The sequence below is a fragment of the Mesoplodon bidens genome (genome assembly GCF_964165515.1).
Source record: "Mesoplodon bidens genome assembly, chromosome: 1".
Classification (NCBI taxonomy): Eukaryota; Metazoa; Chordata; class Mammalia; order Artiodactyla; family Ziphiidae; genus Mesoplodon; species Mesoplodon bidens.
The window spans coordinates 89,857,567-90,001,745 of NC_138176.1; the positions used below are offsets into that span (position 1 = coordinate 89,857,567).

General features: G+C 36.4%; 1 protein-coding gene across 5 annotated transcripts; it reads right to left on the reverse strand.

The window, feature by feature from the left end:
* Positions 1–28,099: 28,099 nt before the first annotated feature.
* Positions 28,100–72,510, reverse strand: ANKRD50 (ankyrin repeat domain containing 50). 5 transcript variants are annotated; one of them, XM_081227998.1, is made up of 5 exons: positions 72,251–72,510; positions 69,774–70,657; positions 43,131–43,360; positions 32,951–36,498; positions 28,100–31,215 (listed from the first exon to the last, which is right to left on the reverse strand). In XM_081227998.1, exons 2-4 carry the CDS (start codon positions 70,283–70,285, stop codon positions 32,954–32,956), a joined length of 4,287 nt encoding a protein of 1,428 aa, XP_081084124.1. In that variant the 5' UTR covers positions 70,286–70,657; positions 72,251–72,510; the 3' UTR covers positions 28,100–31,215; positions 32,951–32,953. The 5 variants fall into 5 exon arrangements, with proteins under 5 accessions (XP_081084124.1, XP_081084121.1, XP_081084122.1 ...); XM_081227995.1 differs by having other exon boundaries at positions 69,774–70,726; XM_081227996.1 differs by having other exon boundaries at positions 69,774–70,726; positions 72,198–72,510.
* Between the last annotated feature and the right edge of the window lie 71,669 nt (positions 72,511–144,179).

Below are 144,179 nucleotides of genomic sequence, written 5' to 3' on the forward strand. Positions count from 1 at the left end.
TGGTTTCATTATGAATTTTACAATGAATGCCTATCTGTGAGTGGTCGGGCAGAGTACAGCACAGTTCTGTAAACAAGTCATCTATGCAGAAAAGCAGATGTGAATGGAAGTTTGTAATGGATCTAACACCCAGGGGCTTTTAGCAGCTCACTTCACAGAGCTCCACCCTCACGGCCTAGCCCATGCCCTTATTCTGATGTAAGGAGATAGTTCAAATATTCTGTGAGAAATACAACTCTGTACATGTTGAGAAAATCCTCTGTGTTCTTTGCTCCCATTAAGGGTACTCAAAAACAGACCAGGGCTTCCCTGGTGGCGCAGTGGTTGAGTGTTCGCCTGCCGATGCAGGGGACACGGGTTCGTGCCCCGGTCTGGGAAGATCCCACATGCCGCGGAGCGGTTGGGCCCGTGAGCCATGGCCGTTGGGCCTGCGCGTCCGGAGCCTGTGCTCCGCAGCGGGAGAGGCCACAACAGTGAGAGGCCCGCATACAGCAAAAAAAAAAAAAAAAAAAAAAAAACAGACCAAAAAAACCCAGGGCAACACCTCTAGTCATGAACTAATCATTATTTTACACCTCGTATGCTCATGCCTGCTTCAGGCAAATTTCCATGAGAATTCTAAATGTTTTGATTGCTCAATAACCACTGACAAAATGCAAGGGGCCTGAGCAGCCATAGCAGGCCTCCCCAAGTGTGAATTCCCAAAACCTACTTATTTGCTAGCAGCTGCAGTCTTCTGATCTCCAAAGGTTTTGCTTGAAGCCCAGCCTTTGTTTAGATCAATTAAAGTGCCTTGGGAAAAATGTATGTCTTTTCCTTTAACGTACTTTTCCATCTGAGTTGCCTGCAATGTATTTACTATAAAGAAAGCTTAACAATATAAAGAAGCTTATTTGGGGGGTTAAAAACAATGCTATTAAAAACAATTCTAGAAATTCATCTTTCCTCTTACACTTTGATTCATGAACTGGATATGTCATTGGAACCTTCTTTTGGCGGAATTTATTCTTGAATCTTGTGTCAGTTACAATTTCATAGTAGAGGAGATACAAGCATATTTTGAAAAAATATATATATATATTTTTATCTTTTTTGCGGTACGCGGGCCTCTCACTGTTGTGGCTTCTCGTGTTGCGGAGCACAGGCTCCGGACGCGCAGGCTCAGCGGCCATGGCTCACGGACCCTGCCGCTCCGCGGCATGTGGGATCTTCGCGGACCGGGGCACGAACCCGTGTCCCCTGCATCGGCAGGCGAACACTCAACCACTGCGCCACCAGGGAAGCCCCGTATTTCTTTTTTTAAAGAAAGAAAACTGCTAAGTTAACCTTTAACCAAAATTCATGGATTCCCAAGGAAAGAAAGGATTTTCTCCCCTTTCTGGTCACTTCGCAAGTGCTGCGTGTCCTGTAACTATCCACCCTGATGATGTTTGCTGGACAGGCTCTGTTTCTGGCTTTGACTATTGGCCTTGTCCTAAGCAGGCTATTTCTTTGCAGACGCGTCCTCTGATTGCTTTACACCCATGTGTTCTGCCTGCTGTTCTCATTTCCCCAACTCCTGTGCTGATGTTACTATTCTTCAAATTGAGGGCACCCTGAGGATGGAAACCTGCAGGGCAGCAGAATGAATTTAATCCCATTGTTAGTGTCTATTCTGAACTACTCAGCAAGCAAAGAGCAACTCCTTAACAGAATGTGTTGCTCCTGAGAGTAAAAGGGTAATGAACTGTAAAACCAGATGGCTCCATCCCCTAAAGCCATTACAGGGTTAACTTCCCACAATCATGGGAGCAGCAAGGGTGCCATCTCCTGCTGATTATCTCCTCAAATTCCCAGGATAACTAACTGTGTGTCTTACAAGAACTCTCCTTTTATTGGGAAAAATATTAAAATTTGTTGCAATGAGAAAGAAAATGAAAAATTCTCAATTCCTTGTTGTAAAAAACTGATAGGTAACTGTTTTAATTTTCCTCTCAGCAATTCCAAAGCATTGATACTTTAATATGGGAAGGTAGATGGAAGTTTTTGCCTGCGCATTGAAAGAGAATACAAATACAGGTGATGCTTCCAGCTATGTGCTGTGTAAGAGACTTCATGCCTCTTACATGATTTATACTGTGACTTTATTTCCCCCTATTTTACTATGACTTTTCTGTTTATAATTGGATTAAAAGAATTCACCTTCAGTGCAGGCACAAGTTCCCTATAAAAGGCTACCAGGAACTGCAAATGGACATCAAGGGGAGGCTGTTTTCATGAAATAAATAAATAAATAAAGCTTTTACTACAAATAAAAGAAAATTGAAAATAATAACCCCAGTCATTTCTGCTTTCTATATACCCTATTTTTAAAATAATTTTTTAGGGACAATGAATGGGCCGTTTATGATATTATTATCAATCTATGTGGTTCTAAAGACCTCTTTTTTCTCAGAACCTGGCGAAAGTGCCTTCATCCAATAAAGGCAAAATGAGAAGAAAAGAGAAAGCTGGTTTTGTTCATTTAGTCCGTATTACAATTTGTGTTGTCCTTTGGCTTTTTTAAATTGCAAAACTGTGCTCAGTCAAACACAACTACAAATCTTTCAGTACTATTTCCCTTATAGATTGTTCTCAAAGATAACTATCCACTTATGACTTGAAATTTCAAAATAATTCTTAAGAAATTTAATTGGGGGAACAAGTGCTATCACTTTGAAGAAGTGTGTACCTATGTCTCACCTGTAAATCTCGACTTACAGCTGTAAGTTTTATCACTAGTTTCTACAAGTCTCATCAGTCTCTTCATGGGGATTCCCAAATAAATCACACGTTCCCACTGAAGGACCTAACCTGAGGTTTCATTTCCCTAAGTAGAATATTTCAGAATATTTATTAGTCTTTGAAGAGAAAGCTTATTACTAATGCTAGTTTGGCTTTTAATTGTCTTTTGTCCATTTTAAAAAATTTTATCTCTACTTTACCTTGATTACTAACATGGCATTTATGAGGTATAAAATTTTGTGCTGTCTTAGTCGCTAAATCAAAGCATATAGCTGTGTACACTACAACTAATCCTGATTAGTCAGGGGAAAAAAAGTCTGCACAGAAAAATCCATTTAGTTGTTTTGATGGAATTAACTTGTCTCAAGAAATCCATAAACCAGCCATCAGTCAACATTTTATGAAGGAATATGCTGTTCATTTCAATTAGTTACCGAGACTGAACTTGCATAGGCTTTATCAATAATTTTAGTCGCAATACCAGAAAAATCAAAAATCTGATATGGCTAAAGGTTAAATCAGAACTATTCACACTTAATCAGATCATCAATCACTACAAAAGTTATTAATGAATGAATAAGGGATAGTTATTAAGCCGGTTAATTTAGAATATCATTTGTTAAACTTGGCAAGTCACATGAAAAAAAAAAAGAAAAAGCAACTAACATTTGTTTTGTGCCTCCGCAGGTGTTTTATATATTAACTCCTTTAATCTTCCCAACCTTGCAGTGAAGATATTATTATCTTCTTTTTGGGAAAAGTAAACTGAAGCTAAGAGAGGTCAAGGAATTTGCCTAAGGTCATAGTGCTAGGAAATGGTAGATTCTGGATTTGAAATTAAGGCTGACTTGAGAAGTTCACACCTTTCTCCAGGCCTGCCACCCAGGCAAGAAACAGTTTCACATCCTTAGCTAATTCATGGGGTTGCAACCAGGGTATGCTGAAGTGATGCTCTAATGAATCATAGTGGCAGGGTTGCCACTGATGTACAAATTGGCAAATGGGGCCTACTTACGTGCAGGAAAAAGAAGAGATGGGTTTTGAGTGAATGAATAATGTTTTAAAATATTGACCTAGAGAATAAGTTAACAAAATTTATTTCATTGACTTTTCGTCTTGAATTGGGAATAAACTCACTTGGTAAATAAATAAGCGGTATCCAGCTTAAAAGTCTGCCTCCACCATGGCCTCATGGGTTTCCATTCTCCTCCTCCTATCTGTGAGCTCAACAAGATTGTTTCCTGCAGATCTTGTGGTCTTTCTTATGCAAAAGGTAGCAGGCACATTGTTCTGCACTAAGCTTTTTTTCTCACAGGACAAAATATCTTGGAGATTCCTTAGTGTTATGTTACTACATTGAACTGTCGTTTCTTATTTGCAGTGTCTATTGTATAGATAGGCAATAATTTATTTAATCAGTCTCCTATTGATGGACATTTTTCAAACTTCTCACCATTTCAATTTTCATTTCGTTGCTGTGCTTTCGTTTTTGTTTGCCAGCTCTTTCGGTTATTCAAACAATGCTTCAATGAATAAATGTGTACCTTCATCATTTCAAACATGTATAGGCATATCTGCAGATAAACTATAAAAGTGGGATTGCAGGATCAAAGAGTAAATGAGTTTGCAGTATTCTTATGTAGTAAATTGCTTTCCATAGGGATTGCAGCAGTTTTATGCTCACCTGTGATACATGAGCATGCCTACTTTCTCACGGACTTTAAAGAAAAAAGTCTTTTAAATATCAAATTTGGGGAGTTTTGTCATTCTGATAGATGAAAAATGCCATTTTAGTGTACTGCTTTCACTATACGTTCCACTTGGTTATTTTTTGTATGTGTGAAAATTACTGAAAACATGTGTTAATTGTGTCCTTATTGCTTTATTGAAATCTCTAATTGCCTACTGTGGCTTCTCAGTTGATTCACTTGGGTTTTTCCAAGAATATGGAAAAACATTGCACACAGTGATGTTACCTTCTTTACAAACTCAACTTTTTTTTTTCTTTTTCTAATTGTGTTGGCTACTAATGTCAGAACAATATTAATAATGGTGGTGATAGTGAATTTTCTTGATTTATTCTGACTTTAGTGGGAAGGTAACTCGTATTTCTTTATTAAGCATAAAGCTGACTTTATACTAAGAAACAAATTTTATTCTATTTCTATAGTGTTTTTATCAAGAACTATTGTTGTCACTTGTCATATGTCTTTTCAGCCACCATGAAATATATATGTTTTTCTCTACAGGTATGTAATTAAAAGAACTGCTATATTAATAATAGCTTTCCAGATATCAAATCTTGCTTGAATTCCTGGAATAACCCCACTGGTTATAATAAAAATTTTTTTAATGTGGTGTGGGCTTCTGGTTGCTGATATTTACTTAAGATTTTTTGCATCAAAAATCATAAGTGAGATCAGTCTATTAGGTCTGTTATTTTCTTTTTGAGCAAGCTTTGCCATGATTTGGTATCAATTTACACTGGCAGTCCTCACTTTGCACTATAGTGTGAAACTGTAAAAATGACCATGCATACTGAAACCCTGCACAGTGATCTTAATAATCCTTGGAATCTGGGTGCAAATTTCACAGCAGCATACATATTTGTGTTAACAGTTTTACCAATAACTTCACATAAGCCAATTTACACTATCTTCTGAGACAACAAAACCAGCCTTTACTGGCAGTGAAAGCTCTTTTCGGTCTCCTCATGGTCCCTGTTTTCTTTCAATGCAGCAACTAACTTTAATGTTTTAGCTTGAATCCTAGCTAAACGGGTTGGGATTTTTTATTACAGTCTCCACTTAAAAGTAGAAGCAAATTCTATGTTTCAATCATAGTGGCTTTCTGTGCTTAGTAAATTTTAAACTAAAAGATGTTAACGCAACTCTAGCTTAGTTCTTATATTCATCAAACTTTTTCAACATGGTTTGTACCATAACATCACGCAGATCTAGATCTCATCCTATCTTTGCTTTGCTGTTGCCATTTTCAGATCTTCTAATTTCATCCACTTTCACTCCAGCATCATCAATTTCCATGTCTTCATCACACTTAATATTTGTTGGCCAATTTCTTCTTTCAGTAATCCAGTTTTGAAAAATGTTGCATGGGTTTATCACTGGGAGATAAGAAAGCAACACAATTATATGTTTTGCTGTCTGTTCATGAAGTAACAGACACTCAGTGACCAATCAACCAGTCACCAACAGACTTTGAAAGAGGTGTCATGATGATCACTGATCATAATGCATACCTGTTATGTACATAATGATTTGTGGACTAAAGAGTTAGCAGTGAAGTTTTTTTACTTTATACAGTTATTCATAGTTAATATATCATGGTGACTGAAATTTGAAACCTGCTGTTGAGGAACTGGTGTTATTTAACTAAACTGTAATAACTGAAATTCATGTGTATTGGAACCATGCAATATGAAGCTGCATACAAAGTATTAGGAAGTTTGTTTCTTTTTTTAAACAGCATTTTAGAATAGTTTTAAAAACAGTAGAATTTTCTGCTCAGTACCAGGTAGAGTTTCCTTGTGAACCGTCTACTCTTGCTTCCTTTTTTTCCCAAGATATCTATATATCTTCTATGGAAATAAGATGCTTAGATTTTTAAGACTCTTTCCAGGGTCATTCATGATAAATTATATTTTCTAAGGAAATGATTCATGCATGTTATCCAGGTTTCCAAATTTATTTGAATAATATTAAACATTAGCTCTCCAGGTATGCAGCAGATATAGGTTGGTTACCTCAGGTGGATCCCTTACCATAAGAAAGTGCTTTTTTAAAAATATATATATATTATCTGGGATCTGCTGTCATTGCCCCATCTTGCTATCCACTTTCCCTCAAACAATATTTGCTGGTCTTCATTGCAAGAAATTTGGAGGCACTCTTACCTGCTCATGGAAGACCTGACCCTTTTAATGGAGTCTGAATTATCTGACTTCTAATTTCACTGAAAATGAAGCATGCAGATTTTGTTAGTGTTCATCTTGTAACTTTTGCAAATTGCTGCTTTGCATTTCATGTTTGTACGAGAAGTAATCACTGGCTTTTCAACACAAAGCTAGACAATTTCATTAATGAATATATATATGTAATTCAATGACATTGGGTTTTAAAATCAAACTTATTTTTGAATTCGTTTGTCATTGTAGCAACTAGGGTCTTGGTTTGTGGGAAAGTGTGGTTATAAAGGGAGAATAGGTGACAGTTTTGGGGGGATGATGGGACAGTTCTGTGTCCTGATTGTGGTGGTGATTATATGAATCTATGTGCATGATAAAATTTCATAGAACTATTAAAAAAATGAAGAAAGTGCATGAAAAACTTGTGAAATACAAATAAATTCTATAGCTTTTTATAATTGTTTCAATGTCAGTTTCCTGTTTTGATAACTGTACTATGTTTATGTAATATGTTACCATTGGGAGAATCAGGTAAAAAATACACAGGAACTCTGAACCATTTTTGCAAGTAAAATAAAAAGTTTGTTTGCATTTGAGCAAATTCTTGCTCTAATTATTAGATTGATTTCTTCATACAGAAACTTAGACCTCTTTGGTATTTAGATATGATTACAGATAGTAGGAAACTCAATAATACTGTTTAGTCTATGCACATTCAAGGTTCATAATGTATTTCATATGTGTCATGGTTGTATTTTCATATAGCATGGTTATCTCTCTTCACTTGAAAAATTGGATTAAAAAATTGCAGACCACTGTGTTATACACTGCTGTTTTCTATACTAATATCTGACAGGAAAACAGAAGCATCTCTGTTCATAGTGTGACAGGTTGAAAAAGGAAATACGATCCACTGTCCTTTGAAGTAATCCAAGTTCACTCTGTATTCCCTTGTGGGGAAGGAAGAATGTCAGAATAATCAATGTGAAAAGTGGAACAAAGAATCTTAGACATTGGGGTGGGGATGGGAAATCATTCAGCTTGGCTTAAGAAGATCTATCATACGATTGAGACTAAGTTTTCTGAGTCATTCTGTTAAAGGTAGAAGTTGAACTAGATGACCCAAGGCAGTGCTTCACAAGCACAACTGATTTTCAGAAAATATTGGGAAGTTGCTAAAGTGATTCTGATGGCCAACTGGGTTTGGAAATCCTTTGATCCAAGGTAAATTTTACATTAAAAATACTGATTTAAAAAGGATTATAACAACATTCATTTCAGAGATAAATAATGTTCCCAACTAGCAACCAATTAATTGAAAAACTGTGGGCTTCCCTGGTGGCGCAGTGGTTGAGAGTCCGCCTGCCAATGCAGGAGACACAGGTTCGTGCCCCGGTCCGGGAAGATCCCACATGCCGTGGAGCGGCTGGGCCCGTGAGCCATGGCCGCTGAGCCTGTGCGTCTGGAGCCTGTGCTCCGCAATGGGGGAGGCCACAACAGTGAGAGGCCCGCATACCGCAAAAAAAAAAAAAAAGAAAAAAGAAAAACTGTGAGGGTTTTTAAACCAATCCATACAGGCATTTTCAAAACTTAGAGGAATAGTTATTCTTATTTAAAAATTGTTTTTTATCCATTAGAAATTCTGGATCACCTTCAAGTCTTCATTCTCAAATGAAGAATGCATTTGACTGAAATATATACTAAATAGCAGCTTTAGTACAATGAGGTCAAAATTCTCTTTGATATATTATGAAGTACTGTGAGTAATTCATTACTCAAGATTTGAACAGTGTCCCCACCAAAAAAGGAGGAAATACTTTGGATAAAGCTTCTATATGACTTTATAAGTGATTACACATTTCTTGCCTAATATAAGTTTTATTTTATATTCTCGTTAGCTTTTCATTGCTTAATTTTCAAAATTGAGAATTTTTTTTCCCTTAAAATATGTTTTAAATTGTTTAGGTAGAACAATTTTAAATTGTTTGGGTAGAAGTATCCACCTTTATGGGGCTAACTGCTTTAAATCCTGACTTTTCAATCTATATTACTGTATGCTTCAGTTAAAAAAAAAAGCTTACCTTCAGACTGTTTTTTCTTTAATACTAATTTTTACCCTTTAAGCCATTGACATATTTTTAAAACAGAAACCAAGAACTGTTTCTTCAAATATTCCTACGAGGAACATTACAAGAGAGATAATAAGCAGGATAATGAGAGATGTTGCCCACACTTGCCCATCTTCTCCCATTAAGGTTCTAGGGTGTCACTCTTAGTTCAAGGCCCACACTTGCACCCTCATCACTGCCCTGTGGGAAGGGCTGGGATCTGCACTGACAGAGAATGACTTTTTTTCCTCCCAAGAAGTACCTGTAAGCTTGGACAGAGAAGACATCTATATCATACATAGTTAAGCTCCATGGGGAAAATATTTCAAAGCACAATGGCCGCAGTCTTCTTCCTTCTTAGGAAATTATGAAGGGCCCAGGTACTACCCTGGGAATTAACCAAAGAACAACTTATTCAGTGCAGCATCACGAGTAAGAGCTCTGTCATTTGGCAATGGCATAGAGCTGATCTCTTGGTTGAATCCCAAACTGAGCTCTGCCTGATTTCAACATGTTCCTGTATCTTCTTCATAAATACATTTATATAATTCCTCAAGTTCTACCAAACAGATGTAGGCACAATTTGACAAAATGGCCACCCTGTTCTTGGTATCCTAAGCCTGCCTGACCAAAACAAGTGACAACCGGGGGTTGAGGACACCACCAACACCTGCACGATCACCACCACCTTGGTCTCTCTGAATCTACAAAACCCAAATCTTTCAGCTCTTTGTCCTTAATCTTTATCCTCTAGTCCTTTTGAACTTTTTTAATGTCTTTGACATTGGCTTTCCTTCCATATTTGATTTGAATCAGACGTTCATCTATCAATGTTTCTTTGCTTCTGTCAGCTCATCCTCTGACCTTGATGGTAGACAATTCTCCCTAGATCTCTCCTGATTCTGCCTGTCTTGTGACATATTTTGTTCTGCACTAGCTTTTCAAAGGTGTTTGTTTAGCAAACAGTCTTGGAGATAGACTATCTCCTTCCAGTTCAGAGGGCAGATTTCTTTGCTGTCCAAAATAATAAAGACAATGGCTCTCTCCGGGGTAAGGATTGGGCAAGTTTGCTAGCAGCCCCTTTATAAAAATGAGGGTTTCCCAGGCTCTGAGCTCCTTAGCTTTGATGTACAACCACTGTGCATGTAGAATCTTTCTGGACCTGCCTCCCTATCATCCCTGTAGAGCTTAGGAACAGGGAGAACCCAAGCAAACATGAAACTCATGCTGCCTGCTGTGGTATGAGTAATAAAGTCTTTTACCTCTGATCCAGAAGTCTTGTGTCTTCTGCTGGCATATATGAAACTGTGGCAGGCTTGTGACTTGTGAGCTTGCAAGTAGAGTAAAATCTCAGAGCTTTCACAGCTCTTGATACATCTCAGTTTACATAAGCAGCATAACTGGCGTTTCCTAGTTGGGGTTTCCTAGCACTTATTTCCCTTTCCTAATAACACCCTGATTCCCTCTTGAGAATTCTGTATTTCCGATTGGATATTGTCTTCAAGAATGTAATTAGATGTCCGTCTTCTCCCTCTTAAGAGATGGGGGTATGACCCAGGCTAACCTCACTGGAACTTAAACAGAGTAACAAAGACAATGAAAACAATTGGCATTTATGCATCCCTGCAGTGGCTCCCTAAACAAATATTTCCTGCTATTTCTGAACATCCTTTTTCTAGAATCTAGGGACAATTTGAATTCTGCCTATGTCCAGGCCAGGTTCTTCACATTTCTCATGAATTTTTTGTTTCTAATTTCCCCCAAATACATTTCCTTTGGCTTAAGTTGACTCATTTTCTTTTACTTTCCATCTTGATACACATTTTCTTCTTTTATTTCACCAATTTTACTTCATTTTTAACGGGCTATATTCCCCACTGATTCAACTATTTCCATTTTAGCTTCTATTGAAATTTATATCAAATGATTTATTACCAGGTCTCAGATCGAATGCCTATATTATTGCACCAAAAGAACTTATGGTGGATTCTCAGAGAAAGGGGTGGTTAGCCGGGGAAGTGATGTGTTGGCGACGCGGAATGGGGCTGACAACCCACACTTATTATTTTTTTAATATTTTATATAACAAATATCAGGTTAAAATGTAATCTCAGTTTAAAAGTTTAACAATACTAAATTGATATAGTACCAAATAGAATTAGAAAATTTTTTTTTCTGTTAAAAATATAATCTCATATCCAAATTTCACAAGGAACCACTATAATACAGAGAAAGGATTCCTAGGAGAAGGAGGCAATTTTGCTTGATGGAAAGTATCTGGGTTCTGAGGTTAGCAAGGGCTAAGTTCAAATCTGAATCAAATGTCCACATTTATTCTTTTGAATCCGTGAAAACTGCTGGGTTTCTATGTTTGCTGAATAATTAAAAGCCACATGTATGTTTTCCTGACTTTAGTGACAGCTATTAAGTTCTTCTTAAAATAATTAACTGAATTCAACTTAATAGTCTCCAATACAAAGAGGTCAGGTCAGGTTATCAGCTAAAAGCAATCAAGCAGTCAATCACATATGTTCAAACTAGTAAGTGATGAATAATTGGCTTCTTCTTCTGTTATATTCAATACAAACTGAGTGACTACAATACAAACAGATGGGAAAGCAGGAATAAGAAAATGTACACTATTTTGTACTGAGTTTGATCCCTCTTTGAGTTTGCTTAAGCCAAGAGTGTGTTTTAACAAGTGGCCTAAAATAGCAGGATTGAAATGTTTCTCAATTCCATGCAGCTGTTTCTGAATAAAAAGAAACTACAATAAAAAGAATAGTAATTGAATGCTTACTATGTACAAAACAATCTAAAAGATACAAAGATGAGTAAGACTCAAGTCCTATCAAAAAGAAGATTACAGTGGGAGAAAAGAAGACAATTTGTTTAGCATAATGAGGAAAAAGTACAATAAAAAACAAAAAATAAAATACAACAGTAATGAAAAAGCAGTGCTTCCTGGCTGGGAGATGGGGACAAAGATCAACGTAAGCAGAGAAATATAGCTGTGAAGGGAAACGGAGGGTTCTAGCAGTAGCAATTATTTCTATGGAGCTGGAGACCAGAGGGTTTGGTGCATGTCCTTGGGGGTAGAGTGATAGAAGAAATGGAAGAAGCAGCAACTGGAAAGATAGAGTCTGTTAAGGGCTTCTTGTACCATGCAGTAACTCTGCCATTCTGAGAAATGAGAGCTTTTGAAGGTTTAGAGGCAGGAGTGTACCATAATCAGAGTGAGGTTCTGAAAAGATAACTGGTGGCCACATGAAGGACAGACTGCAGAGGAGACAGACTGCAGGACAGGCTGGCTCAAGTCATGCTGTAAGAGAATGAATGGGCCATCAGTTTGCAAGGTTTGAGAAGGCACAGCACAGAGGAGAGGAGCACCGGTTTCAGAGAGGGTTCTAGGAGAGTAGGTGAGGCCCTAAATAAATATGGTGGAAACAGGCAGGGGACAGACTAGGAATGTCAGAAATGTGGTGGAATTAGTGCCCATAGGTAATGACTACTTGGGTGTGAGCAGTGAAGAGAAGTAAGATGACTCCGGGATGTATTTGCTAACCCATGTTTTAACAGACGTTTTTTTTTTTTTTTTAAGTGCAGAGCTAGGCACTCCATCACCAAAATTTTTTTTGAAAAAACACTAGTTTATGTGAAGTTAAATTATTTTATCTTTTCTTGAAGGACCTCTCAGAGACTTTAATATGATAATGTGCATTATGATTGTTCAAGAGAAAAGACTAGCATGCAGAAATTTCTAGGCCTAGTATAACATAAAAATCTATCTTAGACCTATTCATGCAAACTGGAAACAAAATGCAGGGCTTTTAAACCTATGTGCCTGGAAGAATGAATTATAAAATAGAAGCCCTCTTATTAATTCAACCAGGATAGATATTTGGTTTTCTAATCAAAATATTTGGTTAATTATTTAAAATTTTTTGTCACAAAACATTTTATTTTAACTTCAAGCATGTAAAAATACATCCCTTGGCTAATTTCTTGAGGAAGGACCAAAGCCTTTCCTACCAGTAATGACTCTCTGAGAGAACTCCACTGTCCACTTTCCTGCATAAGCCACACCCATACAGCATCATCTACCATATCCAATTTCATTTTCTTTAAAATGGTAAACTCTACTTATTCACAGAGCAGTTAAGAAGGGGACTAGTGGTTGGGTGGGGAGGTTGATGGTTTTAGGTTTGGATATACTGAATTTACAGTGTTTTTAAAATATGCACAGAGAATTTTTTAGCAGGTATTTAGAACTTAATAAATTGCCTTTCCCTATGAGAATTAATCACAGTTAAAATATCAAATTTAATTTTATTGCAGGTAAAAAAAAGTCTGGGCTTCCCTGGTGGTGCAGTGGTTGAGAATCTGCCTGCTAATGCAGGGGACACGGGTTCGAGCCCTGGTCTGGGAAGATCCCACATGCCGCGGAGCAACTGGGCCCGTGAGCCACAACTACTGAGCCTGCGCGTCTGGAGCCTGTGCTCTGCAACGAGAGGCCGCGATAGTGAGAGGCCCGCACACCGCGATGAAGAGGGGCCCCCCCTTGCCACAACTAGAGAAAGCCCTCGCACAGAAATGAAGACCCCACACAGCAAAAATAAATAAATTAATTAATAAACTCCTACCCCCCCCAAAAAAAAAAAAAAAGTCTTTGTGTTTGTTGTTTCTTTACCTACTGAAATCTGCTTATGAGGTTATTAAATCAACATCAAATCTCATAAAATCACATGGCTTATTTTAACATCTACCTTCACAAAAACATTTTTTTCAGACACAAGAGGTTTACATGTAGATATTAAAAACACACATGGATACATTGGTTCTTGTCCCTACTAAGAATCACAGAGAAGCACAAACAGGAGCCACACTAGTGACAACACACGCTTCTTGTTGAAAACCCATCTACCTCACAGTTATAGGACTGAGAAAAAAAATAAAACTTCAATGGGAAAGTCTTGAAACTCTATTGAAAAATATCTTGAAAATGGTTATTTCTTTGGCAATGATAGCATACTGTTCTATTATACATCCCTTAAAAGTTTGACACCATTGCTAAGTAGTAGTATCATATTAGAAGTTTTCCCTAAAGGAAATTGAGTTTTCCATTACTTGGAACAAACCAGCCAGTTTCTCAAAATGATTTGAATCTCCTTAAGTGTTAATGATTTGTGTGAGTGGGTGTATGAGTTTGATCTATCATTATTGTACCTATGTGGATATACCCTCATGTTGAATGCATGTTTTGTGCACACCATGTATTATTTTCTGAACTCCATGTATTGAGTTGAACATTCATGCACATATAACTAACTTGTGGTTTTTCTTCATATATAGTTAATCAAAGTAAAGAAAATTACAAAATTCAACTTATCTTGGAAATTCTGATAAAAATGTAATATTAATATGAGAAATTCTTTTAATTATTATGGCTAATTTACCTCCTTTATCACGTTCTTGAATTCAATTTTTAAAAAAAATTTACTGTATTAGTCAGGATACTTTAGAGAAACAGAATAATAAAAGAAAGACAGAGACAGAGAGATACAGAGATATTTTAATAAATTGGCTTATACAATTGTGGGACTGGCAAGTTTGAATTCTGCAGATCAGACCAGCAGGGTAGAGAACAGGAAAGACTGATGTTTCATCTTGAGTCCAGAGGCATCTGGAGGCAGAAATTCTTCTTTCTCAGAGGACCTCAGTCTTTTTCTCTTAAAGTCTTCAACTGATTGAATGAGGTCCACCCACATTATGAAGGGTATTCTGCTTTACTCAAAGTCCACTGATTTAAATGTTAATCACATTTAAAAAATATCTTCACAGCAACATCTAAACAGGTGTTTGACCAAACATCTGGGCATTATAGCCTAGCCCAGTTGATACATAAAGTTAATGTCATATGTAATAATGGTGCTGTATGTGTCTAATATAAAATTCATCCTCAAATTCTTAAGAGAAAATGTTCAGATTCAAAGTAATGAACAAATACCCACTATGTTCCAATTCCTAAACTATTGAACTAGGCTAGATCACAAAGGCTAGGTGTGGTTAAAAGACTGACAAGAATGATGAGTCATCTGTTTACCATTGTTTCCACTTAGATTTATTACCAAATCAATAAATAAGCAGTTCTGGAAGTACTCAAATCAAATATGTGAACAGACATGACTCCCAGCATCTCCCTTTCCTCCTAAAAAAGCATGACTGATGTGATTTCAGGGTGTAGTGTGTTTGCACTCTCAGTGCTGCTCAGAGCCACACACTCACCTTTCACAATATTGGCCTTGGAGAAAGCCACATCCACATTCAGTGGTCTACCTTATTATAAGGAATTTATTGCTGTGCCATTTCCATGTGATAATTCTTATAATGTCTGGCCATGGCTGATCTTTACATTTAAAAAGAAATAGTTCAAGATTCAGAGTGGTGATAATAGTCAAAACCTAAGAATCTGTTAATGTTAGATACATATCTAACACTATTATCACTAGTGGGATTTTGAATAAGTCCACAAACACTCTTTAAAATTTCCTCCCCCAAATTATGTTATTGTTTTTAACATAATACATTATTAAATAGCAGATTTAAATATGAGTATTTTCATAGAGGTTAAAATTAGGTTCAGAGTGTTCAGTAAAGATAATCAGATGACTGAATGGAATCTTCAGGAAATTTTAAATAGGTTGCAGCAAGCAGGTTATTAAAGAATTATTTATTAAGAATTTTAGCCTAATACACTGAGAAAACTTAACATACAATATTCCATTTGCCATAATGATGCATTTATCAAGTATTTTTGGTAATTGTTAGAACCTTAGGTCTAGAGAATCCTTTGACCTAGTATTTGGGTATTTCATAATACATAAAGATAGAGCTACTTTTCATTTACAGCAAGGTAGTATAGCCACAATGATTAGTCATATAGGTACTAAAGCTAGACTGCTGGGGTTCACTTCTAGCTTTTTGACTCATCTACTATATGCTCTTGGGCAAATTACTTAAACCTCAGTACAAACCTTGGATGTCTCATATGTAAAATGATGATGATACTAATGCTTACCTTTATTGTGAAACTTAAATGGATAGATAATATAAAATATTCAAGCCAAGTTACAAGCTGAAATTGCATATTTTAATATATAAAAACCTATAAGATTCTTCTGAAATAAAAACCATGAAAATTAGAAATGAAAAATTCTTTCAACAGGATTATTAGCAGACTGTATACTGCATAAGAAAGAGTTAATGAAGTTGAGGATGGTTCAATAGAAATTATTCAAACTATAAACAAACATAAAAAAATTAGTGAAAATAAAACCACAGAATAGAGTATCCAACTCTGGGACAATATCAAACAGTCTAATATGTATATAGAATTGAAGCCTCAAAAGAAGAGAAAAAGGGGACAAAACAAATTTAAAGATGGTCTAGTCAAGATTTTTCCAAAAGTAATAAAGAAAAACAAACCATATATATGCAAAAAGCTCAGAAAGTTCCAAGCAGAGTAACAAGAAAGAAAAACACATTTAGAGACATTCTCCTTAAAATACCAGAAATAATATGTAAAAAGATCATCTTAAAGGCAGCCAGAAGTTGCCGGGGAGAGTAGTGGGCAGGGTGGTCAGGGGAGGAATTAAATACAAACAAAGAATGACAGTGTTTGCCTCACTAGAAACTTTGGAAACCACAGGACAATGGAGCAACATCTTTAAAGTACTGAGGGAAAAAAAATCAACACACAGATGTATATACTCAGAAAAAATATCTTTCAAAAATTAAATAAAAGTGAAATAATAACTTTTCAAACAAATGAAAGGTGAAAGAAATCATTGCCAGAAAACACAGGCTATAAGAATTGTTAAAGGACTTCTTGATCAGAAGAGAGATGATAATAGATAGGAAATTGTATCTAAAAACAAAGAAATTGTTGCTTTTCCCTTGCTTTTAATATTTTTCTTTGTATTTAATTTTTGATAGTTTGATTAAAATGTGTCTCAGCATGTTTCTCTTTGGGTTTATCCTGTATGAACTCTCTGCACTTCCTGGACTTGATTGACTCTTTCCTTTCTCATGATAGGGAAGTTTTTGACTATAATCTCTTCAAATATTTTCTCAGGCACTTTCTTTTTCTCTTCTTCTTAAAAAACACAAATACATGGAGGCTAAATGGTGTGCTACTAAATAACCAATAGATCACTGAAGAAATCAAAGAAGAAATAAAAAAATACCTAGAAACAAATGACAAGGAAACCACGATGATCCAAAACCTATGGGACACAGCAAAAGCAGTTCTAAGAGGGAAGTTCATAGCAATTCAAGCTCACCTCAAGAAACCATAAAAATCTCAAATAAACAATCTAACCTTACACCTAAAGCAACTAGAAAAAGAAGAACAAAGAAAACCTAAAGTTAGTAGAAGGAAAGAAATCATAAAGATCAGAGCAGAAATAAATGAAATAGAAACAAAGAAAACAATAGCAAAGATCAATAAAACTAAAAGTTGGTTCTTTGAGAAGATAAACAAAATTGAAAAACCTTTAGCCAGACTTATCAAGAAAAAAAGGAAGAGGACTCAAATCAATAAAATTAGAAATGAAAAAGGAGAGATTACAACTGACACCACAGAAATACAAAGCATCCTAAGACACTACTACAAGCTACTTTATGCCAATAAAATGGACAACCTGGAAAAAATGGGCAAATTCTTGGAAAGGTACAACTTTCCCAGATTGAACCAGGAATAATTAAAAAATGTAAACAGACCAATCACAGGTATTGAAATTGAAACTGTAATTAAAAATCTTCCAACAAACAAAAGTCCAGGACCAGATGGATTCACAGGTGAATTCTATCAAACATTTAGAGAAGAGTTAACACCTACCCTTCTCAAACTCTTCCGAAAACCTGCAGCGGGAGGAACACTTCCAAACTCATTCTGTGAGGCCACCATCACCCTGATACCAAAACCAGACAAAGATATCACAAAAAAAGAAAATTATAGACCAATATGACTGATGAACATAGACGCAAAACCCCTCAACAATCAGAGAAGAAAACGAAATAAAAGGAATACAAATTGGAAAAGAAGAAGTAAAACTGTCACTGTTGGGCTTCCCTGGTGGCGCAGTGGTTGAGAGTCCACCTGCCGATGCAGTGGACATGGGTTCGTGCCCCACTCCAGGAAGATCCCACATGCCGTGGAGCGGCTGGGCCTGTGAGCCATGGCCACTGAGCCTACACGTCCAGAGCCTGTGCTCCACAATGGGAGAGGCCACAACAGAGAGAGGCCCGCATACCACAAAAAACAAACAAACAAACAAAAAGAAACTGTCACTGTTTGCTGATAACATGATACTATACATAGAAAATCCTAAAGATGCCACCAGAAAACTACTAGAACTACTCAATGAATTTGGTAAGGTTGCAGGATACAAAATTAATGCACAGAAATCTCTTGCTTTCCTATACACTAACAACAAAAGATCAGAAAGAGAAACTAAGGAAACATTCCCACTTACCATTGCAAAAAAAAGAATAAAATACCTAGGAATAAACCTTACCTAGGGAGGTAAAAGACTTGTACTCAGAAAACAATAAAATATTGATGAAAGAAATCAAAGATACCATAAACAGATGGAGAGATATACCATGCTCCTGGATTGGAAGAATCAATATTGTGAAAATGATTATACTACCCAAAGCAATCTACAGATTCAATGCAATCCTTATCAAATTACCAATGGCATTTTTCACAGAACTAGAACAAGAAATTTTACAATTTGTATGGAAACACAAAAGACCCCAAATAGCCAAAGCAATTTAAGAAAGAAAAACGGAGCTGGAGGAATCAGGCTCCCAGACTTCAGAGTATACTACAAAGCTACAGTAATCAAGACAGTATGGTACTGGCACAGAAACAGAAATATAGATCAGTGGAACAGGATAGAAAGCCCAGAGATAAACCCATGCACCTATGGTCACCTAATCTTTGATAAAGGAGGCAAGAATATACAATGGAGAAAAGACAGTCACTTCAGTAAGTGGTGCTGGGAAAACTAGACAGCTACATGTAAAAGAATGAAATTAGAACACACTCTAACACCATACACAAAAATAAACTCAAAATGGATTAAAGACCTAAATGTAAGGCCAGACACTACAAAACTCTTAGAGGAAAACATAGGCAGAACACTCTATGACACAAATCACAGTAACGTCCTTTTTGACCCACCTCCTAGAGTAAGGGAAATAAAAACAAAAATAAACAAATGGGACCTAATGAAACTTCAAAGTTTTTGCACAGCAAAGGAAACCATAAACAAGTGGAAAAGACAACCCTTAGAATGGGAGAAAATATTTGCAAATGATGCAACACACAATGGATTAATCTCCAAAATATACAAGCACCCCATGCAGCTCAGTGTCACAAAAACAAACAACCCGATCCAAAAATGGGCAGAGGACCTTAATAGACATTTTTCCAAAGAAGACATACAGATGACCAACAAATACATGAAAAGATGCTCAACATCACTAATCATTAGAGAAATGCAAATCAAAACCACGACGAGGTATCACATCACACTGGTCAGAATGGCCATCGTCAAAAAATCTACAAACAATACATGTTGGAGAGGGTGTGGAGAAAAGGGAACCCTCCTGCACTGTTGGTGGGATCGTAAATTGATACAGCCACTATGGAGAACAGTGTGGAGGTTCCTTAGAAAACTAAAAATAGAAGTACCATATGACACAGCAATCCCACTAGTGAGCATATACCCTGAGAAAACCATAATCCAAAGAGATGCATGTACCTCAATGTTCATTGCAGCACTATTTACAATAACCAGCACATGGAAGCAACCTAAATGTCCATCAACAGATGAATGGATAAAGGAGATGTGGCACATATATACAATGGAATATTACTCAGCCATAAAGAGAATCGAAATTGAGTTATTTGTAGTGAGGTGGATGGACCTAGAGTATGTCATACAGAGTGAAGTAAGTCAGAAAGAGAAAAACAAATACCATATATTAACGCATATATATGGAATTTTAAAAAGTGGTACTGATGAACCTAGTAGCAGGGCAGGAATAAAGGCACAGACATAGAGAACGTACTTGAGGGCATGTGGGGGAAGGGGAAGCTGGGATGAAGTGAGAGAGTAGCATTGACATATATACACTACCAAATGTAAAATGGATGGCTAGTGGGAAGCAGCCACATAGCACAAGGAGATCAACTTGATGCTTTGTGACCACCTAGAGGGATGGGATAGGGAGAGTGAGAGGCAGGTCAGGGGAGGGGGGGATATGGGGATATATGTATATGTATAGCTGATTCACTTTGTTGCACAGCAGAAACTAACACAACATTGTAAAGCATTTATACTCCAATAAAGATATGAAAAAAAAAATAAAACAAAGAAATGAAGAGTGCTAGAAATGGTAAAAAAATGGGTAAATATAAAGTTTTGGGTTTTTTTTTAATCTTTAAAAATAGCTGAATGTCTAGAGCAAAAATAGTAAGGATACATTGTGGGGTTTAAGTCACGTGTAGATATAAAATATACGATAACAATAACTAAGTGTGGGAAAGAGAAAATGGAAACATATTATTATAAGGTTGTTAAACTATATGTAAAGTGTAATCTTATCTGAAGGCACACAGTGATAAGTTAATGATGTATACAGTAGACCCTAGAGCAATCATTAAAAAACAAAATTAAGAGCTATAAATAATAGCTAATAGTTGGAATAACATGGAACCATAAAATGATACTCCAAAATAAAACAGAAAAACAGAGAATAAAGGAGCAAAGAACAAAGGAGACAAACATAAAACAAGTAGCAAGACAGTTGACAAACAGTCATATTAGCTATATTAAATGGAAATGATCAAATATTCCATTCAGAAGACAGATTGTTAATTGGATAAAAAGAAGCAAGGACCAACTATATACCATGTATAAGAAATCCATTTCAAATATAAATAAATAAATGGGTTAAAAGTAAAGGAGATTAGGATTGACATATATACACTACCATGTGTAAAATAGATAGCTAGTGGGAACATGCTGTATAGCACAGGGAGCTCAGTTTGTTGCTTTGTGATGACCTAGATGGGTGAGATGGTGGGGGAGATCCAAGAGGGAGGGGATATATGTATACATATAGCTGATTCACTTCATTGTACAGTAGAAACTAACACAACATTGTAAAGCAATTATACTCCAATAAAAAAAAAAAAGCAGAAAGTAAAAGGATGGAAGAATATACCAGGAAAAAAGACTTCAAAGAAAGTTGTAATGGCTGCATTAATATCAGACAAAAGAGACTTCAGAATAAGGAATTTTGCCAAGTATAAAGGGGTACATTGAATAAGGATAAAGGGGTCAATTCTTCAAGAGGGCACAATGGTTCTAAATTCATAAACAAAATCTGAAAGATCTGAAAGGAGAAAGACAAATCTGCAATTATAATTAAAGATTTTAGTACTCCTTGTTCATTCATCAATAGAACAAGTAAACAAGAAAACGTAAGAGCTTAACAATACTTACTTAACCAACTTAACAATACTTAACCAACTTGACATAATTGGCGTATATATAACATTTCATCCAACAACAGTATAAGTGTTTTTTTCAACTGTACATACATGAAACATTACTAAGATAGGTGTATTCTGGGCCATGGAACAACCTCAACAAATGTAAAAAGATTAAAGTCATAAAAAATATGTTCTCTAATGACAATGGAATAGCCAAAAATGAATAATCAAAATGTATTTTTCTAGAAAAATCTGAAAGTATACCCAAATATTTAGAAAGCAAACAATACATATCTAAATACACTTGGGTCAAAAAGAGAAATCACAGGGTAATCAGAAGATACTTTTGACTGAATGCAAAAGAAAAACAATATGACATTTGTAGAATGTGGTTAAAGCAGTGCTTAGAGGAAATTTTGTAGCATTAAATTATTATATTGGAAAGAATATCTCAGATAAATCTAATGCAAAATTTTTTTTTTCTGTAAATGGAAAGATAGTGAGTAATTTTGGCTTAATGGGTCATACATACAATCTCTGTTGCAACTATTTAACTATATTTTCATAGTGTGAGACCAGCCATAATGAATATGTAAAACATGGGTATGACTATGTTCCACCTTATTGGAATAGAAAGTTCTTTGTCAGCCTTTTAAAAAATTTTAGCCATTCTTGTGGATATATAGTTAAATCTCATTGTGATTTTAAATCAGTTTCTCCTACAGATTAATGTTGAGCCTCTTTTCACATGTTTATTGCCATCTGTATATCTTCTTTAATGTAGTATCTTTGAATATTTTGCCCATTTTTTCAACTAGGATGAAATTAGGTTTTCTTATTATTGTGTAGTACAAGTTCTTTATTTTAGACACAAATATTCATTTGATGAAAATACTATCCTTTCACTATTGAATTACTTTGGCATTTTGTTGAAAGTCAATGGAACAAATATGTGTAGATCTGTTCATGAACTCATTTCTGTTCCATTGATCTATCTCTATCATTATGCCAATACCATACTATCTTGATTACTTTTACAGTAAATCCAATTTTTTTTCTTTTTCAACAATATTTTGACTACCCTAAGTCCTTTGCATTTCCATGTAAATTTTCAAATCATTTTGTTAATATCCACACAAATACCTTGCTGGGTCCTTGATTGTTATTTCACTGAATCTCTTGATAATTTGGGGAGAATGCACTTCTTATGTATATTGAGTTCTCTGATTCATGAAGACAATATATCACTCTATTTCTCTCAGCAATGTTTTGTAGTTTTCAGTGTATATTTGTTGCACATATTTTGTTAAATTTATCCCTAAGTATTTCAATTTTTTTCTGATGATTTTGTAAATAGTATTTTTAAATTTTCTTTTTCCAATTGTTTGTTGCTAGTATAAATAATATTTTTGTGTTTGTGTACTGACCTTGTTAAATTCACTTAAATAAAAATGAGTGAATTCTGCAAGATTACCCATAAAAATTAGTACACTAACAAAGAACATGGGTAAACTGAAATTAAACGCTCAATCTATAATTGCTTCAAAGAACATGAATTATTTAGATATATACTTAACAAAACATTTACAGGATCTGTAAATGAAAGATTACAAAAGCTGATGAAAGAAATCAAAGATCTAAATAAATTTACTTAGCTCTAGACTAGCTAAAATTTCCACTGAGAGGCACAGGCCCTAGAAAATCTGAAAAAAGTAATATGGGAGGAATCATGATACTTTATATTAAGGCTTACTATATATCTACTGAAATCAAGATAGAGCAGTATTGGCAGAGTAAGAGACACACAATCAAATTCAATCAAATTGAATTCAATCAAATTGACACAATTCTATCAAAAGAACAGAATAGAGAACCCAGAAATAGACCCACACAAAGATGCTGAACTGATTTTTGACAAAGGTGCCAAAGCAAATCCGTGAAGGAAGAATAAACTTTTCAACAAAAGTTGCTGAAGTAATTGGACTTTCATAGCCAAAAAAAAAAAAAAAAAAAAAAGAACTCAACCTAAACCTAAATGTAAAATGTAAAAACTGTAAAACATTTAGAAAAAAAGGACAAAAGTCTTTGGGGTCTAGGGCTAAGAAAAGAGTTCTTAGATTTGACAGAAAAAGCACAGTCCATAACAAAAAAAAAATTGATAAATTGGAGTGCACCAAAATTTTAAACTTTTGCTCTGTAAAAGAGTATATGAAAAAAATGAAGACAAGCTACTGACTGTGAGAAAATATATTGCAAACCATGTATCTGACAAAGGATTAGTATCTAGAACAAATAAAAAACTCTAAAAACTCTACATTAAAAATCCCCAAAAAATCCAATTGGAAAATAAGCAAACAACACAAACATTTCACTGAACAGAATATATAGATGGCAAATAGACACATGAAGAGATGTTCCACATCATTAGTGATTGGAGAAATTCAAATTGAAACATGAGCTACTACTATATATTTATCAGAATGGCTGAAATAAAAAACAGTGACAACAAATTCTGGCAAGGATGTGAGGAAATTGGAGCACTCGCACATTGCTGATGAAAATGTAAAATGATATAGTTACTCTTGAAAAGTGTGGCTGTTTCTTATAAAATTAAACATGCAATTACCATGTGACTCAGCAATTGAAGTCTGGGCATTTATTTTAGAGAAATGAAACCTTATATTCACAAAAAAATCTATACACAGATATTGATAGCAGCTTTATTCATAACAGCTCAAAACTGGAAACAGTCCACATGCCCATCAATGGGTGAATCGTCAAATAAACTGTGGCATGTACACACCATGAAATATTCAGCAGTAAAAAGAAAAACAACTACTGACACACGCAACTTATATAAACCTCAAGGGAATTCTGCTGAGTGAGAAAAGCCAAGCCAAAAACATTACATATGCTATGATTCTATTTATTTAACAATTTTGAAATAATAAAATTATGAAAATGGAGACTGGATTAGTGCTTGCCAGGAATTAAGAATGGAGGGGCTGGATAGGAAGCAGGTGAGTGTAGTTATGCAAGCAACACAAGGGATCCTTGTAGGCACGGAACTGTTTTGTATTTTGACTGTTGTGTTGGATATAGGAACATACACAAATGATAAAACTGAATGGAACTAAATGTGCGCATGTGCGCATGCATGCGCTCACACACGAGAACATGTAAAACGGAAACTGGAATAAGATTGGTGAATCTTATCAATGATAATATCTTGCCTGTGATATTGTTCTGTAGTTTCCCCAGATGCTACCATGTGAGGAGATTAGAGAAAGGGTACATAAGGTATCTATTATTTCTTACAACCGCATGTGAGGCTACAGTCATCTCAATGACAATTTCAATTAAAAAGACTGACAATTCCAAGTGTGGGTGAAAATGTGGAGACACTGGAAATCTCATCCACTGTTGGCGAGAATGCAAAATGGTAGAGCCACCTTGTAAAGGGTTTCATTAATTTCTTATAAATGTGAAGGTATACGTACCTTGCAACTCAGCAATCCCACTCCTAGATATTTACCCAAGACAAATGAAATCATATGTTGACACAAATATCTAAATGCAAATAAGATATTTCTGAAAAGGCAAAACTATTAAGAAATCAGACCAGTGGTTGTCAGAGGCTGGGGGTGAGAAGAGAGAATTGATTTCCATAGGACATGTACAAAGGAACTTTATGAAGTGATGGAAATATTCTATATCTCAATTGTGGTGGTGTTGATATTGTATACATTTGTCAAAACTCATCAAACTATCCTTAAAAAGGATGAATTTTATTGTATGTAAGTTATACCTCACATTAAAAAATTCAGCAAGACTTATGAATACATGATCAATATACTGAAACGATTTCTATATATAACAAATAGAAAATGAAATAAAAATACCATTTACAACAGCATCAATGAGCAACAAATTATCTAGGAATACATCTAATATATGCACATACCTCTACACAGAAAACTAAGAGACATTACTGAAAATAATGAAAGATACACAAGTTCATTGATTGGAAGACTAAATGTATAAATGGATCAATTCATCCAGCTCCAAATTGATCTGCAGATTCAATGCAATCTCAGTCAAAATCTCTTGGCAAGTTTCTTTTTGAAATGACAACTGAGAAGCTGATTTTAAAAGTTCTATAGAAACGCAAAACAATGCTAAGAAGAGCCATGGCAATCTTGAAGAAAAGAGTGGGAGGATTCACACTACTAGATATTAAAACTTCTAAAGCCACAGTAATTAAATGTGTCTGATATTGGCTCAAGGATGGACAAAAAAGATCCACCCATATAAGAATACATGATTTATGACAAAATGATACTAAAATACAATGAGAAATAGATAATGCTGGATTAATTTGATAATTCATCAAGGTAAAACAAAAACCTATTAGAAGAAAACATAGGAGACTATCATCATGACCTTGGGCCAGGCAAATATTTATACAATAGGACACAAAAAAGCATTAACTTCTAAAAAATATTAAATAAGAACCTCTATTAAAACATGCCATTATGAGAGTGAAAGGGCAAAACACAGAATCAGAGAAGATATCTGCATTGTATATATTATAACAAGGATTTATATCCAAAACATAAAAGAATTTCTAAGAACCAAGAAACCCAAGGGGGAAAAAGGGCAAATTTCTTCACAAGTCAGCATATACAAATAGACAAAAATCATATGTAAAATGTCCAATTTCTTTAGTCATCTGGGAAATGCAAATTCAAACCTCAAATGTAATACTAGAATACAATCAAACAGAATGACAAAAAAAAAAAAGAAAAAAAGGAAGAAAATTAAACAATACCAAGTATTGACAAGGATGTAGAGCAATAAGAGACTATTGTATATGGCTGATGTGTGTAGAAATTGATACAATCACTTGGGAAAATTGTTTGACATTATTAAAGCTAATCATACACATACCATAAGATGCAGTAATTTCACTCATCATGAAAGAGAAATGTATACATATGGACACCAAAAATATGCACAAAAATGTAACTGCCTGCAGAATTTCCAAGACCCCAAAACCAAAACAATCCAAATACTCATTAGTAGTAAAATGGATTTTTGAAAGTATGGTAAATTCACACAATGCAATATTATACAACAGTTTATAAAAGACAAACAATACTATAGCAACGAAAAGGGGTATACCACTGTTACACATAGTGTGGATAAATTTTAGAAACATAACATTAGGGAAAGAAAATGCACAAAAAGGATGTATTGTTTGATTCCATTTCTATGAAGCTTAAATAAATAGTCAATACTAATCTATCGTGAAGAAAGGCAGAATAGTGGTTTTCTTTGTTGGGGGTAATGTCTAGGAAGCGGCAAGGGAGGTTTCTGAGAGTATGATTACGGCCTACTTCTTGATCAGGGCGATGGTTAAACAGGTCTGTTCACTTTATAAAAATGTATAGGACAGGAACTTAGGATTTGTGTTTCTTCCTGTGTATATGTCAACCTAAGTTTACAAACAAAGTAGGAGTAACAGACACTCATTAAAATTGCAGCATCAGTTCTTTTGGGACATACCTTTGTATCAATTTAGAACAAGAATAAGTAGAAAGCTAGATGTACACAGGGGCTTTTTCTAAACATTAAAAATATATTCTTCTAAGAATATGGTCATTAGAATGTAGCTAAATTTTGCCAGAGGGTAACGACAGTGTGTATTTGAGTAGAAATCTAAATATGCAGTAAATTTCAAATGACTCCATTTTAATATTGGACAATTCTAATTTTACTATATTAGCAAGACAAGCAAGCAGAGACCCTATCTTAAAGATGAGATTAGTGCATATATTTGCATGATGAATAAAATTTTCGCAGAAATTTGGGAATCTATGCCTTTGATATGTATCTCACTACTATTAGTTGGATTCCTTCCAACTGTTAGGGCAAAGGAGTTAAAACATTACTCATTGCCAAGTTCCCAGTGTATTTCCTTGGACCACCAGCTAGAAAATTCCATGTAAGTTTATTTACTCAACCAGTCTGTTTTAAAATTCCTCTATGTACATCACCCACGTTTAAAAAAAAATTAAAAATTTTTAGAGTAAGACTTTTATTATTCCAACAATTTTATAAAGAATGTGAGGTAAAGACTATAGAACCCTGTAATTATTGTAAAATTACCTAACAGAACATGCCTTGTTGGCCCTTTTAGAAACCTCTGTGGAGTACAGACATACACACACAGAATACTGTTTTCTGGTGGAAGAAGCAGAAGGTCTTGAAGAAGTGACTTAAGTTTACTGAGTGAAGAATACATAGAAAATTATTTAGAAAATGAATGACCATTGTTTGCACTAAAACTCCAAAATATCAAATTTAAGATGCCCATGATATTCTGAGGATCAAGGAGCACACACACACATACACACAATTTATTGGATTACTGCAATTTCAGAGGCAGGAAACCTGACATGGTGAGATACAGTATGTTTTTGGGGGTGGGGGGGAGAATATTAAGTCCTTATAGAAACTTTAGGAAGATACTAAGGCTAGATCTTTTTGTTTCTCTACCTTCCTTTGAAAGGTTTTATATATCATTTCTTTGTGAAATGTTTCCAAAATTCATTTGCTCAGTATGTACTTAAAAGAAGTTAACTTAAAACAACTAGCAGTTGTTTTTACTGCAAGTAGGTTCATGGATGTTCTATTGGTTCAAGGATAAAATTAAAACAAGATATCCTCTGTAAAGCAAATATATTTATTATGCACTTTCATATACATAGGGATTTTTGCTTAATATAATACAAGGAATAAAATAAAACTTTTACAATGTGAAATTCAATGTACATTTTAGGCTATTTACATACCCCAAACCAAGGGAAAAATGAAAAAAGAAAAAGCATTTGTCTGAAACTACATTTGCTGAGAAGTGTAAGTGGAGGACATTTAAGTAAAACAAACATTTGCATAGGCAAACAACATTGGAAAAAGTACTTACTCCTGTTTTTTTAATCAGTGAACTATTATTGGTGAGGATCCCAGTAGGCATGGGGATGAGGGTGAAGGACATGACATAACTGGCTGTACCTTGCAGGACATACTGAGTTCTGGTCAATTTTCCTTCCAAAACCTTTCCTCCATACATGGAGATTTTATTTTTCATTGCTGTGTTTTTTATCACTTCCTTTATTATCAACTCATGACTGTTAGGGAAGCACACATGGAATGGTATAAAACTGTTATAAGCACATGGCATCATGGTTGGTTGTGGCATCAGGTGATTTACAAAATTTAAACATTTTTATTTAAAAAATAGCTATTTAGGAGTTTTATATTTGTGGGACTATTTTTACTCTTAGTGAAGCAGAAGCTATTGTCGGTCATGGTATTAAATAAATCCCCACAGAAACAAATAAGCAAAGTAGGGCATCTTCAGCCCCCTTTTCATCCATATTCTAACTGAAAGCTATTGCTGTTCTATTCCAAAGCTTAATTAATATAAAAACATCGAGAGGAATATTTACTTTTGAAAATCATATTTTTCCAACAGGTTCTCTTCCTACCAACTGTTTCAAGTGTATATAGCATGGATATGAAAACATTTAGCTCTTCGGAAAACATAAATCCCTTATGTAATGAGTCATAACTTTGCCCTTTGGCCACAAGGTGCATTTTTGTAAAAACAATAAAATTAAATAAATACAATTCCAATAATTCTAGGTTTACTAGAAAAACTGGCAGCTTTCAGGGTTCTCTTTCTAAAGAAAAATACACCTAATAAGAAATTGGAGCTTCATCTTCTAAAATTATGTAAATGTACTGTATTTGAGATATGAGTAAAGTTGGTTATAATAATAGGATGTGTTCATATTTATTAACAGAATCATTAACACTTTTAAGGCTACTTTGCAAGAGTCCTATTAAGCGTATTTAATAAATGTCCCATAGGGACAAAAATTCAATACTTGAAACATTCACATTCGAGTTATCAATATTGCCATGTCACCTTAATATTAACTGAACTTATCAACTTATCTCCTATTCTTGATTATGACTTACTGATGACATAAACACGTGAGTTTTGCTGACTTTAAAAAACAGAAGCAAAAATAAAAGCCTTATAGGAAGATCAAGTGAAACATTTATCACAACCAATTATACATTTCTATTTCTGTGAACAATGTATCATGTATATGTCCTTCATATATGAAGATGACATTACTGATCTCAGTTACTAAGACATTTTCTAAAGATTTTTTCCAGTAGCAATGGTTTTGTGCTGAATCTCCAAATTCTCTTCCCTTATTCCTCCTTATGTACATAGAAAGAACAGAATTTCTGGGTTTTGTAAGATCCCAGGGTTTTTTCAAAGATCAAACCTACAACCTTGGTTTCTAAACAATAAATTTTAATCTTTCCAGACATGCACACAACCCACTAAGCTAGCTCAACTGGTTTAGAGTCCACCCAGGAGGCTAAAGCTCTGCGTCACATGCCCATTTTAGCAGTCAACTTTGTTTTCCTTGGTTACAGACTTCACCCTTAACCCTGGCATCCATCATTCTGGAAGCGATTGTCCAAAGAGAAAAATGGGAAAGAGTATGTGGACAGAAAAGTGCAAATCCATCACTACCATTTATCAAATAGCAGTAAAAAAAAAAAAATACACCTGTGCTATGGCCGACAGGTTAGTGGTGTCATCAGTGAAGGAAAACACGTATTATATTCATCAAGAATATTCATCCAACTAATCTCTAAAATTGATCCAGTTGATTTTGAGTGGGGGCTATTTTGGTCATGCAGTGATTTACAAAATAGAAACAACTGAGAGAGAAGCTACCATCACAATTTACAGTGGTAGATATTTTATTTAACTGGATGGAAGAGAGAGAGGGTAGTCAATGAATTGTTCAGGGATCAAAAATCTACCCTCAGATAGACAGGTGCATCTCCCTCTACACACATGCCACTGAGGCCTGGCTCTGTCCCTGAGAATTTTCATGCCTCAGGAATGATCATCTGTCTTCTTGGAGGTGGAATGACAAGTGAGTGGAAGGTGAAACTGCATCCCAGTGAATGAAGCAGAACTTTATTCTGCCTATAGTCTGTGTGTGTGTGAGTTTTCTTTTCTTTCTTTTTTCTTTTCTTTTGCTTTTTTCTTTTTTTCGACACCTTTAGCCGAAGATTAGGAGGATTCTACCAGGAAATCCAAATATAAACTACTTAGAGCAGACCCCTAAAATACTAGACATTTAAAAAATCTTTCATGAAACTTTTTTCACCTCGATGTGGCATTAAATAGAAACACATTTTTAACCAGTGCTGAAGGTGTAGTGAACGTAAAATAGATGCATGATTTATTTTATTGAGTGACATTTTTAAGGATACAGGAAACAAGCCATACACTACAACAAGGCAAATACAACTGAAACAGTATGCTTAAGTTTTGTTTGCCACAGAAAGAAAAAAATAAATACAAAGAACACTGCCTTTTCATATATATTTGATCATGGCACATGCACATTTATCAAATCTTAACTTAAAATACTTTACTCAAAATCTTTTTCAGCTTTTATCAGGGAACTGCAGTATGTATCTGCATTTAAAAAAAAAAAAAGTGCTTACTCTTGGGTAGTGAATACAAAGCACACAAAATGAAATTTTTTTAAGTACAGAGGGTTACACTGAGAAGGCAGCCTTACTATTTAGGCACATTACAGTATTTAAGGTAACTGTACTGCAGATATCACATTCTTCATTTTTTTTTTTTTCAGCAAATCAACAGGCATTTTATGTTTTCATCCAGTAGCTGAAGAATCACTCCAATCACAATGTCTTCTGTTTCACAGAATAGGAAACTAATGCAAAAGTTAAAAAAAAAATTAATTTCTATATTATACTTATTATGTAACTACATCTAGTTTTAAAACCCTACAAAAGAATATATACATATATTTACTATGTAAAGCACAAAAGTAGACCTTTTAGAGATTCATTATTTAATGTATAAATCACTTTTAAAGATTCCACAAAGTGTTTACCTTAATTCATATGTTTTACTGTATAATATATATCTACAATTAACCTTTACAAAAGATAGAATGAGTTGGAGGGCTGTACCATCAGAACTAAATATTTTTAAAATAAATCACATTGGAGAATGTATCAACTACTTTTAGACAAATTATTGTTGAATGAGATTTGACTTGTCTGTAGATTCACAGTGAAGGGTGTTTATTATTAGGAGGTATAGGAAATGTATTTATAATAATGTTTTACCTAAAACATCCCTAAAAATTTATCTCCAAAGAGAAAAAAGCAAAAGAAAGATTTCAAGTTTGTTAAAGAAAAGAGTACAATTTTGTTAGAGGATGAAAAATGATTAAGCAAAGTGGGATAAATATAATTGTAGTATAAGTTAGCAAAAATTCCTAGTGAAATCTGAATTTATCCCAAATATGAGAAATGTACTTCAGAAAAAGTATCCATAATATAAAATTATGCATGTTTTCCCATTAACTTCCCCTATGTAATTACTGTACCATCCACTGTAGTGAAAAGGAGAAAAAAAATGTTTTTATTTAATAAATATAACTTTGAGGTTTAAACATTTAATTCTTATGACTAAATATACTGGGTCCTAAATACCCTCTTTCCAATACATCCATTTATCATCTTTCCACACCTATTCTTTTTTTTTTTTTTGCGGTATGTGGGCCTCTCACTGTTGTGGCCTCTCCCGTTGCGCAGCACAGACTCCGGACGCACAGGCCCAGCGGCCATGGCTCACGGGCCCAGCCGCTCCGCGGCATGTGGGATCCTCCCAGACCAGGGCACGAACCCGTTTCCCCTGCATCGGCAGGTGGACTCTCAACCACTGCGCCACCAGGGAAGCCCCACACCTATTCTTGATATGTGTAAATTTTACTTGGAAGATTCTTAAGAGATCTGTCATAATAAAAATTACCTTTCATGATTAAATCTTTTATTTCTTCCAGGGTGGAAAAAGGAAGGAAATTAACATTCACTAACTACCTACTAAGCACTATATACACTACCTTATTCAAACCCAAAAGGGAATATTATTGAAATAGCCCCTGCCTCTGTTACCATCAGAGAACTTTTAAGAGGGGAAATGACTGTATAGGAAGGAATTCTTAATCTGAGATCCATAAATAGCATATTAATTCACCCACTCATTCATTCACTTACACAACACATTTCTACTGAGAAACTACTATAGGTCCAAGAATTATTCCAAGTACCTGGAATACAGTGGTGAACAAAAGAGATAAAAATCCCTACTCTCACAAAGCTTACATTTCAGTAGAGAGGAAACAAATAATAAACATAATAATAAGTAAAATATATAAAGCATGTTAAATAGTAAGTACTGTGGCTAATGTAAAGCAGGAAAGGGGGAAAGGGAGTGCTGGAGGTGGGAGAATTCAAATTCCAAAGAGTGACGAGGGAGGGTCTTGCTGAGAAGAAGACAGGAATAGTGATGAGGTGGCCGTGTGGATTAGGGAAGAGTATTCTAAGTAGAGGGAACTACACTTTGGACATTTATTCTTTATGTTGATGAAATGTTACCTTTTATAACGGTGTTTCCTTTTTATAGTTGAAGCTTGGGTCAGAACCCTCAATCTGAAGCTTCAGGGCTTGTTTAAGGCTTAATTCCGTCTCCGAGGAAGGATATCCTTCCAGCACTTCCTGATGCCCTCTATCCTGTACTGTTCGTGGGACTGAAACCCTACCAAGAAAAACCTGGTTGCTCTGAAGATGATAATTTGGATTTGTCATTATTCCGTTTCTCTTCTTCTGTTCCCCACTTTGTTGGTGAATAAGAAACTGCTGTTGCGATCGACCGATTTCTTGCTGAGCTGAAGGTATAATTTTGCACTGCGATTCTGCTGGCATCTGTTTAGATGGTGCACTAGTCCCAGATTTGGCTGTAGGTCCTCTTTTATCAAACTGGGTCATTTCATATTCTAGAACCTTTGGCTGTGAAGAATTATTTTGTTTAGCTTTTTTCCCAGCTGACCCAGATTTGTTGGCATTTTCTGATTTCCCCCCTTTATTTGTTTTAGTTGACTTCAAACTGGGCTTTACTTGACTCCACTCAAACTCACTGCTCGGTGAATGATGGCTCTGTCCCAAGGACTGTGTTGTGGAAGACGGGGAAACAATTGACTGTCGACTTCTACTGCGTGGCAACGAATGCTGCTGAATTTGTTCTGTAAATGACAAGCTGTGAAAGCTGTCAATTGGCACTGTTTGAGCCGTTGCTGTAGATGAAGTAGTTCTCAAAGATGAATTTTTTGAGCTTTTCAGGGAATTATTTGACAATGACGACTTCTGCCGATCAACTGTCGAGTCTGGTGATTCGGAAGGAGAACTGAATGCGTGAGCTGGCCCATTCGGTAACCCGCGCAGTGAAGGCTGCATGTCCCCTCCACCAGTACTGCCAGAGCTATTTGATTTAATTGTTAATGACTGCATTTTTGAAGACACTGACTGTAGAGGCTTTTGCTCCATTGTGTGGACAGGGGATGGAGAACAGCCATTCAAACTGGATGCACCATATTTTTCTAATAATTTAATTATTTGAGAATGTCCATTTTTGGCTGCAACACGCATAGCAGTGCGTCCAAATTGATCAGCATGGTTTGGATCAGCACCGTGCTCTAATAAAACCTGCACAACATCAATGTGCCCTTCCTGGGCTGCAATGCAGAGCGCAGTTGCACCTTGATTACAGGTATCGTCCACCATGGCGCCATGCTCAATCAGAAGCTGGACCACTTTTACATGGCCTTGCCAGGCTGCAGACTGCAGAGCAGAGCGCTTTTCATTGTCTGCAGCGTTGACGTCAGCATGGTAGGTGATCAGAACTTGCACCATTTCCAAATGGCCTTGCCAGCAGGAAACATGAAGTGCTGTCCTTCCTTCAGCATCACTTGCTTCTACATTTGCATCATTTTCTAAAAAATATTCAGCCATTGTAAGTTGGTTTTCTAAGGCCAAAATATAAAGTGTAGGCCTACCATCAGCATCTTTGTAGTTCACATCAGCTCCGTGGCTAAAAAGTAATTCAACAATGTCCCTGTGTCCTTCTAATGCAGCAACCCGCAGTGCATTTCTTCCATCATAACCTCTGTGATCAATGTTGGATTTGTTTTCCAATAATACTTGAACACAATCATAATGACCCTCTTGCGAAGCTAATATGAAAGGTATCCGCCCATCATTATCGATTTCATTTGTTCTAGCACCTTGTTCAATAAGTGCTTCACATATTAATCTGTGACCTTCAAAAGCTGCCATGTGCAAAGGTGTCCATCCAGCATCATCCCTATGATTTTCATCTAACCCCCTATCCAGTAGAGTACGTACAACTTCAACATTTCCTTGGGCTGAAGCTATGCTGAGGACTGTCCTCCCTTCACTATCAATGCTGTCCACAGCTGCACCCCAAAACAGAAGTGTGTTTACAACTGAAGCATGACCCATAGAAGCTGCTGCTAACAGGGGTGTACGACCATTGTTATCTGTGTGGTCGACATCTGCTCCCCCTTCTAGAAGCAAGTCAACCACATCGACGTGTCCTTCATAGGCAGCCACCAGCAGCGGAGTCATACCATCTTTATCACAATGATCCACTTCAGCACCTCGATCGATTAAAAGGCTAACAACCGATGCATGTCCTTTACTTGCAGGAACACAAAGTGCAGCCACAGAGAGTGCAGTCCTGCCATCGACATCCTCGTGATTCACTTCTGCTCCATGGTCCAGTAGGTGTTCCACAATCTCTCTATGTCCCATGTAGGCTGCTGCTATCAAAGCAGTTCGACCTTCATTATCAGCTTTGTTGACTTCAGCACCATGTTGTAGCAAGTTAAGTACAATATCCTCATGTCCTCCCCAGGCTGCTGCTCTCAAAGCTGTTCGGCTATCAGCATCTGCACAATCCACTTTGACGCCAGCATATAGTAGTGCAGAAACGACCTCAGTATGACCACCCCAAGCAGCGGATCTTAATGCTGTCCAGCCATCCTGATCAGTATGATTAATATTTGCTCCACAACCAATCAAACAATTAACCACCTTGGTATGTCCTTGTCTAGCAGCTAGGGTAAGTGGTGTGTGCCCATGAGCATCTTCTATCTCTAAATCTGCTCCCCTAGAGACGAGTAAATTCACTACATCAAGGTTGCCACTGTAAGCAGCATTAGCCAGTAATGTTCTCCCATTTGAATCACACTGATTTACTGATGCTCCATTATCTAATAATGTCCGAATGGAATCCTCTCTTTCTAAGGCTTGTCGGACTATGCATGATGTGCGATCATCTTCACTGTTGACATGAGCACCAGCTTTCACCAACAGCTGTAGCACTTCTTGCTCCTTGGGTATTAGTGTAGACAGGGAGTCTCTGACAGGTGTACCATTCCATATCATCCACAGAGCTAACTCAGCTGTCTCTAACTGTAAGTTTGAATTAATTAAGTGCAATGCAAATTCTTGTGCTTCCAATGGTGTTAAATTCTTGGCTTGACAGGTATAACTCATAGCCAACATTCGGTGTCCTTCTGCTGCATTACATAAATACTTCTGAGTGCAGTGTTTCACGTCCAGAAGCCACTCTGCAAAACTATAGTGAAACAGTATTTTAGTGTCTCCTAGTCCATCAACAAGAAGTTTGGAGAGGACATCTAACTTGCGCTGAAAGTCTTCCAAGCTTAATGACATACTTTTGGTCCATACTGCATGATATAATTCCGTTATGGTCAGAGGTCGGCAGGCTGCAAGAATCACATTCAAAATAGGCTGAACCTTTGCAAACTGTTTTCTTACAAAAAGTCTCTGACACAGCCAGAGATACAGACCATTTAGAGTTCCTGGGATGTCACGAATCTCTCTTAACATAATAAAATTTTCTACAACTCCATCGAGAACTCGTTCTAGATAAAGAAAACATCCGCTGCTCTTAATGTGCAGTTGATTTAACATCTCTGCAGTTTCTTTTGTGAGGTGTTGTCGCAAAGCTTCTTCTTGATCTAAGCGATGAAGAATGTACTGTTGAACATCCTTAACGATATATGCCTTCCGAAGGTCATCTAAACTTATTTTTCGAAAACCTAAGGACAAAAAAGTAGATGTCAATTGAAAATGATTATCAAAGTTGCCACATATTCAAAGAGAATGTCTTCAACATGTGACAAACTGAGAAGCAAATAAATCAATAATAAGTCAATTGATACTAATAAACCAGTCAATAGATACCTAGAAGTATATGAGTCAGTTTTCTTTTCCTTCTGGAAAAACACACTGATGGTAGATAAACGATTTCATTTTTCTATCCACAAATGGAACTATTTCTTATTCGTTTAGTGGCTCAGTGCTCCTCTCAACTTCCATGATAAGAGTTACTAAATGAGCATTAGACATCTTACATACATAGCCAAGAACATCGGGAAGATTTTCTGATCCCCCAAATGATTAGGAAAAAAAGTTGCAGGAGACATAAATAAGGTTTGTTTGTTTTTATAAGCTGATCTTTTCCATGTGCAAAATTTACATATTTCTATCCACATAACTGAAGGTACACTAGTCTTAATTATGTAATTGAATATTTGCATACAGTTAGAATATCACCTGTCACTGCCTTTAAATTACATTATTTTACATGTTACCAAATTAAAATAATTAAATCTTAGATTGTCAATAAACAGCTTGAATCTGAAGATGCAACTTGGTCAAATTATGCTAACAAAATTTCAGCACTGTGAAAATAAAGCAACTTAATAAACTTCAAACCAACCTAAAACCATACTAGTTACAGCTATTCAAAACTCACTTTAAGTTCTTTAAAGGAAACCACATCATTTTCCGAAGGGAGATGATGTCCTGTTTTATAGACATGGATATATTAGACAACTGTGTAATTCATCTTCCAGAAGAAAAAAACTGCTAAGTGAATGAATTCTCTTAAGAGGAATAAATCTAGAAATTCAGCAAAGAATAGTGATGGTCAATTAATACTGAGTAAAGTACTCTTACTCAATTGAATAAAACAAATGTATATATCACCTACTATATGCCAGGTACTATGTGAGGAAATGAGACTTTCACTTTGTGGTGAGAAGTCAGTGAGGACCAAGGCAGATCCGCATTCTGAAAGACTATGCTAACATCACTAAAGACGAAGTCAGGTGGCAAAACCTCTTATAGAGGCTGTGATAAAGTCTACATAAGAATCATTAGGACTTCACTAGTGATGCAGTGGCTAAGAATCCGCCTGCCAATGCAGGGGACACGGGTTCGAGCCCTGGTCCGGGAAGATCCCACATGTCGTGGAGCAACTAAGCTCATGCACCACAACTACTGAGCCTGCGCTCTAGAGCCCATGTGCCACAACTACTGAAGCCCGCGCACCTAGAGCCCGTGCTCCACAACAAGAGAAGCCACCGCAATGAGAAGCCCATGCACTGCAACGAAGAGTAGCCCCCACTCACCACAACTAGAGAAAGCCCACACACAGCAATGAAGACCCAATGCAGACAATAAATAAATAAATAAATAAATAAATAAATAAATAAATATTTTTTTTAAAAAGTGGTGGTGGTGGTGGGATGAATTTGGAGATTGGGACTGACATATATACACTAATATGTATAAAACAGATAAGTAGGGCTTCCCTGGTGGTGCAGTGGTTGAGAGTCCGCCTGCCGATGCAGGGAACACAGGTTTGTGCCCTGGTCCAGGAAGATCCCACATGCCGTGGAGCGGCTAGGCCCATGAACCATGGCCACTGAGCCTGCACGTCCGGAGCCTGTGCTCCGCAACGGGAGAGGCCACAACAGTGAGAGGCCCGCGTATCGCAAACAAACAAACAAACAAACAAACAAAAACCAGATAACTAATAAGAACCTGCTGTATAAAAACATAATAATAAAATAAAATTCAGAAAACAAAAAAGAATCACTGAAAACCTCAATAACCAAAGCAGTAGCAGCAACAGATAAAAATAAAAGTTGGATCTGGAAATTACTAATAAGAGCTAGATTGCATAGAGCTTAGTAAGTGTGGAGAAGGAAAGAGAACAGGAGTCAAAGTTGACATTCATTTGTGGTGTGGCCAAAAGCATGGAAAAAGAGACCACTAAAGGACAAATAACAGGTTTGGAGAGAAAGTTGATAAATTCAGTTTTGTGACACTAATCTTGAATTACTTAGATGAAATGGACAGATTTACTGAAAAACACAACCTACCAAGAATGACACATGAAGAAATAACAAATTTGCATACCTCTAAATCTATATAAAATGGAATCTGTAATTATATATATTTACATACATTCAATTGATTGATTAAACATATAACTGATTAGTCTCAACAGAATTAATATCAAATGATAAATTTTAATTACAAAAAAAGACACTCCTTATCTGAAGAATTCAAAACATGCCTAGAAGTGTATAACATTCTAGATTTATCAGTGATATAAGATAACTTGCCTCCAAACCTTTTTTGTGTGTTCATTTGCTTTTGACTTTATAAATTCATTAAAACAATTTAAGCTGGAAAACACCTGGCATGTTGCTAATAAAAAGGATTTTAAAAAATAATAACTACCGGGGCTTCCCTGGTGGCGCAGTGGTTGGGAGTCCGCCTGCCGATGCAGGGGACACGGGTTCGTGCCCCGGTCCGGGAAGATCCCACATGCCGCGGAGCGGCTGGGCCCGTGAGCCATGGCCGCTGGGCCTGTGTGTCCGGAGCCTGTGCTCCGCAACGGGAGAGGCCACAACAGTGAGAGGCCCACATACCGCAAAAAAAAAAAAATAATAATAATAATAACTACCGCCTTACATTCTACAGTGTTTTAAAGTTTCCAAAGTGATCTTGTAGATAATGATTGGCATGAAAGATCATATTGCCTATTATGAATAAATATCTGTAATTTAAACCTACGTAACTAAGATATCATGATTGAAACTTGAGGTAATTAAGACAGAATCTAGGCTAACCCTCCACAGTAACAGGTTTGGTTCTTGGTTTGGTTCTAAAAGAAATATAAGAGATCAACATTTATTGAGAGTCAATTATTTTTAAAGCAGCACTTCCAGTACTTATCATACATAACACTTCTTCTTATGTCAAGCCTGTGAGATAAGTTGCCCCTGCCAATTCTAATTTGGAATGCATACATCTCAATTCAAAATCCATATATTTCATTAAAATATCAGTAGAAAGCAGAAACACGTAGGACATAAGGAACGCTGAAACAATTTTTTAATGAGTGAAAAAATTGCTATGTTCATGGACAGAAGAAAAGCATATTTTAAATGTCAAACTTTTCCTAAATTTTAACTAAATGTAATAATTTTTTGTTTACATCATTAGTAGTTATAATTTTTAAAAAGCTGTTCAAGTCAATCTAGTGGAATAAAAGTAAAAACACATATTTTAGAATAATATTGATAGCAAGGATGACTAGGAAGTAACCGTACAAGAAAATTTAAAATAGTAAACCAATGTGACAGTTGCATAAAAATGCCAACAGACAGTTTAGAAGAGCAGACAGATGGTTCAGAAATACATCAATAACACACACACACACACACATATATGCACATATGCCTACACTTAAGATAAAAGAAGCACTGACAACTAGTGGCACAGGGAGTTAATAAACAGTGCTGAGAAGATCTGTGATTTGATAAAGTATCCAGATAAGAGTCTTATTTCACACCATTTGGTAGAATATATACTATAAGGATAAAAATCACTAAATGTAAAAATAAGAATATACAATAGTAAAGGACAATACATTAGAGTGAATATAGGGACTTCAAAAGAATTACTACAGTTTTAAAAAGCTGAAGAAAATAGTTGCAGAGAATAAAAAAATATGAAATAAAAGCCCTCTTAATAATCAATAAGAATATCACTAACTTCCTGGAGGAAACCTAGGTAAAGGTGAGAAAGTAATAATACAAAGGAAAAAAAAGAGACAAATTGATAAATTAAGCATAAGGGGGAAGAATTCAATAGTAAATAAGAAGTATAAATAAAAACGAGATACTATTTTTCACACACTAAATCTGCAAATATGAAAATATATAATTCAATACTGGTGGAAGTCCCAAGAAACCAACACTCTCAGGTAGAAATATATGACATATATCTTTCTGGAAAGCAACTTGAAAATATGTATTCATAACTTTAGTAATATTCTTCAACGTTTACTCCCAAATTCCAAACCTATCATCAACAGAGATGTGATCTGATGCTTATTACAGCTCAGCATTTTTTTTTTTTTTTTTTTTTGCGGTACGCGGGCCTCTCACTGCTGTGGCCTCTCCCATTGCGGAGCACAGGCTCCAAATGCGCAGGCTTAGTGGCCATGGCTCATGGGCCCAGCCACTCCGTGGCATGTGGGATCTTCCCAGACAGGGGCACGAACCCTTGTCCCCTGCATCGGCAGGCGGACTCTCAACCACTGCGCCACCAGGAAAGCCCCAGCTCAGCATTTTTAATAATCAACAACATTTTAGAAGGAGGAGTATGGTAAGGGAACAAGACCACATTCGGTTCCTCCTTATTCCTTCTTGGTTCACTGCTTCTTCCACCAAGACATAGTTCAAAGAAACACAAATTCATTTATTTGCTTTGTTCCAAGCTCTGATCTAGATGTTGAGGAGATACAGTGGTGGACAAGACAAGCAAATTTCCTGGTCTTATGGAGGCTGTATCTTAGTGGAGGAGACACCCAAGTAAGAAAACAAATGTAAAATGTAAACAATTTTAAACAGTAATAAGACATAGGAAGAAAAATGTGTGACTAAGTAGTTGAGGTGGCAAAAATAGAAATCGGATAGAAAAGCATGGAGAAGCCTGCAGGAGACTGGTATTTGAGAAGAGATCGAAATGTTAAGATAGTAAGAAGTTCAGGAGAAGGTCATTCCAGTCAGAGGGAACACCAAGCGCAAGCCCCTAAAGCCGAAAATGCAGATCTGAAAATAACAAATGTGAACTGATGAAAATATATAGAAAAGGGGAAATCTCATGTGTTGCTGGCAGGAGCATAAATTATTTCAAGCACACCAGATAGCAATTTGGCAAAATTAACTAAAGCTCAAAATGTACACACTCTATTCTCTAGTAATTCTGTCTAGGTTTGTAATGTAAACCTTTAGCACACGTGCACGAGATGTGTTCGAGTACGTTCATGAAGCATTTTTTGTAATAATGAAAAACTGAAATAATTAAATGTCCATGAATAGGATAATGGAAAAACTGGAGATTTATTCATGGGAAGGAATAATATACAGCAGTTAAAACCAATGAACTGGGTTTATAAGTAGTAATAGGAATAGGGCTCAAAAACAGTGTTATAAAACAAAAGTATATAGTGATAATAATAGCAGCAATACACTTACGAAGCACTTATTATGTACTAGGCATTACTCTAAGTGCTTCACATGTAACTTGTCATTTAGACTCACAAAAACTCTGTGGGGAAAGTAATAGGAATGTGTAATCCTCATTTTATAGATAAGGGCACTGAGCCACAGGTCATATTGGTAAGCTGCATAAGGTCACATAGCCAGTAAATGGGAATAGCTAGGATGGTGTATGCAGTGTTTCATTTATGTGAACTCTAAAAATATACAGAATACAAATATGAATTGAAAGGACAGAAAATAAACTAATAATACTGGTTGTCTCAAATGAAGAAGGGAAAGAAATGGGATGACATAGACCAAAAGGGGCTTTAACTTTATCTGGACCTGACATACTAAGAGCTACATTAAGTATTAGCTGTTATCCTGTTAATCCCCCAACTTTTATCAACTAGATTTTCAATAACAACAGAACAGAATAGTATAATGGAAATCAAATCAAAAGTGCTGTTACTAGTGGCAAGGGAATCTAAAAGAGGGAATAAATCTGGTTAAGGAAACCATTTTAACAAATCAGTAGGGTTTCACCATTCTGTAAAATGTATAGAACTATTTACAAGTGATATGGCTAATTAACCAATAACTTAATTATCTCTCCAATTACACTATAAATTCTGTGAGTGGTCCTTGTTTTATGCTCCTTTTACTTCCCATAGCACAAAGAAAAAAAGGGCTTTACATAATTTAATAGGAGTAATCACAACTTTATTGTGGGAGTAAAAAAGTAGAGTCAGGAAACAAGAAAAGTAAAGGAAGAAAAAAACCTGATCAGGTACTTCTATACATTGTATAGACTGTTTTCTCACACATCAGAAAAGGGTTAAAAAAAGGATCTACTTCAAGAGGTATCCTAAATGGCTGTTGACTCTGTCTCTCCTCTTAAACCAGGAAAAACGTCTTAGAGAAACTGCCACTGATTTTTAAATAGGCATATTCACTACTCAGTCTATTTAGAAGAAATATCATAAGCTGATGAGGACACATCAGCATAAAAAATACAGCCCTGCAGATATAAAGCAGCTAATATGGCATGAAATACTCGTAACCTTTACCAAAGATGTTAGATAAAGAATCTTGAAAAAAAAAGGTACTATTAAATGATCTTGAAATATTCTATGGCTTGTTTTTAATACAACTTTTAAAAAGCACACTTGAAAACAGCTGGTAGAACAGATAGAACAGCTGACAGAATAGCAGAAGCAATGACCAGATTTTCAAATGAGTACTCTCCTCTAAGAAAGAAACACATGTATTATTTAGTTCATCAATGAAAAACATTTGAAGATGGCAGGAATTATGCTTACCGGTAAACATTTTAGTAACAGCTTTGCTCTGTTTCCGGGCAGAACAGAGAAGTAATAGCCATGGTGGAAAGAACTCGTGGTGACCAGCTAAAAGCTCTGCCACAGTCCCAGATAAGCTGGTAGACGTCTGTTCACCTTCGGTAACATTACACCCTTCATCCACAGAATCCACAAGCAGATAGAGGCTTTGCTGGGGAGGCTTCATTCCCAAAAGAGGGAGCAGGACACACCTGTAAAACACATCCATATGAGCATTTTGAATGTTATTGGCTATGATATTAAGGTTTATTATCCAAACACTAGAATTACAGGTTATAAATATTGTTTTAAGAAAAAAATTAATGTTTTAGAATAAAACTATTGTACAAGTTTCAATTCCTTACTTTAACGAGAATACTGGTCTTAAATAGTTCACATTTCCAGTAACAACATTTTCCACAATAAAGTGTGTGTGTGTGTGTGTGTATTATTGATTCAGCATTCTTAAGAAGGGCAGTAGGAACCTGAAACAAGATTTCACTATTCCTTTCCTGAAATTTTTATCAATAATAAAAGCTTGAATTCTTTATCACAAAGCTAAAAATGTATTGGAAAGGAAAAAGAAACTGGGGATCACTTCAGCAATAGAAAAGATATCAAGAGTTCTCTAGAATTTAGAAGATTTTATCATCATGTCTCTCACAAAATGACTGCACTTCATCTAGTTTGTCATACACAAGTTTTATTTTAAAAGACTTTTCAAAGATAAACTACAGTCTAGATTCCATTTGATGTATGTTCAAATTTCAATGTAAAGAATAAATTATTAGGTTTAACCCCAACACATTTCCTACTCAGATAAGTTATACTGAAGTTGAATGCAACTTTTTCATAACTGAAACAATACTCATTCATTTCCAACAAATATTTACATGAGCATTCTATATGCTGAATGAGGTACTGAAAGATACAACGGTGAAGAGGACAGAATCCATCTAATTACGAACACCAGAAATGTACAGATTACCCTTTCTACAACTCTCTTCTTAATCTTTCAATCCTGATAGCAACCAAGATCCAATGTATCACTAAGTCCTGTCAATGCTTCTTTATAAAAGTCTTCAAACCCAACCTGGTCTGTATCATCACCCTACTCCAAACTGCCGTCGTCTCGTTCACCCGGGAACCACACTAATCTACGTGCCTCCAGCCACTCCCCCCAGAGCTCCTACTGCAGCAAATCAAACTTTTCACAATGTTCCCCCAGACATACTAGCTTTTTCCATGACTTTTACTAGATACAATTACACAAGGGCCTTTTGGTTTGCAGTCTCCTCTGCCTGGTCTGGGCTTCCCTTCTCTCCTTATGTAATTAACTCCTCCTTGGTCTTCAATGGTAAGCTTGAGAGTCACTTTCTCAAAACCGAGACCCTATAATATGCTTTCACAACATCAAGTATTTCTCTTTCACAGCATTATCAAGTTTGTAATGTTAAACTTACTCACTTAATGTCGTTAATTCTTATTTCTCTCTTTAGAGGTTAAGCATCAAAAGAATGGGGACTATGTCAGTCTTGCTCATGAGTATAACCCCAGAACCTAGCATAGTGCTATACCCATAGGAGGTCCTAAGTAAAGACTTCACACTGTTGTAGCCTAGACTGGAAAACAAATAACTTCAATGTAGGCTGCTCAGTGCTACCAAAAAAAGCAGTAAAATTACTAACACAGTGGATAAGAAATGATCAACTCAAGGGAAGTAGATAAGAAAGGAAGAAAATGTCAGAGAAACATTCAAATATTAGGTGCTCAAGATGAGCTAAGTTTTGAAGGATCAATTAAAATTCTCCAGGAATAGTAATAAATTTTCAATAAATTTTACAATAAAGGCAAGGCAGGGCCATCCTGGCAGAAGGAATGTTATAAATTTAGGAAAATTTCCTTTATTGTACCTTATGTATATAGTTCCTCTACTATGAGAACAAAGAAGGTTGACGTAAAATCAGTGTTATATATTTACCTACGTATATAGTACATATACACATATACCGTATATATATATATATATTTATATATATAGTACATATAAAATATACTATCATAATATACTATAGTAATATCCTATAATCAGTGCCACTTGAGAGAGACCATAACCTTAACTACTTTTTTTTATTAATTTTATTAATTTATTTATTTGTGGCTGTGTTGGGTCTTCGTCGCTGTGCGAGTTTTCTCTAGTTGCGGCAAGTGGGGGCTACTCTTCATTGCGGTGCGTGGGCTTCTCATTGCAGTGGCTTCTCTTGTGGAGCACGGGCTCTAGGCGTGCAGGCTTCAGTAGTTGTGGCATGTGGGCTCAGTGGTTGTGGCTCATGGGCTCTAGAGCACAAGCTCAGTAGTTGTGGTACACGGGCTTAGTTGCTCCACAGCATGTGGGATCCTCCTGGACCAGGGCTCGAACCCGTGTCCCCTACATTGGCAGGCGGATTCTTAACCACTGCGCCACCAAGGGAGCCCCCACCTAACCTATTTTTGATCAGGATAGGGTAGGGGGAGAGGTCAGCAAAGTTAGGAGAGGAGCTTAGTCAGGAGAAAGTTCTAGAGTAAGGCAACAGACACAGGAAAAAAAAATCTAGTTAAGGCAATAGGACATGCACAGGCTGGGGGAAGAGAAAGACCAGTGAACAACATACCGAAGAAAATTACTGAAAGAGTAAATGCTGGGCCTTACAAACTTTATTTTGAAATGTGAACTCTGACCTAAGGGTACTAAGGAGCCAGTGAAGTACTTTAAGCACGGAACTGATATGTTTATATCTGTGTTTAGAATGATAAACTGGCTACAGTTGAAGGAAAGCCTGAAACAGAGTAAGTCTAGAAGGAAAGAGTGTGATAGGAGGCCACTGCTCAGAATTTAAGGGAAAAAAAGAAAAAACAATCTCCATCCTGAACTACCGTTACCAAGGCCATCACTGCTAACTTTAATTCAGTGCTTTATTGCATTTAAGTACTTCACATTCGCATCAACTCACTTGATTCTCACATTAAGTTTTTAAGATGGGTACTACTGTAATACCCATTTCCAGATGAGGAAAACAAGGCACACGAGGAGAAGTCACTTATCCAAAGCTCAAGGAAGGGACTGAAGTTCAGGGTCTGGCTCTAGAACCTACACAAGGGTAGACCATTCAGCCTGGTTTGCCTAGGACTTTACCAGTTCTAAGTGTTGAAAACCAGCCATTCCTCCTCCCTGTCCATGCCCCCCATGCCCCACTCCTGGGCAAACCAGGATGGTCAGTCACCCCCTAGTCGACACTCTTATCCACGACGGTCTACTGTCTATCTAAAACCAATGTTATAAATAAGGTAGTAAGCAGCAAGGTCAGAATAAAGTAGACAGATCTGAGGGAAACTTGGTGGGTGAAATTGATGGGAATTGATGATTATTTCCGTCTTTTGCTTACTCCAGGTTGTGTGTTCTTCTTTTCCTAGTTCCTTATAATACAAACTGAAATCATTGTTTCATACTTCTAATATAATCCTTTAATGTCATGAATTTCCCTCAAGTATTTTTCACTATCATCCAATTCAAAATAATTTCCCTTTGATTTCTTCTTTGAAAGAGGTTACTGAGAAGTGAATGGTATAGTTTTTAAATATTTGGGGGCCTCCCAGGTATTTCATGTTCCTGTGTTACCATTATTTAAATTCAATTGTGATCAGATAACATACTTTGTATAACTTGCACATATTTAAATTTATTAAGCGTTGTTCTATGGTCCAGAATGTCTAACTTAGTAAACGTGTGAGCATTTGAAAAGACCGTGTGTGCTATTGTTGGATGGACTGTTCTATAAATGTCCATTAGGTCAAGTGGTGATAGTGTTGTTCAATTGTTCTATATACAACTGACCCTTGAGCAACTTGGGGGTTAGGGGCACCGAGCCCCTGTGCAGTTAAAAATCAGCATACTCCTTAGAGGGGGTATGGAGAAAAGGGAACCCTCTTGCACTGTTGGTGGGAATGTAAATTGATACAGCCTCAATGGAGAACAGTATAGAGGTTCCTTAAAACACTAAAAATAGAATTACTATATGATCCAGCAATCCCACTACTGGGCATATACCCAGAGAAAACCATAATTCAAGGAGACACATGCACCCCAATGTTCATTGCAGCACTATTTACAATAGCCAGACAGGGAAGCAACCTAAATGCCCATCGACAGATGAATGGATAAAGAAGATGTGGTATATATATACAATGGAATATTACTCAGCCATTAAAAGGAATGAAATTGGGTCATTTGCAGAGACGTGGATGGATCTAGAGACTGTCATACAGAGTGAAGTAAGTCAGAAAGAGAAAAACAAATATCGTATATTAACGCACATACGTGGAACCTAGAAAAATGGTACAGATGAACCGGTTTGCAGGGCAGAAATAGAGACACAGACGTAGAGAACCAAACGTATGGACACCAAGGGGGGAAAGTGGCGGGGAGTGGGGGTGGTGGTGTGATGAATTGGGCAATTGGGATTGACATATATACACTAATATGTATAAAATGGATAACTGATAAGAACCTGCTGTATAAAAAAATAAATATAATAAAATTCAAAAAAAAATCAGCATACTGCTATCTCTGCCTCAAAAACAAAGGAACCCAAGGGCAGTAAGCTAAAACAGTCAGGTATGTATTTTTACATTTAAAAAAAATTAAGCTATATGTCTCTTTATATATATTTATCTTAGGTAACATATAATTAGATCTTGCATTTTTATCGAATCAGACAAACTGCATTTATATTAGGGTATTTACCATTTACATTTAATGTGATTATTCATATGATTCAGTTTAAATTTACTATATTCTTATACATACCATTTTAAAATATACAAGTATATCTTTAGGATATATTACTAGGATTAGAGTTGCTAGGTTAAGGGGCATATCTGTGTATATCTTCACAGATATTGTCAAAATACCCTCTAGAAATTATATAAACATACTCTCCCAACAGTTGCATAAGACTGCCTGTTTCCCTAGCCCCTCCATTATAGCAATTAATGTTATTTTCCAGATATGCAGAAAATGGCATCATTATGCTTTTAATTGACATTTCCTTATCATGAGGTCAATCTTATTTAAAAATGTCTAGGAGTTTTATTTCTTTTTCTTTAAACTGCGTCTTCATATCCTTTATCCATTTTCCAAAAGATTAATGTTTCTCTTTTTTGGAGAGTATTAAGAAAATGATTTTGTTGCTAATATTTTCCATAATTTGTCACTTTTCTTTTGACTTTTTAAGGGTTTTTTGAAATGTACAATTTCTCTTTTTTTCTTTTATATAACATATCAGTCTTTTTTCTTTTATGAATTCTGAGTTTTATATGTTAACACATCACTCTTTTTTCTTTTATGAATTCTGAGTTTTATATGTTTCATTTCTGAGGGGACTTCCCTTCTCTAAAGGTTAAAAAAAACACTTCCTCATGTTTTCTTCAAAAGTTTTGAAAATTTATTTTTTAATCACATTAGTTTTGACATAAGATGTGAACTAGGTTTCCAATTTTTTCCCCACAAGGCTCCACAGTTATCCCCAAACTATTTACTAAATTATCTTTCTCTTATTGACTTGATTTGAAATATCTCTCTTTTCACAGAGTAAATCCCCATATATATTTTAGCTAAGTTTCATCTCATTCTGTTGTCTCACCATCTCTTTTCCAGGCACTTATATCTCTGCTTCATGCAACTGTTTAAGTCAGGCAATTGCTCATTAATTATGTTTTCATTTAAGACAATATGTTTGGCTACGGTTTTCTTTTTGTTCCATGGCAATATTTTTCTGGTGAGCATTTCTGATTTTTTTTTTTTGGGGGGGGGAGGAAGAGTAAAATGTAGAGCTTTATTGTGCCTTCAAACTTAAGTTGTTATTCACTTAAAATAGACTGTTAAAAATATAAGATTTTTTTTTACTAGATCTTTATTAGAATATAGTTGCTTTACAATACTGTGTTAGTTTCTGTTGCACAGCAAAGCAAATCAGCCATGTGCACACACATGTCGCCATATCCCCTCCCTCTTGAGCCTCCCTCCCATCCTCCCTATCTCACCCCTCTAGGTCGTCACAAAGCACCGAGCCAATTTCCACCAGCCAACTATTTTACATTCGGTAGTGTATATATGTCGATGCTACTCACTTCACCCCAGCTTCGCCCTCCCATCCCACATCCTCAAGTCCATTCTCTATGTCTACCTCTTTATTCCTGCCCTGCAACTAGGTTCATCAGTACCATTTTTTTTTTAATTCCATATATATGTGTTAGCGTATGGTATTTGTTTTTCTCTTTCTGACTTACTTCACTCTGTATGACAGACTCTAGGTCCATCCACCTCATTACAAATAACTCAATTTCATTTCTTTTTATGGCTGAGTAACATTCCATTGTATATATGTGCCTTCTTTATCCATTACCAAAACCAGAAAAAGATATCACAAAAAAAGAAAATTATAGACCAATATCACTGATGTACATAGATGCAAAAATCCTGAACAAAACACTAGCAAACAGAAGCCAACAGCACATTAAAAGGATCATACACCAGGATCAAGTGGGATTTATCCCAGGGATGCAAGGATTCTTCAATATATGCAAATCAATCAATGTGATACACCACATTAACAAATTAAGGAATAAAAACCACATGATCATCTCAATAGATGCAGAAAAAGCTTTTGACATAATTCAACACCCATTTATGATAAAAACTCTCCAGAAAATGGGCAATAGAGGGAACTACCTCAACATAATAAAGGCCATATATGACAAACCCACAGCAAGCATCATACTCAATGGTGAAAAACTAAAAGCATTTCCCCTAAGATCGGGAACAAGACAAGGATGTCCACTCTCACCACTCTTATTCAACATAGTTTTGGAAGTCCTAGTCTGGTGCTGTTTTTTAGACCCCTTCTCCCTACTGGTTTTGAGATATATTTTTACATATCTTGTGACAGCTCTTCAGTAAGATAACTTCTTTCTGGATCAGCAATTGCAGGTTAGTGTGTCCAGTGTCCAGGCTTCTAAGAATCTCCTTATGACTCAGAGTTATGGGCATGAACAACTTCTTTGTGCTTCTACTTCTCCCCAAACAATTAAGATGAGAAGCTGTGGGGATGTACACAAGGCCTTTCTCACCACAACCCCCTCGCCATTACCCCCAAATATCTGACTCTTGCACATAGCTCATCTGTGTGACTCATTCTTCCCAGCCCTCTTTGTTCTTCCTTTCTGCTTAACTGGGTCCAGGGAAACTTCTAGCATAAGTCTATAACCTGTCTCCGTGGTTTCAAATGAGGGTCTTTATGCTCTTGATGATGTTCAGGGTATACATTTATTTCAAAGAGTAAATGTTGTGTCAGTTTTGTCTGCATCTCAGTTTGGTATTAACTTCCACATTTATCTTGAGGCTGGGGTTTACAGGTCTCTCATAGTTTCACTTTCTTGCTATTAGACTATTTCCCAGGCCTTACTCAGTCATGTTAAAACCATGGCTTCAAAAATGTTGAGTAATTTTTTCTAGTCTTGACATCACCTCTAAACTCGAAACTGTCTGCTACCATCTCCATGTGGATGTCCTACAGGCATCTCAAATTTAACATGTTTAAAGAAGCATTCTCTAAATTTACCCCCCAAATAAGTTCCTCCCCATTTTTCCCATGTCAGTTAGTGGTATCCCATCACTCCCCTAGTTTCTTAAGTCAAAATCCTAGGACTAATTCCTGAGTCCTCCCTTTTATTCCAGCCACTGTCCCCCTTTCAGTCCTAACACCAACCTTTCCTCCAGTCAGGGCCTATGTACTTGGTACTCCCTCTGCCTAGAAAGCTCCCCCAGGCTGAACTTCTCTTCCTTCAAATTTCAACACAAAGTTTATCTCTGAAGAGGTTTTCCTTGGTCACCGTGTCTTAAATGGCCTTCCTCGTGTATTACCGTTCCTCTAACAACTCATCCTGTTTTCTTTGTAGTGTTGATCCCATCCTCAAAGTAATTTATTGCGTTATCTCATGTACCGCTTTCACTGTAAGGCTGGGGTGAAGCTCTTCCAATTCTGTGCTGCCTCCCCGGGATGGCGCCCGTCCTGTGCACTGCCAGATTCCCAGCACACAAAACCATTATTTGCACATCACAAACAGTAAAATCTGCTTCATTAATGAATGGTAATTAATAGGAAAATTGCTACTCTGAAACACTAGATAAAAAATTTTCTAGACTCAGAATTCCCATATTCAGTTTCCTTTCATTTATTCCATCAAAAGCACCATATGGGGATACCTACACCACCAAGTGACACACAGATCCACATCTCTACCAGATTACATTTTATCATTTTATAAATGGCAATCCCATCAAAGTATACACACACAAAGCAAGAGTGCTTTAGAAGTCTAAAACAGATTTTCCTCTGTTTGTGAATATATATGTATATATTATCTTCAAAATGAGATAATGTAATAGTATTAGATGATCACATTCATACAAAGATAACCACCATCTTTAAAAACAGCAGTGTGCCGCAGGGTTTTACCTTTGTAGATATATGTTATTAAATGTCTTACATTTCTTAGGTACATTATTAAAATTCAGGCAATATATATTACATTAATACTTTTATGAATTTAATTTAAAGTCCTTGAGCTAGCTTTCCCCCCATTTTCAATTCTATGTTAAAAATAAGCGCTGGCAGCATCATGCTTCTGTAGATGGCCTTCTGATTTTCAGGCAGAAAGGCAGCTAAAAGACCATTAGGGCAATTCTGAAATGAAATCCATTTTTTTTTTTAATACAGTGAATTTACTTACTGCCTCTTTCTCAAGAGGCTAATTAACTTTTAAAAGCTCCTATAAGTATTATAAGGAGTATACTCTTAGACAGATACAACATGTACAATAGTTTCTTAAGGTTTTCACTGTTGAACATTGAGTTTCATCTCATTCTCTGGCTCACTCCCTCAGGTGTAGAGAACTAGTTAAGAGTCTCCCTCCGAGTCTTACAACAAAATAAGCCAGGCAAACTGCAAGTTCAAGACTTTTCATGAACCTATGAGAGTGCTTAGGTCACAGGGCAACCAACTAGCCCAAAATCTAAGGTGACACAGACATCTGCAGGCAGACACAGAACGCAAGCACTTACTTACCTGGGGCAGATGCACCTGGACACTAGCAAACAAACTGAATAAAAAATAGGCAAAAGACCTGAACAGACACCTCACCAAAGAAGCTACAGATAGCAGGTAAGCATATGAAAAGAAGTTCAACATCATATGTCATTAGGGAATTGCAAATTAAGACAAGCTGTGACATATAAGTTAGAATGGCCAAAATCCAAGCGCTGACAACACCAAATACTGGCAAGGATGTGGAGCAACAGGAACTCTCATTCGTTGCTGGTGGAAATGCAAAATGGTATATAGCAAGTTTGGAAGACAGTTTGGCAGTTTCATAGAAAACTAAACATACTCTTCCCATACAAAACAGCAATTGTGTCCCTGGTATTTACCTAAATGAACTGAAAAAGTATGTACATGCAAACACCTGCACACATGGTGTATATAACTTCTTTATTCATAACTGCCAAACTTTGGAAGCAACCAAGATGTCCTTCAGTAGGTGAATGTTAATAAACTATGGTACATCCAGACAATGGAAAATCATTCAGCACTAAAAAGAAATGAGCTATCAGGCCATGAAAAGACATGGAGGAATCAAATGTATATTACCCAGTGAAAAAAGCCAATACGAAAAGGCTATATACTGTATGATTCTGATTGTCAAACATTCTTAAGGCAGAACTTTGGAAATGGTAAAAAGATCAGTGGTTGCCCAAGGTTACGAGGAGGGAGTGATGAATAAGCAGAGCATAGAGGATTTTTAGGGCAGTAAAACTACTGTGTATGATACAATGGTGGATACATGTTATTATATATTTCTTAAAACCCATAGGATGTACAACACCAAGGGAGAACGCTAATGTCAACTATGGACTTTGGGTGATAATGATGTGTCAATGCAGGTTCATCAGTTATAACAAGTGCACCACTGTGATGCAGGATGTCGATAGTGGAGGAGGCTGTGTGTGTGCAGGGATGGGAATAAATGGAAACTCTCTACATGTTCCCCTTAAGAGCAGTGAACCTAAAAAATAAAGTCTGTAAATTTAAAAAAAATAGTATGGTATTTGCAAAAGACAGACACATGAAAGTCTAGAAACAAACCAGTATAAATACAGGAAGCTGATTTTTCACAAAGTTGCAAAGGGAATTCAATTGAGAAAGGAAAGTTTTTTCAACCAAAAAAAAATTATACATAATATTACCAGATTACCCACTTTGAATTCTGCAGTCTAAAATCTCACTACTATCTGGTGAAATTTAGCATCAAAATATTATACATTTGAAGTTTACCTAGAAAGGTAATCCTAAATACCTAGCACTTTCCAAAACCATCTGGAAGTACAATGCTGACATACTGGCCCGTCATTTTATTAATGAAATGATTAAATTCTTTCGAAAGCCTATGCTTTAAAATAAATGTTTATTAAAAAGATGAGAAGTAGAAAAACTAAATCACTAATAATTCTTACTTAATATATCTTGTCTTAGGAAAACAAACACAGGTTTTACTTTTCTCTTTTTCTCCCGTTTCATTAAGATATATATTGGCATATTACATTGTATAAGTTTAAGGTATACAACACATATATGTACATATTGTAAAATGTCACCACAATAAGCTTAGTTAATATCCATCATCTCACAGTTAATATTTTTTTCCTTGTGATGAGAACTTTCAAAATCTAGTCTCCTAGCACCTTTCAAATATACAATACAGTATTGTTAACTATAGTTGCCATGCCGTACATTACACCTCTTATAACTGGAAGTTTGTACCTTTTGACCACCTTCACCTAATGCCCCCACCTCCTAACCCCTGCCTCTGGGAACTGCAAAGCTGATATCCATTTCAATGACTTGGGTTTTTTAGATTCCAAACACAAGTGAAATAATACAGCATTTGCCTTTCTATGTCTGACTTATTTCACTCAGCATAATGCCCTCAAGATCCATCCATGTTGCCAGAAATGACAGAATTTCCTTCTTTTACTATGGCTGAATTATGTGTATATATGCATATCAAAATTTCTTTATCAATTTATCTAAGTCAGTGGACACTTAGGTTGTTTCCCTATTTTCTTTTCTTAGGAATGAAATTACCCTCCAGTAAATTAAAGCATGTGAAAATGTGGAACAGGGTATAAGATATCTCAAACCAGTTAGGGATCAAATTTATATACTCAATAAAAAAAATCTAATAAGTACAATTGATAATTAAAATCAGGTCAGGAGCTTGGCCAAAATGTAGGGTAAAATTTCTCTCTAAACTTTGACCAAGATATTGTCCTAACTTCATGCTTTTATGCACTGTTTCCCCTTTGCTAAAATATAGCAGGGAATGATGGAATATAAAAACAAAATGAAATAAGAAAAACATAACCAGAGTCAAAAATAAAATAAACATTTCAAAGTATCAGAAACAGAAAAGAAGCATAATGCTGTGAGTGAACCGAAAACTTCAGCTTGTCAAACTAGTCTGCAATGGCAGCCTGGGGATTAGATGGTGGAAGAAAAAGGGGCGAGGTAGTAGTCCTGCCTCTACTAATAGGACTCAGACTCACTGTTTGAAACTAGGGGCTGGAACAGGGGCTCTCCTTATTACTAATGAAAGAAGGAAACAAAAAGCACAGACTACTGCCTAGGGCTATGGCTTTTAAGAAGCAGCAGGGAGGGCAAAAAATCAGCCTCCTTGGAGACAGGAACTGAACCTAAAATGATCATGGGTCAGTGACTAAATCTACAAAATCACTTGTATTGGCTTGGAGTGCGAGCTTCGTATCTCAATTATTGGCCCTCATCCTAGACTGCACTGAGGGTGGGGAGTGGTGGAGGCAGTTGGCAATCAGAGCAAGGAGAGCAGAGGTAGAAGTGGTGAACCAAACAGGAGAGTGAAAAAAAACATTACAAAATTTGTAGTGCTCAGAGAGAAAGCAGCAAACTCAACAATCGGAATACGTGTTCATGTCCAAATGAAAGTAACTTATAAAACTGCCAAAGAATGTAAAGAAAATGTAGTTGTGATATTCAGATAAATAAAAGAGGGAATAAAATCCATTTTTTAAAAAAAGGAATTATTTAACAAGCAAAGCCACAAATCAAATAAAACAGGAGAGAACCAGAGAAATCTTCCTCATAGGGACTTCCACTGCCAGACAAAATGCAGTAGGCCGCAGCAGCCCAAAACTCCCGCTGCAATAGCTAGAAAAAAAATGTTATCCGTTACAAAATTTACATTTTAAAATATATGAGAAAGCTGTTGAAGCAAGAGAACAAAATGAATTAGAACTCCAGAGGATGGGAGTTGATCCAAAATGAGCAAAACAAAAACAAAAAACCAAACCACCGGCTGCTTTCTCCTCAGGATACACTGATTTTAAGTATGGACTGAGAATCAGGCTTGGGCCACCCTGAGGGATTCTACCAGAGGAATAAAATCAGCACAACTTTCAGAGGTCAGCTATGTCTCTTTCAGAGAAAGTGCAAATCTGAGGTGTCCCTAACAAGAGGCTGATTTTCTCCAAGGTAAATTTGCTAAATTCTGGGTTGCATTTAAAAAGCTAGGGAACTAGGATGAGTGTGTCTAAAAGCCATCATGAAATCTCCCATAGTCTGTATGTTGAAGACAAAATTCTGCTAATGGGAGGGTACTTGCTTTAAACACAAAACCCATCCTCTTCAAGACACTTGTTAGAATTTGAAGGTATAAAGGGCAGGAAGTCAAAGGACTAAATAAATATTTCTTGGGGAAGAACTGAATTATCAAGTCCTTTTGGAACTCTCAATCAAAAGCTTAGAAGGTCCACACCAAAATAATAGGAATAAACTAGCAGTCTTACTAAGACTACAAAGGAGCCCCACACCCACCTCCATCCCTGATTATATCATCCCCTCACTCTCTCTGCCCAAATGAGAAAAACGAAAACCTTCTCTGATGAAAGATATTATCTGGAACTCTAGTCATTTAACACACTGTCTGACATACAATAAAAAATTATCAGACAGAAACAAGGCAGAAATACATGATTGGTAACCTAGAGGAAAAAGAGACAATAAATACAGACTTAAATAATCTAGATACTATTGTTAGCATGATATTCATGGATTAAGAGATTCAACACTGAATTAGGAGATATATTCATGGATTAGGAGATTCAACACTGAATTAGGAGATATATTTATGGGTTAGGAGATTCAACACTGCAAACAAGGTCAATTCCCACAAATTAATCTAAAGATTCTATGCAACCCTAATCAAAATCTCAGCCAGAATATTTGTACACTCAATCTCTCATGTGGCCTCCACTATACCCTCAAAAGAGAACAAGAGTGAAAAAACAAATACTGTGTTATGTGTTAGTATTATTCTAAAAATAATTTTGACCTTGCAGGGGCCTACACCACACTTGGAGAAATACTACACCATCCATGCCCCACTTGCCTAGATGATATTTTACACTTCGTTCTTCTCAAACCTCCATGATTTCCCTACTCCCCACATTCACTTGCAACTATTGACCTTGTTTCCTAGATAATAAAAAACTATTTAAATACGTATAAGTAACGTTTAATATAAAAATGTGTGCATGCAAACACACACACACACCCTTCTAGGCATATATAATTAGAAGAGAACTTCCACAAACTCACTGGAACATCTACTCTCCCAACCCACCTGCACGTATATCTACATACACTGCCTTCCCTCCTCTAACTATGGATGAACCATCTGTACTCCTATCCCATCCACTCTAATAACAGATCCTTCCTTATCATACCTTCTCAATGATTTATTTCCAGCACTTTACCCTTTCTCTCTCGAATCATCAATCTCATCTCTCCTTTATCACCCTCAAACACATATCCTTCTCCAGCTATTATTCAACTTTGCTGCTCCCCTTCTTTACAGCAAAATGCCTCAAAAATTCTGCCGATATTTACTGTCTATTTACTCCTCTCACTTACTCATGATCTTATTAAAATCAAGGTTTATTTTCCACTCCACCTATACCCAAAGACCTCCATGTTACTAAAATCAATCCTCAATTCAGCAAATACCTGACTTAGCTTATCACTTCCTCCTTCTAATGACACTGTCTTCACTTTGTCACCTGGCTTTCTGCTCCTTTCATACTAGCTACTTTTTCTTCATATATCCTCAACCTTTGATGTTGGAAGTACACTAAGGTTCAGATCTTGGATCTTCTCTCTTCTCTATTTACATTCATTCCTTACATAAGCTACTTAATGCTCTTAAATACCATATATATTCCATTGAAACCAAATTGATATATAGAGACAGCACCTCTCTGTTGAATCTAGCCTTGTAAATCTAACTGCTCACCTAACTTCAGACGTCTAATGCTGAACATATGCAAAGCGAAGCTTCTGACCTCAAACTCCACCTTGCTCCTGTTAGTCTTCTTCTTTTCAGTAAAAGACAACTCCATCCTTACAATTTCTCAAGCCAAGTATCTTAGAACCATCCTTTACTCCTCTATTTTTCTCATATTCCACCTTCCAATGTGCTATCAGGTCAATCTTAAAAATAATCAGGGCTTCCCTGGTGGCGCAGTGGTTGAGAGTCTGCCTGCAGATGCAGGGGACATGGGTTCGTGCCCCGGTCTGGGAAGATCCCACATGCCACGGAGCGGCTGGGCCCGTGAGCCATGGCCACTGAGCCTGCGCGTCTGGAGCCTGTGCTCCGCAATGGGACAGGCCACAATAGTGAGAAGGCCACGTACCGAAAAAAAAAATCAGAATACAACACTTCTCACCACCTCTACTGCTTCACCTTAGTCCAAGTACACTGTCTCTCACCTTGACTGCTGCACTGGCCACTTACTGGTTTCCTTGCTTCCACATTTACCACCCCAGTTCTCAACACAGTAGCTAGTGTGATCCTTTAAAATCATGTCATATGATGTTTCACTACTCTGCTTAAAAGACTTAATGGCTTCCAATCTCCTCAAAGTAAAAATGAATGTCCTTACAATGGCCTCCAAGTCCATATATTATGTGGCTCCTAACTACATCTCTACTTGTCTCATATACTCAACTACTTGCTCACTCTGTTCCAGCCACACAGGCTCCCCCTTGTTTCTCTTGGATAATATTAAGCCAACTCCCACCTCAAGACTTTGCACCTGATATATCCTCAGTCTGGATACTTCCTTCAGGATGCCCTAACCTCCTCTATATAAATAGCAACACTCCTCCCTCAACCTACTCAGCACATCACTCCTACCATCCTAACTCTGCTTTGATTTTCCACGTAGCACTTATTGCATAGTGATATGCTATGTATTATATACTATCTTAACTTTTCATTTTTCTACTAACCACCCACCCCAACCCTCAAAATGTAAGCTCCATAAACACAGATGATATTTGCCACTTCTTTTTTACTAATACATCTCAGTATTAAGAATGGCATCTGGGCTTCCCTGGTGGCGCAGTGGTTGAGAGTCTGCCTGCTGATGCAGGGGACACAGGTTTGTGCCCCAGTCCGGGAAGATCCCACATGCCACGGAGCGGCTGGGCCCGTGAGCCATGGCTGCTGGGCCTGTGTGTCCGACGCCTGTGCTCCACAACGGGAGAGGCCACAACAGTGAGAGGCCAGCGTACCGAAAAAAAAAAAAAAAAAAAAAGAATGGCATCTGGTGCATTCCTGGTATCTAATACATATTTGATAAATCAATGAATGAACGAATAAACCAAAGTAATATAGAGGACTCGGAAATACATGCATATGTGTGTGTGTGTGTGTGTGTGTGTGTGTGTATCTCACTGCAGTGGTATTACAAATCAATAGTGAAAGTGAGCCATTCAACAAATGCTGCTAGAACAATCAAGGAGAAAACAAGTTTTGAATATTAAGACCCAAAAAGGCCAAAGTGTAAAGGAAATCATGAAAGGAAAAGATTGAGGGACTTCCCTGGTGGTGCAGTGGTTAAGAATCCACCTGCCAATCCAGGGGACACGGGTTCGATCCATGATTCAGGAAGATCCCACACGCCACAGAGCAACTAAGCCCGTGCGCCACAACTACTGAGCCTGCGCTCTAGAGCCCGCGAGCCACAACTACTGAGCCGCGTGTCACAACTACTGAAGCCAGCGGGCTTAGAGACTGTGCTCCGCAACAAGAGAAGCCACCACAATGAGAAGCCCACACACCACAACGAAGAGTAGCCCCCTCTCGCCGCAACTAGGGAAAGCCCGCACACAGCAATGAAGACACAACAAAGCCAAAATAAATAAAATAAATAAATTTATAAATGAATAAATAAAATTATTAAAGTTATGAGAACTAAAACAATTTTTAAAAAGAACAGATTGATATATTTGACTATATTCTTTTTTGTACATTTCAAAACAAAAATTTCACAAGCAAAATGATGAGCCACAGGATCAAGGATATTTAAAATAAGGTACCATTTCACATTCACTTTCCAGAACATAAAGAACTCTGACATTATGGCAAGTATTGGTGACCTAGTAGAGTAATGGAAACTCAAATTACACAGTACTACAAGAGGATAAACTGATGTAATTTTAAAGGGTAGTTGGTACTATCTCCTCGGAGTTGAAGATGGATATACACACCTTATGATCCAAAATTTCACTTCTAAGTATTCAACCTCGAATCACCCTTCACTACTTTATTCCTAGTATATGCACACCAGAATACCCAAGAATGTTCGTAACTGTTTTGTAAAGTTGAACAAGTTGAATACATCTTAAATGAGTATCAACATGACAACAAACGAATTATAGTATAAAGAATGAAATTATATACTGTATGGTAAAGTGAATCATGTAGATCCACATAAAAAACTTGGCTAAACATAAAAAAAAATGTTACACAGAAAATGTTGCAGAATAGTGCTAGCAACACAGTACTATTTATACAGAACAATGGTTTTCAAAGTGTAGGCTGGGGATCCCTAGGAGTCCCCTATTCCGGGTCATAATAAAACTAAGATGTCATTTGCCTTTTTCACTCTTGTTCTCTCTCAAGGATAAAGTGGAGTTTTCTAGAGACTGCATGCAGAAACAGAACCATGATAATCCAGCTGTCTTTTATTAAGCCTAATATTAAAAAGATTTGCAAAACAATGTAAAACAACGCCACTCTTTAAGTGTTTTTTTTTTTTTTTGGTCTTGGACAGTATAGTTATTCTTTCATTAAAATGTTATTTATGTTAATAGATGAAGATTTATTATTATTAAATATATTAATACATATTTAAATATCAGTTTAAATTTTAAATAAGCAAATATTTATAAATACAACCCACATAAACAAATTCTTTGGTGTCTGCAATAATTTTCAAGAGTATAAAGGGGACATAGAATAAAAAAGTTTGAGAATTGCTGATGTGGAATCAAAAATGTACAGAACTAGAGCATGTAACAAGTATGTGTATATACATATATATCTCCCTATGTACATAAACTGGTCAAACTACATAGGCATAAAAAGTAAACTCACAGGAGGGGTCACCTACGGGGTATGAGTAGATCAGACTTAACGGGATACCTGGGTGCCTTCAAATGTGGATTATTTTTTCTTTAAAACAGAAACAGGAAATCCAGATTCAGAGCAAATACGGCAAAATGAGGAAGTACATGCATCTTTGTTTTTCAATTTTATTAACTTTCCTGTATAACTGAACCTTTGGGGGTAGGAGCAATCTATCATTTCCTCTGTAAATCTATTTTCTACAATTTATTCCCCTTTACTACCATTATTTTTCCCTTTCGATTCCTGTGAAGTCCTCTGTTTGCAAGTTGCTTCTCTCCCTAAAGCAGCAATTTAACAAACATATTAGCTGAGATTTAAGCTACAAAAGTTTTTTCTCCTTTCTAAGTGAATATGAAATTTAAATGACAATGGCTGAAAGAATGATAAGAATTTTACAGATGAAACTATGGATTTATGACCTCATATGACTCACATCACATAACATAAATCTGATGCTATTAAAAAGATTTTCCACTAATAAAAATTAATTTCAATATGAACTGTTGACACTAATGAAATCATCAAAAATACTGGTTTTAAATACTTTTCATCTATAACTATATAATCTATATGTATAGTATTATTCCACAGGAAAACAGAATATTTCAAAGCTGAACACGGTTGAGCAATACAAATTATCAACGTGACAAAATTATAACGTTTTAAAGTAAAATACAGTTACTCATTAATTCAGGAAATACTGAGTCTCTGCTATATTCTAAGCCCTGGAGATATAAAGACACAAGACAGACAAGTACTCTGCTCATTCCAGAAGGTAGACAGAAAGTCAAAGTGAACAAATGCACAAAATAATTCCCAATCATGATAGACACTGAAAATTAAGAAATAAAGAAAACAAAGTGGGATGTTGTGATTTAAGAAAATGACTGGGTGGGGAGACTTGTAAAGATTCAGTGGACAAGGGAAGATCTCAGAGGAGGTAACATTAAAGCTGGTACACTAAGTGATACCAGAGCAAGTAGCCATACAAAAATCTGTTGGCCAGAATGTGACCTATTTCAGAACAATAATAAGAACAATGTGGATGAAGAACCAATGAACAAGGCTGAAAACAGTGCAGGCTGAAGTCAAATGCTAGGTAAGGGCTAGACCATGTAAAGCTTAGATTTTATTCTGAAGGTAGTGAGAAGCTATCTGCAGGTTTTAAGCAGAGTTAACAAGATCTGATTATCCTTAACTGCTTTGTGAAGATAAGAAGGACAACAATAGCAAGAAGAAGGCCAGTTAGGACACCACTGAAAGGGATAATGGGAGTGGCAGCAATGGAGATGAAGAAAAGTTGAGGTATTTGCTTTATCTTGGAAACAGAACAAAAGTACCTGACGGATTGAGCGTAGGGGGTGAGTGAAATTGAGGAATCAATGAGGACTCCTAGACTTTTGATGAAAATTAATGATTTCCTATTTGAAATATTATTTCCTTAATTTTTGTATTGTTAGCTATTTCCACAAAACTGATATACCACAACCACTCCAAAATGCAGTGGCTTGAAATAACAATCATTTATACTTTCTCCTGTGTCTATGAGTTCGTTGTACTCCAGGCTTGGAGTCAAGCTTCCGGTTGGGTCTGGTTTACTCCACATCTCCCTCATCCTCTTTGGACCAACGAGCTCGCCAGAACATGTTCTTCTGAAGTTAATGAGACACAAAAAGGACAAGCCCAATCACTCATGCACATGTTAAGCCTCTGTTTGGGTAACGTCTACTAACATCCCACTGGCCAAAGCAAATCACATGGCTGAGCCAAAATCAAAAGGCAGAGAAGTACACTTCTCCTCTAGCAGAAGGACTGCAATATCACATGGCAAAGACCAAGGATACATGGAGAAAAGAAGAACAAAAGCAAATAATTCAATCCACACCAGTTTCTATATATTCAAATCATGAGTCACAACTGTAGAAGGTCACCAGTTTTTGGAATGTTCCAAATCATTTCTCAAGATAACCACAAGTAAGATATAATTAGTTCTCTTAATTAATACCTATTTTTATTAAGTAATTACGTGAACATATTCAAATTCTACTTTATTACCAAAGACTATATTTAGCTACACTACATGTGTTGTAGAAAAAAAATGACACTAGGGATATTTCTGAGATTAAGATAACATGAAAGAAACTGATTTGAAATTTAAAACAATTGTATAGTATGGTCAAAGACATCACTAGAACAACTAGAGAGTAAAGACAGGCAACCAATCAGAATACACTTCAAAGATTTTTTTAAGGGGAAAAAATAAGTATTTACTTATTTTACTTTATAAAATCAAACCATTTCATTGTATAGAAGCCATTATACTTCATAGATATTTTCTAAAAAGCAAAATTGCTAAAAGCAAAATTGCTAAAAACAAAGTTAAGGGCTAAAAAACAAACTAAAAAAAAATCTGCAAAATATATAACAAACAAAAGGTCCATATCCTTACTATGTATATCAAGTTCTTACTAAACACTAAGAAAAATAAGACTATTCTTATTCATATCTCTCGTCGACTTTAACATTGTCTCATATGCTTAAAAATATTTCTTGAAAGAATAAATGAGCTTAATGTGTTCTGGTGAAGTTTGGAAACATGATACATACTTTAGATGGAAGAGAACCAAATTATGAAGAACTTTTAAAGCCAAGCAGAGAAATTTAAATTTGTTGTAGAGGTTATCACAGGCTCAGAGGAATGACCTAAAGAAAGCACTGTTTTACTACGGTTAATTGGCCAACTGTTACCAAAATGAATTACATATAGAGAGGCTAAGATTAAGTAGAGCACCCAGGAGATGATGAACAAAAATCCTAGATTAGGGGAAAAGAATTCAAGAAGCATTCCAAGAAAAAGATTAAATACCATAGAATAGAGAAATATAATAGAAAATAATCAAAGAAAACTCTAGAATCTAGCCTGGGCAGTGCTTCTCAAACTTCAATGTGCACAGAATTCACTTAGGAATCTTGTTAAAAGGCAGATTCAGTTCAGTAGATTCGAGATTCTGCATTTATAATAACCTTCCAGGTGGTGCCACTATTGTTGATCTTAAGATCATACTTTTAAGTAGAAAGGGTCTAGGAAATAAGAGTAATTATGGAACAACTTGGATAAGAGAGTCAGTTTTCCCAGAACCCAAGACAACGATCAAGCCTCATATTACATGCTTTCTTATCAGCCTGTGTCCCTCCTTCTTAGCACTTACCAAAGCTCCATTTTTACATTTATTTTTGTGATTATTTGTTCAATGTATTTCCCCCCACTGAGCTCAGTGTCCTGTTTGGCTCACCACTTTAGTCCTGTTATCTGGACATCAGCACACATCTGGCACATAGAAGGTGCTGATTATTTGTTTAAGAAATGAATGCGGCTTCCCTGGTGGCACAGTGGTTAAGAATCTGCCTGCCAATGCAGGGGACACGGGTTCAAGCCCTGGTCCAGGAAGATCCCACATGCCGCAGGGCAACTAAATCTGTGTGCCACAACTACTGAGCCTTTGCTCTAGAGCCTGCGAGGCACAACTACTGAGCCCGCATCCCACAACTCCTGAAGCTCACATGCCTAGAGCCCGTGCTCCGTAATAAGAGAAGCCACAGCAATGAGAAGCCCGTGCACCGCAACGAAGAGTAGCCCCCATTCACTGCAACTAGAGAAAGCCGCGCACAGAAACAAGGAACCAAAGTAGCCGAAAATAAATAAATAAATTTATTTTTTAAAAAAATGAATGAATGAGTCAACGAAGAGAAATGCTAAAAGAGATGCTGGATTGAACAGAGGAAGGTAAGTGAGAGACACTCCAGTGAAAAGATATATGTTGATCAGAATGAAGACAAAGGCTGTCAATGTAGATCTGATTGCTATCACATTAGACATGAGCACTGGTAGCCATGTAAGTAAAGGAGCGTATATACAAAGACAGAAGATCTAAGGAAGCTTTGTTGGACAAACAGCCAGATAGAACCTAGAGGAAGGGCCACCAAAGAATACAGTCAGACAGGAGATTCTGAATGCAAGAAAGCACAAATAATGAAGAAAGTCCTAACATATATCATCTAAAGATCGACTAAACATCGACTGAGTAGTGGATTCAGAAGCTATTATGCTTAAACATCTTTCTGTGAACATGTAGATGTAGAAGTCCGATTTTAGTACGCTAAGAAAAAATGAGGTGATAGGGAAGAAGTAGTAGTACTTGCATGTACAAATTCAAGATAATATAATAGCAAATTGGGGGGGAGATAAAAATTATAGTGTTTCTCTACTCAGAGAAATAGAAAACATGTTCACCTTTGCAAATGCCCACAGGAGCCAGGCTGGCATATATAAACAAATGAAGTAGTCTCGGGATAGAATAATAGAGAGTGGAGGAGACGGAATCAAATTAGAATGTGTAGGCCCCACATAAAGACAGCAGCTGACACAGCGCCACCAGATTATTGCTTCAAAAAAAGTGAAAAGCTAATACTGTCAAAATTTCCAATTTTTATTTTTCAAGAAAACCCCCAAATCTGGATAGGTGTGTGAAATTTCCTGAATTGGATAAAAAATATATTCAACCTATAGGGCACTACTTTACTCTTTCTGATCCAAATAAAGTCTGAGTTATCAAGAAGTAAATTTAAAAATGGCCAAGCAGAATTAAGAACGTGGTTGATGTTAAACAGTATAAATACAGAGCAATATGTTATGCCACTACAGAACTGATTAAATGTTGAGGACTAGTTCAGCAAATGTTAAAGGTACCAAGAACCAAAGGAAGCAGCACTTAGACATGAAGTATAAAAGAGAGAGAAAGGCTGTCTAGGGTAAAAGGAAAAGATTTTAGGAAGGGAAAGTGCAAGGGTTTGAATGCATGGAAGTCCATATCAAAGTCAAAATAACATAAGAGTTTGAAGCAACAGACAATTCAGTGGAAACTGACACTATTACACTAAAAGAAATGTAGAATTTTGATTATGAAAATTATATTTTCATTTATTTTATTCAAAATGTGAACTGTAAAGACACTTTTACAAGACCTTTTAATCCGACAATATTTAAGAACAGATAATGATGGTTATCTTAAATTGTCTTAGATATTCAAGACAGATAATGAAAAGGAAATATTTTGCCTTGAAAATACCCCACAACTGAGGGTAAGAAGGAGGCACACGTTCCAGTCCCATTCTGTTCTTTGCCCCTTTGTTGAGTTTGCCAAAAAAACTTGGAGTATACTCTTAATACTACAGTTAAGACAGAAGACAGACATCTGGCCATGTAAAACTATCTGGACCAATCCACATTCATACATGCTAAAGAGCAGACAGCAGGTTAATAAATTAATAATCACTGTACCAGTCTGGTCTGCATTTAAAACTGACCTAAGTGAAATAACATTTCGATTTCCTTTCTTATGCAAGCACTTCAGCTGTCCTTCAATCAGGTTCAAGCACATTCTAGATAGGTAAGTAGTATTATTCACTCCTTCAAATGATAATCATTTAGCACTTACCATATGCAAAGTGCTGTTCAAAGCGCTATGGTAAACATAAAATATTAATCAGTCATGAATAATGTCATGAAGAAACATATGCCTAATAGAGGAGATTACGGAACATGTATGCATAAATAATTACAAAAGAAGTTAAAAATCTAAAGAGATACCAGTGAAGAACTATAAAATGTTCAAGAGGGAGATAAAAATATTAGAAAGAAAATTTCACCATTCAAGGATTCTTATTCAACATAAAAACAAAGGTCACAGTCCAGTCTTCCAGCTCCCAGTCCTTTTCTAACAAGTCATTGCTGTCTTTCACCACTTTTCACACGACTTTTCTACTAAACTCTCAAAGTTTAGAGTCATTCATCCTTAATTCTTCATCATGATTTTATTCCATTTACACTTAATTTATGGTACCACTGAAGATGTTTAATTAATTCCTATCAACATTACACAGAACAAAATCTTTTTACTCGACTCGGAAAAATTGACATCACACACAGAAATGACTCACACCTGGCCTTGCAGATTGTTAACCAGAAATAAAAGAGAATGATATCCACTAGGAACAAAGCTTTGTACTTCCATTCCACATCCATCTGACTCTCCAAAAAAGACCCTTGGGGGTTCAAGGACCATGATAGTAAAGTTCAGAAAGAAGTTTCTGGTTGAAAAAATAACTATCTTCAGTTGTGCTTCTAAACCAATCACAGGATCTAAAACCACTAGCCCCTCCCTCATTCCATAACTTAGGTGCCTTGATCCTTCTGTCAAAAACAACTGGAATTTGTTTTACAGTTAGAGGACTACTAGGAAACTCTACCTCTAACATTAACTCTAGAAAAGACAATTCAACACAAAAGGCAAAGTTTTGCAATAAAAGCCTGAAGCGGGAGGCAGAATGAAAGAAATCAGCATAGCATTTGGTTCTCAAAACAAGTAAAAATGTAATTGTCATCAACTTTGTTCCACCAACAGAAACAGATAAAATATATATATTCTAAATGTAGTAACAATAGTTTTTCACTTTAACCAGCGAAGAAAAATGGAAAAGAACAAAAATAAGAAATTAATGTGTCTTCATTCATCATTCTCTTCAACAGATGATCTAATTCCATTTGTGTTAAAATGTTCATGTGCTGCTTCTACAGTAGGTATCTATATATTGATACCCGAAGTATCAATATTATTTCTTTTTATAGAAATAAGATAAATATTAGCCTAAGAACTTAAAGCTCCATGAAGACAGGGTATTTTGTCTGTTCGGTTCACTGATTTATCCACATCTGAATTCCACGTAACACACAGACAGTTCTCAATAAATATCTCCAGCTGAACTGTGCTTAAAACACAAAAGGCTCTCAATAAACATCTGCTGTAAGAATGAATGAATGGATGTCAGAAGAAATTTCTTGACAACTAAATCTCAGAATCAACAGACTATACTCTACCATGTCAGAAGAAAAAGAAGTAGCAATATTTAACATAAAGTTTAACATGAAGTTCCTTTCAGTCTTTAATTATCGTGAAGAAAATGTGATTTCAAAAAACTGGTAATTAACAAGTTACCACTTAGCTATGTGACTTCGTGTAAGAAGTTAGCTTGCAGCACTACATACTGTATCTAGTATCATTAAGGGTAAAAAAAATAGTGATAAAAAATTAGGAAGTAAAACTGAAGAAAAGCAGATAAAAAGCATTAATTACTGAATCACTCTGAAATTTCCCCAACTTTGTGGATCTGTGAAGAACTAAGATTTACCTTTATCAATTTTCTATTTCTATTAAATTGTTTCACACATGAATGTATGAAGCCATCAATATTATCAAGTGTTAGATGTTAAGAAAGTAACAATACACAAACTGGTTTGGGAGGTTGTTTTTGTCAAAAATGAAAAAAAAATACTTTTCTTTGTTTACATTTCATCTCCCATCATGTTATAATTACCTCCAGCTCTGTCTCCCTCAAAATATTGCAACTCTTTGAAAATAATTATCTTTTGCTCCATTGTCTACTTGTTGAATTACATCTAACCCTGCTTAAATAAAATTCCTATCAAAAATACATTCCTATCAAAATTCTCTAAAGGACTTATCTAACAAGTCAATCAGTCACTAATAAAACCCACAATGAAATCTTAACTATCTGTCCAAAAGCAGAGGCCTAGATCATCTAATGCCATAGACTATGTAAAAATATTTCTTTTTAACTTTTAATTGTGTTCTCATGTCTGCATTCGACTATGCTTATTTTACTGCTTCGCAGTCTTGAAGGACATGTAGCTCTGTGAATTATCAGAAACAGCTTTTCCAATATCAGAGTTACCTAATTTATTTAATGATTCATTACTTTAATGAAAAAGAAAGTGACCCAAGTTTTTGAAAGATCCAGTGGAAGATTAATAAGAGCACCAAAATGGTCCAAGTGGAAAAACTAGGCTTTCCCTCACCAAGTACAGACTGGGAATACAAAGTGATTAGCTCCTTCTGTCAATCAGAAAATCAAAATTAATAAAAATCAATTTACACACAGCTCTATTTGCTTCTTATTCCCCTTCAATGAGTAACTAAAATTCACACAGGAAAAAAAATTACAGAAAATCCATCTGAGTAGAAGGATCTTTTTCAAGAAAATCTCCGATACTATAGAGAAAGATTTGCTTAGAATCAGAATATATCAAAAATATACTTGACTTGATTTTAAATATTTAAAGGTATTAGAGGTATTAGAAATTTACATAGCTAATTCCAATAAAACAAATTGCATAATTACATAACTTAGTTAGACTAAGTTCAATTTAGACTATAAGTTCTTTGAAACATTTTCTAAGGTGTCAATAAATACAGTTTATGAAATTACTTATAAGAAATGAAAACTCAGCTCTTCAAATAGTGATAGCATCTCCAGAAAAAGCAGTAAGTCAAGAGGAAAAGAACTGTTTATGTACAGAGACTTAAGTCTCTTAAAAGTTAAGTTTAATATTAAAGACTGCATTATTGATTCCATACACAGTGATTCCATATTGAACACTGTCCATCAAACCTGGCATCTCATACTTGTGATACAGGTATTGCCTAACCTATTTCCTCATTAATTTAAGAATGATATAACAATTCTAATGCTGATTTTGATGGCTAACAGCCGAAGATAACAGATTTGCCCCGAGTTTTACTGGACGGCACTTACACATTAAAAAGTCTGCAAGAATACCACACCTCTCAAATTAAGTTTCTTCAGTGCTTCACGTTCTGTTACTAAACAAGTAGAAGATATACTTTTAATCCATATCCTTCCAATACAAAGCTTAAATTTTATTTCCTTCAACAAAGTAAACAGGTGTATTCATAACCACAGATTATCCCCAAATATACAGCGGTAGTAAAAGCACTGGCAAAGTTAAGAAACAAACAAACAAACAAAAACTAAAAAAACTTTAATTTTTGCACAGAAACCAGAACACCATGACATTCTTATTGTTACCTTTTAAATGCTTCAGCTGGGTTTCTCTCACATTCCCCGGGCTGTAGGAGGCTCTGAACTGCTGGATCCCTTAGCTTGTCCTCATATCCTTGGAGAAGTCCACTGCGGCAGATCTGGGCAACCAGACCTCTAATAAACCCTCCAACACACAAAGTATCAGAGTCCTGGGCTTTGCAGAAATGAAAGGCCAAAGCCTGGCGATGTAAACCTCTCTGCAAGCTTGTAGGTGAACTTGGCCACAACAGCTCAGTGCATAAGGCTGTCTTGCCACTGCCAGGCCCTCCTACCAATAACACACCCCAGGCAGCTCCTTTTCCAGAGACAACACTAGCATTATTCCCAGAATTCACTACAAGGGGTGGTGTGTTGACAGCACTGTTGCAGCAGTTAGTTTTCTCCTGGAGGCAATGCTGAAGCTTGTGGAAAACCCACTCCCTACAGTAAAACTGCTTCCCCTGCAGTAAACTCGTTTGAGCCATTTTGCAGACTTTCTCTTCCCAAGGATTAGTCATAATAGGTTTCTTAGCGTCAACATTTGCTAGAATCTGGGCACATCAACACAGGTCTTTACATCCATTAGGACGTAACTTGCGTATTAAGTTGACTTTGAATGACAGAGTAACCAGTTACAGTCAAATTCAACAGCCACATAGTCCATCTGCCAACAGAATGTTCATGACTTGATTTGGCTCTTTATTCCAGATAATCAGCAGAGAATATATTAGTTTATATGAATTGTTGAACTGATGGAAAACTGCCTGGTTCCGAACCTTGGCCAACACTTTTCCTATATCTTGATGGGTCGCAAAACTCCATGGTTACATCTGGAGTTCATGTGATTGTGGATGTTTCAAGTATGCAGATGAGACAATACATCTGGAAAACTGAAGAGAAAGCCCAATCTTTCAATTTGTACAAAATGCTTTTCCAGATCGCAAGCGTTAAGTCTGTATCTGAAAATTAGATGCAGAAAAGGTGTCCATTATAGTAAATGCTACCAAAGAGATTACATTTATACAGTAGATTGTTAGCGCTCTCCTCCTTGTTGAAGGATAGTCACTCAAAGTACTAGACCCCGCCAGTTTTAAGTATACGGGCAACTGCCAGGGAGGGAACTGTTTCAGATTACTGTCTCTTATGTGGCAAAAATGGCAAACCACTGTTAACACCTCCTTAATTCAAAGCATTCATAAAATGCATTTTTCAAGATAGATTCTTAGTGAACCTGTTCACAGGCTTCTCGGTTTAAGATGTCCAGGTAATCAATAATTCCCACCAGTAACTAAAATAAAACAAAAATATATCAGTGCAAAATATCACATGCTAAAAGCTTACTTATCAAAGAATACAATTTACCAGTTACAGTAATCTCAAAAATCCATACACTTCATCTTTGGCACTTTCAAAAAGTTGGAAAACTACCCCAAAATCATAATTACATTTTCCTTTCTGTATTTTTCTGCCTCTATAGTTAGGCTTCCCAAACAGCTACATTTTAATCAAGTTACCCTGGATTTTTAAAACCTCACTGTAGAAAGGAGAAAAAAAAAAAAAAAAGACTTTAGGCACATGCAGTAACATCCTTAACTCTAGCCAAAAAGGTCTTTCCGACCAGCTTGGGAGAACAGCGCCAGTTCAGGAAGCTCCATTAACTTGCACAGCCCAGCCAGTCAAGGGCTCTGTTTACGCGACTAGCCACACTTCTTTGTTGATAGTTTGCAAAACCTAGGGGGTGATTATCAGGGTTGTGGCTAGATGGGAATGGGTTGGAAAGAAAAAAAGGCGGTGAGCTTACGTGAATGATAAATCCAAACACAAGTACTATGGGAATCCTTCCTTCCTCTGAGCCGAAGGGGGGAACGTTTCGGAGGGGGGTTAGGAATGAAAAATCTACTACTGTGGCCGGAGAAAAGGCTGCGGGGCAGACTGTCCTCCAGGCAGGAAAGGGAAAAGGAGCAGAGGGCTTCAGGACTGGTGGGTGTTCGCCTACAGTTCCGGCCTCTAGTTTCAGCTGATAGACAAAAGGAACTCCGGGATTCCCAGCGACGGGAACCACCTTTGGTTTCAACAGCCCCAAGGAGCCACAGGGGGGCCACCTTGGAGAGGCCACGGACGGAGGTGCAGCCTCCACACCGAGGTCTTCCTTCCAGAAGGCTGGGAACGCCTCGACACCCCGCCCCGCCCCGAGATCGGGGTGTGTCTTTTGAAGGGGGAGGGGGTGCCCGACGTCCTTGCCAATCCTTGAGGAGGGGTCGCCTCCGGTCGGCGTCCAGCTCCGCGCCCCTACCCCGGGCGCCGCTCCCGCCCCCGCCCGGCCCGCGGCGGAACGACGGGAGAAGTCGGGTCTGGGGCCGGAGGCTGGACAGGGTGGCTGGGTGGGTGGGTCAGGTCGTAGCCCCAGGCACATGTCCCCAAGAATCCGACCTGAGCGTGGGGCCTCGCTTCCACCGCCGCCGCCGCCGCCGCCCCTCGGTTACCTCGGTCCCGGCCGCCGCCGCCGCCGCCGCCGAGGACTCAGCTTCAGACACTTGCTTCGCTGAGAAGCCGCCGCCGCCGCCGCCGCCAGCGCTCCCCAGACTCCAACTGCAGCCGCTTCCTCCGCCCGGCCCGGAGCACGCTCCGGGTTCCAGATCCTCCTCTTGGCCCCCGGCAACTGCCAGTTCCAGCTGCCCCAGCAGCCTTGGCTGTGCTCCTCCCAGCCCCCAATGGCCAACCGCCGCCGCCGCCGCCGCCGCCGCAGCCGCCGTCGTCAGGGCAGTGACTGTCTCAGGCAGCCCCGGACCGGCCGGCTCCGCCCCGCCCAGCGGCCCCGCCCCCTCGGCACAAGCCCCGCCCCTCCCGGCCGCAAGGCCTTTCTTCGGCCGCCGGCTCCGCCCCCTTGCCTCGCCCCTCCCCCACCGCGCCGTCCAGTCGCCGCCCGTGCCTGGGCGTGTGCAGCCGCCCGGGACCCGCTGCCTGCGCAGCGGGGAGACCTTTCTGGGGGCGGCCTCGGGGCTCCGCCTTTCTCGGGGACGGGGGCGGAGAAGGGGGCGGGGCTGCGTTCTCGCGTCCCCGAGCTCACGCGAGTCGCTGCCCCCCCTTCACCAGTCGGCCCTGAGCCTTTCTTTGTCTTCCAGGCTGAGGGACTCCGCTGGTTTGGGGGCCGTGTCCGATGCTAGGAGGGGCAGTTGAGCTGGGAGAGTTGCCCCTTGCCACTCCCTTAACCCTCTTGTCCCCAAAGGCCACTCCAGGCCCGTTGTATTCCTCAGTCATCCGGGTCCCCTTTCAATCTATTAAATTCCGGTGATGCTTTAACCTTCTCAGTCCGGGGCTAAAAGAAGCAAGTAAAGACCGGGTAGAAGGTTGTAAAACTAAAAATCGTAGGGGTGTGGGGCGATGTTCCTACCTGCCTCATGTGAAGGACATGGCCAGATGGAGGAAAGCAATCACGATTGGGTCTCAGGCCCTTGCCCTTCTGGACCGATTGATTACTTACAGAGGCCACTATATGAGAAAAAGACCATGGTCGAGGTCAGAATGCAGAATAACATGAACTGCCCTAGAGGACCTGACCACAGGGCAGTTACTTTTGAACTAGACAAGCCAGTTGTTTGCATTCATGTGGACCTGGATTAGATCCCAAATTTCTGCTGGGAAAGTACTGTCAACTGATGGAGTAGGAAATGTATCTTTATTATTTTATTATTTATGCTAAAACTATGAGCTTTCCTCCCATTCTCCATTAATTTAAATGTGCTTATTTCTTAAATGTTGAGCCAGTCTCCCATCTGTTTTTAGGAATTCCAAAGTTTAGCTCTCACTCTTAACTAGAAAAATGGATTGTGCTTGTGCTTACTCTTCCATTCTGTTTATTCCCTGGCTATCCATGGCATTTGAGGTTTGTTGATCTTAATCTTTAACTTTAACACATTTGTTGCAAATTCTGAGATTCTTTTCCAAAACACAAGCAAAAAAGGCAGAAGAGTATAAATCCTCAAGAATTAGAGTGTTGAAAATTGATTTTTAAAAAGATACAATTTTGATATTAGTTTGCTTAAGCAATTTTAATTACCACTTAACTTGTTTTCCATACATTATTGTCATTGGAAAAGTTGCCTCCTTCAGTTTCATGGTTGTAAAATTATATGTTTGGAGAAAATTTTAAATAAGAGATATGTACATCGTATAATCATTTCCATTAAACTATTTGCTAATACAATAATTAAAATAATTTCTGCACAATAGGGAGAGAAGTTACAGAAACTTTTGATTTAGTGAGCCTATTTTTTTAAGGTAACTAACCATCATGGAATGGCTTTTTTCTTTCCCTAACAGAAAAACTTCTGAAAAGCAGGGACTGTGCCCTCCACACCCCTGTAGGTATATAGCAAGTTTCCTTGCATGTAAAGCATGTCTGTTCCTTTTTGTCACACTCACTTACTTAGAGACTTACTACAGGTATGGTATTATGCTGGGCATAGTGCTAGGTTATAAAGATGGATGGACACAGATGGCAAAGGAAACTTGGGACTGCTCTAGCCATTCTTTCTTGTCAGAATATCCATTTATCTCACCAGTTTTTGATATGAAGCAATGATGTTTTTTAAGCTCTTTACAACTCCTCTCGGCCAAATTACTGTCTCTCTCACCAAAAGTCTGAAATCTCCACTGTTTAAAAAAAAAAAAAAAAAAAAAAAAGTCTGGCTTAGTGGGCCTATTTATTGACCAAGCCAGGACATTTTTGAGAACAAAAAGACAATAAAAACAATTAAAATTGTATAATTCTTAGATATTTATTGACTGAAAACTTGGTTCTATTGTATTTGACAGAGATATTCTACACTGAAATCTCCACTGTTAAAAAAAAAAAAAAAAAAAGTCTTGCTTAGTGGGCCTATTTATTGACCATACCAGAGCATTTTTGAGAACAAAAAGGAGACAATAAAAACAATTAAAATTGTATAATTCTTAGATATTTATTGACTGAAAACTTGGTTCTATTGTATTTGACAGAGATATTCTATTTAAACATTATTTTTCAAAAAATAACAATAAAATATATATTAAAACATAAATATATATTCACATACCAAATTTTACAAAACATCTTTCTACCAATTACCTGAATGCTAAAAATGACATAGACAGAGTATTTATGTATTTACTCTCAGTGCATTTTCACATACTTTAATCAATTTCATAGCATATTTTCTCCACCATCAAGTACTGGTATTTTTCTAAAGAATGCAGTTTCTTAAATATGATTTTCCTTATTTTTAATTTGTTCATAAAATTGCCTGAAATCTTCTTCACAGTTGCATAAATTTGAAATTATTGACACCTTCAACTAATGCTTCTCGGTGGACCATAATAATTCTAATTGAAAAATTTTCCTGTAAGTACTGAGGTACCTAGTAAGTTCAAAGCAAACTCTGATAAAGAAAATATATTCTTATAAAATACATTCTAATTTCTTTTCTTCAGCTCAAATGTACAATTTTTTCAGCTCAAATCTTTTTTGAGTGTGTGTTTTTTAAGAGTAACATCTTTCAACAAATATTTTTACAAAATAAAGCTCCTCATAAATTTTCTTTATATATGTTAATGTTGACACTTTCAATTAAACTTAGATACTGCAAAATTATATGTCTTCTGATTTTTAACCCATTTGGATACAAAATATAATTTTATCCAATTAAAAACAGCAGCTCCATCAAGATTCTCCCCACAAGTTGAGATATCCCAAAGCCCAATTATAAATTTAAAAATGGGGTCTTTTATAATATTTGTACTCTCATCAAGTAATACATTTAATTCCTTCTTTGACTTGTAGAGATAAATTTCAGTATCTTCCTCTTTGAAACCTTTGTTTTCAGTAATTACGATACTTTAAAAATCTGCAGAAGACGAACACTTTGATTTTGGAGTTTCAGTGATTCTAAATGAAATGCTGTGAAAATTTAGAGGACTCATTTTAGTCCTCTAGTTTAACTAGTGTAGGTCACTCAGGTTTATTTACAGAGTAATTCATCTTTTTTAATTGAAGTAGAGTTGATTTACAATATTATATTAGTTTAGGTGTACACATTCAATATTTTTATAGATTATACTTCATTTAAAGTTATTACAGAACAATGGCTATATTTCCCTGTGCTATACAGTATATCCTTGTTACTTATCTATTTTTTACATAGTAGTTTGTGACAAAGTAATTCTTTAAGTAGTTATCACTGGCAGTCTTTCAGATTATGTCACAAATTTAAAGAAAGCTGTTCATTGTAAAATCATTCAGCCTACTTGATATATGCTCTATTACAGGGTGACTCAGCCTCTGTTTCATGTATTTCAGATATACCTTACCTTTAATTTTCCGCGTTTGCCACTGATTCTCAGAAGTGGCAGCCTGGTGAGTTCATGCATGTCAAAGGCAGCAGCAGCAGGCCAGGTCACACCTGACTAGCACACCAAGTACCTGGTAGGATCAGCAAGCTTGAAAGGTTCACTGACTACTACCAAGACCAGGAGTTGGCTATACCTAGCCTCTCATATCAAGCTGAATTTTGTTTTTTCAGCTAGTATCCTGCACACTATTCTTGAGAGGAAGGGGTTAGTTACTTTGCATCTGGAAAGAGTCCGGAAAAGAGTTATTGCTGGCAGTCTTTCAGATTTCCCTGCAAATTTAAAGAACACTGTTCATTGCTAATGTATCTCACACACTATGAAACACGACCATGGTAGAAGCTGGAAATAAATATGAAGGAAGGTCTACTAAACCTATTCCAGATTATTTTAATACTACTAATAGTAACAGTGCTTGGTTTACACAAACGTGCACAAGTTATGTTAGTTATGTTAATTGGACTTGATGTGGCCCTAGACTATAGAAAGCCTTTGATTGACAAAGTAAGCATAATGATAGGAACATCCAGCTGCGGCTGCCTTCTTAAATACCCTTTTTAAAAGAATGCTTATTTAAGCCTTACATGTTAAAATTACTGTTGCCAGCTGTATTTGTTCCTGTTCTTGAAGACAAGCCTAAAAAGTGTTTTTTACTTACAAAATGTGTAAGGTATAGGCCTTTCTTTCAAAGAATTAAACAAACTCCAAAATAAGATCTATTTTGCAGAATTACCAGCCAAGGGGAATTCAGACACACTAGCTGTGGTTACTGAGTAGCTGCTTACAAGGCTCCACCTTATCTACAAGCTTTCAGAACAAAAACTCTCAATAGACTCCAAAATTACACCTACGGTACACATGACAGAATGAATCTGGAATTCATCTTCTGGTCCACCTCTCAAATACAGCAAGGAATTTAAAGAAGCAAATTAAGGTCCTCTAAAATATGTCCCTCCAATGGATTCTTATAATTGCATTTTCCTACTTTTTCTTCTATAAGCCGATACCCAACCACAGAGTCACCATCATTCTTTTATCAAATCTTTCATCCTAATAAAGGTCATTCATGAAGTAGTCTCTGAACCTCATTTTAAACATATGAGGACAGTCGAAACTGATTTAGCAATATTACCTTCCTGACTCCCATGTCACATGGTTATATGTAAAAAATAGCAATAATTAGATATAATTATAGTAACTTGAAACTAATGCTAAATGTCATTGATCAAAGTAGACTTGCATAACTTTATTATGTCCACTATGCATTCTTTGACCAAATTACAGTGAAATATTAATATAATTAATCTCGATTTGCTGTACATAGTTATTAACTTGATAGGTTCCCAGGTAAATGAGAGATATTATTGTCCTCAGTCTCTCTGCTCTTCTAGAAGCATTCCCTATTTTGTCTTTTTCCAGGTCTGTTACTCACTAGGCCAACATGCCTTGGTATTAGCAACCTCTGGGAGATAGGTTTGTATTAATTTGGAAGATAAGTATTATATACTAGAAAGCATAAAAATAAGCTGAACGAAGCGTCTGTGGGAGTAACTCATCTTGGAAGGCATTTTTCTAAGGTCACAGAGGCTCCTGGGAATCCCACGCTTCCCATCCCACACACGTTGCCAGGGAACTCGTTTATATTAATGGTGATGGTGCAGGCAGAGACAGTTGTACAATATAGCAGTGCAGCGCCAAGAGGCCCATGGCAGGGCAGTTAACTTCCCAGAAAGCTCGTTTGTTTTATTTTTTCTCCATTAGGCTAGACGTCAAATGACCTCCAAAAGGTAATTGATAATTTCCTTAATAGTCAGTTTTATCTGGGTGCCTATATTTCTTGTTAGCACGCTTCAGTTAGCCTAAAATGTGATCATTCCTTTAGCTCGTCCCTTATGTGTTCATTTAATTTTGAGTAAGCCCTCTCTGTTTTTAAAAATTCTTCTGACTGAAAAATGTGACTAAAATCCCAAGTCTGGAACTGAATTGTTTGAGGTCCGCCATCTGCCAAGTCTTTTAACCATGAAACACAGCAAGCACCCTATCAGAGATGATCGCTATTCTAGAACCATACTGAAAATACCATCCCAAATTATTTTCTGAAAGGCACATGTATAGATCCCCATGCTCCTGAAAAAGGAAGCAATGTTTTTATGCATTTCTTCCAACTGTTAATGCTACCAGTCCAGAGTAGGTAGGACAGAGACACCCCCAAGGAACCATACCTGATGAAATTTACACGCTTAAGCAGGTGTCTCACCACTGTACCTGGTCTGACCTGTGACTTGCATTAACCAATGGAATGTGGCAGAAGTGATGTTATATTCACTCCAGACCTAGATCTGAAGAGGACTGGCAGCTTCTGTGTCCCGTCTTGGAATGCTCAACTTTGGGAATCACTATTGAAGAAGTCTGGCTACCCTGCTGAAGAGACCATGTGGAGAGACCACACAACAAGGCCACATGGAGAGGACTTGAGGTCAGATAGAGATTGTGGAGAGGTCCAGCCAGCCCAGCATCTTAGTTGGGCCTCCTGATGACTCCAGCCCCAGCTACCACTAACTGCAACCTCACGAAGAACCCCAGGTGAGCCCACTGGCAGCATTGTCCATCTGAGCCCAGTTGAACCACAGAACCATAAGAGATATCAAAATGATTGTTATTTTAAACCTCTAAATTGTGGAGTCATTTGTTATATAGTAATAAATAACTAAAACACTACCTGATGGAAATAAGAAATATCCTAGTGTTCTGCAATTACTACGTTATTTCTCTGTCTCTCTCTTCATCTAGTCTTTTGGGCAATTGAAATAGTTCTGAAGAACTGAAACATTATTTATACCATCCTAGTTTTCTATCCATTTGAGAACTAGAGAAATGAGACAGAAGTGAACTTTTAAAAATTTTATAGACTGAATGAGAATTTATATTTATTTCCAAGTTTCTTTTCTGCCCACTGCATATTTCTTATCATATTAGAAACCTTTACTCAACAAGAATATCTCTGATTCTAGCCTGTCAGACAGCCATATGATATTTTCAAACAAAAAACATCTGGTTCTAGCAAAGTGCCTTAAAATAAATGAGAATCAGAAGCTGCCCTCTCAATTTGCCAACATAGTTTTATATATAACTGGGATGGTGTGTCAGGGGGTAATCTAAATCAGAAGCACATAATCTCAATAATGTTGATTTAATTTCTGAATGCCTAGAGATTGACTACTTCAAAATTTAAAAAGAATAAAACATTTTGGTTTAGCATTAGCCTTAAGTAATAAAAAGGTTTTGTTTCATTTCTGTTTCTTTTTTCTTAGGGGATTCTATATTTTGCTAAGAACACATAATTAAGAAACTTATGCAGATAAAATATAGATCTAAATTTTGGGCGAACAAACTCATTAAAAATCAAAATTTTACTTTTAATGCTAGAATATCTAACATGGTGACAAACTGGTTTACCCAAGGATCATACCTTTATGTGAGAATCTCATCAAATTGGTTGTTATAATCAAAAAAGGATAATAAAACAATATTTTTCAATCAAATCAGGTGAACTGAGAGCTCAGAGGAGGTGGGAAGAGAAGTGGCCAACTTTATCCTAGGAGAGGTACACTTTGAGAAGGAGAAGTAATCCTTTTTTCTAAGAGTTCACATGGAAGAAAGAAAGGGAAATGGTTTGGAGATATTTTGAGAAGGAGTGTATCTGAAAAAGAGCATTGTCTGTAAGGTCAAATCATGGTTGAAACATTAGGAGGTTCACGGCTTTAGGGAAGTATAGTTTGGGTAAGGGTCACCACATACAGCTGCATAGACTGTTCACTGCACAACTGCAGGTTACACCATTCAAATGGACTATGATCCACTTCAAACGGACCAGATTGTATCAAGGTAATGAGTGCAGTTAGAGATTGTGTTTAAGCACATGTAACAGAACCCACATCCAATGGTTTAACACATAAGGGCTTGTTTCTCTTGTGTAATAAAAAGCCTGATGACATGGCTTATATAGTAGCTCAACAGAACTTGGGAAGCCCCCTTCATCTTTCTCTCTGCCATCCTAAGTATCTTTACTTCATTGTCAGCTCATGGTAGTATGACCAACCTGTCCTGGTTTTAAAACTGAAAGTAACACACTGAGAAACCTCCTTAGTTCCTGGTAAACCAGGACAGTTGGTGACCCTACATAGTCTCAGTATGACATTCTACCTCCAGCTTCTCATATCCATTGGGGCCAGGAAGAAGATGAGGGGAGAATTAGGGAATAAGAAATGGGTGGCACCTATATCAGGAAAGTAAAACTTTCCCTCCCAGTAATTCTCAGCACACATCTAATTTACCAGAACTACAGAAAGTAGGCTGGGAAATAGATTGTATTAGCTAGACACATTGCTGCCTTGAAAAAAAATCAGGGTTCTATTGTAAGAAGTAGAGACAGTTCATTGTGAAGACACTTAGTAATATCTGAATAGCTTTGTGACTTTCTCTAGGAATGCTCAGCATCCTTGGAGCAAGAATGAAGAAAGCAGACAAGGAGGGCAAACCAGGGCTGGGGATTGTCAAAGAAAAATAGCAGAAGGCTAAGGAAACACATTATTTTCCTATATGTGTGTCATTATTGAAATGGCCCATTATGCAGTGCATACTGGGGAAGAAGTTCAATAAAGCTAGGCAGGACGTCACCTATTAAGAAAAATGATAGAAGACTAGAAGTTTATAATAAAATATCGATTCTTTTTAAATCCTAGGGAAAAAATTGACATGAGAAAGTGAATAATTTCTTTCATTTAATTGGCATCAGATTATTTCCCTTCAACTTAATATTCACCAAGTAGTTCTATTTTATTTATTTTAACATTCTGAACCTTAGGGAGGAAATTTTACTAGAATTTGTCTTAAAATTATGATATTTCTGTTACACTGATAATAAATCAATAAAGACATTAACAGTGAAAATCTAATATAAAAACAGGTGGTGAGTTGATAACTGAAAGATTTTTTTAAATTTTATTTTAATGAAAATGCATGAGGAAAGCTAACCATTTTAATGTCACATGACAACTGAATAAATCATGGATTGAAGAGCAGCACCATTTATCTGTAAACCATCAGTGACAAGTGAATTGAGATCACCTTCTATTTAAGTTAGACCACACTTAAATTCATATTATATGCATTCATTCAGACAGGGAATAAACAGGTCAAAGAAGATATAGAATAAATGATCTAAATATATAATTATTTTTAAGTCAAGACACAGTGATTGTAAAGTGATCAATTTCTCAGAGGGAGAATTCTCCCCCAAGAGAGCTTTTAAAAGTTCAAATTGGAGATTCTATATGTTTGCATAAAGAAAGTCAAGAAATTCCACTGACAATGTTGTAAGAATTTGGGCTGAAGAAAAATAACAAGGTAAGCTTACTAGGCCCTTAAAGAAAGCAATTGCCTGTCAATGTAATATGTGTATCCTGGTTTGCAGTCTGCTGAGGCAGGTAACCCTTTTGCTTCTCAATCTAGAGAACAAGATTTCCTAGATTTAGGCTCTATTTCCTACATTGGCATAGATCAATTTTACCCCCACAGGATTTCTTACTTTTCTGTGCCAAGGAGGAAAAATCAAGAAAAAAGAGAAATCAGGTGATAATAGGGCAGAGCAAATATTACCTGCAAAAGTGGCTACCTAACCCTGAGAAGCTGAATATGAATTTAGGCCTGTGAACTCTTGTACTGATAAAAATAATCGTGGAAACTTTGACTTCTTCAAAGGAAGCAAAATCTCTATATAATTTTTACTTAATAAAATTTATTTTTAAAATATATCTATATATATTTTGCAAAGGAAGGAAGGAAGGAAGGAAAGAAGGAAGAAAGAGGGCCATTGCTGAGAACAAGTGATTTCTGACCATAATCTACCCCATTATTTATTTCCAATATGGGCAGTAGGGTGGTTTCCATTTCCCATTAAATATATTTTTATTACAAAATATTGTAAAATAATACATTTTTCTGAAACTCAATGTTAAGTCCTTTTGACTTCGAGAGCAGAAGAGAGATATCATCAAATGTTGATAAATAGTCTCCTTTTTTAACACATTTGTCCAAAAGGCTCTGTAGTAAAGGGAAAAGTATTTCAAGGTGAACTTGCTTTTTGTCTCTAAACCAGTTTTTTGTGGAGTGTTAGATTTTTACCTAACAGTTATCTGTTGCTACATCACATACCCTAACCTAAAAAGTGGCTTAAAACCACACTAATTTATTATTTCTCACAATTCTCTGGATCAGCTGAGTGGTTCTTCTGCTGGTGTCCCCTGGGCTCCCTCATTTAGGTGCATTCAGCTGATTTCACTCCCATGTTTCAGTCATCATTCTTTGGCTGCAAAGAATGAGGTGGCCTTCTCCCCAGGCTTCTTCATAGCAAGGTGGCCTTGGAGTACAGTGAGAGCTAAGGCAGAATCTGGAAAGCCTCTGAGGCCTTGCTCTGGAACTCACCCAGCATCCCTTGTGCCAAATTTTATAAGTCAAAGAAATTCACAAGGACTGATTCAAGATGGGGGAAAGACTCTACCTGTTGATGGGATGGTCCTGTTTCTTTAAGTATGACAAATAGAAATCTTTAAGAATTTGACAAACAACATAAACTCTCCACCAGAAGAAAAAAAATGTACACATACACAAAGTCTGTGTTAATTTTAAAGGAATGATACCCTTCTATGTCCTAGGACTCCAGATTAAGAAACTAAGAAATTCTGATTTAAACAGCTTCTCCTAAATTCAGTGTGCCACCTAACAGAAATAAACAGGAATACAGTCAAAACAAATTTTTAAAGTATGTCCATCTGCACTGACATTTTTCTCAGTGTTAGGTTTTGTATTTATAAAAAATTATGTTTTTACTCAACAGGACTTTGGGGAGTTAAGGCACAGAAAACATGAATATCACAGTTGAACATAGACTGATAATTTGTTTGACTTTGAATGGAATGTCACTTATATAAATTAATACATAACAAAAGACAATATTCTCTTTTCTAGTTCTATAAAGATGTTCTTATTTTAATCAACTTGTCATTCTATCTCTAAATTCTTTTACTCTAAAAATGTTAAAAGCAACTTAATTTTATCTTCTTTAGTCATTGGTGGTTGAAGGAAGTTCCCTCAAACAGGAAAGTGAAGTAGAATTTTGACTTAGTATCAGTCTTCCCTTAGTTTTAGTTAATTATTAAAAAATTAACCGGTATGTGTTAAAATATACATCAATGTGAACGTTTTTCAAAAATAACTTCACACGAAGTAACTGACATCAGCAATATCTTCTCAAGATATTGAGAAATATTTCTTATTTAACATAACCTTTGTAATGTTAACAAGTATTATAATACATGGTAGTTTAATTTGGCTAACTTCCAATTGAAGTGAATAAAGAATATTTTATTTTTTACTTGTATTTGTTTGTATACATTCATTATTTGCTTCCAGAATAATTTAAAAATGTTACATAAGTAAGTACCTGGCATTCAGTCTATAATCTGTAATTGATAAGATAAAAGCAAGACTTTCAGATAGGTACACAGGTTACATAAAGGAAATTCTCACACAGTTCCTGAATTCAAGAGGAACAAGGTGCTGGTTATTTGATAACAAGAGTAAGAGGTTGGAGAGAAGAACATATTTTAATCAAGGTATGTTCTCAGGCCAAGGCAGAAATGATTATTGAAAAGTTCATGTGGGGAGGTTACATTAGAACTAAAGTCCACAAATTATACACTGAAAAGAAATGAAACATCACAGTTGAAGCCTCACAGTAGAACTAAACCCAACCATAGGTGATAATTTTAAGGTAGAATCTTTCTCTTTTTTTGATACAAAAAGATTGAAGTAGAAAAGGGTTTAATACACCATTGTTGCCTTGGGAGATGGACAGGGCCGTGTTCAAGGATTAGAGAGTGGCTGCAAGAAGCTGAGAGTGACTCCTGGCCAACTGCCAACAAAGAAATGGGGATCTTAGTCCTATAAGTGCAAGGAACTGCATTCTGCCAATAACAAGGAGGCTGGAGGAGAACTTTGAATTCCAGATGAAAACACAGCCACTCGACGTCTTGAGTTTAGCCTTCAATTCCTGGAACCAACTTGAGCCTGCCTGGACTTCTCATGTACAGAAATTGTGAGGTGATAAGTGTATGCTCTTTTAAGCTCCTAAGTTTGTGATCATTTATTTTGGAGCAATAGAAAACTAATACAGATTTTGGTACCAAGGGTGCCACCATAACAAATGCCCAAAAGTGTGGAAGGGATTTTGAAAGCAGGCAGTGAACTGAGGCTGTTAGAATTGCGAGGAGCATGATAGAAAAAGCCTGGACTGCTTGAAAAGACTGTTAGTAGAAATATGGACACTAAAAACGCTGCTGGTGAGCGCTCAGCAGAGAATGAGGTACGCGTTACTGGAAACTGGAGGAAAGGAGATCCTTGTTATATAGTAGTGGGGAGTTTAGGAAAATTGTTTCCTGCAGTTATATAGAAAGCAGAACTCATAAATAATAAACTTGGATATTGAATTGAGATTGTTAAGCAAAAAGGAACCAAGACATGCTGATTTAGGACATTCTAAGCCTATAGAGATGGCAAAAGATGCTAAAATTAAGAGGTTACTCCTGAAAGTGTGTACAGAGTAAAAACTGTAGGTGTGGCTATACAACATTTTGCTGCAACCCTGAAAAGATCTAAAGTTCAGGGTGTTCAATCACCTGAGGTTAAAGGTGTGCTTCATAGATCTCAGTTAAACCAGAAGACCTCTAAGAAGCTTATTGGCAGTGTCCTTCAGCAATCTCAGCTGAAGCCAAAAATAGAAAAGAATTATCTCAGGAAAAAAATCTGTGGATGAGCCTTTTGTCTAATGGAGTGATCCCCCAGAAACCCACATAAAGCCACGGGGTACTTGGAAATATTTTATCAGCAGGAGCACTGCCAACTGAGACTGTAAGGGACAGAAAGAGTGTGAAATAAAAGGAGACTCAGCAGCCCAAATTCTCCTGGCAGGAAGCAGGGTTACTACTCAGCTCCAAATAGGATCTATCTTTCATGATAAAGGAAGGATGACTCACAGCTAAGATCTCAGAAGGCAGGGAGGAAAGCCAGTGAGGATATTCCTGGGCCTTGAAACCTAATGGAGCCTACCAAGCAAGACTGATTCCATTTTCCCTAATTGGGGGGCAGAATGTTTATAACTGTATTAGTTTTCTATAGCCATGGAACAAATTACCTCTAATGTAGTCACCTAAAAAACTCAAATCTACTGTCTCCCAGTTCTCTAGGTCAGAAGTTTGGTATGGCTCTTCTGGTCTTGCTTCTTAGAGTCTCACAAAGACAAAATCAAGATGTCAGCCAGGCTTACTCATGTAGAGCTCTGAGGAAGAATCTACTTTCAAGCTCCTTCAGATGGTGGGCTGACTTCAGTTCCTTGCAGGCCCTCATTTTCTTGCTAGCTGTCAGCTGGGGCCCTGTCTATCTCCTAAAGACCACCCACATTCCTTTGTCTATGACCGACTCTTGCTTCAGAGCCAGCAAAGCCACACCACATCCTCCATGTGCTTTGAATCTCTGTGGCTGCCTCTCCTTGATTGCAAACTTTGTCCTGTTATTTGAGTGTATGAGGCCATTTTAATTGTAAGCAATCAGAAGCTCTCAATGCCTCAATGATACATGTAAAATCTGTCCCCTCAGTTGAAGTCTGGAGCACAAGCCAATATCTCTGCAGGAACCACCCTTTGATTTGTGTGTCCTTTCCCACAGACACACCTTCTTTACTTTACTGAATGTAATCTGAAGAGAATTGATGAAATAAAATGGCATAGTTAAGTTGTAGTCTCTTTTATTGGCCACTCAGATAAAATTGTTGGATTCTCTGAGAGAGCAAGGCCTATCAGAAGAGTAAACTAGAAACCCAGAGAGCAGGTTTCTACTTCTAATCTTGGACAAATCAAATTAGTTATTGGATTCATTTTACATCATAGGATTCTTTTTTCATAATAAAAGCCTTAGAAAAAATTATTACTAAATAAAGGCAAAGCAATGTATTATTACTAATTATTATTTCTGTAACACTGCTGCTGTAGCCTTTTTTGATATAAAAGTCATTTCCACATTTTTTAAAGATCTCTTTCATGATGACCCCACTGGTATTCTCTGTCTCACCTGTTATGTACTGAATATACACTACCTGAAATTCCCTTGACAGGCCGTTTGTTCTCATGCCTCCTGACCTTTTTACTCTGCCCTAACCTACAATATCATCTTTTTTTCATCTGCACTTTTCAGCCTTTGGATATCAGATCACTAAATCTCTGACACTTCACTTAATATTAGGTGCCCTTCTTTGTGCCTTTTTTTTTTTTTTTTTTTTTTTTGCGGTACGTGGGCCTCTCACAGTTGGGGCCCCTCCCATTGCGGAGCACAGGCTCCGGACGCGCAGGCTCAGCAGTCATGGCTCACGGGCCCAGCCGCTCTGCAGCATGTGGGATCTTCCCGGACCGGGGCATGAACCTGTGTCCCCTGCATTGGCAGGCGGACTCTCAACCCCTGCGCCACCTGGGAAGCCCCTCTGTGCTTTTTATAGACTAACTGTGTCTCCTCCCCTCCCCAAATACATATGCTGAAGTTTTCATCCCCAATGTGACTTTATTTGAAAATAGGGCCTTTAAGGAGGTAATTAAGGTTAAATGAGGTCATACAGGTGAAGCCTTAATCTGGTAAGACTAGTGTCCTTATAAGAGGAGGAGACACCAGGGATGTCTAAGAACAGAAGAAAGGCCATGTGAAAACACAGCAAGAAGGCAGCCATCTGTCAGCAAGGCAAGGAGGGAGATGTCACTAGGAACCAACCGTGCCTGCCAGCACCTTGATCTTGGACTTCCAGCCTCCACAATGGTGAGCAAATATATTAATGTTGTTTAAGCCCTATTCTGTGGTAATCCATTACAGTAGCCCTAGCAGACTGCTACAGACTATGTAGCTTCCTGTGCATAACTTATCAGTTTTTTTTTCCAGTAGCAAAACCAAAACTAAACAACAGCAACAATATCCACTTGTAAGCCCAACTAGGTGGAATTTTTGACTTGTGTCCTTAATTTCAAACTTCTGGAAACGTTAGGACAGATTCAATGTTTCCAGTTTCTTACCTTCCATTTTCTCTGAAACTTCTAGTCATCTAGCTTTGACTTTCACAACCCTGCCCAAATTGTTTCTGGCTATGTCATTAGTGACCTTCTACTGAGCCGCTCCCCACTCTTCATTTAATCAATCCTGCTGTGTCAGGACAACACAGTTGAACATTCCCTTATTTCTAAGTTAAGGCTCTGTTGTTTTTTCTCATAAACCTTTGGCTGTCTCTTCTAGTCTTCTTTTGCTTGTTTATTTTCATTTGTGTTTCCTTTAAATATGGACATTCCCCAGGGTTCTATTCATTGTCCTCTTCTCTCTTTACATATTCCCATTCAAACCTTCAACTTCTGCTATTGTCTGTATGTAAAGGATTCCCCCAACAGATATGCACAGTCCATCTCTCTTCTCTGAGCATGCTCTCTACTGCACATTTCCACTTGGATTTCACACAGGATTTCAAATTCAATATGTTCAAAATGGAATGCCAATCATAATTTTTTTTTTGGCTGTGATGCACAGCTTATGGGATTTTAGTTCCTCCACCAGGGATTGAAACATCCCCTAACTCCCCCACCCACCCTCAGAAGCACAGAGTCCTAAGCACTGGACTGCCAGGGAATTCTCCAATCATAATTTTTAAAAAGAGGAAATTGTGCACTGAGAAAATAGAAGGGAGATAATGTAGATCTCACAGTAAATATTTTTCCAGTACAACTTTGTTAGAGATAAAAAAAAAGCTAAAGCAAAAGACAACAAAGCTCTCAAGTCTGCAGTTCTGAGGGAGAATTGGGAAGGTCAGATGACTGTCAGTTAAGGTGATCTCTAGATTTTCTTATGCTGTTGTTATCAGGGGCAGAACTAAAACTGAAACGTTTTATTATGGAGACAGGTCAGAGAAGACACCCTTGAGTGTTTTCAAGTAAACTGTAATGTAAGTTGTTTAGATCAGTCACTTACATGTATTTTTTTCCTCCAAATCATTTGTGTCAGTTCTTGGGATTTTTTTTTTGTCTCAGGATACCTTCACACTTTTAATAATTTCTGAAGCAGCTAAAGAACTGTGTTTATGTAGATTATATCTACAGATATTTACTATATAAGAAATTAAAATGGAATATGTAAATATACTATGTTTAAATAACTACCATAAACCCATTACATTGAAATATAAATAATTTTATAAAAATAAGTATAATTTCCAAAAAATTTTGTGGTAGAGGTCAATGTTTTACATTTTGCAAATTTCTTTAATGTTTGGCTTAATAAAAGTGACTGGATTCTCCTATCTGCCTGTGCATGCACTCTATTGTGATATGCTATTTTGGTCGAAGTACGTAAAAATAATCCTGCCTCCCACAAATAAGTAGTGGGAAAAGAGAAAGTATTTTAATAGTCTTTTCAGATGTTTAATATTCTCTTTTATACAATACCAAAACTCATCAAGTGGTGACAACTTAAAGCTTTAGTTTCAATATGGAATCTGAATCCATATCAGTGAACTTTTCATACTCTGTTATAATAAATTTAATTGATGTCTTAGTCTGTTTGGTATGCTATAACTATAGCATAGAAGACCAGAGATTGGGTGGCTTAGAAACAACAGAAATTTACTTGTCATAGCTCTGGAGTATGGGAAGTCCAAGATCAAAGCACCTGCAGATTTGGTGTCTGGTGAGAGCCTACTCCCTGGTTCACAGACAGCAATCTTTTCTCTGTGTCCTTATATGTCATAAGGGGCAAAGGAGCTCTCTGGGATCTCTTTTATAAGGGCTAATAATCCATAGAGTTGACCTAATCATCTCCCAAAGCCCTCACTTGCACACACCATCACACTGGGGATTAGGTTTCAACATATCAATTTTGGGGACACAAACATTCAGTCTATAGCAACTGGTCTATCTTGAACTTTGAATTGATCTTTTATTCATATGTGATATTATAACATCAACTAGTGGTCCAAAATTCTAATTTCGGTTTGAAAGCTTAAATTTTGTCCTTGGCAATAAATACGGTCACCTAGTTTCCTTAAAGCAACAGGCTCACTTCATTCATTTTTGAAAAAAAATATCTGCCAGATATCCAAACCTAAATAACCCTAGTTTGTCTGTCAGTTGTTCTTTCAATTAAAAATGGTATTCCATGAAAAAGAGTGGCCAGTTCAACTTGCAACTCATACCACCCACAAGTGTTTTTCATTGAGTTAACCATCATAATTTGGTATGTGGTAGAATGTGTACCCACCCATGAGATTTAATGAAAAATAATATTTTTTACTGCTCAATCACAGATATTCTTAGGTGAAACAGGCTGTTTTTTCCTTTCTTTTCTTCTTCTTTTTAAACTATGAGTTGTGGCCGTGAAAATTCAATGATTATTAGAACCGTTTGGTGCCATTGCCTTTGAATCACATTAAGGTGCCAACAGTTTACTCACAATTACTTTTGGACCTACCAGTGCAAATGTCAACAAAGTGAAAAAGTCAAGAGATTCTTGGTATTTCTATGAAAGTAATTTTAACCAAGACAATCCCCTGCAAAGGTCTTAGGGACCCTTAGCAGTCCAAAGACCATATTTGAGAATGGCTGAACTATACCACTCTTGTGTCTTCAGAGATTAGAGGATACTAGAAGATAGGTATAGAGATTGTATTCATTATATTTTTCTGCAAACTGGCTCCTCTGCCCATAATCCCTGTCTTATTTCGTGGTACCATTGATCAATTAAGGTCCTGGCAGGGAAAAGGATGACATAGCAAACTGGGTGATCTAAAGATCATAATAGAGTGGTTAACCAGAAATGTGTAGGCAAGATTTATGGGAACAAGGAAAGGACAGTGTAGTACCCTGAGGTTAACAATGGCGGAAAGTGTTATCTCCCTGGGCCGGAAGGGACAGGTAGAGAGAGTAGTTACTGGAAACTGGAGGGAGCAGCGTAGGAAGATGGATGCCTCAAGCTGGCTTTTAGTTAGAGGGCAGAGCCAGCCTATGGTGAACCCGGAGGAAAAGAGCTGGAAGAATATCCTGACCTCCCATTCCTCCCCTCTCCCATCTCCTTTCCCTCCCTCCTACTTGCCTAACTCAGTATGAAACTGGAGGGCAAGGGTGGAGTCCAGACAGATTATCAACGGATGTGTCTTTTGTTCTAGTAATTTCTTTTATCCATATAGCTTATTCTCCATTCAAAGTAGACAGTGAGTGTCCATTGCCTCAAAGGAGGAATGATTCCACCAAAAATGAGAAAAAAAGTTGTTTTCATTTCTGAAGCAAAAGCTTTTGATGTATATAATATCTTAGGTATCAAAGCTTCCAAAACTAACCCTTGAAAGATGCAGATCATAAATATTATGCTGATAAATCATAGACTTTGAAAACTGTATGATCATCTAAAAGCAAAATTTTCCCATTCTAGAGGAAAGAAATATTCCATGGGCTGGGGAGAAATGGGGGAGTCAGAATGGAGGTGGGGAGAATGAGTTGCTGGGTGCATCCTGAGAGTGGACCCTGAGCCCTATCTTTTTGGCCTCATTTCATAGGAAAATACAATGGAAAGCCTAGAGGGCTTGAGGAAGATGGAGCATGAGAGCAGAGAGAACGTGTGCTTGGCTGCCAGAGTGGAGCTCTGAGGGGTGAGAACAGAAATGCCTAAGACAGACTCCAGAGTTTGCTTGTACCCAGGGTGGTGTAAGGAAAAACCAGTTGTTTGTTATATGCTTTGTAAGGGCTCATAAATACCTTAGAGATCTGTTCTTCTGGATTAGGGTTTAAGTAAGATTAAAGAAGAAGAAGCAGAAACATGCATGGACCGATAACTAGGCAGCCAATGAGAATATGAACATGTTAGCAGAGACAAGTATGAATAGAGGATGACAACTATTCATCAGAGCGTCCTTTTTCTATTCCTGCACTGTATCTGGGCCCTGAGAAATCCCTTAGAACATAGATATAATTCTAAGGATTAGTAGGAGGGTGGACTCTGAATTGACCAAGAAGACTCTGAAATGACTGAGGGAACTCAAAAGGTTTCCTGAGGCTATCTTAAATTCACTGAGATTCTGAGATTAAACTTCTGTTATCCAGCAGAATGGGAGTAAAAATAGAAATAGGTTGAATTCCAGAAAAAACAAAATCACATTTCATGTACCCTGAATTTGAAGACTAAGATTTTTTCCATGATGAACTTCTAGTATAGGTTTTATAACACTTTATTTCATTTATTTGTTTTCAAGTCTGTCTTCCCCACCTATAATATAAACATTTGAAAGGCAGGAAATCAGTTTTATTTATTTATTACCAGTACCTGCACAATACTTGCCCACAATGGTTCTTAAATGTGTGTGGACTTAATACAAGATCTTTAATCTTTGATTCTTTCATGAATAAAAGGAGCTATTTCAGAGTGGTCACTGTAATGGTTTAAAAATATAATGTTTATCTCCTTCATTCATTTCTCTCCCTTTTTGACTGTACTGCTAACATGAAGAAAAGGAAAGTGAAAGAATAAGAAGAAGCAGTTATGGGTTTTTTTTGTTTGTTTGTTTTTGACTGCACTGTGTAGCTTGTAGGATCTTAGTTTCCCTACCAGAGACTGAACCTGGTCCCTAAGACAGTGAAAGTGCGGAGTCCTAGCCACTGGACCGCCAGGGAATTCCCACAGTTATGTTTTAACGATAAAAAAATTAGATTCTAATCTTCAGTATTCATATATACATATTGAAAGTAGAGAGTGACTCACTGGCTCCTTTTTTGAGGAGTGCTACTAGCCTTTGAGAGTTAATTAATAGGTACATAAATTAATTCCACATAAAAAGGAAAAAAGAAAATGACAAATATAGTTAGATCACTTCATGCTATAAGAGTGAGTGAGCAGAAAAGCCTAAAGGAGCTTGCTCTCACTTTTATTATTTATATAGCTTCACATTTTTAATAAGTATAAAAAAAGTCAAATGCCAAATAGTACAAGACAGGGAAGAGTGATCACATATATGCACTTGCTTATGAAATTTCCCTACAGCAATTTCTTTATCATTTATGTGGGCTTGGGGTAAGAGACATTAATTAGTTATAATGTATAGGCATTTAATAATGTGTGTGTGTGTGCTTGCATGCACGTACATGCCCATATATATATGCACATAAATATCAAACCTCTTAAACTTTAAATTAAAAACTGTGAATTTATAAAATCTGAAATCAATCAGCCATCCGACAACTTTAACTGTCTACTCACAATTCTGTTAAGCTTTATGGGAGAATACAATATTAATTGAAAACACTGCTTGACTTGAAGTAGTTTATCTGGTAAATGGAAAAACAAAATGTACTAATAAAATAACAAAAGAAAATCTCTAAAATATAACATGAAATAAAGTCACCTCCACATTTAAGACTCTATTCTATGATTTACAAGTTGAAATCAAACAAAATGCTTTACCACCAGTTGCATACAATTTAACTTTATAAGTTCAATATGATCATAGCAGTTTATTAACAATAAACAGTTGATTATGTTAATTTCCTAAAAGTTTCAATGTATACGATGAGGAATGTTTTTACTTAAATAAATTCATTTATCTTCCATAGTATTTAATATAGTTATGGTTTGATGTTTCTATATTGCTTTTACAGACATAATATTTACATAAGTCAAGTCATTTTGAATTAGATATATGCACTGCTAACAACTGACGTCTAATGGGAAAAAATTATGTTTGTACTAGACACCTCAATGACACTCAGAACTTGTAATGATCAGATAGCATGAGGTGGCCACATTTTCCATCATGAGACACCCATCTCCCCACATGATCTTAGTTGATGGGGCCAAGTATTAGCAGCTAACCCAAGTCAGGAAATTTAGAGATTAGCTAGGAAGCCTAAAAGGCAAATAAGCCTGAAAAGCTGTGCAAAAACTGGGATGATGTGGGCCAATAACACTGTATATTCTAGATCAGATAGTAAGATCTACAGAGAAAATCAGGTAGATAACAACAGAAACTAGAAATGAAAGAATTCAGGGAGCCTGGGAATTCAAATAAGGATAGTAAGACATGATGTTAACGCAGATGTATAAGAATGCAGAAATTATCAGTAAGTATAAAGTATAAAGTAAAGAGAACTATAATATTAGTTTGTAGTAGAAACAAAACCGACTCAAAAAGGAGGAATGGGAAAGAAGGTAGGGGTCTCATATTCATCTCCTATCTCTAAAGGGAAGAGCCATAAGTTCTTGCTTCTGAGGTCCCTATTGCTACATTGAATCTAGTTCCAATCCCCACATGTCCTAATTCTATTCTGGATCCTTCTCATATATTTCAGTGTAAGCCTCATCTCTCTTACTGAGCCTTATATTAGACCTCTATTCCTGGAGCATGTTTAAATGAGTTTGTTCATTGCAACCAAAAGAGTCTGACCAAACATTCAACAATGACACCTACTATGTTCTAGGTTCTTGAGATGTAAAGATACCTCTGCACGAACAGGATTCAGTCACCTGAAGTAGAACAAACATAAATAGGTGATTCAAAATATTTCGGAAAGACAGAATCATTATTTTTACAATGGAGATCATATATTACTGATTTTTATCACCCTGCAAGTCTGTAAATCCAGGCTTAAACTCTTTCTTGACTTTTTGTTTTTTGTTTGCAAAAGACTGCTAGACAACATCATTTGAATGCTTCAGGGCATTCATCCTTGGCCTTTCACTGTTTTCTCCTAAAACAAAAGTCTTTCTCAATGTTAGTTAATGTCACTATGATATATCCAGTAATGTTGGTTTGATACCTTAGTGTCATCATTTATTTCAGTTCTGCCAACTCCAACAATCAGACCTTTTGTCTTCTTTTGTTTGTAATAGCTAATCCTTTTTTAGTTAAGCCCTGATAACAATTTAAAAGCCTCCCTGCTAAACCAGCTTCAAAATTAATCTAGGGGGCTTCCCTGGTGGCGCAGTGGTTGGGAGTCCGCCTGCCGATGCAGGGGACACGGGTTCGTGCCTCGGTCCGGGAAGATCCCACATGCTGCGGAGCGGCTGGGCCCGTGAGCCATGGCCGCTGAGCCTGCGTGTCCGGAGCCTGTGCTCTGCAACGGGAGAGGCCACAACTGTGAGAGGCCCGTGTACCGTAAATAAAGAAAAAAAAAATTAATCTCAGTAAGAACAGCTCTGGTAGGTCATTCATTCTCTTTCTCAGAAACTCTCAGTGGATTCCCACTGTTACTAAGTCAAGTCCTGATTCCCCGGCCTCTTTCAAGGGCAAATTGTAGTTTTCCAAAATTACTGCTCATTACTACTTTAAATATAATTCCCACATCAATCAAACTGGGTAACCACGAGATGTTTCTACATGGTTTGCCCTCCCTGCCCATTCTCTTTTCTCTACTTGGAATGCCCTCCCCAAATTTTCTATCAAAATACTTTTCTTTTTTTAGATATAATTTAAATCCCATTTTTTCAAGGATATTTACTGGAACTTGACACTAAATATTATCTCTTTCTTACCTGAATTCGCATAGTAATCCTTTTGAATATCTCTGAAGATACAAACTGATCATTTGTATAATTTATTGCCACTCTCCAGCTCAAGTGTAAGCTTCTGAAGGGCGGGGACCATGCATATTTATTATTGCACTGTCCACCCCTACCCATCACCCTGTCTTGGCATTGTTATTCCTCTGCAAGAATGTTGAATAAATAAATTTACTATGACTAATACAGAGAGCCATGGAGCTACTTTTACAAAAAACAACCTCATTTAATATACCCACAACATGATATTTTCATCTTAATTCAAATGAACATATCTTCCCATCCCACACAAATCTGTTCCTCCTCCTGGATTCCCTCTTACTGTTTGGCTACATAATCCACTTTGTCGCCCAAGTCAGAAACATAGGAATCACCCTACCCATCTTCATTTTTTTTTACTCTTCACATTAAATTCCATTTTTTCTCCTTCTTATCTTTTATATCTGTCTTTATTTCTCTTTGTTATTACTCATTAGTTCAGATTTTTTCTCTCTCTTCTGGTCTTTCTACTTCTAGTCTCAAACTTCATCAATCTATCTTCTAAAACTATTAAAAAAGTAATCTCTTGAATACAAAAAATCTGATCATCATGCACCTTTGTTAAAATTTTTTGCTTCCCCATTGGTTGCCTTTAAATTATGTAAGAGCTGAGCTCCTTTGTACAACTCTTCATGATATGGCACCTCACTAGCATTCCTAATTACTTCTTAGCTTTTTTCCCCATACGCACTTTGTACATTCTAAATTACTTGAGCTCTTTACACTTCCAGACCTTTGGAAACATTCCATGTAGAACACTTCCTTCTCACATCTTCAGTTCACCAGAAAAACGCCTATATAACCTGCAGCTTTAAGCTTCTTTGTGAAACCTTTCCTGAATTCCTTCAACAATCTTAGCTATTCCTTCCTCTGTGTTTACATTATATGTGTTATGCTATTCCATTAAAGCAGTCATGTCGTGTTTGTCTACTTTGCCATTAGACTCCTTGAGGACACAGATTTATTTTTTTAAACGTGTACCTTAAGAATCTAGTGGAACATATTTCACACAGTCATTCAATAGACACATGATAAATTCTTGTGAAAAAAATTGGTAAATAAACATAAATTATGGAAAAGGGAACCTCCATATTTCTTAAATTTTAATTTATATATTCCATTGTCAGTAATTGTCAAATCATCTTTTTTTTGAGTGTAAAAGTAGCATTAGGCATAATCTGTGTTCATTGCAAAGGGCTAGCCATGAATAAAAATTATAACATGAATCAACAATAATATAACCATAATTTTTATTTCCTTTAGTAATAGAAAGTAAAATGATTAACCAACACTACACATAGTATACTAGATTATGCTTAAATTTATAGTTTCATAAAATTAAAAAACACATTTAAAAAAATTTTTTTTTATTTTTTATTTTTTGCGGTACGCGGGCCTCTCACTGTTGTGACCTCTCCCATTGCGGAGCACAGGCTCCGGACGCACAGGCTCAATGGCCATGGCTCACGGGCCCAGCCGCTCCACGGCATGTGGAATCTTCCCGGACCGGGGCACGAACCCGTGTCCCCTGCATTGGCAAGCGGACTCTCAACCACCGCACGACCAGGGAAGCCCAAAACACACATGTATTGATACTACATTCTGTACATTCTAAATGTGACACCCTGAAACACCTATACGTCCATTTTCAATGATGAGGATAATTGAGTTCGCTTTGTCAATAATGATTATCACCATTTTTGTCATGCCAATGCCCTTAAAATCTATATAAGTTAAAGAGAAAGGATGACGGAATGTCTGTTCCTAGGATGACACACAAGTTTCTAAGCCCTTAGCAAAAACTATAACATAATAATAAGTATTATACTTCATTAAAAAGTGAATATATTTTATACCACAACAGTTGAATTGGGCAACATCTATCTAGGGCTCCCACATTATAGATCAGAAACACTCAAGTATTTTAGAGAATTAATAAGCTCCATGAATCTATCATCAAGTTAATTTAACTTTTATTTCTCTATTGTAGCTAAATTTATATTCATTTCACATTCTACTTTAGAGATGTAAGTCAGAATTTTAAATATAATTAACTTTTAAGGATATGTCAATGTTTGAATTATCCAGAGTTAAGACAGGTTCTTTGGCATTCAAATATATATTCCAGTATCAACGGTTTATGCCAAGGACACTAGAATAAAAACATGAACAATAGGATTTTTTAATGAAAGAAAGTACCTTGGTTTTAATGTCTGAAAAGAAATGTTCCAATATAGTACACTGTAAAATATTCACTTTATCTTGAAATGATCATGAAAGACAATGATACTAAGATGATTCAGATGTTTGCTTTATAGCTTTATAAATCAAACTTCATCATCTATTGATATAAGAATCTAATTCTTGAGCTTTTACTACAGAGAACTGTGCTAGATCCTAAAGTATATTATTTTAGTTAATCAACACAATTCTCTGAAGTAGGTACCGTCATCACTATGTTACCAACAAGGAAACTGAGAAAGATGATAAAAACTTTCCCATGGTCAAGCAAAGTAATAGTGGATTTGAAACCAAATAGTCTGAATCCAGTCTGTGTACTTTATTGCTCAGTTATACTAGCCTACATATAATTTTATTTTAGATCAACATTGGAAGGTGTTCAAGAGGAGAAGTACATAGCAACCGGGTAGTGATTGCATAAAAGAGATTAAACATTAGATTGGAAATGGGATTTAACAAAGTGTAAGGGTGATTCTCTCCTTGTAATTCCATGAGTCTGTCTCTACCTTCATTTCACCATATTCTTTCAACCAGACCACTGCTTCCGTGCTGTCTCTGATTTCACTCTGCTCTACCTCCACTCTATTCTCCCCACTCCCCAACCATCTTTCTAAATCTGTGTGATTTTACAAGTTAAAGTTCTGAAATGGACAATAATACTTAAAATGATTTTTAAACCTAATACAGTTTAACTCCTGTCTATCATTCCACCCCTTCCTTGCACTACTGTCATTCTTTTCAGTCATACTTGCAGGACCATTGCTTTCAGCCATGAAAGGCAGCCAGTGAGTAACTCCAGGGGCACCATTCATACAGTCTACAGGAGTGGGGAGCATCAGTCAAGGTGAGCACCATAATTCCTTCTATCAAAAAAACTTTGCAAAGATTGTTTCCTTTGCATAGATTGTTGTCCCCTCCACTCTTGCTCACCCCAAAGATCCCAGTTCACTTGTCATTTTCTGATGTCAACCTTCCTTGAGGCAAAAGTTTAGGACAGGTTCCTTTCCTCCAGTACAAAATTATGGGACTGGTAATGTAATCATCTTTAACATCATTCTTCCATATTGGACTCATGAGAACATGTTGGCAGTTGCCACCCACGTATCCTCAATACCTAGCAATGTAGGACAGAGTAACTGCTCAGTAAATATGTTGAATAAATGACAGTATTATATGAATTTAGGTCTCCTCCTCTAGGATTTATGGAGACTATATCAAGGCATTCTTTGAAGAATTTAACTGAAAATGTAGTAAGAAGGATAAATTGTCTATGATAACATACATCTTGAATAACATGTATCTTGAATATTTCCAAATGTAAATGGTTTTGTAAAAATGCCTCTCAGATTTATATATATATGATACTTTTATTTAATTTTTTATAATTCAAAATTATTAAAAAGTAATGTTTTCAGAAGACTGGGAATGAGCAAGTTACAATAGTGTTCAAAAACAGTAAACATCACCATAGAAATCAATGTATAAAAAACTTGACAATTCATATTAATAAAAATATCGAGGTATTGATGATGAAAATGTGATAGTTTTTCCTCTCTAAGTTTAACTTCCCACTTAAACCCTTACCCAGGGGAAAAATTTAAAATATTTACTAACCTCCAGACTATAGGCATTGGCCAATCAGAACAGATGCTGTCATACCCATAATGAAAGGCAACTGAAAATAATTGCTTCAACTGTACCCATACATCTTTGTTGATTACCAGCCCCAATTATTTCCTAACTCCTCAAAGTAGGGCATCTTGAAATATTTTGACATTATTGTATTTTTAATTCATTCATTCCATGAATATTCATTGTGTCAGATATTGTGCTAGGGTTACAGTGGTAAACAAAACCATGTGTAATTCTTGTCTTCCTGGAGCTTATAGTCCTCTAGCACAACTACCATGACTCCCTGCCTTCTAGAAGCCAGCCTGACCGTTCTTTAAGTCTTTCTGTCAGCCTGTCTGGTAAGAGGCTGTTTTGGAGATCCAGGTGCTGTCTCTCTGTCTTCAGGTGTCTGGCTGGTTCTCACGTCATCATATGCTCACTTACTCTTATTAACCCTCCCCACATCCCTTCCCCCAACCCCCAATGCACTGCTAAACATGCAGGTCCTAAAACACACATTCAGTGTAAGGATAGGAGACCTCACTTTTGGCCTGAGGTCAAGTCACATTCTCCTGCTGAGCCTTTACCAGACAGCTCCACATTGTCTATCATATTATGCTTGCACAGATAATCATAAAATTAGTTTTCTTTTTCCATTTGGCTAATGATCTTCGTGAGTATACTCCATGGGTTCGGACTTAAAGGGGAGATTGAATGAGAGGCACACCAAATTCTCAAAGACGTCAGGATATATCCCAGGAGTAGAAATTCTGGATCAAGCAGTTTGCATAGTTTTAGGCTCACTTCCTGAATTCACCTCATTTTTTCCTCAATCTATTACAATTTGACTTTTATCCAAACTGAAATCGTCATCAAGATCATCAGTGATTTATTAATTGCAAATCCCACAGTTAATATTCAGACCCCAAATGAAATGATTCATTTTCAGTTATAGAAATTGAAAGTCTTTATACTGTTACTCATAACACTTGAAAATCATGTCCCAACCTATTTTTAGTCTGTTTAAAATCTTTTCCACCATTCTTAAGTCCTTTTATTACTTCATTTATCTTCATTATCAGTTGTTAAGAATGTGAAGAAAAAGGAACCCTATTACACTATTGGTGGCAATGTAAATTGGTATAGCCATTATGGAAAATAGTATGGAGGTTCCTCAAAGAATTACAAATAGAACTGCAATATGATCCAACAATCCCACTTCTGGGTATATATCCAAAGGAAATGAAGTCACTATCCCCAAAAGATATCTGCACTCCCATGTTCACTACTGCAGCGTTATTCAAATAGTCAAAATATGGAAACATTTTAAGTGTTTTAAGTGTTCATTCATAGATGAATGGGTAAAGAAAATGTGATATATATACATATCACACACAATGTAATATTATTTAACCTTAAAAAAGAAGGAAATCCTGCCATTTGTGACAATGACAATATAGAGAACATTATGTTAAGTGCAATAATCTAAATGAAGAAAGACAGATACTGAATGATCTCATTTATATGAGGAATCTATAAAAATTAAACTGACAGAAACAGAGAGTACAAGGGTGGTTACTGGGGGATAGGAAGGTTGGGGGTAATGGAGAGAGATATTAGTCAAAGGGTACAAACTTTCAGTTTTAAAATGAATAAAGTTCTGGAGACCTAATGCACAGCATGATGACTAAAGGTAATAATAGCGTGTTGTGTACTCAAAATCTGGTAAGAGAGTACACCTTAAGTATTCCCACCACACACACACACACACACACACACACACAGCAGTGACTGTATGAGATGATAAGTATGTTAATTTGATTGTGGTAATCATTTTACAATGTATATGTATATCAAAAAGTCACATTATACACTTTAAATATATACAATTTAATTTGTCAATTATACATCAGTAGAGCTGAAAAAAAATTTTTAAAGAATGAGCTAGCTTTATACTTCACAGATAAAATAAAATTTATCAGACGGATGCCACCTCAACTCTCTTCCTTTCCTGCACCACCACTCGCCCCAACGACCTCACCTGCCTGTGGGTCATGGTTTACCTCCATCCCACTACCCAGTGGAAATACATGTTTCTCCTTCTGTCTAAAACCAGTTCTTACACTATCTTTTCAGGAACTTCACTACATCATCTCCCAACTTTTACTCATTGAACTTCAACATTTTTCTCACCTGTGCATTGTGCATTTAAAATTACTCAATTACATTAAAGCAAGAGGTGTCTAAGACCCACCCAAGGTCTCTTACAAATCCTCCCAGATAGGAGGCATGAGGAAGACTAAGGTGGGGAAACCTTTGGTTTACCCATATCCTGATATGCAGAAGGATCTGTTCTTGAGTTTTACTTGAGACTGCAGAAACCAAATGAAATTTGGGATTCAATAACCTAGAAAAGTTATGATGGTCAAGTTCTTCTGGAGAAATTTTTAGTGGAGTTTTCTAAATTTATAAGGTAGAGCTGTAACAACAATCCTTTCCTATGTCAAAGCCTGTTAATTGTTATTCTACTTGTATGTGATCCACCTAAGGAGGAAGAGGTCTTAAATAATAATCCAAAGTACCTTAAAAATCATCACTGAAGGAAAAAAATGTCTGCAACAAAAACCACTTACAATTATAATTTCACAGGGTGAATTTGACTGATGAGGTTCTTTACATTGCTTTTAAAAACATGACCAAAAACTAGTTTTGAAACAAATCATTTTAAAGTACCTACTTTAAAGAATCTGTCAGTGTTCTTATTTATTGTAAAGAGAAATGAATTCATTTATTTCACAAGGACATGGCTTATAGAATTTGGTCCTTCATTTTTCATAATTAATATTATCTGGGGAATCATAGTTTTGGCATGAACAATGAGGCAATCTTTTTGGTTTTCTTTGGTGATACTTAAAATTGGATCCCTGATGACTAGTTTGTAATTTCCACTGCATAAATTTTGCATTCTGCTGTACTATACCCTGCAGGAGATGATGGCACACCATGGGTCAGGACTGGCCTGCTCAGAACAGGGACCTCTTGTACATACCGCTATGTTAATTGCTATGAGTAAAAAAAAAAAGGACTATCAATCTTTTCAAAAAATCCCATTTAGCTAATAAAAAATGCCGGGGTCAGTGAATTATGTTGGCTCAGGAATAATTAAAATCTAGTCACCCTAATGGACTGAAGATCACAAGGGCATCTTGGAAGAACTGTTCCAGTGAACTGTTTCATATGATGCTAAGCTTTGTTGTGACAGTTTTGCACAGAGTAGCAGAGTGCCTGCCAAAAAAATATACTGTTACATATTTTCTTTTTTTTAATTATTTTTTATTGGACTATAGTTGCTTTACAATGTTGTGTTAGTTTCTACTGTACAGCAAAGTGAATCAGCTATACATATACACTACTGATACTATGTATAAAATAGATAACTAATGAGAACCTACTGCTACATATTTTCTTAAGAAATATGTGTTTATATTGTGTAAAAAGAATAAAAGATAATTTCTCAATAAGACATTAGAAGATGAATCACCCAGACATAGTTTTTTTCATAAGCCCCTTCTGTGGGGAAAATGGTAAAATATGCTTGATGAGCAACTGAGGTTTTCAACATTATCTGTATTTACAATTTTAAAGTTCTCTTTAGCTTGTCAGATGCATTTAATTAAGTCAGTGGATTAGAAAATAAAATAATGAAAGTGGCTGTTTGCAGGAAAGGCTCTGGGTAAAGCCTTTATGCAAGGTCCAGTTTCCTTTCAGTTACAACCATGTTTTTAAAACATTGTGGCTAAATCCTTGTTACCTTTTCTTGACTCCTTTGGAAGGTTTCTGACTTTTGTCTTCTTAACAGGAAAATACAAATTTAATATTTTTTAATTCTTGCATTTAAACTCTCTTTTCTATGTAGTCAATAAGCATTCTTTTGCTTCCTAAAGAACAAGACAAGTATAATACAGCCAAAACATTATAAACATTGCTTAAATTCAAAAACACGTTTAAAGTGATGTCATTGATAAACACTTAGCACAGACATTCAGAGATAAAGGCATGACATGGTTCCATTTGGTCTTCATGACTCTCCTTCCTGTTGGCCCAAGCAACTTCCTAGGGTGCTCTGATGTCTACAATCTTATCTTTCTATTCTAAGCCAGATGTACTTTTCAACTAGGGTTGTAAATTATTTGCTTTATAATTAATAACTTTAAGGTCTGGATGTCAACAGTAAGAATAGCTAAAGAACTGCTAAATATGTTGTTGTCAACATGCTAAAAATTAAGAGACATACAGTATCTCCAGGATTACCACACTGTATCTCCCTTTATCTCAGTAAAATGTGTCCATTTGTATAGTGGTGTTTTTGGAAACAAAAGGGTAAAAATGAAAAAAATCATTTATTTTGTGGTTGTGTGCCAACCTCTGTTCAAATACATCAATGTTGGCAATTCAATACGAGAACCTTCCAGTCATCTGGGTTGTTAAGGGGAACAGGGAAGATAATTGGAAAATACTGTGAGGTAGGTGGGAACTACCTAAGACCACAATGTGGATCACCATCTACTTTGCAAAGAAAACGATTAGCTTACTATATTTTTTAAGTTTAGTAGTAACTGCTCTAAATGCAAATGCACAATCAATGATTCTTTGTTGCAAATTGTATACAGAATATTCAATATAGTTTAACATTTTTTTAACATCTTTATTGGAGTATAATTGTTTTACAATCTTAAACTTATGAACACTCAGTTCCTCGTTTCCAACAGCTTATTTTACTTGCTTATAAAAGGCATGCTACTGAGACCTCTTTTTACTCTATTTTTTACTCTTTTTTTTTTAGTTGACTTTAACACCTAGTGGAGAAAGAGCCAGAGAGTCTAAAACAGTGGTTCGTGTTCTCTTATTTTTCTCTAGCTCCCACTTCACTGCATGCAATTTCCATGTCACCAGAGAAGTGTCTTAACATAGGGATGATCCTGTTGTGTAAAATGTGCTTATGTTTACCTTACTGTATTGAGAACTTCATTAAAAATATTTCAATTACGTCACTGATAAGACCTTTCATTCTCTAGATTAGAAAAGAGAAATCCAAAGACCTTTGTCCAGCACATCAAGAAAAAACTTCAAATAGGATTAGTAATGGAGTTAAATGAATGATGCAATGTGTTTGGAAAAGGGAAAAAAAAATCACAAACCAGTTTCCACTGATTTCTCATTTTAACTCTTAGGCTACAGCATTGCCAATGTGATTGAGTGAATTTTTCCTTTCTTCCTTCCTTTAACTCCATTTTTGTTTGCAAATAAAAGTAAACTTAAAATCATTATTTGAAATCATTCTCATTGTACAACAAATGGGGCCATAGACAAATTTTAAATAAAACCTGAACTTGGTAGATTCTATTAAATGACATTTCACAGGATATAACTTTATGGAATTTTAATTTCAAGTCATAAGAAATGTAAATACCAGGTGGATTTAACATGAACCTGATGATTCTTCAGCTTCAGGGGTCCTCACTTGCACAGTCCCCTTGTAAGGCTCAGTCATTATTTATTTTTGAGTAATATTGCCTATTTCTATGAGGAGAGCTATAACATTGAAAAAACATGGTTGGTACCAGGTGAAAATGTCCTGTTTTTTCACCAGTTCCTATAGTTTTGAATTTTCTCTCTATTTTATACCATTCATTCAAAGAGAAACTACCTCTCACAGAAGCTATTACATTTTTTTCTTGAGTTGCTAATTACACTTTTTATTTTAAAAAATCAACTTGAATGAAGTATAATTTGCATAAAGTGCACAAATATTAATGGTGCCACATTAACAAATGTATATATCCATGTAATCACCACTACAATTAAAGGCATGAAGGATCACAATGCTTAAAAATATTCATAGCCTTTGATCTCATAATCTTACTTCCAGAAATCTATCTTAAGGAAGTAATTCTAAATGTCATTAAAGATTCAGGCATAAAGATGTTCATCATCAAGTTGTATAATTTATAATTGCAAAAAAATTGGAAGCAAACTAAATGTCCAGAATAGGGGAACGGTTAGGTGATAGCACATTGAGATGATAAAATATTGTGTTAACAAATGTTATTAAAGAGTCTGAAATAAAAACCTGGAGACTGTTTATTTTGCAAAATCTTACATGGAGAAAGTGACACAAAATTGATTGTATGATATGATTTCATTTCTGTAAACAAAAAATGAATAGAAAAATATTTGAAAAGAATACTCCAAAATGTTAACAGTGGTTTTTTTGGAGGCTGGGATTCTTTCTTGCTCATATTCATTTATTATTTTTATCAATATGCTTTTATTATGAGCAGAATAAAATATGATTGAAGTATAAAAATCTTTTTAAAAAATCAAGATCTTATTCATCTCAGTATTCGTGATGATGTTTCTGAGGAAGCTGTTCGTGATCATGGTTTGTTGAGCTGTGCTAATATACTTTTCAAGTTTCCTGCCAAAGATTTCTTAAGATTCATCAGCTTCCTTCTCCTCATGACAATAGAGCTTACTAGAACAATCCCTGTAGTAAGTAAAAACAGCCATCAGCCCTTGAAATTTTAATTAATTTTAGCACTTTGCAGCTATTACATGCACTTCTTTCAAGCATCAAAGTATCCAATAAATCCAGAGCAGACTGTAGAAAAAAATGTGATGTGGGTGGTTATTTTCAACATCCTACCTCTTTCTCAAGACTCTTCTCCAATTTTCATTGGCAAATTCTTTCTCAGTTTATTCCTCTCCCTGTCTCCCAAACTGTTGGCTTCTTTCTGGACTCCACTGGAAGCTGCCCTTCTACAAGACTAATCCTTATTTTCTAGATATTCTACGCAGTCATCTCCCCAGTTCATTTTCCACTAAAATGATTTATATTTTTCATATCTTCAGTGAATTAATTTTTGCTAAAGTAAAATAATCTCTATATATAGTACAAATGGATATGCTGCTACCACCTCCACCTAGATAACATACATATTTATTGAGGCACTTGCAATGTAGTAGAAAAAGTAACAGATTTATACATTAATATTTCGTTTGTATAGTTTTTAAATAAAGTAGTACATAAAACCTCTACATGTTTTTCTATTTATAAGAATTCTCTTGGGGCTTCCCTGGTGGCGCAGTGGTTAAGAATCTGCCTGCCAATGCAGGGGACACGGGTTCGAGCCCTGGTCTGGGAAGATCCCACATGCTGCGGAGCAACTAAGCCCGTGAGCCACAGCTACTGAGCCTGCGCATCTGGAGCCTGTGCTCCGCAACAGGAGAGGCCGCGACAGTGAGAGGCCTGCGCACCGCGATGAAGAGTGGGCCCCACTCGCCGCAACTGGAGAAAGCCCTCGCACAGAAATGAAGACCCAACACAGCAAAAATTAAATAAATAAATAAATTTATAAAAAAAAAAAAAAAAAAAAAAAAGAATTCTCTTTCTAAAAAGCAATTATAAGTTTAAAACCTCATTAAACACTTTATCTTATTACGCTTCAAAAATTTTCATTTTGGGGCTTCCCTGGTGGCGCAGTGGTTGAGAATCTGCCTGCTAATGCAGGGGACACGGGTTCGAGCCCTGGTCTGGGAGATTCCCACATGCCGCAGAGCAACTAGGCCCGTGAGCCACAACTACTGAGCCTGCGCATCTGGAGCTTGTGCTCTGCAACAAGAGAGGCCACGATAGTGAGAGGCCCGCGCACCGCGATGAAGAGTGAACCCCGCTTGCCACAACTAGAGAAAGCCCTCGCACAGAAACGAAGACCCAGTACAGCAAAGATAAACAAATTAATTAATAAAAACTCCTACCCCCAACATCTTAAAAAAAAAAAATTTCATTTTGACACCATTGGCTATAACAAGGGTCAGTAAACTCTGTGAAGAGCCAGATTGCTAATTTTTTAAAATTAATTAATTAATTAATTTATTTTTGGCTGTGTTGGGTCCTTGTTGCTGCGCGCGGGCTTTCTCTAGTTGCGGCGAGCGGGGGTTACTCTTCGTTGCGGTGCGTGGGCTTCTCATTGTGGTGGCTTCTCCTGTTGAGTAGCACGGGCTCTAGGAGTGCGGGCTTCAGTAGTTGTGGCATGCAGGCTCAGTAGTTGTGTCTCACAGGCTCTAGAGCACAGGTTCAGTAGTTGTGGCACACGGGCTTAGTTGCTCCGTGGCATGTGGGATCTTCCCGGACCACGGCTCGAACCTGTGTCCCTGAATTGGCAGCAGATTCTTAACCACTGTGCCACCAGGGGAGTCCTCATATAGCTAATATTTTAGGTTTTGTAACCAATCTGATCTCTGTTGCAAATATTCACTCTGTTCACATAGTTTGAAAGCCGTCATGGACAATACTTAAACCAATGAGCATAGCTGTTTTCCAGTAAGACCTTACTTACAAAAGTGGGAGGCAGGGCAGATTTGGTCCATTGGCAAAAGTCTACCAACCCTAGTTTATAAAATAGACTAATCCATATAACATGCTATTAATGGCCCTTCCAAATCTGGCTATAGTCTACTGTTTCCTGGACATCATTATTAACTCATTTCTCTTGTTCAAGCTGTTTTTTAATTTAAAATACCCTCTGTCTTCACTCTGTTCTTTCCGACAATGAGCTCTCAAATACTTAAGTTGTAGACAAGATAATCACATTCTCTATGATCCTCTCTATTCCCTCCTGTATTTCTATAAGAATTTTTTGTGCCTATATCATAATACTTTTTTTTTGCAGTTATTATCACTCTATTCTTTTATATTTTCCCCAGGTTTATTGAGGTATAATTGGCAAATAACACTGTATATAGTTGAAGTATACAATGTGATGACTTGATATACGTATACATTGTGAAAGGATTACCACAATCAGATTAATGAACATATCCATCACCTCATATAATTACCTTGTATGTGCGTGTGTGTGCACACGCATGTGTGTGTGGTGGGAATGTTTAAGATTTACTCTCTTAGCAAATTTCAAGTACACAATACAGTATTATCAACTATAGCCACCATGCTGTATGCTAGATCCCCCAGAACTTATTCATCTTATAACTGACGGTTTGTATCCCTTGACGGTTTGTAACATCTTCTCAATTACTCCACTCTGAGCCCCTGGTAACCACCCTTTTACTTTCTGTTTCTATGTGTTTGACATTTTTTTAAAGATTCCACATACAAGTGAGATCCTAGACTGCTTGTCTTTCCCTAAATTGTTTTATTTCATCCATGTTGTCTTAAATGGCAAGACTTCCTTCTTTTTAAGGCTGAATAATATTCATATACATATATATACATACACATTTTCTTTATATATATATAAAGAAATATATATATAAAGAATATATATATATATATATATATATATATATATATATATATATATATATATATATGTATACCACGTTTTCTTTATCCATTCATTTGTCAACACTTAGGTTGTTGCTGTATTTTGGCTACTGTGAATAATGCTATGCAGAACACAGGAGCACAGATATCTCTTAGAAATAGTGATTTCGTTTCCTTTGGATACATACCAGAAGTAGAATTCCTGGACCATAAGGAGGTTCTATTTTTAATTTTTTGAGGAACCACCATACCATCTTCTATGATGACTGCACCAATTTTACAATCCCATCAACAGTGTACAAAGGTTGCCTTTTCTCCACATTCTCACCAACATTTGTTATCTCTTGCTTTTTGACGATAGACGTCCTAACAGTGTGAGGTGATGTCTCCTTATGGCTTTGATTTGCATTTTCCTGAAGATTAGTGATGTTGAAGTTGTGTTCTCAACCCCTCCCTGCCCCTCAGTCATGCAGACCCCTTCAGTATTCTGGATGGGGCAAGGAAGAAATGGACCTCTTTGACAGCATCCTACATAGCTGGGGAAGCCGTGCTCACAGACTCTCACTTTCCCACACAGGAGAAATTGAGTGTCAGGGGATCTCTCTTGGCAGTGAGTTGTGCCTTCTGAGGGGAGGGGTGACAGGGGTAGATTGAAACTGTTCCTCTACCTCCTTAATAAATCCAACCTCAGATTCTTTTTGCCCCGATGGTGTGCTAGAACTTCTTAGCTGGACTTCCAGACTCCTAAAATGTATTCTTGTTTGTGGGTGTTTGTCAGAATCGGTGTCCTTTGTGGGGAAGATGGTAGAAAACTCCTATTCGTTGTCTTAACTGATGTCACTCCACAGCTCTTGAGAGATGAACTAGATTTCACATTACACAGTCAAAAGAATAGACACTGCATCATTGAAAAATCTCAAACTCTCTTGAATCAGTAAGAACTTTTTTAAAAGCTTCCATTATTTTGGATTATAAAGAGCCAAAGATGTCATATTGTAGCTAATACAGAGTGAGAAAGCCAATTTATCTTGCCCATTAGATATATAGCTCAATAATTTAAATGTTTGATTCAATAAAAAGTATCTAGTGCTTTACATTGAGTAAAATATGTAATAATTTAGAACAATTATAAAAAGAAGGGACTACTGAACAACTTGAAATACACTATGACTAAAGTATTGCTTGATTTATGTTTTACTTGAAAAAGATAGATAATCAATTTATTTCATCTGCAATTTTGTCCAGTTTTGTAAACAGTTTAAAAAGGTAAAAAATCATGAATTCTTCTTCATAGGATGACTACAAGAAGGTAATTCTGGCTGGTTTGTCAAAAAATGGGTACAAGAAGTTCCAGCAACTGAGTTAATTCACTATGGAAAGAACAAACTTTTCCCTTCGCACTCTTGGAATGTTAGATAACATCTCTAAAATATCTTTTGGCAAACTACCTGATGAAAATAACATTAATGCATGACTTGACTCTTACATGCATGAATCAGAGTTTGAAGAAGTTGAGACTAATTGTTGTCAACATAATTAAATGATTTTGTAAATCCTGATAATAACATCAAACAATAATAGACTGCTAGGCCCTATTCTAAATAGTTAACATTTATTAACTCATTTGGTCCTCAGATAACCCCATTTGACAGTTAAGAGAACAGACACAGCAAGTTTAAATAAGTAGCTCAAGATCACACAGGTCCGAAAAGGCAAAGCCAAGATAGAAAATGAGACAGTCTGTCTCCAGAGCCTATGCTCTTGACCACTGTGCTTTGTTTGCAAGTAGGATTATCATCAGTATGGTAACACATGGGCCTGGACTTACTCACATATGCTTTCTACATATGGGAGGTAACTCTGATTAAATATATCAAATCAGTTTTAGACTTGCTGAAATCTTCTCTTTCTTCCCTCCTATCCCATTGACGAGTTAATTGAAATTTGACTCTCTATGATATTATTTCATAGTTTTTAGTTAGTTCTGCCATTTTTTCCCCCATGAGATTATGGAAACTTCAAATGCAGTAGACTTTCTTATTCCAGTTTTAATTCTTTTCACATTCAGAACTTTTGCACAGTGCTTGGAATTTAGGAGATGTTCAATAGAATGTTCGTTGAATGGATGAATAAATGATAAAATGCAATGAATAATATTAAGATGTTTGAGAGGGTTCAATAACTAGAATCAAACTTCCCTGCTCAAGTGCCAAAGTAATGACAAAAAAGATGAAAGATTCAGCTTTTCGAAGGTAAAATTTCAACTCTGATATTTCAAGCTAGTACGGGAGAGTGTAGTTTATGTCTCATAACAGATGTAAGATTGAAGAGCACTTAATCTTTTATATTAATTATCTATTGCTGTATAAAAATTATCTTAAGACTTAGAAGCTTACACAACAATAAACACTTAGTCTGTCACATTTGTTACAGATGAGGAATTCAGAAGCAGCTTAGCTGGGTGTTCTGGTTCAGGGTCTCCTACGAGGTTACAGGCAAGATGTAGGCTTGGGCCACAGTTGAAAACTTGACTGGGGCTAGAGGATCTGATTCCAAGAGAGCTCAGTCATATCACTGACAAGTTGATGCTGGTTGTTGGCAGTTTCTTTCCATTGGACTATTTGAATATTTTCATGATTCTGGCAGCTGACTCCCCCTAAAGGGGCTACCGCAAGAAAGAGCAAGATAGAAGACACAATTTCTTTTATGGCTTTGCCTCAGAAGTCACACATTGTCATTTCTGCCTTATCTTATTGATTTTACAAGCCAGCTGGTTTCAGTGTGGGAGGAGACTACACAATGGCAAGAATATTAGGAGGCATGAATCATTGGTGACCTTATTGGATGCTGGCTACCAAGCTTCCTGTCACTAATGGTCTTGAACTGGAGTAGGCCTCCTCCATCAGCTGCCTAGCTTGCCTGTGGGAAACCACAGTAGAGGAAACACAGACTTTCTACAGAGCATACTACCAAAAGAGAGAGGAAGGAGGGGTTAAACTATAGCAAGTCTCTACCACAATGTTTCACCACTTAATAACTTGTTTACTTATCTAATGGCTTCCTCTCCAACTCATTTATAAGCTGTAAGGATCAGGGATCCATTTGCCTTGGGCACCTCTGAGTGTCCAGCCCTCGGCATAGACCCTGGTACAACATACCCTGGTTGAATCTTGAATGAACAAATTAATGTGGTCATGATCTGCATCCTCCCACAGAAATTTCTGAAATCCAGTGGTTGATGGAAAGGATTCCCTTCAGTACCTTTAGGACTACTGTGCATACATTAATCTTTCCCATTTAAAACTTTAAAAACAATAAGTGCAAAATAATGTCAGTTGATAATTCACAGCAGTACCTTTGGGATATTATTTTATGATGCCATCCTTATTAACGGCCAACTTAAATCTTTTTCACGTGGGAGATGTTCTGAAGAACAGACAAAGAAACAGTGGCTGATAAAATTTATCTTTGATCAAAGGACAAAAACTCCTGTTTAAAAATTCTCAAACTGATTCATACAAAGAGGAACATGGAAAATTAACTGCATTGATTAAATTAATATCTCCAGAAAAATTAGCCCTCCAATTTTCTTGGACTGTTTAGCATCAGAACAAAGAAATGTCATAAGCAGCATCTGAAGAGAGAAATTTGTGGCATTAATTATATCCAGTCCTTGCTTAACAAAACACTACAGTGGCCCTTTCCCTCCCATTCTATTCTAAAATTTCAATCCAGTGTATTTTCAAGTTCTATAGTCAACTTTTATTCAGTTCCACCAATAGTGTCAAGGCTACTTTTTTTCAAATTTATCTCAGACAGCCTGCATTACCTATGTTGAGAGGAACATCTGTTTCAGATTCTGAGACATCCAGATATAATGGTGAAAGTACTAAGTTTAATTGACATGAATTTTATCCTTAGTATTACTACATCTTATAAACTACATTTGTTACTTTAATTTTACTCTTTTTATCCAACTAAAATATGAAGATAATAATGTATTGTTAGAATTAATGAGGAAGTCGACATCAAAGGCTTTTTAACTGCAAAGAGCTTTACAAAGTTGTGTGGCTATTGTGGCTATCTTCACCAAAACTCTATGAATTAAGGCACTAGCTTTAAGGCCTAATGCTCATAAATTCGTATGATGTATTAGTGGTGGAATTATCATTTCCCAATTTTAAGGCTTTCTTCCATTTTGACTCTCCTAGCCTCTTGCCGCTTGCTCTCTTACTGTCTCTGCTCCAGGTGAACTGGGACCACTAATCAGATTGTTGAGTTTGGAGAAAGAAACTTGGCCCAAGTTTCTTGGTACTATGCTGAGTGCTGGCCATTCATTGGTGCCCAAGGTGAATGGGTCTCTGATCCCTACAGCTTATGATTGAGTTGGAGGGGAAGCCATCAAATAAGTAAAGTTATTACGTGGAGAAAAAATGTGGTAGATACTTGCTATGGACTGAATTATGACCCCCCCCCCATTCATATGTTGAAACACTAACCACCCCCTGCAACTGTACTGGAGATATAGGGTCTTTGAGGAGGTGATTAAGGTTAAATGATGTCATAAGGGTGGAGCCCTGATCTGATAGAAGTGAAAGAGACATCAGAACTCTTTCTTCAACATGTGAGGACACAGCGAGAAGGCAGCCATCTGTGAGCTAGGTAGAGAGGTCTCACCAGAACTACATCACACTGGCACTCTGATTGCAGACTTTCAGCCTCCAGCCCTGTGAGAAAATAAATTTCTGTTGTTTAAGGCTTTTAGGTTATGGTATTTTGCTATGGCAGCCTGAACTAACTAAGACAGTACTACACAAGAAAAGTACAGTTTTATTTGAAAGAATATAAAGGGCCTGCATTAGACTGGGTGATTAGGGAAAGCCTATCCAAAGAGATGTTAAGGCTGGATCTGAAGACTGAATAATAACCAGTTGTGAGCATTGCAGACTGAGGTCACCAGGTTAATAAAGATTTTCCTCCATTTGGTTTGACTCTGTATCTGTGAATGTATGGTTAGACAGAATAACATGTTTGTTATCTCTATTTGGAAAGCCTTTCTAGTTCTTACCATGACATCACTACATTATTTCTGTTTTAGAGATGTTGTTACACTGAGGAATAATATGGGAGTTTAAATAGGCCCCAAAACAAAACATAAATCTATCAGAAACATCCAGAAAATGCAGTTTCCAACATATTTTCTAGGCCTAAAATTGGATAATTTCCCATAAAATTTTCATTTGAATGAATTGTTATAATGTGTTTACTTGGTTAGTGAAATTGTTTTTTTTCAAAATGACTTTAACCTGACCTTGGAAAACAGTTTAAATCTAAAAGTCTTTTTATTTTCATTTATACAAGACCTAAAAGAAAGTCTCAATGTGTATACATCTTTAATTCAAATAAATTCTTATGGTCATTTATTACTTAAAAAATATCTTCAATTAAGCTCTCCATCTGATGCTTTTAATACAATAAACTCTTAATAATTAAAAAAAAAACAACCCTTGGTTTACCTTATTTGTAGCATCTACACCAGGTTTTAATTTTTCTGTTTTCTGTATATACATTTTCAGATGTTAGGTGCTGCCTTATTCATGTGAGCATTTCCAAACCCTAGCATGGTAATTGACACATGCTGAGTGTTTCATAAAGGGTTATTGATGTGTCCTTTTTAACTTATAAAGGTTAATGATGGGTGATTGTCTTTTTAAGTAAAATATGACCTATTGTTGGTGGAAAGATGACTTTTAGGTTTCTATACCAAATAATGACAAGCTTTGGCGCTATCATTGTTAAATATGGGTCAATTTTCCCTTGGATGAAATTTAAAGAAGTGTTTTTAATTGATGATATGATGTTTTGTTGTTATGTTGTGATATTTTTGGTTCAAAGGGATTGGGTGACAAGGAAACAGGCAGGGAAATGAGAAATATGAGGCTTGGTCCAATTTCTCTTGTAGCATTATAATCCATAGAATACATTTGGGAGATGGTTGGAATAAAACTTCTTAATTAGGAAACTGAAGAAAGCCACAGCATATGATCTGGATTTTGTGAAATAGTATCTCTCTTCCTTTGCACAGAGTAAGCGTTTCCTATTACCTACACAATAATAACAGTCCTACGTCATTTGCCTGAAAACTATTAAGATCATGTTGTGTTTTGGGACCTTTAGTTAGAAACATGTCAGAGCCATTGACTGTGTAGCTGGATTGCCAAGGTTAGAATCCTGCCTTTGACACTGATAAGCTGTATAGACTTGAACAAGTTAGTTACCCTCTCTGGACCTCATTTATTCACTTGCAAAGTGGAGATGATACTAGTGCCTGCTTAACAGAGTTTACTGAAGGCCAAGCACTTTATATATGTAGAATACTAAGAACAGTAGCTTGCACGTAGTTAGTGCTGCAAAGGGTGTTTGTTCAGTAAATAATAATGAACATTCATATTAAAACACAACTGTATTACTATAAATTGTAGACAAAGGAATTGAAGAATCTTTATCAAGTGCTCCAAATCATTGAATGGAGTTCATGGAAGAATAGCTCAAACCCAAAGCTTCTGATTTTTAAGTCTGTCAGCCATATGTGTGCCTGCTTCTCTCTAATTAAACTTCACAGATTTAGAAATTCTCTTCTACAGAGGGCTGGAGTATAAGAAGAGTTATATATAGCTCTATAAAGGATAAAAATCAAAGGTCTTTGAGGAAAGCTGATCTGTATGTGGAACATAAGGGCTACCCCCAAGAATATGATGGGCTGCCTCACTGTGAGCCATGTAGAAATGCATGTGACCTTTACTCTGAGAAGGAACAAAAAGCTTCAGGGGAAAAAATCTGTCCAGCTCATAGCAAAAGGACATAAAATTAGCTATGTCATTGAAATCAAATGATCAACTCTTTGCTACTTAAAATTCCTTTTGGAATGAACAAGATGTAAATCAATGACAAATGGATTAAATTATTTATTACAACATACTTCAAAGAATACTTTTTGAGTGTATAAATTAATGAGGGCTCTGAAAAGGTCAGAACAAAGCAAACAAAGAATTCCTTGGGCAATCTCTACAGAGGTGAATTAGTAGGCTGGGCTGATGTTTAGCCCCTGGATCATGAAGCTTGGAGAACCAGAATAGACGTTGAGAACCCGCTGAACCAGACAGAGTGGCTGAGGCTGAAGCCTCATGCTGGGAGGCTCCTCTGACTGATGAAAGAACAGCTGCCTAACTGCTTTTACCCTGATCTCTGTTGCTCATTTACGATATTATGAAAAGTGTAACTCTACATTTTAGGGAGGTGTTAGAATTAGTGAGATACCTAAAGGACCTTGAGGTATTGACTATTACTGTCATTAAAAATACAACATATGCAAAAAAATGTATAATGATTCTTGACACGAGGTATGAATAAGTTGCCTCTGACATGTGGAAATGAACATGGAATTGGAATTGGGTCACATTTATGTCACCTTAGCCAGTTTCTAGTTTAATGAGTTTGGGTAATATTCTATTTTTTTTCACTCTTAGCCTTGCTTTCCTAAAATCTTTATCCTTCAAATATGTTCTAGGGTCTTTGGGTTTTAATGGCCATTAATTTTATAGGCTAGTACAGGCTAGATAAAAAGAGACAGAAAGTGTTGAGGAGTTGTTTCAGTAAAGGTTTCTCACACATTATTAGACTGGACACATTAGAAAGCTGAATAATGCCAAGTACTGGCTAAGATGTGGGGCTGAGGGAACCCTCAGCCATTCTGGAGAACAGTCTGGCACTATCTGAAAATATTTAGTTATCAACATGGCTTATCACTCAGCAGTTCTCCTTCAGGGTCCATGTACCAAAGACGTTCTTACATGTTCAAAATGTGACATTTAGGGCATTGTCATTGCAGTGTTTATGCATGTGTGCAGTGAGTGTGTATGAGTGTGTGTACTTGTGTAGTGTGAGTGTATGAAAGTGTATATACGTGAGTATGAGTGTGTATGAGAGTGTGTGTGTGTGAGCACGCATGCACATGTAATGGAAGGTTCATCTAGGCAACCCAAGTGGCCAGCATTGGGAGAGTGGACACACCATGGGTTATATACAACAATCGGATATAAAGATTACCTGGAGTAAGAACAACGTAGATGGATCCTAAATACACAGTATTTAATGAAAAATATCAATAGAAACAATGAGAGCTTTAAAACAGCACATTTACATACATTTGAAAACACACGTGTTCAAGCTCTATACAGTTTGTAAACATATACAAATAAAATAATTCTCATTAAGCATAATGACTAATTGCAGTAGTTGCATATGGTAGAGGTAGAGACAGGAGTGGACGAGGGGCTCAAAGGTAATAAATATCTACAGCAAGAGGGGACCCTTGTTTGGACTCATGATGATAACGTGGCATGGACAGAGCACAGGCGCAGACTCAAATACATAAATAAGTAAAATGACTGTCATGAGGGGGTCTCCCAAAGAAAGTGAGGTTTAAGATGGGTTTTGTGAGGTGAGTAGTAGTTGACCAGGCAAGGTGATGGAGAGGGAAATCTTACTAGAAAGAAGACTTGAGAATATTCTGAGCTGTAGAAGCTGCCAATTCAATGGTCTGAAGTCAAAAGCACTGGCCTTCTCCTTGGGGTTGCACCGCGCTGTGCGTGACAAGAGTATAGACCTCAAAGTGAAGTTGTGGGATGAAAAGACAGAGAAGCAGACACTCTCTACATGAAGCAAGATGCTATATTCTGCATTTCCACATCTGCATGGGATTCTGAAGGTGATGGGGAGGAGGTTCAACTAAAGAGTGATGGGATCCTTCTTTGTACTGTATCTGTATTGTAATATTTTAAACCATTCTGTCTCTAATTTGGGAGAGCCTATCTATGCATAACGCCAGTGCAAGTCTCATTTCATCCACAAAAGCTTTGAAATAAAAGGTTAATACTTTTATTAATTGATAATAAAAATTTGATGAGTTAAATATAATACAGGAAAAGTTTCATTGTTTCCTCGAATCCAATTGATTAGATTATATATTGTGAAAATTTCTGAATCTATCGCTTTGAACATTACTGCTGAAGTCTTTTATAAATAAAGTGAATGTTTGGTAAATCAATTTCTTAGTTAAATCTTTCCCTGCCAGCTCAACCACAGAATTCAGAAATAAATATTAATTTCATGTCAAAATTTTCCAAAAGATTTTGTTAGTACAGTAATAATTCCCAAATAATATGGCAACAGGCCCATGAAAATGTTTATTAGTTATCTCCCCATGTCCCAAACTTCCCACCGTCTCTTCCTGCTCCACCTCTTTCTCCTCTAACCCTTCCTATCAGCTAGGAATTCTCATGGGTTTTCAGTGGCTTTCTATTGAAAATGTTTATAAAACCTTTTGTGTAGTTATAGTGATGTAAGCATTTTCAAAAATCTGTGTTTGGTTCCATGTTCTTAGCAGTGATAGGCTTCTGTACAAGTATTTGGAGGAGTCTATTCCCATTTCACTACATTGCATTTGCCAGTACAAAGACAGCCTTTGCCAGATTTAGTTCCAGCAAAGTGGAGGTCTCCCCAAATGTTTGCTTCATTTATAATATTCTTGTAGTCAAATATTTACATGGAGCCCCCAGATCCTCTGGCTTGAATCTTTCATATCATTTCCAACTCACTGTCTATTTACAAAACCATTTACTTTGGATGATGGTATAGACCTGGCCTAGTTTCCGAGGGGAAGCATTGAAAGCACCATTACTGGTCACTGTTAAAACAAGATTAGCCAACACGTGGGGAGTTGTACAAACAGAAGAAAGCTTACCCATTCTAAAGTGTTCTTTTTCTTCATAACTTTATCTTTGAAATACACTGAAATGCACTGGGTTTTTTTAAAATTAGTTCTTGGGATGTTATTCTGAAAGTTTCCTGAAGTTGTGACTGATAAGGGCTACTTAGAACTGTGTAGAAAAATTTTAAAGAAACGACAAAAACTAGCTGCTTGGGCACCTATGACAGAGATGTTAAAATATTTGAAAACTTGCATGAATGTAGAGGATCATATTTTAGTTAAAAGCCTATTCCTTCAAATGCAATTATCTCACTGATACTGCAAAGCCAATATTCATATGCATTCTCTAGACAAGGATTTATTATGTGGAGGGAAGAACAATGTGTTTTATATAACATTTTATTTCATGTTCTGGGTTAATATGCTAGACAAGTTCTAAGTATGTTATGTGCCAACTAAAAGTATAATTCACATTGATGAACTGCAAGAGTCGTTTAGGTTAGTAAGCTGATTTGCTCACTGCTGCATGAGAGATTTATAGACTAAGGAAAGTTCTACTCTGAGGACAGAAGGTCATGTCTAACTGCATTAAAGATACTTAATTACACACATATTTTAAAACAGCAGTGAGCACACCAATATATATCTACAAGCATTAAATTTTATATTGTCCATACATAGTTTATTGTATATATATTGTTCATTCTGGTGCTATTTCCATTATATAGTCAACAAGGTTTGCTAAACAAGTAGTTTAATGATTGCTGTTTGGTCAGTACAAAATGTCATTAAGAGACAGTGTCTCTGATGGTGAGCCATTTGTCTGCATAAGGGAAGTTGCAACCTTGGCTTTATGATTTTATATATTTAAAAAAAATGCTATGCAAATATGCTGATAGACAATGAGTTGGCAAATTAATATTTTTAAATTATGCATTTAGATTTTTAAACTAAACTCGATTTCTCTTTATCTTGACCAATTTTCTAAGAGCAGTCATTTGGTCTTCCTCGATCTAGATGCTTTAAACAATCCTACAGTACTTTGCATTTGCTTCCACTGCACTGTATTGTCATCTTTTAGTATATTTTCTTGATTAAATCTGTTCCCAGGTTAGATAGTTGAAGTCTCTGTTGCAGGAAACTATAAACTCAACTCTTTATTTTCAATGTAGCCTAGAATCTGGTACACAGTAGAAATCTGATACATGTTTCATAAATGTTGAATACAAATTACCTTTTGAAGCACAGCTACTTCCTGCTCAAATATGCATATGGTGAGAATGAACTCTATTAATTGCTTTGCTGATTTAAATTTGATGTTCTCTCATCCATTAATTTGTGTCAATGAAAGTAAAATAAAGGAAATACTGATACTAGTTTGAGCTGCTTTTTCTGAACTTTCTAATAAATTAAGCTGTGAAAAGTTTAGACAAAGCAGGTCCTTGAAGCAATAGTTTTGCAAAGTCATTAAGTATTAGACCCAGGAAACCTTACATTTTCTGCAGAACAGCAAACTTGTTTCACTGATGTGCTTAAGACAGCGCATAAATATTATTCTTGGTTTCTTTGATAGCAGTGGAGTGCACAATCCATGCCTTGCTGGTCTTTAAGTATTTTAACAGATATTTCCGTGGATAAGTTTGCCTTTTTCCTTCTCTGCTTTATAAAAGGAAAAACTTGGCACTTCTTAAAAATAAAAGTTGCCTGCGCCCTCCTGGATAAATATTTTTTTTTGTTTTTGTTTTATATGTTCAGAAATTTGGAATTTTACAAGCCCCCAGATGATTCTTATTTTAGTGAAGTTTAATAAACTCTTGGCAAATGAACTTAAAAACTCTCCTATTTTAAATGTAACACCTTAATAAGTAATTGACACCTGTTTATGGGGACGAGAGAGTGGAGGAGGGAGACTGAGAGAGATTGAGATGTTGAGATATACAGTATTATGAGGGCGAAGGAAAAGCACAAGCACAGTTGGTGATCTGTGATTTGTTACTTGGTTATAACCTTTCCAGAGGATATATGATACACATTAGAAGTCTTCAAACGGTGCACATATTTTGACTCCTAAATTCCTCTTCTAAGAATGTATTCCAAATCAATCATCATGAAATTATGCAAATATTCAGCTCTAAGGATATACCTGGGAGTCAGTTTTTTAATTAACAGTGAATCCTTGGAAACAATGTGAATACCCAAGAATTTGATTAAAGGAAATATGTTACAACACTAGGTTTCTCTTTCCTGACCCCGGAATAGGTTACATCCTATACCCTCTTAGCACTGAGCTAGTCTTAGTCCTCTGTATACGTAATAGTTCTTTGTTTATGTTTGTTTTTCTCCTTATATTATAAACCTCATAGTGACAGAAACTGGGTTATTATATCGGCAATAATTAGAACAGGGTTTGGAAAATAGGCAACTTTTAAAAAATATATGTGTTAAATGATAAGGAGGAACTCTGCTGCCAGAAAATATTCTTGAAAGATATTTATTATCATAGAAAGTTAATGATTTTTTTCAGTTGTTGAAAAATAATTAGAAAACAGAATTTAGTTGATGTTCTTGCCTTAAGAAAATGGATTTGTGCATAAAAACTTGGAAGTTCAAATACTTCCAAATTCTTATTTAGATAAATAGTCACAAGATATAATTAGGGTCACTGATAGTAAGTACAGGTATTTTCAATGAATTACAGAAAGTGCTCCTGTGGGTAGATGAATAACAAAAACATGTCCCTTTCTGTGGTTACCTCAGTCCCATCCCAGGGAGTAAGTTTTTGTAATGTTCACAAAATGCAGCAGCCCACTAACAACACAGTATCAAGAGATAAGACAGAGTATTAAACTAAACAAATGGTGTATAAAGAAAGATGTCTAGATTTAACTGTCTAACTCCTATGTATGAGTGTATAAATTAAATAAATTCAAATCCTATTGCTCTAACTTCTGTTGGAATTTTGGTGGAATTTTCCTTGTAGCTTTTAAATTTTTAAAAAAATTTATTTATTTTATTTATTTATTTTTGGCTGCATTGGGTCTTTGTTGCTGTGTGTGGGCTTTCTCTAGTTGTGGTGAGCAGGGGTTACTCTTCTATGCGGTGCACGGACTTCTCATTGCTGTGGCTTCTCTTGTAGTGGAGCATGGGCTCTAGGTGCGTCGGCTTCAGTAGTTGTGGCACGTGGGCTCAGTAGTTGTGGCTCACGGGCTCTAGAGCGCAGGCTCAGTAGTTGTGGCACATGGGCTTAGTTGCTCCATGGCATGGGGGATCTTCCCGGACCAGGGCTCAAACCCGTGTCCCTGGCATTGGAAGGCAGATTCTTAACAACTGCGCCACCGGGGAAACCCCTCCTTGCAGCTTTTAAATTAGGTTGTTTTCAAAATTAGTGTATGCATCAGTCTTTTTATTTCACTAGGTTATAATGAATTGATAAAATCACCTTATTCTTTGAATTTGTCATGAAATGTGAATTTCTCTTTAAGCTTAGAATCAGTCAAGCACTTCTGGCTCAGACACAGAGAAAATTTTCTAGAAAGGGGTGTTATTTTAATGAATTGGCTACAGTAGCCTCTACATTCTTAAAAGGTTTGGTGTTTTGTTTGTTCATATCTGTATTTGGAAACAGATATTATATCAAGTAGTTTCATCATTATATACGCCTATATATTTTGGAAAATTATTTCTTGATTGTTGAATTTAGTTGGGAAATATATAATAAGTAAACCATTATATTTGGACTAAACAAGGCTCATCATTATAATTTTAGAAAACTATTCCCTTGTTGGTAATAGTTAGCACTATAAGCAAAAATATTCATTATCCCAGTGAATATTTAAATGACACTTGTTACTATTAATTCAATGTATACCCTGGATCAAAAAATTTTAAATACTCTTACACTAACTTGTCTTCTTTCTTTTTCTCTCTCTGAATATGTGTGTGTGTTTATATAGTTATCTACATACACGCACTTTAGAAAAATATGGACTCCACTAATGACTTGATGATTTGACTGTATTGTTTGAGCATTAACATTAGTGATCCCTCTAGAAATTACCGTCACCACTACATTACATTACCAGCTGCTGATATGATGATAAACATGGTTAGTGAGCTACACAGAACCAGTTCTCCAACTTTTTCTTATATGAAAAACAATAAACAATTTAATCCCAGATACTATTAAATTACCTCACTTGTGTGTGTGTGTATGTGTGTGTGTGTGTGTGTGTGTGTGTGTGTATCCTTTCTGGGCCTTTTTATTAGGTATGATTATCTTAATAACATTGGAAAGTCATTTTTCATATTCACCTATTAAAAGATAAACAAGTGGGACTATATAAAACTAAAAAGCTTCTACACAGCAAAGGAAACCATCAGCAAAATGAAAAGACAATCTACCAAATGAAAGAAAATATTTGCAAATCATATATCTGATAAGGGATTAATATCCAAAGTATATAAAGAACTCATACAACTCAATAACAAAAAATAAACGATGCAATTAAAAAATGGGTAGAGGATCTAAATACACATTTTTCCTAAGAAGACATACAGATGACCAAAAGGTACATGAAAATATGCTCAACATCATGAGTCATCAGGGAAAGCATTCAAAACCACATTGGGATATTATCTCACACCTGTTAGAATGGCTACTATCAGAGAGATGAGATAATAAATGCTTGTGAGGCTGTAGAGAAAAGGGAACTCTTGTGCACTGTTAATGGGGATGTAAATTGGTCCAGCCACTATGGAAAGCAGTATGGGAGTTGGTCAAAAATGTAAAAATAGAACTACCATATGATCCAGCAATTCCACTCAGGAATTCTGCTGTTATCAGAAGAAAACAGAAACACTAACTCAAAAAGATACATGCACCACCTGTTTATTGCAACATTGTTTACAATAGTCAAGATATGGAACAACCTAAATGTCCATCTATGGAAGAATAGATAAAGGAAATGTGGTATAATTCTATATCTAAATTATTCAGCCATAAAAAAGAATGAAATCTTGCAAGGTGTGACCACATGAATGGACCTTGAAGGCATCATACTAAGTGAAATAGGTCAGACAGAGAAAGACAAATACTATATGAACTCACTTATATGGAGAATTAAAAAACACAGGCTCACAGATACAGAGAACAGATTGGTAGTAGCCAGAGGTCATGGGGGTGGACAAAATGGGTGAAGGGAGTCATAAAGTACAACCTTCCAGTTATAAAATACATAAGTAATGGGGATATAACATACAGAAATGGCAACTAGAGTTAATAATACTCTACTGCATATTTGAAAGTTGCTAAGATAGTAGACCTTAAAAGTTCTCATCACAAGAAAAATAGTTCTCTAACTATGTATGGTGATGGATGTTAACCGGACTTATTGTGGCAATCACTTTGTGACGTACACAAATATCGACTCATTCTGTTGTACACCTAAAATGAATACAATGTTGTATCGCAATTATACTTTAATTAACAAAATAAAAAAATTTGAAACAGCAGGTTAATAATAAATGCAAATATACATAGGTCCTGTCACATATGTGAATCTAAGGACCTATGACAGTTTGTATTTGTAAATAGTATTTATAAATCATTAAAATATATAATACTCTCATAAATATACTAAACAATTTATAAACCTGAAAAACCAGAGTCTCTTAATCTTTTAAAATATTAGTGGTTCATCCTTACTTCTTTGCAATAAAATGTTAATGGGCACATGTTTTTTGAAATTCAAACTTTTGTGAGTAATATGCTTGTGAAGCCCTGCCAGGAATGACACTCCCATGAGATGTAAAGAGTAATGACTTCAGATTCATAAAAACTGAAATGCACTCCTAACTCCACCACAGATCAGCTGTGTGAGTTGGGAAGTCACCGAATCTCTCTGGGCCATTTTCCCGTAAGGGTTCATACAGATCAATTCTAAGACTTCTTTCACTTCTGCTCTTCTTCACAGTTACTTGTATTCTTTTCCATCTCTCTCAGACTTCACGCTTCGCTCTGCCACAGCAACAACAACAACAACAACAACAATAATAGTAGCAGTTATCAATGGATGCTCAATTTGTGCCAGGTTCTGAGCTGAGCCCTTTGTTCGCATCAACTCATTTTCTATGCCAGTCTCCCTCTGAGTGAGAGCCTACTAGTGCTATTTCGGACCTAAGTAAACTGAAACACTAAGTTAGGCATTCCCCTGAAGCTTACACAGCAGTGTTAGAGCAGGGCTGGTGTTGACATCTGGTTCCAGAGCCCATGCTCTTAACTGTTAACAGGTGGGCCCTTTGCCAGCCCGAAGAAGAGCCCCTGCCTCTACATCCCCTGTTGATTTCAGCCAGAGATCCTTAACTCTGCCATATTCTGAAGGCTACGTGTTGGCAAAGGGGAATGTTGTAAGAGGTCAGAAAGGGGGAGGAGAGCATCTCAGAGGCAGTGTCTGCTTTTATGACTATGGACTCAGTTGCTCCTGGGCTATGGGTTGGCCTCAGCATAACTGTGTGATGATCCTGCACCTACGTTGGAAAAGACATGAATGGGGACAAAGCTAAATATTTACAGTTTTCTTCTGGTCTGCTTTCTAACCCCAATGCTTTTGAAACTCTGGTACATTGATCAGCCAATTGAAATCAATTTAGTGATTTTCATCCAGCATTCAAAAATGAAATAGAATCAAACATTCCAGAGTTCATCATAAATAGTAAAGATAAATGTTATCTTTTGAACTGCTTGTTTCACAGGGATTCGTGTGCATGTGTGTGCACCTGAGTTTGCTCACTGGGTCATAATTTAAAAGGTATTTCTCATTGTGAGTAATATTCAAAAAAGTTTGGCAACTCTTTCTATTATAAAGATAGAAAAAGGAAGGGGGTGAAAAAACTATGTTTTTACAAGGTGATCAGCAATGTTCTGTTTACATATCATGAGAGTTTAAATGTGAACCAATTATGCCTTCTCCACCTAGATTTAAATTCTTCCTCAAATGACGTCATTTCAATGATCTTGGCCAAGAAGAAACAAAACATTATTATTCTCCTACCAACTGGATTTGTAGGAAGATCTGAAAATATCACTGTCCTTCTAATCCATTTTGCCTTAAAAAGAGATTCTTTATTGTTAGGTCATTTTTCTTTTTTAATTTTTGTTTCGCCAAATTTTTCCTGTCATTTTTTTTCCTCAAGTGTAATAGCACATAGCACAACTTCCCCTGAACATCACTAATCCTGTACAACAGAAGTTTTACTAATTATTTATTTTAAAGCAAGAAAAGAAAGCATATGGAAATAGCATGAATGTTTGAGTTCAGGATGATTTGTTTCTGAATATATCTATTCCACTTATAAGCTGTGTTACCTTGTATAATTTTCTCAAGCTTTCCAAGCCCGGCTTCCTCACCTAAGAAAGGAGGTCAATAAAAATCATGGTCACACACCCCCAGTATCACCCAAGTCCCTGCCTTCAGCATTTCTCCTGTATCACTGCACTAGACTCCTAATGTCATCCTGACTTCCACTCTTGCCCCCTTCCAGTCTGGCTCCACTCAGGGGACAGGGTGACTTTTTTAAAACATGAATCAGATCACTTCAGTTTCCGGTCCAAAACTTTCCAATGGGTGTATTCATGTATAATTTAGTTTTGGTTATGTCTGCCATCATCTCCTAACTCTTTTGCCCAAACTCATTCTATTCTAATAATTTCTGGTCTTCTTCATGTTCCTTCAACACTTGGAACTCATTCTTACTTCAAGGCAGTTACTCTTGGCTCTACCTGTATCATTTTCTCCCAGATGTTTGTATAGCTACACCCTCACATCATTTCTGTACCTGGTAAAATGCCATTTCCTTAAAATACACCACCTCTGCCTTCACTCTTTATGTCATTCATTACCGGCTTTACTTTCTTCTTAGTACTTATCACTAACTAACATATGTCACATATTTGTTTGTCTATTGGTCTATTGTCTGTCCTACCTCATTCGAATATAACTTCCATGACAGCAGGGACTTTGTCTTGTTTACTGCCGTGTGCACAGCCCCCAAACCATGCCTGGCATACTGTAAGTGCTAAATAGTTGTTGAATAAATAATAAAATATTTTTAATTCCTTGCAAGGTTGATATGTGGATTAAATAAAATAATTGATAAAAAACATCTGTGGTAATGCTTGGCATAAAATTAGCACTTAATAAATGACAGCTAATTTTATTGTCAAGGCTGAATTTTATTTTTCCATGCAGTTGGTAGTTATTATCAGGATAAAACATACAAGACATATTTATTTTTCTGTAGCAGTTAGGCTGCTGTGATGATTAATTTTTTGTATCAACTTGTCTGGAAGATGATACTCAGATATTTGGTCAAACATTATGCTGGGATGTTTTTGTGAGGGTGTTTTGGATGAGGTTTACATGTAAATTGGTAGACTTTGAGTAAAGCAGATTGCCATCCATAATGTGGGTGGACTTCATCCAGTCAGTCTGAAGGCCTAAAACAGAAAGGCTAACCTCCCCAGAGCAAGAGAGAATCTTCCAGCTGACTGCCCTTGGACTTCCTCTCCAACATCGGCTCTTCCTGTTTCGACAACTGAGTGCCTTTGGACTTGAACTAAAACTCTTTCCTGAGTCTCCAGCCTGCTCACACACCCCATGATATTTTGGTTTCACCAAGACTCCACAATCGCATCCACCAATTTCTTAAAATAAATCTCTTTCTATACGTATACACACATCTCTCTTTCTCTGGAGAAGCCTTACTAATACAGATACTTTCAGCTGCAAATATGATTTACCATCCAGTCTCTACTATGTTGATGAGCATCAGAGACTAAAATATTAGGGATTTTTTTCTTATAATGCAACGTGTTTGCCTAGTAGCTCAGGGATGGGAGCTTCTTGGCCAGTCTTGGTTTTCTCCTCATGCTCATAGTATGGTAGCTTCACTTCTAAACAATTGAGTCCTTACACGGACACATCAAAGGTAAGAAGAAGCAAATGGTGCTTCTCCTCATATATCTCTCTCTTTCATCAAGGAGGAACATTTTTACAGATGCCTCCCAAATTACTTCCCTTTATGTCTTACCAACATGAGTGTATTCATTTTCCCATACCTTACCTGCAAGGGAAGCTGGGAAAATGCTATGAGGGCAAGAAAGAATGGTGGAAAAATAGCTCTTGTTAAGTAACTCTAGCACTGGTCTGTGTCTTAAGAAAATACACCATAATATAATGGAAAAACTGTAGAAGTCTAAATGAGTCAGATTGGGTGTATAAGCTTATTATCGCTACATAAAAAACTATCACAAATTCCGTGGCTTAAACAACATGCATTTATTATCTCACAGTTTCTATGGGTCAGAAGTGTGAGTACAGCTTAGTCAGGTCCCCTACTTAGGGCTTCTTGAGCTGAAATCAAGGTGTGCACCAGGACTGGAAACTCATCCTCGAACAGGTGTCCTCTTCCAAGGTCTTAGAATTTTGGCAAAATTCTGTGCTTTGTGGTTGTAAGCCTAAAGTTCTCTGTCACATAGCCCTCTCCTGACATGACATTAGCTCCTTTAAGACTAAGAAGAGAGCACTAGTGCTGCTTCCTCCTGTCTCTTACCTCTTTTGAAGGCGTCTCCCTTGTAGTTAACTTAAAGTCAATGGATTAGGGATTCTAGCTATATCTGCCCAATCCCTTCATCTTTGACATATAACATAATCACAGGAGTGCTGTCTCATTGTCTTTGCCACATTCTATTGGTTAAAAGACAGTTGTAGGTCCCTCTCACACTTAAGGGGAAGAAATTGTACAAGGTGCAGATCAATGATGATCATCTCAAAATTCTCCTTATTGCACCTGGCTTCACACTTCAATTCCATTACTCTTATCTCTATAACCTTTACTAGTTACTTCTCTGAGGTTCATCTTTTCCATACAGGCAAACCGTGTTTTACTGTGCTTTGCTTTATTTTGTTTTTCACTAATTGAAAGTTTGTGGCAACTCTGGGTTGGGCAAGTCTATTGGCACCATATTCCAAGAGCATTTGCTCACTTCATGTCTCTGTGTCACATTTTGGTAATTTTTGCAATATTTTAAACTTTAAAATTATTAGTATATTTGTTATGGTGGTCTGTGATCAGTGATCTTTGATGTTACTACTATGACTCACTGAAGACTCAGGTGATGGTTAGCATTTTTTAGCAATAAAGTATTTTTAAATTAAGGAATGTGCTTTTTTAAAAGACATAATGCTATTACAAACTTAATAGACTACAGTTTGGTGTAAACATAAATTTTATATGTACTGGGAAACGAAAAAATCTGTGTGACTTGTTTTACTCATTTTATTGAGATATTCGCTTTGTTGTGGTAGTCTGGAAAAAACCTGCATTATCTTCGAGGTATGCCTATATATAAAATGGGATTAAATAACTTATGAAATTGCTTAAGTATTAACTGATACAAGTATTTAAATATATTGGGGGAAGTGGGAAGTATGGGGCTGAAAACTCCAAACGTCTAATCACATGGGTGGTTCCCTAGGCACCTGGACCCCATCCTTAGGGGCTTTCCAAAGTCACCTCATTAACATAAACTCTGGTGTGACTGAAAGAAGCTTGTTATGAATAACAAAAGAACACCCATTTCACCTTTATGCTATGGAGCTATTTCAGGAACTGGAAATAAACTAAATATTTTAGCAAATGATGCTCATGTGCCTCTTACATAGAAAATTAGAAGAGTTTTATGAGCTATGCACCAGGAATAGGGGAATAAGACCAAATATATATATTTCTGATTATAAATCACAACATCATAAATGCCTAACTCAGTAGTTGGAACATAGAATGCAAATGTTACTCTTTTGTCTAATCACCTACAGAGTTAAGTAAGATAAACTAAGTAAAATGCTTAGTACAGAGTCTGGTCTGTAGAAACAATATAATAAATATCAATTTCCTCTCCCTTCCATTTTTACATGATGCCATTTTAGAAGATATACTGCTTTATTTTTTTTTAATGATGTGAGCATCATAAGAAAGATTTGTAATGTATTTCTGAGCCAGTTATTTAATTTTTATGAGTTTTTATAATTCTAATTGTATCATAAAGGAAAAATGGAAGCACTAATCTGTTTGATCTTCTGACGTTATTTAATTTTAAAAGAATTTTTTTACAATAAAATTTCTTAAAAAAACTAGAGAATTAGATTTTTATAAAAGGCCCTTCATTTATATGGTAATAGTTCTGAATGTTTTCAGTGCTTAAAGATGATTTGATAAAAAATTTGAAAAGAAAATATTATTATAAATTTTAACTATTGCAAATGTTACATTTAAAATGTCACCTATTTGTAAAAAAAGAAAAAATGAAGCAGCTTACAATAAAAATAAACAGTAAAAACTTTCTTTAAAAGATTTAAAAACAAAATCAGAGACCATTTATTTAGAGAAATAGACAAAAATGCTCCCAGAAATTTTTTACTGGAGAGAATATAAAATTTAGCCCCATATTTCTTAAAGTAAAAATCAATCAATTAATCAATAAAGGAGCAATGAGTCAGGTCACTAAAATTCTTGTAAGAAGAAATTCATATTTCTTTAAACTCTTTAAACTCTTTTAAGATAACCAATTATTTTTGCATAATTGTATCACTTTGGCCTGGCCAAATTCCTTAAATCTTAGGCCTTAAATACATGTTTGAGGAACTGAACTGAACTGTCACAAAAGCTATTCTTTTTTTTTTTTTTTTTTTGCTATACACGGGCCTCTCACTGTTGTGGCCCCTCCCGTTGCAGAGCACAGGCTCCGTATGCGCAGGCTCAGTGGCCATGGCTCACGGGCCCAGCCGCTCCACGGCATGTGGGATTTTCCCGGACCGGGGCACGAACCCGTTTCCCCTGCATCAGCAGGCGGACTCTCAACCACTGCGCCACCAGGGAAGCCCACAAAAGCTATTCTTTATAAGATACTTAATTGAGGAAGATATTGCATGGCTACTGACATAAAGGACACCAACAAATATAATGGCTAAGATATTTCACTGCAGGTTTGAGAAGATGCAGAAATGTTCTTCTTATAGTAGTTCTTGTGTCTGGTATATATAGAATTTAATCTTGATAAAGCCATTTCTTTAAGGAGCTAAGCATGGTCTTAGAAATCCTTACTCAAATATAATATTGCAATTGAACATTTATTTATTATTAGGATTGGCTAAGTCATTGAAGATTTAAATGCTTTAGATCTGGTCCCTGCATTCCAGGAATTCACAAGGCAACCAATTTGGGACTGGCTTCTCTGACAAGCTTTGAAATGTTGACATTCTGGAGAAGTTTGACTGAAGATAAGGCAATACAGTTTATATTGGCTTTTGTGTTACTGAGCCTAACACATATTTCACCCTGACTCAAAGGGCTGTCCAAATTCTCCATGGAAGGCTATGCCTGTGAGTCCAAAACTGTCCGCAAAGAGATGAAACTACTTGAATTCTTGATTTTGATCCCAAGGTCTGTTACATACAGAATGAAAAAGAAAAGCTGGCCTAGAAATTTAAAAGCAGGTGTTGTCAATTGCCCATTTCAATCGTTAAAGCTCCTCAGTATGGCTTCCAAAGCAATTTGCTTTTGAGTAATATCACAAAGTAGTGATCTTACCCAAATAAATTAGTAGGACCATATATATCCACATTTGGCATGAATTACTGGATTCAGAATTAGTATTTATACTTGAAATTTGGAGAATATGGAGCCAAAGTCAACAATTTTTGTTGCTGTTCTTTTTACCAGCAAATAGTCAACAGATTTGACTGCTTCTGAAGGACTATTGGCCTATAATAGTGAAATATGTCAACAACACTGAAAAAAGTAGTAGGCATGTGTGGTAGACAAATTCTAAAGGCCTCCCTAGGAGCCCCAGGTCCTGGTGTTTATACAGTTTCTCCTAGTTATTCAATTAAATGCTAAGTAGGTACTGCTATGAGTTGATTTTATAGATGTAATTAAGGTCCCAAATCAGTTGATTTTATTATAGGGAGATTATGCATGTAGGTCTTTAAAAGCAGAGAGTTTTCTCTAGATGGTTGCTTTAGGGAAAGTCAGAGACATATTTTAGCTGGCCTGGAAGAAAGCAACCATCCACACTGAAATGGGCTATGGAAGCTACGTGGCAAGAAACTGCAGGAGACATCTAGGAGAAAAGAGTGTCCATGGTCAATAGCTAAACGGAAAATAGGGACCTTAGTCCTACAACCACAAGTAAATGAATTCTGCCCAAACACAGTGAACTTGGAGGAGGACCCAGGGCCTCAGATGAGAACCATAGCCCCGACCAACACCTTGATTTCAGTCTGGTGAGACTCTGGGCAGTGAATTCATTCATGGTGTGCTAGACTCTGATCTACAGAAACTGTGAGATGACAAATTTGTGCTGTTTTATGCTGGTAAGTTGGTGGTGATTTGTTAAACAACATGCATTTTAATGCAAATAATACAATATGTATTTAATTAATTTAACGTAGAGCCAAATTATTAGATACATTAAGAGAAGAGATAATAAGATTCATCTGTTTTATATTTTTTAGAATTTGTGCCTAAAATATAGAGGTAATTTCTTCCAATTTTAGCTCTATGTGTAGTAATTTAATTCCACATGAAAAAAATTCACAGAGAAAGAAAAGCATAGAACATATTGAGTCCACCAGGTAGTCTCATTAAGTTGTTGTGTGAGGTATTTGAAAGTAATTGTAAACAATACTGGAAATAAAAAAAAAAAGAAAGAAAGAAAGAAAGAAAGAAAACCAGTTTGGGGTCATGTCAAGTAGGACCAACAAAGGAATTTGTACATTACTCAGTGGTAATGTGAGCCATTGAACATTTTTGAGTGGTTGGGAAGGCCAATTAGAGTTGTACAGCAGGAAGATTTCTCTTAACAGTGTGAGGCATAGATTGGGAGTGGAACATGAAGCTATTGTAATAGACCATGTTAAATTTTGTGCCATGAGCCTACATGAAGATAATAGAATGACATGTGGTTTCAAATCTAACACTGTAGTATTTAAGGCTGAGTGTGATTATGGTGATTGTAATGCTATTAACAAATATGTGTAAGTCACAAGGTAACAAGTTTTAGGGTAAAGATGATAAAGTTAGCCTGGATAAATCAGATTTGAGATGTTAAGAAATCATTCAAATGATGGATGGACAAGCAGTGGGCCATTGACAAAAATTCCAAAGGGAGATTGTTGCTGCAGAAATAGATTTGAAGTTATCAGGATGTAACTTTATGGTAGATGCCTCCTTCAAGGGAAAGAAGATGAAAAGTGGAAGAGACAAAAATACATGAGTGATAAAATGTTACATTCCGAAGACAAGAAGCTAAGAGAAAAAATTGAAAAGGCTATAACTTTTATAAGACAATGTGAGAACAGATGTCGTGGTTTGAGGGACAGGATATTTTTTAAAGAAGATAATGGCAAATTAGTCCAGCTATTCCAGGGGTACAGCATGAAGAGCAATGATAAAAGACCTTTGAATTTGGTAACTGGAATGTGATAGTGAACTTCAAAACAGTTTCAGTAAAATAATAAGAGAAGCAAAATTTACACAGAGTTAGAAGTCATTTACTGCATATGAACTTTTCTTCAATGTGAAGTTGAAGGATGAGATATGATAAGATAAGAGGGGGCTAATTTACTCATTCATACATTTTTCTTCTAACAAATCCTAAGGATAGTGCTGAGCATAAGTCTCAGATAAGAATAAAACAAATTTACATATATATATAGTAGTTAAGTTGATATTTCTGGTAGGCTTCTTGCTAGATTGCAATTCATTGCATCCTCTTCAACGTTCTACATACATAGACACACACAGATACATATATATTTATGAATTATACATGTATAATATATAATATATGTATTTACAGGTGATATTCAATCTAGTAAATTAATTTAAAAATTTGGTTTTTAAAATATTCAATTAAATTGTCTTTTTAATATTTTTTCTGAAGACTCAAAATGCTTTGCAAATATTAATTCATTAATCCTTGTCATAATTTCTTGAAAAATAATAATTTATTATTATTAATAATATTTTTTTAGTATAGAACTAGGCTTAACCTCAGACCTATTTCTCGAATTTTTATGAAAGCAGTGTATTTTTTTAAACCTCAAGCATATTTCCATTAAACTAGTTAAAATTGTAGATATTTTGTATTTAATCAACTAGAGATTATGGCCAGCATAGATTCCATTGCAAAAGCACTTAAATGATTAAAAATAATCAGGGTAAACTCATAATGGTCTGAAAGACAGACACTTATATTCAAGTTCTTTTTAATATATTCACATAAATCAAATAAATTTCCATTTTCCCTAAAAGAAGGAGAAACTGTTTCTGATTCTGTGTTTGAAGAAAGACTAGTCACAGTGTCAACGAGAAAAGACTGCACTCATTGAGGAATATCTATAGAGGAAGAACAGGAAGTATCCTTCTGCTAAATATAGCACAGAAACTGTATTCATGAGACAATTTTTAGGTTCATAATGTAGTGCATAAAAAAATGATAGCTGAAAGCTTGAGAATCTGAAGAAAAAATAAAGTATTGTATGAGAAGATTAATTCAAGGCTAAAATGGGGATTTTTAGAATTTAAGCTTAATAATTTATATATATGCCTATAATCAAAAAAATTTACAGCTCACTACTGTTCTGAATTAACTCCTCTGAAGGAGACTTCCCTTTGCTAACAACCCAGGGCAGAATCTTGCGTTTAATCACAGAACTCGTTTACCCATTAGTCTCAGTAGTTCTCATCCCCAAGCATAACTGGGAAACAAGTGAAGTTCTGTACAGTGTGCACCATGGCAGGGTCTCAAACTCTTATGGGCACCATATCAGTAGTTTTTTCTCAAGTTGCTTTATGCTTTATAATAGGTACTTAGACTACTAGTGACACTTCACCTTCCACTCCCTATGGAAAGTCTGTAGCCTCTTCTGCACATCTTTACTTTCCAAGGTGACATAGAGATTTTTTGATGGTTTTATCAGTGCTAAAGTGTTCACTGGGAAAGTTACAATTATATGAACTTTCAGAAGGAGTCCATGGTTTCCAATACCAAATATTAAGCTTTCTTTTAAAGTATAAACCTTTTAAATATCCCCATATAAGAGTGGTTGTATTTTTAATACACACTGATTACACTGATTATTGAAATCCATTGTCCATATAAACTCAAGGACCCCTTGTATTAACTCATGGTCCCTGTGGTTCAAGCCTCAAAGGTCAGAAATCATCAGTCTAACCTAACCCTCTCATTGTGCATTTGTAAACACTGAGGCATAGAGAGGTTTAGTGACCTTCCCAAGGTATCCCACCTAAGCAGACTAGAACCTAGGTCTCTTTGACTCCTAGGAATATGTCAATTCCTCTGTAACACTTTATACATTCTCTCTGTCATGATGGAGTCAAACGGTGTAATGCGATGTTAAAGCCCACTGGTCAAAGACCACCAGGAATGAACCTGTTGTCGAAGTTTCTGCAGCAAGAGAAAAAGCACATATAGGGACCATGGGATATCATGCTAAGAGGCAGTAGGAAGGCGCTTATTACAGGATTTGGGGTTATGCTGCTGATTCTAAACACGGTTAAAGGAAGCTGAGTTCATTCTGTGTTGGGTGCTGTCTGCAAGTAGGGGCATCTTGGTAACTTTTAACTAGAAGGAGTGGGTACTGAAGTGGGGTTAGAGTTGTCTTTGGTAAAGAAGCAGTAGCCACTCATGTTAGTAAGAAGAAAGGTATGTTTAGCTAGTCTTGTGGCTGCAGGGTCTTTGTCTCTATCTTATTTCAGACGTGGTCACTGAGTGGCATGTTCTCTGTCTTGTTCCATCCCAGTCATAGCATGCCTTGCTTGGTCATTGTTTATGTTGTTCGTATCATGTGACCATGTTTATGTTCGCTCGGGAACATCCGAGCTTAGCTGTCAGCTGCCAGAACCATTTTTCGTTTTCTCTGTCATGTATAGGACAGACTATGTTGATTGAGAAAGCACATTTGAATCAATAGACAAAGTTGTGAAAAGGAACACTCTAGTTCAACACAGGATACAATTTGGCACCTAAGAATGAAATGAATTGTCTCTCAAAACTGTGCATTTCCTGATACTGGAATGATTTGCAAGTCAAGATCCTTTGGTAAAAGGATGATTAGAATAAATGTGGTCTCCAGCTCTAAGATTTTATGCTTTTAGGTCTAATCCACATAGTTGCCATAATCATAAAGATTTGAGGCTCAGTTGGAAGAGATAGTCAAAAGAATTTTTAACAGACATTATCTTTCATTTCATGCTTCCCAGGCAAAATATTTTACCTTCATAAGGGCTTGCACTGTAACTCAAATATTGGCATTTAATTACATATGATTTTGTCCCTTACTCTCTTACACTCTGTATTTCATGAAAAGGAGATCTTTGTATAAGCAGCCCATCTACTAAAATTGGAAGAATATACAGAATGTTATCAGAGTCTCTTCTACTAGGATGAAATGTACATTCATAAAAAATTAACTTTCTTGAACATTTCTCTTTCCATCTTCAATGTATATGATTAAGGTAGTTTCTCACTTTCTCCCATCTCTACCTGTTAAATTACTATCCACCCATCAAGATCCAACTTAGGAATTCAAATGTAACCCCCTGTATGCAACCTTCTCTGACTCTACCCCCTTGATGGTGGTGTAAGCTCTAAAATTGAGACCTAATATTATGTGCTGCCTTAACATCTGGGGAAAAGACGAGGGCCTCAAATAGCCTATCTGTAAGTTCCCCTCCCCACCTTCTCCCACAGATAAGGTCCCCTCACTAAACAAGCCTCCTCAGGGGGACCAAGCACAGTTCCTGCTTATCCCTGAGTAGCTGGTTTCAGTTCCCTGCGAACTCATGGTATTATTCAAACAAGCCAGTAACATCCTCCCTCAGGAACCATGGGGCATTTCACCATCTTGGTACTATAAAACCTGCCTCCCATGGCCCTTAATTACTTACTATGTCCCTGAGTGCAACTCCTATGTGGCCCTGTGTGCTGTGTAATCTGCTCCTTCCCACAGGCTGTGAATGTATGTGACTAATAAGCTGTTGTTGATCTCATTTGCACAGTGTTAGGTGCTGTGTGTTTGGCCATCTCCAGGACCCTAGGGCAGGAATCCCTCCTTCACCAACAGGGTAAAGAGGAGGCAATTAACACATAGACTCCTCCACTCTCCCTAAAGCAAGAATGAGTATGTTTCTATTTTTCTAACGTTTTGTATGCTCCAGTACCGTTTATTATACTGTGGCTTAAATTATAGTTATAATTTCACAATAGCGACTCCTTATTGCAAAGTGGACAGAGATTTTAGTCTTACTCAGCTTTGTATTTCCTCTAGGGTCTACCATGACATCTTATAGACAGTACTGATTTTATATTATATTAGTACATTAGTATATGAGTACATTATATCAGTTCACATTATGTTAGTACATATTTCCTCCTTTCTAATTTTAGATCAATTTGTATCTAGCTTTTGATGATAAGAAACATTTTTTTCTTTGTATATTTGAAACAGTTTACACTGTAGAAAAGGAGCATATTAAAAAGAAATCTTTTGCTGGATCAGCCTTGAGGCTGGCAATATAGTTATGATAGAAAGCTACCTCAGCAAATTTCATTAGTTCTGCGTCCAGCTGGAGACTAATGTTAAGCTACTTGTTCATTGCCAGCCCTACTGGGGTGACACATTTCTTATTAATACTTCTTTATTTTGATCCTACTGGATATCATAAACCACTTATAAGGCCAAGACTATAGCTGCCACATCATTGTTAGAAGTGGAGCCTATTTTATAAGTTTAGGCCATCTCCAAAAATTGTTTTTTGCTGTTAGATTTTGCTTTAGTGGCAAAAAGTAATTTAGACATGCACACAGCTAGGAGATCAGCCTTTTAAGCAGAGAAATGATGGGAGGAAACTCAAGCTTTCTGGAGATCATGATGGATTTTATAGGGCAAGGGAAAAGTAATACTAATGTAATAAACTAGAAGTGAAGGAATTCAGCCTGTGGTGAGATGAGATTGAAAAATAAAGCTGTTTCTCAAGTGTCTAGGCAATCCTGCTTTAGAATTTCCCAGCAAACTTCCAGTTTATTCTGATTTTTCCCCCATCTGATAGTCATATGTTTCCTTACTACACCTGTTGAATTTTAAAATTTTGATGGTATTAAATGGTGGTCTCTAAATATTTCATGTGTGTATGCTTTGCTTCTTCAATAATATTGGAAAATTGAGAACATAAATAATATTTCTTTTCCATCCTTATAATATCTGGAAGGTTGTAGGGACTTCATAAGTTCTTACTGGATTTAGAAAGGTAAAATGGATTTTGAAGGAGTTTGAAGAATGAATTTGAGAATGAAAGAGAGAAATATCTACATATAGATATATAGATATACACACATATGTACATAGTTTATGTATACATTTATATTATATACACATATATTTATATATGCAATATATTATATATATCCTGTATACATATTTATATACATTACATATTCAAATTTATATATTTAAATATATATATATATATATATATATATATATATATATATATTCTCCCCATACATTTCTATATATACCAGAGAAGTCCTGAAATTTTTTTTATATGTTCTGTCAACTGGTCTTCACAGTTACACTGTGAAACACTTGTGTCTCTTTTACAGTGGAGGAAACAGGCTTAGAGAATTTGCCTACTATGTTATATGTGCTGAAATCTAGAAGGAACCCAAACCAGGCTGACTCCATGTTGTCCTCATCAACAGACTACCAATGGATTTTACTGTCTCCATATTATGAAACTATACTAGGATACGTCATTATTGTCTCTTTTCCCAAAATATATGATAATGATTTTTATCTTGATAATTTAAGTAGATGATAATTTTGACTAAGATGAGAAAGTTAGATGTGAAAAATTCATAGACAACTTTATTTTATAGTTTAACTTAAGAAAAATGTTATAGGCACAGACATATGCCAGTTATACAGCCAGACCATGAAAGACTTAAGGTCTTAGAATTTAAAAATTCTCCAAAGTAGAATCATGTATAAGTCACAAAATCTTTTCACTTGCTTGAAATTCTGCAGTTTTCTGCATAATTATTTCTTGAAGGCTCACATTTGCTGTGTGAGAATGGAAGGGAGAAACATATATATAGATATATATTCTATCTATCTGTCTATATATGGCTCACATTGGCTATGTCCAATATGAGATTCAGAGCTCGACACTCCAGAAACATGTTCAATTGAATTAAAGGTGAACTCTGATCAGTAATGGATAATTATAAGTTATTACCATATTTCACAAAAATATTATCTATGATTTTTATTTTCCAAATTATAGGCATACATTTTCCAAATATTAATTTACATTCATGGTGAACTAGAAGCTTTTTCTGTTTTGTTTCTTTGAAAAATATATATTGAACACTTAACAGTCCTCAATTCTTAGCTATTCTTGTTGACTTCTGAAATGTTGAGAAGTGAAAATTTTTATTAAATGCTATGCCAGGGAAGATGTCTCTCTCTCTCTCTCTCTCTCTCTCTCTCTCTCTCTCTCTCTCTCTATATATATATATATATATATATATATATATATAGTGTATTAGTCTGCTTATTATAAAATAAGAGCTGGCATGTACCTACCATATAAGGCTATTTTAAAATCTGAGTCATTTATTTTAACATTTAAAGATTTAGGAGGCTGGATGGCAGTTATGTAAATATAAATCATTATTATCATTGCTATTCTCAGGTTTTAGTGGGGACTTGCAAAAAAAAAAAAAAAAAACCCAAAATCTTGTCTCTCTTGATTTGCTCTGTAATCTTAAGTATTCTTTAGTTCCAAAAAAGAAGAGACAGCAAAGAGAAAAAAAAGGCAACTGGTATTGAGAAAAACCCTTCTGTGCATTCCAGTGTCTCTTACTTCTTCTGCCAGCAAAGCCATGTGCTCGTGTTACTTAAATTGGATGCAGGTGTGTGTCCATGCACACTCGTAAAACCACATAACAAATGGAGAAAATGGAGCAAAACAACAAACTACTCAGAGACTTTGGGAAAGAAAAATGCCCAGCAATGAAGCTTACTTCACTTTCCTTGTACGTACATCCAGTCAGACTTCTTAGTGTATGCAATTAACTCCCCAAATCCTGGTTTTAAGATTGGGATCTCTTGTAAAGAGAACCAAGGGAGCTCAAATCTCTGATGGACATTCTATCTGATGGCCTCTTTTAAATGCGTATCATTTTTTTTGGACTTTTGTTGTTGTTGTTATCCACAAAGGCCAGGACTATTTCATTATGATTTTGCTAACTGCAATAGTCTACTTCTGAACAATGTAATAAGCCAGTTCCACTAAATTGTCAATATTTCTTATTATACATGAAATAGGATCTATTGATACCCTTATATTCTACACTGGAGGGTTTTTGGAACTTCCCCCTTTTTGGGAAAGATAAATTATGCTGTGACTGTTTTAGTACTGTTAAAAAGCCCTTGCACATAAAGAAACCAAAAGAACTCTTTGAATCTTAATTCTTTTTCAGAGCTCACCAGCTTTGCTACAAGTTGCACCATTCATCTAAGTCTTTGAGCACATACAGCATTGTTAATTTTTTATTCTATTTTCCATATGACACTGTCACTTTGGTGCCATATGAAGGATGTGTCAGATTTTTTGAAAGGGGAGCTTTTGACCAGCTACAATGAATTATTGACATATTTCTGTGTGTTATTAGTCTTTATAATTTGACTTCCATTGTATTTCTCAGTTTTATATTTGAAATATTTTTATTTACATTTATTTTCCTTTAAGTTACTCTTGGTGTCCTATTTCAATTAATGGGCAATAGGTTTTGAGTAAATCTGTAACTAGTTAGTCATTAATTAAAATGTTATAAATTATATACCCTTGTTTGTAAGATAACTTATGAACAGTGTTAAAGAAAGAAGACAAATTGAAGAGATAGTAAAGGATATCATATTTTCTTTATTAAGTAAATATTGTAAGAATGAATGGATCAAATGTATAACTTGTATTTCATATCCTCTGAAAGGCTATTGGGAATGATATAAAGCTTTAATTTCTGAGGTGTTTGTACATGTTCTCTGATAAAGTCATAAACTGCTCATTCTAGCTGAATATCCACTTTTCTCTCATAGAGCCATACCCATAGGCAAAACCTTACTGCAATTGTTCATTCTTAACTTTTTCATTTTACCATTCATTTTGAAAATAATTTAACATTAATCCTATTCAAATTATATATAAATTGAATCTGCTTTTTAACATGTACTTTTATTCTTGCTGACACTTAGAAAGATCTTTCAATATCAGTGTTTTGGTACCAACACAACAGGCTAGTTATTAATTTGCTTGTCATTCCCAGGTTCAGTTCAACAATTGGCTTTGGAGCTTCCATCATTATATTGTACTTTAGGTTAACTGTACGTTTATTTATTGCAACTTAGAAGATGTTGGAATATATTAGTTTTCTTGTCATTGATATTAGGAGAAAGAAGATAAAAACCGACAGTAGTCCAGTAGACCAGTGATTTGGATCTGGAACTAATGAATTCCAGTTGTTAATGAATTCTAATTTGGAACAAAGAGTTTGAAAATTTGGTTCATAATCTTATGTCCTAATTTGGGATGCAAACAAGTGAGTAAGTTAAGGATCAAGTGGAATCAATAAAGCAAGTGTAGTATGGACTGAAATAGCTGATGAACATGAGTTAAGTACGAGTTTTAAAGATACCATATTTTAGCTCATTTTTCTTTTTTTTTGCAAAGGGAATGAAAATAGAGCAAAACCTAGAACAAAAACTATGCATTATAATATAATTATGAAAAGTATGTAAGGTAAAAAATTCTCTTGTCTTGAAAGCTTGTCCTTGTTGTCCAGTTTCTATAAAGCAGGGGCATTAAACTGTTTAAATTGGTTATACAAGGGAAGACTCATCTCGTATGGCCAGAACAGAACTGTCTTTGCTCTTGGTCTTAACTTCTTTTGATAGTGTCTCATTATCTTATACTCGGAGCAAGTGCTGCTTGCTTGGATCAAAGGTCTAAATATGAATATTAAGTCTCAAAGCAGAGGAAGCTAGATATCCTGGGGTTTGTTTGTTTGTTTGTTTTGTTTGGCTACATTGTGTCTTCATTGCTGTGCGTGGACCCTCTCTAATTGTGGCGAGCAGGGGCTACTCTTCATTGTGGTGCATGGGATTCTCCTTGCGGTGGCTTCTGCTGTTGTGGAGCACGGGCTCTAGGCATGTGGGCTTCAGTAGTTGTGGCTCACGGGCTCAGCAGTTGTCGTACGTGGGCTCTAGAGCTCAGGCTCAGTAATTGTGGTGCATGGGCTTAGTTGCTCTGCAGCATGTGGGATCTTCCCAGACCAGGGATCAAACCCGTGTTCCCTGCATTGGCAGGCGGATTCTTATCCACTGCACCACCGGGGAAGTCCCCTTTTCTTCTTTTTAAATTTAAAGCACATCATGTGCATCTGTTTTAATTTATACTTCTGATTACTTAGGCTAAGGCTCCATTCATTCTTTCAATTATACAAGCTTGGTGTGTTATTAAGGATAGTATACAATTTGGAATGGCAAAAATTGAGATCATGCATAGGATAAGAGTTAATAATTTCAAATATGTGTCATGTGGCTTTTATTAATGGATACTATAATGATTAGGATTTGACCAAGAGCAGGAAAAGATACATATTGACTCCAGTTTACCCTTCTTATTTACTCTAAAGCTGGATGGAAGTAACGGACTATTTAGGGTCACTCTTGTTCTAGTTTGCTACCCCTCTGGAAAACTTTGAGTTTTGAAATTCATACTCTATTTAATAAAACTACCAAAATTATATAGCAAAAGTCAAATGCAATATTAATTAAAATGTAGGTTTCCTAACTTATCTTTCTACCATCAGCTATTCCTGGATGATTAGAGCAATTATTTATGTAGGACTTACTCTGATTATGACAAAGAGGGCAAGAAGTTCATTTAATTAGAGAGTCTCTGAATTTTTAGAAATCACTGGCTTTTCAAATTTCTGCATTAGCTTTGGAGAAGAGGCACCAGTGCAATCCCAACATTCCTCTGGCACCCCCCATCACAAGATGTTAAGTGTATTGATAGCTCTGTTGCTTCTACCCAAAGAAGCCAGATAAAGCTGAGAACAATGCGGACTGTACAAAAGGGTGGGTTAGAGAAATGAATGTCAACCAGCTCTCATCTCTTTTACTCTTTCCAATAGTGAGCAGATTACTATTTACCAATGCACTGATTCTAAAGCATATTCTTTCTTTTCTCCCCACTTCTGATGTCAGGATACCTTATCAATGGCATCTTACAATTCCTATTGACCAGAAATGGATAAATTTCTAGAAACATACAACTTAACAAGACCAATTCATGAAGAAATAGAAAATCTGAACAAATCAATAATGAGTAAGGAGACTGCATCAGTAATCAAAAATCCCCCCACCCCCCAAAAAACCTGGGCTAGATACTTTCCCTTCTTTCATTTAAAGAAGAATTAATACCAGCACTTCTCAAACTTTTCCAGAAAATTGAATAGGAGGGGACACTCCCAAACTCATTTTACAAGATCAGCATTCTCCTGATACTGAAGTCAGATAAGGACACTACAAGAAACAAAACTACAGGGCAATATCCCTGATGAATATACATGTAAAATTTCTCAACAAAATGTTAGCAACCTGAATCAACAGCACATTAAAAAGATCATACCCCACAGTCAAGTAAGATTTACCCCTGGGATGCAAGCATGGTTCAACCTATGCAAATCAACAAATGTGATATACCACATTAATAGAATGAAAAATAAAAGCCATATGATGCAGAAAAATAGATCCATAGAAAGTGTTTGACAAAATACAACTATATTATGACAAAAACTATCCACAAACTGGGTATAGAAGGAACATACCTCAACATAATAAAAGCTATATGTAACAAGTTCAGAGCTACTATCATAGTCAATGATGAAAAGTTAGACTTTTCCTAAAAGTTAAGGAATAAACAAGAGTGCTCATTCTCACTTTCCCTATTCAACATAGTTCTAGAAGTCACAGCCAATACAATTAGAAAAAAAAAATCCAAATCAGAAAGGAAGAAGTAAAATTGACTTTGTTTGTAGGTGATATAATCTTAAATAGAGAAAATCCTAAAATCTCCACTGAAAATCTGTTAGAACTAAAAACTAAATTCAGTAAAGTTGTAGGATGCAAAATCAACAAACAGAAACCAGTTTTGTCCCTATACACTAAGAAAAAACTATCTGAAAAAGAAAGAAAACAATCCCATTTAATAGCGTCAAAAACAAAATAAAATACATAGAAATTTAACCAGGGAGGTGAAAGATTTATACATAGAAAACTATAAGACTTTGATGAAAGAAATCGAAGACACAAGTAAATGGAAAATATCCCATGTTAATGGATCAGAATAGTTAATATTGTTAAAATGTCCCTACTACACAAAGCCATCTATAGATTCAATGTAATTCCTATCAAAATTCTCATGTCATTTTTCACAGAAACAGAAAAAAAAATCCTAAAATTTGTATGGAACCACAAAAGACCTCAAATGGCCAAAACAATCTTGAGAAAGAAGAACAAAGCTGGAAGCATATTACTTCCTGATTTCAAACTGTACCACAAAGCTATAGTAATCAAAATAGTATGGTACTGGTGTAAAAATAGACACATAGCCCAATAGAACAGAGTTGAGAGGGTAGAAATAAACTTCTCATTATATAGTCAACTAATATTTGGCAAGGAAGCCAATAATACTCAATGGGGAAAGGATGATCTCAATAAATGGTATTGGGAAAACTGGATAATCACATGCAAAAGAATGAAATTATACCCCTGCCTTGCGTCACTCACAAAAATTAACTCAAGATGGATTAAAGACTTAAACATAAGACCTGACACCATAAAACTCCTAGAAAAAAAACATAGGGAAGAAGCTCCTTGACATTCGTCTTGGAAATGATGCTTTGGTTATGATATCAAAAGAGCAAGCAACAGGGCTTCCCTGGTGGCGCAGTGGTTGAGAGTCCGCCTACCAATGCAGGGGATGTGGCTCCATGCCCCAATCCAGGAAGATCCCACATGCCACGGAACTGCTGGGCCCATGAGCCATGGCCGCTGAGCCTGTGCGTCTGGAGCCTGTGCTCCGCAACGGGAGAGGCCACAACAGTGAGAGGCCCGCGTACCGCAAAAAAAAAAAAAAA

What these genes read in the sequence shown, in the direction of transcription:
- ANKRD50 (XM_081227998.1), bottom strand. Translation starts at nt 70,285, where the DNA reads ATGACTAATCCTTGGGAAGAGAAAGTCTGCAAAATGGCTCAAACGAGT. An exon ending in CCAGCTGAAGCATTTAAAAG is followed by an intron (nt 43,361 to 69,773) that starts GTAACAATAAGA and finishes TGTGTTTTACAG; the next exon opens with GTGTGTCCTGCTCCCTCTTT. An exon ending in TGTTACTAAAATGTTTACCG is followed by an intron (nt 36,499 to 43,130) that starts GTAAGCATAATT and finishes TTTTGTCCTTAG; the next exon opens with GTTTTCGAAAAATAAGTTTA.